Source organism: Delphinapterus leucas, chromosome 19 (assembly GCF_059928025.1).
Source record: "Delphinapterus leucas isolate spDelLeu-1000000601 "Yukka" chromosome 19, BTC_Dleu_Yukka2, whole genome shotgun sequence".
NCBI classification, from domain to species: Eukaryota; Metazoa; Chordata; class Mammalia; order Artiodactyla; family Monodontidae; genus Delphinapterus; species Delphinapterus leucas.
This window is the reverse complement of record NC_143147.1, coordinates 15,380,530-15,515,133: the sequence shown is the minus strand read 5'-3', so window position 1 is coordinate 15,515,133 and position 134,604 is coordinate 15,380,530. Positions and strand designations below refer to the sequence as shown.

The 134,604-nt window shown below is 52.5% G+C and overlaps 11 protein-coding genes across 29 annotated transcripts; 3 read left to right on the top strand and 8 right to left on the bottom strand.

The window, feature by feature from the left end:
• Positions 1–15,886: 15,886 nt before the first annotated feature.
• Positions 15,887–20,749, bottom strand: LOC149744781 (asialoglycoprotein receptor 1-like). The gene is made up of 7 exons (XM_089899944.1): positions 20,668–20,749; positions 19,261–19,377; positions 19,038–19,133; positions 18,895–18,966; positions 18,622–18,708; positions 18,179–18,512; positions 15,887–18,048 (listed from the first exon to the last, which is right to left on the bottom strand). Exons 1-7 carry the CDS (start codon positions 20,732–20,734, stop codon positions 17,886–17,888), a joined length of 936 nt encoding a protein of 311 aa, XP_089756070.1. The 5' UTR covers positions 20,735–20,749; the 3' UTR covers positions 15,887–17,885.
• Positions 20,750–30,232: 9,483 nt separating this feature from the next.
• Positions 30,233–52,642, bottom strand: LOC111185662 (disks large homolog 4). 5 transcript variants are annotated; one of them, XM_089899866.1, is made up of 20 exons: positions 52,489–52,640; positions 44,845–45,009; positions 41,588–41,641; positions 41,391–41,450; positions 41,063–41,187; positions 40,795–40,964; positions 40,557–40,693; positions 40,264–40,408; positions 36,655–36,950; positions 36,441–36,543; positions 36,195–36,309; positions 34,681–34,857; positions 34,360–34,396; positions 34,239–34,266; positions 34,059–34,106; positions 33,876–33,977; positions 33,389–33,561; positions 32,389–32,498; positions 31,541–31,632; positions 30,233–31,366 (listed from the first exon to the last, which is right to left on the bottom strand). In XM_089899866.1, exons 1-20 carry the CDS (start codon positions 52,516–52,518, stop codon positions 31,260–31,262), a joined length of 2,274 nt encoding a protein of 757 aa, XP_089755992.1. In that variant the 5' UTR covers positions 52,519–52,640; the 3' UTR covers positions 30,233–31,259. The 5 variants fall into 5 exon arrangements, 4 of the variants coding, with proteins under 4 accessions (XP_089755992.1, XP_089755993.1, XP_022451134.1 ...); XM_089899867.1 differs by having other exon boundaries at positions 41,391–41,441; XM_022595426.3 differs by having other exon boundaries at positions 30,235–31,366; positions 41,391–41,441; positions 44,944–45,009; positions 52,489–52,637.
• A 3,380-nt stretch (positions 52,643–56,022) lies between these two features.
• Positions 56,023–61,750, top strand: LOC149744780 (very long-chain specific acyl-CoA dehydrogenase, mitochondrial). 2 transcript variants are annotated; one of them, XM_089899885.1, is made up of 20 exons: positions 56,023–56,150; positions 56,240–56,315; positions 56,588–56,653; positions 56,737–56,809; positions 56,914–56,978; positions 57,084–57,218; positions 57,606–57,750; positions 58,014–58,143; positions 58,233–58,358; positions 58,688–58,886; positions 59,159–59,263; positions 59,703–59,789; positions 59,875–59,937; positions 60,035–60,136; positions 60,215–60,312; positions 60,400–60,472; positions 60,568–60,640; positions 60,727–60,799; positions 60,898–60,973; positions 61,056–61,750. In XM_089899885.1, exons 1-20 carry the CDS (start codon positions 56,104–56,106, stop codon positions 61,194–61,196), a joined length of 1,953 nt encoding a protein of 650 aa, XP_089756011.1. In that variant the 5' UTR covers positions 56,023–56,103; the 3' UTR covers positions 61,197–61,750. The 2 variants fall into 2 exon arrangements, with proteins under 2 accessions (XP_089756011.1, XP_089756010.1); XM_089899884.1 differs by having other exon boundaries at positions 56,023–56,165.
• Positions 61,437–69,549, bottom strand: LOC149744779 (segment polarity protein dishevelled homolog DVL-2-like). Of its 7 annotated transcripts, none has more exons than XM_089899869.1 (15): positions 69,099–69,545; positions 66,856–66,925; positions 66,256–66,401; positions 66,016–66,125; positions 65,756–65,891; positions 65,559–65,649; positions 65,339–65,408; positions 65,094–65,233; positions 64,931–65,007; positions 64,122–64,234; positions 63,806–63,934; positions 63,586–63,717; positions 63,281–63,460; positions 62,624–62,842; positions 61,437–62,477 (listed from the first exon to the last, which is right to left on the bottom strand). In XM_089899869.1, exons 1-15 carry the CDS (start codon positions 69,290–69,292, stop codon positions 62,029–62,031), a joined length of 2,256 nt encoding a protein of 751 aa, XP_089755995.1. In that variant the 5' UTR covers positions 69,293–69,545; the 3' UTR covers positions 61,437–62,028. The 7 variants fall into 7 exon arrangements, with proteins under 7 accessions (XP_089755995.1, XP_089755996.1, XP_089756001.1 ...); XM_089899870.1 differs by having other exon boundaries at positions 66,028–66,125; XM_089899875.1 differs by having other exon boundaries at positions 61,437–62,156; positions 69,099–69,543.
• A 507-nt stretch (positions 69,550–70,056) lies between these two features.
• LOC149744778 (PHD finger protein 23) lies at positions 70,057–74,438 on the bottom strand. Its single transcript, XM_089899909.1, has 5 exons — positions 74,219–74,438; positions 72,598–72,629; positions 72,348–72,440; positions 70,969–71,806; positions 70,057–70,864 (listed from the first exon to the last, which is right to left on the bottom strand). The coding sequence occupies exons 1-5, from the start codon at positions 74,250–74,252 to the stop codon at positions 70,650–70,652; spliced, it is 1,212 nt and encodes a 403-aa protein (XP_089756035.1). The 5' UTR covers positions 74,253–74,438; the 3' UTR covers positions 70,057–70,649.
• A 911-nt stretch (positions 74,439–75,349) lies between these two features.
• Positions 75,350–77,358, bottom strand: LOC149744777 (gamma-aminobutyric acid receptor-associated protein). Its single transcript, XM_089899937.1, has 4 exons — positions 77,169–77,358; positions 76,544–76,622; positions 76,290–76,408; positions 75,350–75,844 (listed from the first exon to the last, which is right to left on the bottom strand). Exons 1-4 carry the CDS (start codon positions 77,256–77,258, stop codon positions 75,779–75,781), a joined length of 354 nt encoding a protein of 117 aa, XP_089756063.1. The 5' UTR covers positions 77,259–77,358; the 3' UTR covers positions 75,350–75,778.
• A 1,101-nt stretch (positions 77,359–78,459) lies between these two features.
• On the bottom strand, positions 78,460–85,057 carry LOC149744776 (CTD nuclear envelope phosphatase 1). Of its 6 annotated transcripts, none has more exons than XM_089899928.1 (9): positions 84,166–85,010; positions 81,472–81,538; positions 81,259–81,377; positions 80,987–81,058; positions 80,242–80,358; positions 79,902–80,013; positions 79,400–79,484; positions 79,054–79,110; positions 78,460–78,543 (listed from the first exon to the last, which is right to left on the bottom strand). In XM_089899928.1, coding segments are annotated over exons 1-9 (732 nt in total). In that variant the 5' UTR covers positions 84,268–85,010; the 3' UTR covers positions 78,460–78,542. The 6 variants fall into 6 exon arrangements, with proteins under 6 accessions (XP_089756054.1, XP_089756057.1, XP_089756053.1 ...); XM_089899927.1 differs by lacking the exon at positions 78,460–78,543 and adding an exon at positions 78,660–78,818 and having other exon boundaries at positions 84,166–85,009; XM_089899931.1 differs by lacking the exon at positions 79,902–80,013 and having other exon boundaries at positions 84,166–85,057.
• A 386-nt stretch (positions 85,058–85,443) lies between these two features.
• LOC111185996 (elongator complex protein 5) lies at positions 85,444–90,756 on the top strand. Of its 3 annotated transcripts, XM_089899912.1 has the most exons (9): positions 85,444–85,563; positions 85,716–85,776; positions 85,863–85,943; positions 87,511–87,731; positions 88,844–89,025; positions 89,378–89,473; positions 89,619–89,719; positions 89,927–90,017; positions 90,369–90,756. In XM_089899912.1, exons 1-9 carry the CDS (start codon positions 85,518–85,520, stop codon positions 90,423–90,425), a joined length of 936 nt encoding a protein of 311 aa, XP_089756038.1. In that variant the 5' UTR covers positions 85,444–85,517; the 3' UTR covers positions 90,426–90,756. The 3 variants fall into 3 exon arrangements, with proteins under 3 accessions (XP_089756038.1, XP_089756037.1, XP_030619242.2); XM_030763382.2 differs by lacking the exon at positions 89,927–90,017 and having other exon boundaries at positions 85,456–85,563; positions 90,369–90,744; XM_089899911.1 differs by lacking the exons at positions 89,619–89,719; positions 89,927–90,017 and having other exon boundaries at positions 90,369–90,754.
• A 27-nt stretch (positions 90,757–90,783) lies between these two features.
• Positions 90,784–94,859, bottom strand: LOC149744775 (claudin-7). The gene is made up of 4 exons (XM_089899943.1): positions 92,739–94,859; positions 91,676–91,840; positions 91,469–91,553; positions 90,784–91,384 (listed from the first exon to the last, which is right to left on the bottom strand). Exons 1-4 carry the CDS (start codon positions 92,959–92,961, stop codon positions 91,222–91,224), a joined length of 636 nt encoding a protein of 211 aa, XP_089756069.1. The 5' UTR covers positions 92,962–94,859; the 3' UTR covers positions 90,784–91,221.
• A 12,940-nt stretch (positions 94,860–107,799) lies between these two features.
• Positions 107,800–112,256, top strand: LOC149744774 (solute carrier family 2, facilitated glucose transporter member 4). Its single transcript, XM_089899905.1, has 9 exons — positions 107,800–107,927; positions 108,014–108,138; positions 108,252–108,367; positions 108,468–108,630; positions 108,717–108,904; positions 109,076–109,180; positions 109,329–109,430; positions 109,922–110,125; positions 110,656–112,256. Exons 1-9 carry the CDS (start codon positions 107,839–107,841, stop codon positions 110,857–110,859), a joined length of 1,296 nt encoding a protein of 431 aa, XP_089756031.1. The 5' UTR covers positions 107,800–107,838; the 3' UTR covers positions 110,860–112,256.
• LOC111185805 (Y-box-binding protein 2) lies at positions 112,188–118,329 on the bottom strand. Its single transcript, XM_022595736.3, has 9 exons — positions 117,925–118,329; positions 117,196–117,259; positions 115,748–115,781; positions 114,799–114,888; positions 113,894–114,178; positions 113,638–113,741; positions 113,191–113,368; positions 112,690–112,774; positions 112,188–112,592 (listed from the first exon to the last, which is right to left on the bottom strand). Exons 1-8 carry the CDS (start codon positions 118,199–118,201, stop codon positions 112,724–112,726), a joined length of 1,083 nt encoding a protein of 360 aa, XP_022451444.1. The 5' UTR covers positions 118,202–118,329; the 3' UTR covers positions 112,188–112,592; positions 112,690–112,723.
• Positions 118,330–134,604: the final 16,275 nt, after the last annotated feature.

Genomic DNA, 134,604 nt, shown 5'->3' with positions numbered 1-134,604 from the left:
CCGCAGAGCGGCTGGGCCCGTGAGCCATGGCCGCTGGGCCTGCGCGTCCGGAGCCTGTGCTCCGCAACGGGAGAGGCCACAACAGTGAGAGGCCCGCGTACCGCAAATAAAAAAAAAAAAAGGTTGTAAAAAATTACGCAGTCTACTCAAGCACACCTGGAATCTATACTAAATTGGCTGAGCAACAGGATGGAGGCAAGTCTCAACAAGTCTCAAGGAAGGAATATCATATAGATCTCTCATCAAACCTCAGTGAGTAAGAAGCCATTAACAAGTAGAGAAATTTAAACATTCTTGTACAGTTGGAAATTTAAAAACCCACTTCGAATGTCTTATAAATCAAAAAAAAACCCAACAAATTTTAAATATTTAGAATTGAGCAATATTAGACATCAAAACTTGTAGGATGCAGCAAAAGCAGAACATAGGAGAAAATTTATATTCTCACGTCTTTTTATTAGAAAGCACAGACTGGACTTCCCTGGTGGTCCAGTGGCTAAGACTCCGTGCTCCCAATGCAGGGGGCCCGGGTTCGATCCCTGATCAGGGAACAGCTCCAGCCTCACTCCCTCCAGTTCCTGCTTCTTGCTCTACCCTGAGGATACACCAGAATGGTCCTCTCACCTTCCGGAACCATATTTTTACATGCCGCAACTAAAACCCGGCGCAGCCAAAATAAATAAATAAGAAAAGTATAGACTAAATAGCCTTCTTTAGAAGTTAGGAGTGGGGGCTTCCCTCGTGGCGTAGTGGTTAAGAATCCACCTGCCAATGCAGGGGGCACAGGTTCGAGCCCTGGTCCAGGAAGATCGCACATGCCGCAGAGCAACTAAGCCCATGCGCCAAAACTACTGAGCCTGCGCCAAAACTACTGAGCCTGCGCTCTAGAGCCCGTGAGCCACAACTACTGAGCCCGCGTATGGCAACTACTGAAGCCCACGCGCCTGGAGCCTGTGCTCCACAACAAGAAAAGCCACTGCAACAAAGAGTAGCCCCTGCTCGCCGCAACTAGAGAAAGCCCACGCACAGCAATGCAAGACCCAACGCAGCCAAAAATAAATAAAAATAAAATAAAATAAATAAATTTAGAAAAGTTAGGAAAAGAACAGAATAACTCAAAGAAAGCTGAGAGCCAAGATTAATTAAATAGGAAACAGAGACTCACCAGAGATTATCAGCAAAGCCAAAGGTTGTTTCTTTGAAATTGACTGAGAACACCAATCACGAAAAAAATGCAATTCAAAAGGAAATAAAACTTCAGATATAGCAGAGATTAAAAAGAAATAGAATACTATAAACAATATTGGGACATTTGAAAATAAAAATAGAATGGACAAATTACTAGAACAAGTATAACTTTCCAAAAGTTACTCAAAAAGAAATAGAAATCTGAAAATTTTGTTATAGCCAAGCCTTGAAAATAACCCAACTGAGCATCAGAAGGAAAATTAAAATGGGAGAGAGGGAGATTGTAGTAGTCAAAAAATGGAACCCTTTTGAGGTTTTATATGGACATAAAAATATTTCTACATACATTGACATGGATACATCTCACAAACAAAATGTTGGGTGAATAAAAGCAACTTGTAGAATGATTTATAAGTAGGATATTATGTATGTAAAGTCTAGAAACACACAAAATAATGCTAGCCTTTGGTAATGGGCACATACTACGTAAACAAACTAAAACACAAAAACTCATTAACTTCAGGGCGGTTTGTTTACCTAGGAAGAGAAAGGGACAGGATGGGCTTGGAAACAGATACGCTGGTGGCTTTAAATGAGTAGGTATCATTTTTAAAATATATCAGCAATACATGCAGCCAAATATTAAGACCTATGAAAGCTAGATGCTGGGTATATGGATTATTTTTCTTCTGTTTTTCTGTAGGTTTGAAATATCTCTTAATATTAATTTTTTTTAATTAAAAAGAGACTAGGAGGTGAGGAAGTGAAGACAACGAAAAAGCAACTCAAAGAGTTTCGCTCTAAAGAGAAGCAAAGAAGCTGAGAATTCGCTGAAGTGGTCCGTGTTCCAGAGAGCGGGCGTCTGAGGCGGGAGTGGGGAGAGCTTGTTTGTAACTTGTGGGAATGGCTCAGCAGGGAGAGAAAACTCATGGGTGCAGAGGGGAGGGAAGCCCTGGAATCAGTGAGGAGGTGTGGGCTCCAGGGTCTTTGATAGGAGCAGAGAGGCTCCACCGCCATTAACAAAAGGGAAGGAGAGGTGTGTGGGTGGAGATGCAGGCATGGGAGTTGGTACCTGGAGGTGGGAAAGTGAGTGTCTCCTTAGCTGCTGTAACACCCATCTCGGTGGTTTAGCATCACAAAGCGTGTTTCTCACTCACATCACAGTACACAGGAGGACAGGTTTCCTCAGTGGGGCGGCTTAGGGGTCCAGGCCCCTGCCAGCCTCGGCTCTGCTGTCCGTCAGGGCCTCCTTAGGATCCCTTCCATCTGGCAAGCTGAGAAGTAAAGAGACAGAATGAGAAGGACCAAGTAGGACGCATTATGGCCAGGCCTGGACACACACTACAGAAGCCAGTCACACTGACGCAACCTACCTCCAAGGGAGGCTGGGGTGTGAATTCCCCCACGATCGGTGAGAGGAGATGAGATCAGTGCCGATCCAGGTGGTCTCCACCACGGAGTATGGGTCGGTGGGGCGGGGTGGGGGGGCTTCTCATCAGACCAGACATTTTCTCAGTGAAGTAAGAAGCAAGGTCATTGACTGAAAGTGAGGAAGGATCAAGAGAGGGAAAATTATAAAACAACGATCTTGGAGAAATGGAGAGCAGATCAATGTATAGAACCTGCAGGAATGTCGGGCAGTGATGAAGAGTCACTTGAAGTTGGTCACAATTTTAAAGTCAGACAGGTCATCATGTGCTGGTGGGGTTTTTTTGTTTTTTGTTTTTTCGGTACGCAGGCCTCTCACTGTTGTGGCCTCTCTCGTTGCGGAGCACAGGCTCCGGACGCGCAGGCTCAGCAGCCATGGCTCACAGGCCCAGCCGCTCCGTGGCATGTGGGATCTTCCCGGACTGGGGCACAAACCCGTGTCCCCTGCATCGGCAGGCGGACTCTCAACCACTGCGCCACCAGGGAAGCCCTGTGCTGGTGTTTTTGTTGTTATTGGAGCTGCTTCATACAGCCACATCCACCTGCCTGGGTGCAGGACCAGAGCAAGAGGAAAAGAATTTAACTGGGGTTGGAGTTTTGCCTGGTGAGAAAGACAGAGGGAAAGAGGAGCAAGGGAATTCAGGGTACGAAAGGATTATAATTATAATTTTAATTATAGTTGCTTCAAGCTCGCCGAGAAGGGCAGTAAGCATGACAAGGGAAAGATAATTTGAAGGGGCCACAAGGAGCCCCTGCAGTGTCCTCAGGAGACAAGCTTGCCTACATGGCTGTGTCCAGGCAAGGAAACTCTGAGGAAGGTTTTGAACCACTGGACCTCGCATGATTTGCTTAAGAGCAGTCATGTCTGGGTAGGAGTCTGGGCTCCGTGCAGAAAAGGCTAGTGTGACCACCCCACTGATGATGGGAGGCATCCCTGGATGGCACATGGGGTTCATTTTCCAAGAGGTTGGAAAGTTGGCTGCAACATCTGTGAGAGGTAGATTCTCTCTTCTCCTTCAGTTTGCAAACCATGCTGGGTGCATCAAAGTGTACTGGCAGCTTACTTGAATAAGTAGTTTTCATGTTTTCAATACGCAGTTTTGAAAAATGAAGATTCTCCTACATCTTTCTTAGATTTACAACTAGGAAACCTTCCTCATATTAACAATCCATTTATATGTATTTTCCTTAAAGTATTCTAAGGCCTATTTTCCAAGCACAGTTCTGTCCTGATTGGCTTTTTATTCTGAGAGGTTATGCAACATTTGCTTCATGATAGAACTTTGAGGTCAGTTCCTATTAAATGAGTCCTTCTGCAGATAGCACATTCAGTAGCCTTATCCTTTCGATGGAATACTGTACCATATGCTCAACTCTGAAAACCTTGAACACACCAAAATCCATAAAGATTATAAAAGCAAACTAAGCCGTGAACCTATAGTACATGTAGGCATTTAGTTAAGGATAGCAATTCAAACTGACCGGCATCCATTCAAAGCAAGTTCCTCCTTCAACCTTATTTTCACTTGAAATCTGCTAGAAGAAACAGCAAACTGAAATTTGTTTTATGCACAAGTTAATACCACTGGCTCAGCAAATACAAGTTATTTTGCTTTGGGCAGGAGACTTTTTTTGTAATGGAAAAAATGCTCTACCAATAAGAGGACAGATTTTTGCTTAGAGCAGGAGGCCCTTTATTATTGCTGCAGAAAACAAAAGCCTGGCTGCATTGATGTTTGACGCTCACCGTTACTGAAATCTACATGACGCTTCTTGCTGGGTTTTTGTACATGTGAATATTGTCAAGCTGTGAAAGAAAATGGCTGGAGGTGTGCTTTGTGTGAAAGGTGAGCAATAAAGTATTTGTACTTTCAAAAAAAAAAAAAAAGTTTACTGGCATCGAGTAGAGAAGGATATGAAGAAAGCCCAGAAATTGCTGAAGATCCCTAAGAGCAACCAGATACCTATTGACCTCAAAAGCAAAACCAAGAAGATGGCATCATTTGTGAGGAAGAATGTTCCAGTGACAGGGGTACTTTTCGGAGGCTTTTGGCTTGGTATGGCATCCTTAGGAGGACGATTCCACTTCCATTGTCCCTGGATGGGTTTTTTCCCCTTCCATCGTTCATCAAAATGTGTCAGCTGTGTTTCCCAACCAGCAGACTCTACACTCCATCAAGAGACACTGAGTAGGAAATGGGGGAGAGGACGTATAAAAAAAGAGAGAGAGAGAGAGAGACACTGTCTCCTCCTCTTCTTCTCTCGGGTCCTCCTCCCTGCCGTTGCAAATCCGAATGGCTTTCTACAGACATCTGTTGGTACAGGCTAACTAATATGGCCCTAACATGAACTTGATGACCATGGAAGAGACCCTTCTCCAGCACATGCCTCACTTGGCTAATCTCTAGGTCAGCAGGAATGTTTCTTCTCCCCCACACCTTGGATACTTACCAGAATTGTTCCAAGATGTGTCACCTTGGAGGTTGAGTGGATCCTCAAATGCTGCTCCAAACTGTTGATCTGGAAAAGAAGTAGCAAGTGCATAGACCTGGTTATTATGTGCTGCGTGGAAATTAACTTAAAGCATTTGCCTTTAAGTATGAAATATTTTGGCATCTAGGTTTCTACTTTCCTTTTTAGTTGGTTTTAGATTACAGAAACAGAACTGTTGGTACCTGCTATTATTATCCTGACAAAAATGGCAACATAAGCACTATAATTGAAAAATCTGAATATGAGCGAATTTATGCTAAATGTATGTGCTGAAGGTATGGTGTTTGGTGGAAGGTCCTTAGGGAAATCAGTTGATTTCCAGACGGTGAATCATTTAGGGGCATTAAGACATTATCCATGGGAGGACTTCCCTGGTGGCACAGTGGTTAAGAATCCGCCTGCCAATGCAGGGGACACGGGTTCGAGCCCTGGTCCGGGAAGATCTCACTTGCCACGGAGCAACTAAGCCCGTGCGCCACAGCTACTGAGCCTGCGTGCCACAACTACTGAAGCCCGCGTGCCTAGAGCCCGTGCTCCTCAACAAAAGAAGCCACCACAATGAGAAGCCCGCGCGCCACAACGACGAGTATCTCCTGCTCACTGCAACTAGAGAAAGACTGCACGCAGCAACGAAGACCCAACACAGCCATAAATAAATAAATAAAAAGATATTATCCACAGGAAGTTTTCCACCATACAGGTGGAATGCATTCCATGGCTATTTCAAAAGAGTTTATTTTTGGCAAAACATGTGACTTCAGGGGGGAAGAAGTTCTTGGAGTTTTATTTCATAGAAAGGGTTTTAAGCTTTGAAATTTGAAGTTTTCTTCATCTCTTATTAAAACTATGGGGTAACCATAACTTTTCCGTACCAATTTTACTATTCCTGGTCCGTCAGCATAAAATGTAATATTTGAACTGGCATTTTTGAGAAGTAGCATTCCAGGCATTCAGAATTGAGAAAGATGGCACATAAGAAATGAATTATCCCATCACCCAATATTTTTTAAGTGATGAGGTCAATGAATTGGATAAGTGTCCCACCAGAATTTGCATCTTTTCATTTCCGACTTGAAATGTCTCCTTAATTATTAAAGGAAAACTCTGGTTTCCTCTATTCACAACAATTCTGACACCAAATGTGGGGGATTTTCACACACCAGTCAATTCTCAAACTCTGCATATGCCAGCAGGGTGTCCTACAATTCAATTATGACACCAGCTACCTGGAGTTAGCACAGACCCACAGGTTAAGCACTCGGTCCTACAAGACTGTCCCCACTTCAGATACCATCACAAGTCCTGATTGTCATCTGTTCTTCTGACCAACCAGCTGTAAACCAGCCCTCATGAGGTGCAACAGTCTGCTATGAGGGCTCACAAAACTCGGGGAAACACATTTGCTGATTTATGATACAGGATACGATAAAGGATATAGATGAGCAGACAGATGAAGGGTTTCATAAGGCAAAGTCCAGAGGGTCCTGAGCGCAAGAGCTTCTGTCCCTGTGGAGTTGAGAGGGCCCCACTCTCCTGATACTTGAATGTGTTTCCCAACCTACAAGCTCTCCAAACCCTGAAGTTTAGGGGGTTTATGAAGGCTTCACCACATAGGCATGATCAATTATTATTGATCAGTTATCAACTCAGTCTCCAGCCTCTCTCCTCTCCATGGAGGATGGAGGGTGGGACTGAAAGTTCCAAGTTTTTCATCATGGCTTGGTCTTTCTGGTGACCAGCCCCCATCCTGAAGCCATCCAGGAAGGACTCCACCAAGAGGAGCCTCATTAGAACAAAAGATGCTCTTATCACCAAGGAAATTCCAAGGGATTTAGGAGCTGTGTGTCAGGAACTGGGGACAGATACCAAATATATATTTCTTATCACATCACAGCTATCTACTAAATTCCTATATGCACTTGGATATAATAGATATCTATTGTTTGGCTTGCACATCCCTGCCTCCATCCCCCAATCACCACATTTCTGTAAACCCTCCCCCTCCTTTCCATGTGGTCACTACAGCAGATGCCATGACATGACCCTACCCTTGGCTCCAGTTTATTGGCACAGAGTTAGCTGACCCAAAGAGAGCCAATCAGTGTCTTCCCTGGGAGTTTGGGGAGAAAGAGATGGGGTGGCGGGGGGAGAGAGGGAGAGAGAGAATATGTAGGCTATAAAACCCAGGAGTACTGTAAGCATGTGAACTGAAGAGCAGAGAAGCCATCCTGCAATAAGAGAGAAGAATGAGGAAGATGCTCTGAAAAAAGCACAGCTGATACACAGAAAGAACTTCCTGGGTCCTCTATAGAGCTCCAGTCCCCCTTTTGAACCATGAGCCCCAGCTGCACCCCTGCCCCGAGATCCCATGAGACACCCCACAATCCTTCTGATAAACTCCTTCTTTGCTTACGCTGGTTCCCACTGGATTTCTGTCACTTACAAACAAAACAGCCCCTACTAAGTCCCCGGATCCGTTTCTGGAGTCTATTCCATGTCACTGATTCATCTGTCCATCCCCATGCCAGTGCCAAGTGTGGTTTAATTACTTACCTTCTATTTTAATATCTGATAGGACAAGTTCCCTGATTGTTGGGTTTTCTCCTGCAGGTTATTCTCACACATTTATTCATGTTGTCAAATTCCTAAAAAAAAAATGCATAGGAATTTTGATTTGAATAACCTTGCCTTTATACATTAATCTAGGGGAAATTAAAACCATTGCCCTATTGAGACTCCCTAGCCAAGGATAAGCTGGCTGCACTCAAGTATTTCTATGACCTCCATTAGAGTTTTACAGCTGTTTTCGTACACATCTTACACATTTCCTAAGTTCATTCTCAGGGGTCTTATGTATTGGTTGCTATTGAGCATCCTCTTGTTTCTTTCTGCAGTCTGGGGATAGGGGCTGCGGTAGACACCTCTGTTGCCCTACATCACATCCCCTTGACTGCTTCCTATTTCAGCCACAGCAGAGGGGGTAGTGCCACGTGAGCTCGGGCAGGTCCTCCTGCTGACAGCATCCCACCTCCAGGTGCTGCCTGGTCAGCCAAGTACAGCCCAGACCTGCCGAGGAGTGAACCCACAGGGAACAGGAGCTGTGGGGAAATGCTCCAGCCACCCCTCCTTTAGGTTGGTAGCTCAGGAGATGCTGGGGAGCCCCATAGCCCAAAGCTCCTGAAGCATGCAACAACCCCGGTGATGCATCCCTACTGGTCTCTGGTTCCTGCCCCACTCCCCCTGTCTTCCCTCCTTCTTTCTAGAACCAGTTCCCAAGAAAACTCCCTCCCTCAAGCCTTTCTCTCAGGGAGAGACCCTTCTGGAAGAGACTCAAACCAAGACAGGCCTCCTGGGGGATTCTAACTCATGTGAGACAATGGAGTTTTATAGGAGAATCACTCGAGCTGGTTGGTTTCCCTGCTGCCAAGAAACATCACAGCACCTTCAGGCAGCATTGAACAGAGCTGGGAGTAGGCTGCCCTGTGTCTCTTCAGGTGAGAGTGATCCCGAGGGATAGTCCTCTCAGAGGACACAACGAGGGACAGGAAAGGCTAACTTGGACATGGTTTCCTCTCCTCTGACTCTCCTTCCCAGCATGCACATGTGCGCACACACACACACACACACACAGACAAACATAAACAGACATGCACACATACATACATGCAGAGACACACATATACACACAAACATACATACACATGCACACAGACACATACATAAACATATACGCAAACATACATACACACAGAGAGACACACAGACACAAACATAAATACCTACACACAGATACACACACACAAACACACACGTCAATCTGTAAGCCAAATATTCCTGAGTTTTCTAGCCTTTGGTGCCTTACCAGTCTCTTTAATACATCTGACAAGCCTGTAACTCCACAACCCTGGAACCCTCCCTGGTCTGCCTCCCCCAAATCCAGGCCACAGCCCCTCTCTTTATTCCCCAAAGCAAGGTTAGCTTGAGGCAATAAAGAGGAAGGTAAGACAGTGGCTGGAGAGGGACCAGGTCAGGTGGGGAATTTTTGATGAGAAAGTCTTTGAACATGGAGAGAATCCATGGAGGGAGAGAGGATGAAAATACAGGAGAAAAGCGACAATCACTGGAGTAATTTAAGGAAATATAGAGCAATGGCAGGGCTTTTTATTGGGGAGGATACTACATAGATGGGATTATATTGTATATATTATTTTGCAGCCTGGATTCCTTTACTTAATTTCCTAAAGACCTTAAGCATGAACTCCCACTTCCGACTATCCCCACAAATTTGCATCATACATTCCAGACTCAACATTCTGCGGGACTTCCCTGGTGGCACAGTGGTTAAGACGTCGTGCTCCCAGTGCAGGGGGCCTGGGTTCGATCCCTGGTCAGGGAACTAGATCCCACATGCATGCCGCAACTGAGACTTCATATGCCACAACTAAGGAGCTCACGAGCCACAACTAAGGAGCCCACGTGATGCAACTAAGAGCCGGCGCAACCAAATAAATTAATTAATTAAATTTAAAACAAAAAAAACATCCTGGGAGAGAGGGTCCAGTGGGCAAAGTCTAAAGTACAAGCCCACCCCAGGTACACCAGGGAGGCGAGAGGGAGAATATGGTCCCCCTTGGGCTACTTATGGCCTCAAGTATGCACATAATGGGGGAGTCCCTAAAACAGATGACAAATGTTTACTACAATATCTTGCTTCTCTGTTGGGTTGCTTCTTTTTCTTGTTATTGTAGGAGTTCTTTATACTCTGGATATTAATTGCTTGTTATAAATGTTGCAAATATTTCATCCAAGTCTATTGCTTGTTTCTAATTTTAGTGAAGTCAAATCTGCCCATCTTTTCTGGAGAAGCAAAATATCTTTTCCCCCATATTGCACTTGTAAAAAATCTATTATGGCCCATATTTTCATTAAATCATATCTGCAGACCTGCATTTTCTAATTCAGCTGAGGTGAATAAAATATGTACAAAAGCTGAGAGAATAGTATGATGAACACCCATGTACCATCACTCGCTTCAACAATTATCAACATATGACCGGTTTTGTTTCTTCTACACCCATCCCAACCTGTCCCCCTGACCCTGCTGAATTATTTCAGAGTACATCCCAGACATGTAATTTCACCTGTAAATATTTCAGCATGCATCTCTAAAATACAGAATCTTCTGTTTTTAACTTAACCATAATACATACTATATACCAAAAATAATTGACAATAATGCCTTATCCAGGTAGTATTCAGAATTACCTGATATTCACATAATGTCTTTTTACAATTGGTCTGTTCAAATCAGGAGCCAATGTCCCCATGTTGCACATACAGGATATGCCTCTTAAGGCTCTTTTAATCTATAACAATCCCCCCTCCCTCTTTTTTCCCCTTGTCATTTATTTGTTGAAGAAACTGGAAATTGGCTCTGTAAAATCTTCCCCCTTTTGGATTTGACAGAATGCACACCTGTGTGCGTGCTCCCCTCCCCACTAAATTTCCTGTAAACTAGTAGTTAGCACTAGAAGCTTAATTAGATTCAAGTTCAAGGTTCTCTGAGAAAAGTCTTTCTCAGGTGATGCTGTGTAGTCCCTATTGCATCAAAATGGGAGCTACATAATGTCTGCAATGTTTTTAAATTGACCTTCTCCTTCCTAATCATTTTATTCTTATTTCTCGCTCTGGATCGACCTCCAGAAGTAGTCCAGGCGATGATTCACCTCCTTTTCTGGGTCCTATTTCTCATCTCTCCCCATTAAGAATCCCAGCAGAGTGGAGGTTGAGATGTGCATGAACGTTTTTCCTTCTGTACCAAAGATAAGGTGTGAGCTTCTCTCACTCACAGTTCTCAGCTTCGGTCTATTCAAGGTCCTCTCAGTGATGCCCCCTTTCACCCTGCTCACGTCCTAGTCTCCTCCCTTCCTTAAAGCAACCGCTTGAATGGGGTAGACGTGTCCTTGAAAATGTGTGGATCCTTGAAATGTACGTAGTGCTACTGTGTGTGTAGGCTATTGATTTTTTTTTTTTTTTTTTTTTTGCGGTACGTGGGCCTCTCACTGTTGTGGCCTCTCCCGTTGCGGAGCACAGGCTCCGGGGCCACGGCTCACGGGCCCAGTCGCTCCATGGCATGTGGGATCTTCCCAGATCGGGGCATGAACCCGTGTCCCCTGCATCGGCAGGCGGACTCTCAACCACTGCGCCACCAGGGAAGCCCTAGGCTATTGATTTTTATCAGTGTTCTTGAGTTCTAGGCAGTATTCTATTTTTTAGTTTTTTCATTCAATGCTGATTTTAGGTGTCTCTTATTATTGTATGGACATGTAGTCACTGGGGTTTTTTTCTGTGCAATATGCTTTAAACTTTTTTTTCCCAGCTTTGTTGAAGTACGATTGACAAATAAAAATTGTATGTTTTTAGATTGTACAATGTGATTTTTTTAAGGTATACAACATGGTGATTTAATCATATACATTGTAAAATGGTTCCCATGATCAAGTAAATTAACATATCCATTACCTCACATGGTTACCAATGTTTTGGTGTAAGAACAATTAAGATTTACTTTCTTCGCAAATTTCAAGTATACAATATGTTATTGCTAACTATAGTCACCACGCTGTGCATTAGATCCCCAGAACTTATTCATCTTATGACTGAAACTTTGTATCCCTTGACCAACATCTCAGCATTTCTGCCACCTCCACTCCCAGCCCCTGGCAACCACTATTCTACTCTCTGGTTCTATGGGTTTGACTTTTTTAGATTCCACATATAAGTGAGATCATACAGGTTTTGTCTTTCTGGGACTGGCTTATTTCACTTAGCATAAACAATGTCCTCATGGTTCATCCATGTTGTCACAAATGGCAGGATTAGGATTTCCTTCTTTTAGGGCTAAATAATATTCCATTGTGTGTGTGTGTGTGTGTGTGTGTGTATATATATATATATATATATATATATATATATAAAATTTTCTTCATCCATTCATCCATCAACAGACACTTGGATTGTTTCCGTATCTTGGCTATTATAAATAATGTTGCAAGGAACATGAGGGTGCAGGTATCTCTTCAAGATACTGATTTCACTTCCTTTGGTTATATACCCAAAAGTGGGATTGCTGGATCATATGGTAGTTCTAGTTCTAATTTTTTGAGGACCCTCCATGCTCTTTTCCATAGTGGCTGCGCCATAATTGCTGTCCCTAAATGCTGGACCGTAGCCCTTCAGGCACAAGCACCACATTATACTATCAGCGGGCACCTAGGTCGCCTCTAGTTCCTGCTACCCAAACAGCACTGCCATGAACATCTCCACAGTGTCCCAGAGTGGACCAGTGAGAGAATTTCTCTGGTATGTATACCCAGAAGTAGGACTGCAGGAATCGTGGTATAAACGCACTTTTAATTCCACGAAATACCTTGCGGAATGGCTATTCCAATTTATGCTCCCATCAGTGTGCATATAAGTTTCCCATTTCCCCCACATCCTTGCCAGCACTTGACTTTTCCTCTCTCATTTTTGTCAACTGAATGGGTGTAAAGGGATGGTTCACTGATGTTTGTTTTAAGTTGCATTTCTCTCCCTACTAGTGATTATAAGCATGTCTTCATATGCACATTGGACCCCTGGGGTTCCTCTTCTGTGAACTGCTGTTTATATCCTTGGCTACTTCCCTAGTAGATTTCCTATCTATTTCTTCATCTCTGGGCTCCTTTGGTGCTGAATGTCTTCTGTTTGTCCCTCTGCATCCACTGTCTACCCTTCTCCATGTCATTCTGTGGCCTCAGAGGCTGAGCTGTATGGCTGCATCAAAGTGTTCCCTTGCCATCTGGCTTCAAGCCCTGGAAGGAGATCAGAGGGAGGAAGAGGAGGGAAATGAAGATACTGACTCCCCAGCTCCCTCCCTGCTGGGTAGCTGTGGGCTAACTGCCTTCTGCAACCACAAGTCACAGACTGAAAAAGTCACGGCTTGGCTCCCGGAGGCCCTCTCCATGCAGCTTTCTCTTTCTCCGGGCTCCTGAAGGTGCCACCAGCTGCCCACTGTTGGGATACCTGGGTCCCTGCCCTATTTCTCGTGGCTTCCTTAATCCTGCTTACAGGATTTTGTAAATCATCTCTTTATTAAAACACCTTCCAATTACCCATTTCATATATGCCATCTGTTTCTTGCTGGGAGCCTAACTGATACATTGTCACTGAGCTGAAATTTTTAATTTGCACACTGTCAATTTCACTGATTTTGTGTGTGTGTGTGTGTGTGTGTGTGTTATGGTATGTGCTTTGGGGTTCTTATTTTTGAAGCCCTTCTGTACTCATAGGTAAAAGATTCTCCTTCCTTTTTTCCCATTATTTTTGTAATTTTACCTTTTATATTAAGTCTTGAATCTATCCAGCATCCACCTTTGCATGTGTTGTTGGGTATCAATTTTTTTTCTTAATATGGAGAGCCACTTTTCCCAATAATGTCTTTCCTCCACCAACTTGAGATGCCTCCCTTATTATATATTAAGTTCCCATTTATGCATAGTTCTGTCTCCAAGCCCCCTGTTCCATACCATTGGTCTATTTGTCTGTTCTGTAAAATTACCATACTGTCTTTATGAATATGGCTTTGCAATATATTCTAATGCCTGGTAAATCTGGTTTCCCTTCAATTTTTACTCTTTTTTTTTCCCAAATTGACTTTTATCATTTTTTTTTTGACTTTTATCATTTTTTAAAGATTGTTGAATTGCTTTTAAAAATCCAGCTGAAACTTGTATTTTTATCACATTGAATTCCTATATGAATTTGGCAAGGATTTTAATTTTGTTCTTGTATATTCTTTATATGTCACTGTGATGATAGGTAACAGATACACCTCCTAAATCCTCTTATTAGGTCTAATTGTTTATTGATATTGATTTTCCATGTGAACGATCATATTGTTTTATCTCTTCCCTTCATGGATATAGTTTTCTCTCTTTCTCTTCTCACCTTCCTCTTGCCCAGAATGTGTCACAGCTGGAGTGGGGCAGTCATCTTGGAACAGGCGATAGAATCCATATGCTGAGAACAGTAGAGCAACAATACAGAAGCAGCCAAGGTCCTAAAAGATTTTATCATAAATAGGTGTGGAGCTTTTGCCAAGTGCTTTTTCTGCATCATGTAATCTTTTCTTTTGTACTCCATTAATGTAGTCTTCTGTACTCTCTGTGTCTATCTTATGAATAGATTTTTCTGTTGTTAAAGCATTTTTGAGTTCTTACTCAAGGCATAGCTGTTACTTGAATATGTTATCTCTCTTAATACACCATTTAATTGGGCTAGTTAATATTTTATATAGGAATCTTACATTTTTTGGTCATTATAGCGAAAATACTCTATTTGAAATTTGTTAAAACTTGCCTTATGGGGGCTTCCCTGGTGGCGCAGTGGTTAAGAATCCGCCTGCCAATGCAGGGGACACGGGTTCGAGCCCTGGTCCAGGAAGATCCCACATGCCGCGGAGCAACTAAGCCCATGCGCCACAACTACCGAGCCTGTGCTCTAGAGCCCGCGAGCCACAACTACTGAGCCTGCGTGCCGCAACTACTGAAGCCCACAAGCCTAGAGCCCACGCTCTGCAACAAGAGAAGCCACCGCAATGAGAAGCCCACGCACCGCAACGAAGAGTAGCCCCCGCTGACCGCAACTAGAGAAAGCCCGCGTGCAGCAACGAAGACCCAACACAGCCAAAAATAAAAATAAATAAAATAAATAAATTTACTTTTTTAAAAAAAACTACCTTATGGCCCAGTATTTGCTCAATTTTTTAAAAAATGTGCCAGTGCACCTGAAAAGAATGAGTATTCTGCAGCTGATGAGCGCACTATACTAAATGTGTCCATCGGATCATCATACTTCAGCCTGGCATTCACAACATCTGTATACTTCGTGATTTTTCAGTCTGCTTGATACATCAATTACCGACAGAGGTGCATTACAATCTCCTACTATGAATATAGATTTGTCTTTTTGTACTTCCAGATTTTTTATTTCATGTATTTTGTGGCCATGTTATCCTGTGCACATATATTTAACACTGGTGTATCTTCCTGTTGAACTAAACCTTTTATCATTAGGAAGCGACCCTCTTTATCTCGAATAATAATTTTTGTTATAAAGTGTACTTTATAAGAAAATTATTTGGGGACTTCTTTGGTGGTCCGGTGGTTAAGACTCCATGCTCCCAATGTAGGGGTCCTGGGTTCGATCCCTGGTCAAGGAACTAGATCCCACATGCATGCCACAACTAAGACCTGGCACAACCAAATAAATTAATTTTTAAAAATAAGATAATTATTTGGTTAGAATTTTCCTAACATATCTTTCTCATACTTTCCCTTTCAACTTCTCTCTTTAGATGTGTCTCTTGGGCATGTGGTTGGACTTTACCTTTTATTCTGTCTGTAAGTTCATGTCTTTTAAAAACATAATTTAGGGAATTCCCTGGCAGTCCAGTGGTTAGGACTTGGTGCTTTCACTGTAGTGACCCGAGGTTCAATCCCTGGTCAGGGAACTAAGATTCCCGCAAGCCGCACAGTGCAGCCAAAATAAATAAATAAAGAGGTAGATAGATAGATGACAGATTATTTAGTCTTTTGTATTTAATGTAATCATCAACATATTTGGATTCATAACTCTTTATTTTGATTTTTCTTATCTACCTGTTCTGTTTTTCTCTCCTTTCCTGCCACTCTTTAGATTGTTTTTTCTTCATTTTTTCCCCTTTATAAATTTGGAAGTTAAAAGCTCTGTTTCTAAGGGATTAACCTAAAAATTACAACAATGGTAGGAGAAACTGTCTGTTCTCTGCTGTTTCAAATCAGAGAGTGTTACATAATTATATCCTCTATATCTGTTCTTCTGTAACCTTTTTCCTTTCTAAAATCATGTACCTGTATTTCCTTTATTCTCCTTCATGTTTGTTTGTTATTTACCTTTTCCAAGAATCAGATTTTGTTTTTACTGATGATATCTACATTTTTATTTTCTAGCGCATTAAGTTTTGCTTTTTTCAAGTGTCTTAAGTTAAAAATAAGCTTATTTCCTTTCAGCCTTTCCTATTTTTTTTAATAAATGTGCTTAAGGCTATGTACTTTTCCTCTGGGGAATTGCTTTATACCATCGCACAATCTCAGTCTGTAGTGTTCTCCTTGTTCACTTCTAAACCACTTGACTGTTTCATTTTTATTTTTTTTTAAACTCAAGTTATCTAGAAAGATGGTGAGTCATGTATATGTTGATAGATCTTTTTTAGCTATACTTTTGTGTTTATTTCTAACTTTATTTTATTGTGGTCAGAGCATTGCTCCTTTTTAGAATTAGTGGAGGTCTTATCTGTGGGTTAATTTGTCCATTTTGGTTGATAAACCCATAAGTGTCCATAAAGTCTTCATCTGTTTGTCCTGTTAACTCCCATCTGGGTTGTGGATTCTATTTGCTGTGGTTTTCTCTTCCATGGTATTGGTTTTCCTCCCATGTTGGTGATTCTGGGTTGTGGGTTCACCTTTGCATTTGTTGTATTTGTTACCTAACTGTGGATGCTGCTTCTGTTCACACTGGGGTGGTTCTATTCCTGGGGGCATTGCTGGAGGCAGGATGATCCCAGTGAAACCAAGCAGGACCCTGCGGGGACCTCCCAGGTACAAAAGCCCCTCCATGTCCCCTGTCTCTTGTTTATAAAAAAAATAATAATAAAATGCTGTACTCTCCCAAGCCTCCCCTGAGTCACAAAAAAACAAGCTTAAGAAGTTAATGATTAGGACAATAGAATCACAGAATCTTTAGTTCCTCCCTGAAGGACATAGACAATAGTGTCCGAGGCACACTCCTGAGTTGTTCTGCAGATACTAAAACCACCACCAAATGGAAAAACTTAACTGCACAATGACCAGACTGTAGTCATGACACAAACTGCTCCATCTTGTACAATTCAAGGACTGGTCTCAAGGAAATGGGAACAAACCGACCCTGGAACTGAAGATTAACTATACTTGAAACAATCAAGATGATGCTGCTCAGACCTCCGCATGACCAATTTCAAGGTGATTATCAGAGCTAACTGTGCTGTTCTGCATGTAGCCCCCTGCCCTGCCTACGTACCCATGAAACTCCCCTTTAGAAGCCCGCGCGCCCTGATCAGCAAGGGCAAGTTGGTTCTTTGACACATGAGTCCACCTCCTCCCCAGGACTGCCAGCTTCCTCAGTAAAGCTATCTTTCCTTTTACCCAGCACTTGTCTCTCAGTATTGGATCCTTGAGAGACGAGCAGCCCAAACTGAGTTCAGTAACATCAGTACCAAATGCCGCTTTACAGCTGAGACTCAGGGAGCAGAATAACTTGCCCTAACTCACATACCTGTAAATAACAAATCCAGGCCACCTGGCCCAAAGCCCAGACAGTTCTCAGGATGACCCGCTGCCTGCCCAAGGCTATCTAGTGCCAACCAGCCCAATCCCAATTCCTAATCCCCAACAACAAGACAACTCAGAATATTTCATATATTTCTCTTCTTTTTACTCTAAAAAACAAGTTGACAATAATAACCTGCAAACCACAGAAAGTGGCATGGGTTTCAATCTCTTCGCCCCTCCAAACATCAGTCTACATTCCTCAGACACTACCCTTCCCTCTAAATCTTAGATGAAAATCCAGAAGCCCCCAGATAGGAGGGTCCCCAAACCAGGAGCCCTATGGCAGGTAAAGGCATTGAGGAAATAAATTAGGGGGAGAGGAGGCTGCTAGTTTTCGCTGTCCCTGTCCCGCTGTGTCTCGCAGACCCACCGGTAGGGCCTCTGACAGACGTCATCGTTCCAGCGGCCGTCGTCCGTGAAGTGGGCACAGTCCTCACCTCCTCCGAGCCCGTGCCCATACCAGTCGTCCGGCTGCTCTGGTCTCCAGTTCCTAAAGAGACCAGATGGATGCAGGCCCGAGGGGCCCAGACCCTCAGCCAAGCCGAGCAGCCCCTGGCGCCCTGGGACCTGCCAGGCTGGGGCACAGGCGGAGGGCAGAGCTGTGGGGCGCACACACTCACTTGAAACCCGACTCATAGTCTGTCCCGTCCACCCATTTCCAGGGCCCGTTTTGGTCAGTGAGGCCCATCCAGGTGTTCACAGGGCCCATGTGGTGCTGGATAAATTTCTGGGGAGAGAGGAGGGGCTGGTGATCTCTCCTTAGACCTGCCAGCCTCCCAGCCGTGCCCCGCCTGGCCCTCACCTGCTCCTCCCAGGAGCCCACCACCACCAGGTGGGCGTCCTCCAGCTGGCAGTACTTCTCAGCCTCGGGCCAGGGCTTCCCCGAGCGAGAGAACCAGTAGCATTTGCCTTCAAAGTCCACCCAGTTCACCGGGCAGCAGGTCCTTTCAGAGCCTGGGGGGGTGGGGGGGTGGGGGGTGGGGGCGGGGGCAGGCAGAGGGAGGGTGAGGGGCTGAGGGGAAGTGGGCAGGAAAGCGGGGCTGGGCAGCACCCACCCCCTCACCGTTGCCCTGGAGGACGGCCATCTGACAGCTCAGGCTTCGCAGGTCAGACACAAACTGCTTCACGTGGAGCAGCAAGCTGGAGTGATCTGGGGAGACAGAGGGCAGAGGGGGAGGGGAATGAGTGGGGGAGGGGACTGGGAAGGCTCTGTCGTCTGCGTGCTGGGGCGTGAAGATGGATCACAGATGCTCCTGCCGTAAGGCCCCTTGGTTTGGCCTGAGAGACCCCTGTATCCTGCATGCGGAAGCGCGCGCACGCACGCTCCCTTGCTGACCTTCACTCAGGTCCTGCTGCTGTTTCTCCAGTTGGGACTCCAGGGACTTCATCTTTCTGCCCACATTTCCTCCTAGAGGAGAGACTTGCTCAGTGTCCCAATGTCCCTACGTTCCCAGCCCCCCCAGCCCCATCCCTCCTCACCCTGGACGCTCAGGGCCTTGACCTTGGCCTCCGTGCTCACTGTGAGGTTGCTGAACGTTTCTCTCAGGGCCCGCAGCTCCTCCTGCAGCTTGGAGTCTGGGCAGAAGAGGGTGTGGATAGGACAAAATTAGGAGGTTGTGTCAACCATCACAGCAGCCAGCACGTCCCCTACCCACCCACCCTCAACATTGCTCCCTTCCCAGCCCACCCCCAGGGAACCCACTCTGGGATCCGATCACACAGACAACCACCAGCAGCAGGAGGCTAAGGCCGATGGAGATCAGGATGAGGCTGGGTCCGGAGCAGAGACGCCGAAAGAGCGAGTGGGGAGGAGGCGGCCCTGCAAGAGGAGAGGGCATCAGGAGCCTGGGGCAGCTCTGGGGTCCTAGAAGGAGGACAGTCTGAGCCTCCTCTAGCCGACTAGGGAGAACGTTATACATGAAGAAGTTTGGGCGGTGGGCGGCCCGGAGAAGCCAGAGGCAACCGGAGGTGGGGAGGGGCGCGAAGCTTTGACCCTCCGGAGCCCTACCCAGGCCCTGGGCCTTTGCTGACACCTGCTGGCCTGGCTGAGTCACTGCAGCCTCAGAACTCAGCCTGGAGGATGGACGGAGTTTGCGAGCTGGAGGAGACTGGGGGCGGGGGGGGGGGGCGCCTTGCAGGTGAGGCAAGAGCAGTGGATTTCTTGGTCACCCCTCGAATCCCACTCCTCTTTGGCTGCACACAGGGAAAGAGGCGGAGTAGCCAGACTTCAGGTCCCTCAAGTTGCTCCCACCCGGGAGCCCTGTCCCAGTGAGCTGGAATATGGGGGCTTCCCCTCCATTTTTGCCGGCAGTCCCTTCCCGCATCGAAGGTCGCTGCCCACTCCCATCCACCAAGAACTTCATCCTGGCTCAGCCGAAGCAACATCCCTGCTCGCAGGAGAAAGAAAGGGGGCTTGCTTTTTTTTTTTTTTTTGCGGGACGCGGGCCTCTCACTGTTGTGGCCTCTCCCGTTGCGGAGCACAGGCTCCGGACGCGCAGGCTCAGCGGCTATGGCTCACGGGCCTAGCCGCTCCGCGCCACGTGGGATCTTCCCGGACCGGGGTACGAACCCGCGTCCCCTGCATCGGCAGGCGGACTCTCAACCACTGCGCCACCAGGGAAGCCCGGGGCTTGCTTTTTGATGTAAGAGAGCCTCATCCTCCCCCAATCAGAGATCCCTCAGAGCCGTCCCAGAAATCTTCCCCTTGACCAAACTGATCCCTGACACCCATGCACTCACACACACTCACACACACTCACACAGTTGGCCAAGGCTCACAGGGTGTTGAAAGAGGAAAGAAGAAGGAGGCCTAACTTCTTCCAGTTAGTCCCACGGCCCTGGGCGCCCTCCTCCCCAGGGTCCTGAGAAGTCGGTGACAAGGTGAGGGACAGGAGGGTCATGCAGAAGCCTGGGGGCAGCCGTCACCAAGAAAGGAAATCCAGCCCTACACCCTGCACCTCCCCTAAGAGGGGCGGCTCAGACGCTGTGTCCCTGTGAGTGGGGCAGACCCAGGGAGAGTCGGGGTTACAGAAAGAAGCAGGAGCTGAGTGGAGAGAGCGAGAGCCACCTAATGCTCGCCTTTCAGAAATGGGGGGAGGCCTCCCCTCACTTTTTCTGTGCTGATGGTCATTCTCCTCGTTGTCCAGATGCTGAAGATCTTGATACTCCTTTGTCATGGTAGGGCTGGCTGGACCTGGGACCAGGTCAGGGCTGGAGTTAGGGCTGAGGCTACGGCTGAACAGAGTTGGGGTGTGTGGTCCAGTCCCTTTCTAGGTGATCAGCAGGAGACCTTTCTTCTTGCTCCCATTCCCTCCCAGGCCTGACATCCAAACTCTGTCTTCTACAGTTTTCCCACTCCATCCCCAGCCCTCCTGACATGGGTCCCCTCCATCCCCTCCCCCACCCCACCCCCCAGTTAGTCACCCCCCCACAGCCGTTCTTCCCCTTTTACTTGCTGAAGGTCTCAAGGTTGACTCCTGGGTCCCTCGATGCTGCACAGATCCCAGGCTAAGAAACGGGCTGAAGCCTGGAGGATTAGGGTGTGCGGACAGCCCTGGGTGGTGAGAGAGGAGGGGGCAGGGTCCATATGAGGGCCCTGAGCCCTGTGCGTCTGCCTGTCTGTGCGTCTGCGTGTCTATGTGTCCAAACACACCAAACCTGGCATCTCCAGTGCCCGGGACTTTGGACGTAAACAGAGGTAGAACTGGATTTGTAACTCTGGGGGTGTGGGGCTGGGAGCAGGGGATGGGTTGCCTCTTCTTTTCTTCCCGGGGGTGGGGAGTCTCCCCGGTCTGTCCCCATTCCTTGTATGCAGTCACCTCACTCATGGCACCGTTTGGGAGGGGGCCAGGCCAGGAGGGGCCAGGGTGCAGTTTGCCTTTTCCCCTCTGCCCCTCCCCCCTTTCACTTCCTGCCTCTGAATTTCCCAGAATTGGTGGTGTCTCCAAATATCCCTGACCGGGATCAGAGGGGCCGATCTCTGCTCTTGCCCAATCCAGGCCTGTGACCCTGGCATCTGAGCCTGGGCCCGGCTTCACTGGGGCTCAGCCGCCAGACTCCCCAGCCTGCGGCTGAATGGCTTTGCTCTCCGGGGGGAGTAAAGTCCTCCCAGCTGCGTAGGGGGCGGTGCGGGGAGAGGCAGGAGGACAGGCTTTTCCCACTCAGCCGGGATTGGTGCCAACAAACGTCCAGTGATTCCTGTGTGCTTTTCCTTCATTACTTCCTCTCATTAGCCCCTCGAGCACATCCCTATTCGATTCGCAGATGAGAAAACCGAGACCCTGAATGGTAAGACCTTACCCAGGCTCACACTGCAAGGAGGGCTGGGATGTGGGCAGCCAGACTCCAGGACCTGTGTGCTGCCCCCAGAACCAGGGTCCCGTCCCGTCACCATAGCTGGGCCCCGGGGTCCCAGAAATGCTAAAAGTGGTCCCTCACAGCCCCAGGGAGAGTTCAGGGAGTGTTATGTTCAGAGGAGTGTCTGGATTGGAATTATGCTAAATTAGAAATTGGGCAATGTTAAAGACGTTAATAAGTCTCACTTTAGGACCAAGTGTGAAGTCATGGGAATCCTAGGTTACGGTTATTTCAGTGAGAAAACTAGACCTGAGTTAGGAGAGTTTACATTACATGAGATATTCAGGAACACGTCCCTTGCATAAAATAAGAAGCCCTGGCTACATCTCCTTTGTCCGTGTCTTGAAAAGCCCCACGTTGTTTGCATGCACTGGGACTGTGGTCAGTAATTTTGGTGACTGTTGGGCTGTTAATTTGGCCTTCTCTGATATTATCGCTTACGATCCGGTTTATTCAGGCAAACAAACCTACGATGTTTCGGTCAGAATAATGGTCACCCTTACAGGAGTGGTGATTGGAAGGGAGCTTCTGGGCGATGGAAATGTTCTACTTCTTGAACTGGATGCCAGTTGCAAGGCTGTGTTCAGTTTGTAAAACTGCTGAAAGCTGTACACTTGATCTGTGCATTCTTCTGTTTGCATCTTATACAGGAATAAGATGTTCCTGCAAGCTGGTTCTACCCTATAACCATATTCCCAAACCCATTGCTTAGGGAGCAGTACTTGGACCAGTGCCGAAAAATACGCCAAAGCCAACAGGTTTAGGGTGAGAGTCAGAGGTGATAAAACACTGTGAAGAAAGCCAGACAAACAACACGATACACCCGGTGGCTGACTTACAAGCCACCTGTACGATACCAGAGATAATTCTGAGAAACTAAAAAGTAGCTAAAAACAAAACAACAACACATGGCGGTAGATATATGCACCCTGAGAACTCTTTACATTTATCGCTTTAAGAATATATACCTTGGGATTTCCCTGGCGGTCCAGTGGTTAGGACTCCGCACTTCCACAGCAGGGGTCCTGGGTTCGATCCCTGGTCAGGGAACCCACAAGCTGCGCAGCAAGGCCAAAAAACAAAAAAGAATGTATACCTTGAATTATGCAAGGTCTTCAGGGACACAGCCTCACGTATTCATTTTCTATTGCAGAGTAACAATGTACCCCAAACCTAGTGGCTTGAAATGACACCCATTTATTAGCTAATAGCTCCGTAGGGCAGAAGTCCAAGCTGGCTTCTCTGCTCAGGGTCTGACAAAGCTGAGATTAAGGTGCTGGCAGGACTGTATTCATTTTTGGAGGCAAAGGAGAAGAATCTGCTCCCAAGCTCCTTCAGGTTGCTGACAGAATCCAGTTCCTTGCAGCCGTAGGATTGAGGTCCCCATCTCCTTGCTAGCTGCCGTCTGGGGGCCACCCTCTGTTCCTCGAGGCCACCTGCCTTCCTCATCGCATGGCCCCTCCATCTGCAAAGTCAGCAACAGTGCCTGGAATCTTCCTCAAGGTGCAGATCTCTCTGACTCCCCCTGTGCTTTCAAAGGGGCTCCTGGGATTAGATTAGGCCCACCTGGAGAATCTTCCTGTCCTAAGGTCAGCTGTGTACATGACATACACAACAACTTAAGAACAGGAGTCAGAAGTGATGAGACACTATGAAGAAAGCCAGACAAACACCACGATACACCGGGTGCTGATTTACAAGCCAGCCCCCTGTACAATGTGTACGGCCATAGGTAAGGGTCACTCCCTATAACATAACAATTGTGAGAGAGATATCTCAGCATGTCCTCAGGTGCTGGGGAGGACAGTATGGAATCTTGGGGGCCACTTTTAGAACTCTGCCTCTTCATGCAAAGCGACGCTGTCCCCTCTGAGTACACTTCACCTTGGGATATGGAGCACGTGCAGAGAGCAATTCAGAGAGGCCGGGCTCCAAACCTGGGAATCCCACCACCAGGCTCCCTAGGGGAGGTCTGTGACGCTGGCCTGAAAGAACAGGAAGGATTTTTATCAGCTGTAATAAGCAAGTGACCCTGGAAAGAGTGGGAGAAATGTCCAGAGTTGTAGCTTGGGCCACCCTGAGGAGGGCCTTCAGTCTCAGGGTGAGGCATCTTGAATGTCATTCAGAAGCACAGAGGTCTCCAAACTGGGGGGACATGTGCCCCAGGGGTATCACTAGATCATCCATTAAGAAGGTGGCAAGGGGCGGACTCGAGGGCTCACGCCAAGGAATGCTTCCCAGAACTTCTGCTGCCAGTGTCCTTGTCCCCACGGTGAGCCACGGCCATCCCCCCTCTGCAGGAAACCCTCCAACACTAGCAGGTCTCAAGATTCTGCCCTCCAAGAAAATCTTGCCATGATTGGATAGGACCCCCCAGATAAATATTCCAGCCTTCAACCTGTTCACTTTTACATCCCTGAAAATGAATCACCATTGGAACAAAAGTTAAGAGAATTAAGACAAGAAACACAAGAAAGGAACCAACAGTTCTGGGCAAACCAGAATTTGACTTTTCTAAAGGCTTTGAGATGGGCCACTTCTCAGGAAATCCACATCCAGACTTCTCCAGAGCACTGAGAGCTGTGTCCTAGCCAAGGAAAAACAAAAAGACGAAGAAAGGGAGTTCTGATAGCTGTCTTCTTTTAGGAAAAAGAAGAATTTATTGACTCAAGACTAAAAGCCAAAGGCCTGGAACTGAGAGCTGAATCAGGTCAGAAAGCAACATTGAATGCAGAAGAAATGTGTGACTTTTTTTTTTTTTTTTTTTTTTGTGGTACGCGGGCCTCTCACTGCTGTGGCCTCTCCCGTTGCGGAGCACAGGCTCCGGACGCGCGGGCTCAGCGGCCATGGCTCACGGGCCCAGCCGCTCCGCGGTATGTGGGATCCTCCTGGACCGGGACACGAACCCGTGTCCCCTGCACCGGCAGGCGGACTCCCAACCACTGCGCCACCAGGGAAGCCCGAAATGGCTGACTTTTACAAGGAATTTTTAAGTAAACATTTTCAGAAGCACATGTATTGTAACAGGGACTGGTACAAGCGTAATTTTGCCATCACCTTCTTCATGGGAAAAGTGGCCCTGGAGAGGATTTGGAACAAGCTTAGACTGAAATAAAAGAAGACCAGCAATGAGGAGCCCACCCTGACCCACCCACCCTGAACCACCCACCGGTGTCTGAGTTTCCACGAGAAGCTGCTGCTTATAGGAGCTCATTTTACGAGGGCTCTAAAACCTGTGAGTGCAGGGCAGGCTGGGAGGACGCGGGTCCTGGTGCGCTGTGGCCCATGTGGCTCCATCCTGACTGTGGATTCCAAGCTGGCTCTTGGTCACGGAAGTGATGTTAAATAAAACCCAAGCACTGTGTGGGGGGGGGAAAGAAAAAAAGAGGGTGTGGCAAGAAAACATTAGAACTTTATTTAGGGAATCCCCTGGAGGTCCAGTGGTTAGGACTCTGGGCTTTCACTGCTGAGGGCCCGGGTTCAATCCCTGGTGGGGAGCTAAAGTCCCTCAAGCTGTGTGGCGTGGCAGAAAAAAAAAAAAAAAAAAAAAAACAAAACCAAACACTTTATATATATTTTTATCCCTTTTCTTTAGATTTCTACTTGGGGATGTGTTTTATCTCGTGCATAATAGACTTGTACAGTGGTGAATGTGTGTTAGTGATCTATTGCTGTAAAATGATCACTCCAAAACTGAGCAATTTACAGCGAGGAATAGTTATCATCTCACTCAGTTTCTGAGGGTCAGGAATCTGGGTGCAGCTTAGCGGGTTAGTTCTGGCTCAGAGTCTCTCATGAGTGCAGTCAGGATGCATATCCATGCTACAGTCATTTGAAGACCTGACTGAGACTGGAGGATCAGCTTCCAAGGTGACTCACTCACAAGACTGGCAAGTTAGTGCTGGCTGTTGGCAGGAGGTCTCAGCTCCTCACCACACGGGCCCCTCCACAGGGCTGCTTGAGTGTCCTTGCAACATGGCAGCTGGCTTCCCCCAGAGCAAATGATCGGAGAGCACAAGGTGGAGGCTGCAATTTCTTTTATGACCTAGCCTCAGAAGTAACACTCCATCATCTCCACAGCATTCTAGTGGCTCCCCAGTGTGGAAAGGAACCACACGAGAGAGCGTGAATACCAGGGGGTGAGAATAATCAGGGGCCATCTTGAAGGCTGGCTGCCACAAGATGTATAGAATTATTAGATGAGTGAATGTGCACTGGGGACACACAACCAAAACCACTGTACTGATGTTGGCACCTGAACAGCCAAGTTAAAGACTGACTACAGGGGCCCGTGAAGAGTTGCCGGCAGGGCAGTGGTGAGGTCAGAGCTGTAAGCTGAACAATGGCCTGGCCTCGGGGTGGGTGCTGGGTCAAAGGTGGGTCCCTGAGAGGCAGGGGGCTCTGTCAGGAGGCTGCTGAGTTGGTCTCAGTAAGGAAGTGTGAGGCTTGAGGCCAGAGAGGGACGGTCACAGGGGCAGAAGGTTGCAGAAGAATGGAGCTGACCTGGTGGCTGCTGAACACAGAGCGAAGTGGGGGATGGGGGCAAGGACAGCAGTGCACCTGACCGGGGCCCACAAGGCTCCTGGAGACCACAGAGACTTCTGGTTACACTGAAGGCAGGGTCTTGGGTGCTGCCCTGTGATGAGGCCACAGTGGAAAGAAAGCAGACCAGGACGGAGTCCCCCACTGTGGGGGAAGCAGAAGAAAGAGCCCCAGGAAGTGGGGGTGACCTTCAGGGCCAGCTCTGGGGACCCCAAGTGCCAGATTAAAGATGATCAAGGAGAAAGGGGTCTGGGCCTCCTATCGGAGTGAGTCAGGAAGAGGCAAGTGCTTTTCTGGCAGGTGGAGGCGGGGCCTGGGCAGTTGGGGGACAGAGAAGGGGCTGGTGGGGAGAGGGACGCTGAGAAGGAAGGATGCCGACAGCCAGAGGTCCCCAAGAAGGATGTTAAGGGGGTGGAAAACTAGAGAAGCAGAAAGAACCTAAAGGCTGCTATCAGCCAGATCTGAGTTCACCTTATCTAGGAAGTGGGTTTAATGCCCATCTCAGAGTTACGTCAAGGTTAAATAAGATAATGAGTGGAAAGCCCTTAGAACAGTGCCTGGCATGTACCAAGTGCTCTGTGCATGCTACCTATTTTTATTCTTATCACTAGCAGCACAGCCAAGAGTTGAGTTACCTCCAGGGCCTCTGCATGAGGGGAAAGGGGGAAGGCTGGGTCAGGATAGCAGAGGAGGTCTCTCCCCAAATCCCAGAGGGTGGTGAGCAACTTCCCCGGGGCAGAACTGGGGCCCTGGGGTGTTGTCTGAGTTAAGACAGCCCCCTCCCCTTCTATGGAGGAGACCTGCGTCCTGAGCCCACACCTGCTCACACTTCTCTCTCAGAGCGCTTTTGACCTCGTGTTTGGAGTGGGCCCCAGACCCAGAGGGTTGGGATTCCACCTCGTGCCTCTCAGCACCCTGTGGGTTGCAGAGTCGTGTGCCCAGCAGACCCAGCAGAAGAGGTGACAACAAATGGGCAGAGGGGCACAGAGAAGGCTCTGTGCTGACTTTCCAAAGAGGGTGACCAGTGGTTCCCCAAATCTAGCCGAGGCTGACTTGGGCTTGGGTGGAGATGAGACAGGGGAGGTTAGGGGGCTGCACTAGGGCTGGAGGGCTCAGCTCCAGAAGCAGTGGCAGAGAAAGAGGGGGCTCTGAGCAGGAAGCGGGGGAGCCACTGCACACAAGTTTCAGATGTGAACTGATAAACCCACCCAGGGGCTTCAACATCCCCTCCCTGGTGCTGGGCGAGAACTCGCCTGTGTGGAGGGGCCGCAGCGCCCCGTCTCCCATAGGCACGCCCCATCCTGGCTCTGTCCTCCCCAACCCCACTGTCTTTTGTGCTGGGACAGCCATGATCCTGTGACCCAGGACCCTCTCTCCTCTTTCCTACTTTTAGAGGGTGAAAATTTTAGAAAATTGTAAAACTCCAAAAGTTTCCAAGTTTTATTTAACTTTCAAGTTTACCCAGTAACAGAGAACAGATCAAGAGGCCAAGAGCAATAACCATTACCAGATTCTAACATGTGCCAGGCAGTGTGCCAATGGCTTTACGTGTTTTTTCCCTTTATTCCTCACAAGAATCCAACATAGTTACGATTCCCATTTAGCAGCCAGGGAAACAGGGTCAGGGGAGTTAAGCCCTTTGGCCAGTTGCAGTGACACCACGCCTCTCATCTTGACCTACGACCACCTCCTCCCTGGCTCTCTACTGCCCCCGACCATACCTCCTTCACCAGGACCCACGGCAGCCAGCCGCTGCCCTCTTACAGCCCTCCCGCAGGACTTTTCCTGGTATTTATAAAATCCGTGTGAAGGCCTCAGACCTTGCTGACTCCTCTGACCCATATCCTACTTCTCTCCCTCCCCTGACTCTGCTCCACTCTGTGACCTCTTTCTGTCCACCAACATTACAAACTTCTTCCTACCTTGCATCCTTTCTCTACCTGACACACTCCCCCACCCCATGCTTCATCACAGTTCAGGTCTCAACTCAAATGTCGCTCCAAGAAGAAGCCGCCCTGACCACCCTGTCTAGACTAGCAAGGACACACACCCAGTGGTCACTTTCTTTCCTCAATAGCACCATCATTATCTTAAATTCCCTGCATTCCTTTACTTGCTACTCTCTGTCCCCACTGGGTAGACCCCCCCACTGTGTTCCCAGCATTTCAAACACTGTCTGGCACCAAGGAAGATCCAAATTAGTATTTGTTGAAAAAAATAGACGGGGGTGAAGAGGAGCCGGGCTTTTTAAAAATAATAATAAATTTAAAAATAAATAAAAGCGGGAAAAAAAAAAAAAAAAGAGGATCAGGCTTTGAACTCCAGTCTGTGTGGGAACCCAGCGCGCCTACCACTCAAGCACATGTGGTCTCCCTAAAGGGACAGGAAAGAGCTCTTTATAGATTTGGAAGAATACATCCCAAACTGCTAACATGCTTCCCTCTGAGGAGTATGTGGAATGAGATGGGGAAGGAACTTTTTTTTAACCACACGTATTTCTATATTTATTTGCAGTTTTGTAAGGTATGTGTATTAGTGTTGTAACCTAAAACATAACGCATGCACAACTAGGGGATTTTACCCCTTCTCAGTGAACTCTCCTTAACCCCTTAGATGCAGACGGGTTACCTGCACACACCTTCCTCAGCTCACAGCTTTCTCCCTTCAGCCAATGGCAGAGAATGTGAGCACAGCCTCAAACCATTTGCTCCTACGCAGAATCAAGCTAAAAGAAGGGTTATTGGAAAAGGCGGTGCTTCTCCATCCAGCAAGACATCAGAATCACCTGCGACGTTTCCTGAAAGGCAGACACCACCCCCAGGACTGGCCTCTGCTGGATTGAGTGCTGCTCAAAAACCAGCAGGGCGATCCAGAGAGGACCCCTGCTTTAAGGGCCACACCTCTGGGGATCTCCACCTCTAGCCTTGGATCTGGTCAGGCCAGGGCAGCACCCCCCAACACTGCCCCCCAACGCTGCCCCTGGGGGTTGGTCTTTTCCATCCAACTCTCAAATCTGGCAGGGGTGGCTACAAAATTGCCCTTTTGCACAGTTCAGGACTTAACCACCCCACCTCAGCCTTCCTCCCTGGGGTCCCTGAATGAGAGAGAGAAAGAGGTAGGTGGGATCCCCCAGCTGGTGTCAGCAATGGCTCATCTATGCTGCAGTTGAGGCTGGTGTGAGGGGAGCCTGTCAAGCATATGAACAGTGGCAGACGGGAAGCTGAGAACGAGTATCTACAGAGCAGCATCTGAGAAACTTCAGTTAGGATTTAGGGCCCAGGAAAACCTGACTCCCTAAAAGAGCCAGAAGTTTTTCTCCTTCATAACATACACAACATACATGTATATGTATGTATGTAATGGACCATTTCCCTTTTTGCCCTGTCTACCAGGAAGCTCAGAAATCATATTTACCCTCATAGCTAATACATCTGTTTCTCCCATTTTTACCTTTGGTATCACATTCTATTTTCCTACCCTTATTATTTGCAAAACTGCTTCAAATATTTCCTATAGAGATGGGGCAGACATAAAGAAATCCAATGAATATTCACACAGCATTTCTTATCAGCAAACCTCTCTGAAGGTCACTGCCAGAGCCCAGCTCTGTCCACAGCTCCAAGCATGAACGAAGTGTCCTCACTATTTTCTTTAGAGACCATTGTGCTGCCCGACAGGACTGAGACAGCCCAGGGGAGTGGTCAGGGCTGGGCTACATTTGCAAGTCCTCTTTCTGGGTCTGTCAGTGACCTTGGACCGAGCTCCAGCCCTGCCCCACCCCACCCCCAGGCCCATTCTTCATTAACGACTCTGAAGCCTTGATTTGCAGGTTCCTCCAAGGCCCGTTTCAGGCCACTCTATCCTGTGGGGTGGGGAGTGCAGAGGGGGGGGGAAGAAGGATCTGACCTTACCAGACCCATCCCTATGCTCCCACCCGGTCTCCCCCCTCACCCGGGGCCCAAATAACCAGGCCACACACCAGGTTTCAAGTATCTGTCTCTTCCTTTCACTCTCTCAAAAGAAAAAATAAATAAATTGCAGAAGGCGGCAGCATTTCCAGTCTTCCCCTGGCTCCCAGACACCCTACCCCCAACCCTGCCCCCCCCACATTCCCGCTCCCTAGACCCATCCCTCCCCATTCCCCCAAAAAAAATCCCAGAAAAAAAAAAAAAAAAAAAAAAAGCCACAGTTAGACCTTCCACTCATGCAAACCGGCAAAGAAAAAAGGTGGGGGGCATGTAGAAAGCAGGGGGCTCACAGTGGAGTCCCCCTACTTATCCCCCCAAAAACCACCTTTGAGAAGAAAAAAAATGGAAAAAAATAAATGAGAAATCACGGGACAGGGGGAGTTATGATGGGGGCAGGGATGACCCCAGACCCTGCCTCGGGAGAGCGCGGAGGCCTGTAGCCCTGCATCCCTGCAGCGGGGTGCTCCTTGAGGGGGGCCCTGACTTCCGCAATGTGTGTGGGAGAAGATGGGGGAAGGCAGGTGGCCCCTGGTGGGTCTGTGTGTGCGTTGGGGGCGGGCAGGGGCGAGGGGTCCTAAGGAGCTAGGGCTCGGGATCAGGAGCCCAGGGCTCCCCCCCAGACCCCAGGTTCCTGGGGTTCAGGAGTCCAGTTCTGGGGTGCGGGGATACATGCAGAGGAGTGTCCCCCCTCCAATGGGCTGGATCCAGTTAGAAAGGAAATAAATAAGAAGGGGTGGGAGGGAGGCTGGAGGTGCGAAGGGCGTGGGCAATTCAGTCCAGACCAAGGGCCTGGGTGATGGAGGCGGGGCGAGTCCAGGCCAAGCCAGGGCAGGAATCAGAGTCTCTCTCGGGCTGGGACCCAGATGTAGGGGCCTGAGAGGTCCTCGATGACGCGCTTCACCTTGTGGTAGATCTCCTCAAAGCTGTCTCCCTCCACGATGGCTGGGGATAGGGGGGGAGCAGGGAGTCAGGCCCAGAGGGACACCTTTTTCTAATTCTCCTATCCACGTGCCGCGGGGCTGCACCCACCCAAAGGGGACACCTCTCTCTAAACCACCCACCCAGTGGGGGCCCCCTCTTTGAATCTGAACCAAAGGTGCCTTGTGTGCACCTCACCTGAGAAGCACTCTGTGAATTCCTGCTCCAGCTTGGTGGCTCTGTCGAAGGCTTTGCGGGCTTGCTCCTCTGTGATCCGCTTATTAATCTCTCTGTGGACAGTGAGAGACACACAGACCTGAGGGTGGGTCCTGCCCCACCTTTTATCTCCTCCATCCAGAGCTGTGAGGTCGCAACCAGTATTTTCTCATCTGGAGCACGAAGCAAATAATACAATTCCTGGGCTTCCCTGGTGGCGCAGTGGTTGAGAGTCCGCCTGCCTATGCAGGCGACACGGGTTCGTGCCCCGGTCCGGGAAGATCCCAAATGACGCGGAGCAGCTAGGCCCGTGAGCCATGGCCGCTGAGCCTGCGTGTCCGCAACGGGAGAGGCCACAACACTGAGAGGCCCGCGTACCGCAAAAAACAACAACAACCAAAAAAAAAAAAAAAAAACAATTCCCAATATCCTCTGGGGCCACAGACGGGCCCCCTCCCCATGACCCACCCCAGCCGGGTGTGGCCACTCCAGGGACCTCTCCAGAGCCTCATCCTTCCAGCCGGCAGCCCCAGTGAAGGGATTAAGACCCTAACTCCCGACAGCCCCGAAGCTCTGGCTCGGCCTAGAAGGTGTATACCCCCAGGGGTTGCTGGGAGTTGTAGTCCTGCCTAGCCCGGGGCAGGAGAAAAGGAAAGAGGCCTGGGAGTCCCGGTATCCTCTGGGTTCCAGCTCTAGGTGCAGATTTCCCTCAAGGGCTGCCGGAGCTGCTGTCTAGGGTTCTGAGGGGACAGTTCAACACAGAGGCCTTCTGAGGCCCAGAGCCACAGGTGTGGGCGAGCAGAGGGGAAGCCCCCCGGGACCATACTCACAGCACATTCTCCAGGGAGCGGGGGCGGATGAAGATGGCGATAGGGTGCAGGTGGGCCGCCTGCAGCCGCCGCACGGCATTGGCCGAGACATCGAGGATGCAGTGCTTCCCCTGAGGGCGGGCAGGGGGGGTGGAGGCGGACCAGCAGGTGGCGGGAAAGGACACAGGTGCCAGGACAGGACACAGTTCATGGAAAGGTAGGGAACGGGGGATTGACCGAAAGGGAAAAGACATGGATGTCGAAAGACACGTGGACAAAGAGAGTTGAGGCAGGAAAGGTATGGATAGACAGAATGAAAGACAGAGAGAAAAAGGCGAGGGGCAGACGGAGGGCAAGGGAGGGGTCAGCACAGGAGGGAGGGAGTGGGGGGAAGGAGGGAGGTGTGAGGAACCAAAAGATGGGGCAGAGCAAGGCGGGGCGGGGGGGTCGCGAGAAGCAAAGAAAAAGGAGAAAGGAAGTAGGATAGAGGGAGGAGGGAGGGGAGGAAGTAGGATAGAGGGAGGAGGGAGGGGAGGACGGACAGAGGACAGACAGATGGAAGGAACAAGGAGAGACAGATGGGAGGGAGGAGAGGCAGATGGAGAAAGGAGCCATGGAGGGAGAGGGCAGGGTGGGGGCAGCAGGGAGAAGGTGGGGGCAGAGGAGTGGGAGGGGAGAGAGGAGAGGGCCAAAGGGGAGCCGGCAGAAGGGAGGGACCGAGTGGGGGGAGGACGAGCCACCAAGGGCAAGGCCGCAGGAAGAGAGGTGAAATGGGGCAAGGAGGAGGGCAGGGGAGGAGAGGGGACAGATGGCAGAGCAGAGTTTGGGGTCAGGGACCAAGGGAGGGAGGGAGGCAGGGAGAGCGGGGCACCAGAGAGCAGGCAGGCAGAGTTGCCCAAGAGGAGCAGGAGGTGGAGAAGCGGAGTGGAGACCCAGCAGGGAAGAGACAGAGAGAGAGCGCGTTAGAGAGCTAAAGGAAGGCCACGGGGGGCGGGCAGGAGGACGGCGCCGCGGCTCCTACCTGTTCGGCCACCTCGCGCACGGACTGGACGCTGGTTCCATACAGGTGGCTGTTGTACTGGCCGGCCTCAATGAACTTGTGCGCCTGGATGTCCTTCTCCATTTTCTCCCGGGATGACACGAAGTGGTAATCCCGGCCATCTATCTCATACTCCCGCTTGGGCCGTGTCGTATCTGCCAGGAGGTCACCCCACCACCCAAAGATCTAACCACCATCCCTCTAGCTTAAACCCTGCCTACAGTGAACCCCCGCCCCCGCCAGGGTGCCCAGCCAGTCCTTCAGGAAAGGGGGCAGCTGGGGAGACTTCCTTAGCAACCCCGGGTCCTCCAAGTCCCCGGCCTGGAAAGGGCACCATGGAACATGAGGGTGGCTGAGAAGCACCCTTCTCTGAGAACCCGTGTGTCCGGCTGCATCCCAATGCCCGGAAGCGGCTCTGCCTGTGTGACCGCTTGGGCCCCCCCACCCATTCCAAGGCCCCGGCACTCACGGGGAACACAGGATCCAAACTTGTCGGGGAACTCGGAGAGGAGATCATCATTGGCACGGTCCTTGGTGGGCCCGAGGATGATGATGGGGCGAGCGTAGTGCACTGAGGAGAGAGTGCGGGGTCAGGTGAGGAGCAGAGAAGGGAGCGGGGGTGGCTGGGCCAGGTCACACAGCCAGACCTCACCTTCCATCTGTGTCACCGTCTCGTAGCTCAGGACCGAGTCTTCTCGACCTAGTGGGAGGCAGGGCGTCGGCAAGGGGGCTCTGATGCAGGGGACCTGGGGCCCTGTGCTGCCGCCCTGAGGACTCAAGCGAGGCTCAGGGCCCCTCTCACCTCAGGTCTTCCCAAACTGACCCTACGTACCCTGTGATCCAGAGCTGGAGCCCCAATCCTAGGAAGAAAGAGCAGGCCATGCGATCGGTCAAGAGTCCAGGCCCACGAGCCCCCCACTCTTCCACCCAAGCTCACGGCCTCCTCTACCTACCTTGGCCTTTAACCTTGACCACTCCCGTCGCTCAACCCTGTGGGATACATGGAGGGATGGTGGGGGGGCGTGTAGGGAAATGCTCATGAGGAGCCCGATGGCCTCACCCCGGGCCAGCTGAGAACCCCATCTCTCAGCAGCCCCTGGGCCCCGTGCTCCTAAATGAGGCGTTTGCCAGAAGTGCTCTTGTGAGTCATGGTGCTGCTGGGAAGGCCCAGCAGACGGATTCCCAAGGAGTCAGTAGGCAGACCCATGTCCTCCCTACTGGCTGCCCAGCCTGGGGACCTTGGGAGCGCCAGTGTCTGGCGCAGGAAGGCTCACCGCCGTTTGCTGGGGATAAAGCCGATGTCATCAGTCTCGCTGTCAGAGTGGACCCGCCGCGCCTGCCACCACTCCTCGTCACTGGCGTCGATGACATGCAGCACATCCCCAAAGCGGAAGCTCAGAGCCTGGCTCAGGAAGCCACAGTCCTTGGTCTTGTCATAGTCAAACAGGGCCCTGGAGGGCAGGCGGCCTTTGGTCAGAGCCTGGTGAGGACTCCGTCCCCCAGGACCCAACCTGGAGGTTCTGCCCCAGGGTCTAGAGACGAGCACAGGTGCCATGGATTCTGAGAAACCCTAGAACTGTGTGGGGACCAAAAGCTCTCCCAAAACTCATGATCACCATAACTATGAACTGTCATTCAGTCCACACCATGTCAGGGATCAGACAGGCTATGGATTCAGTGCAATTTCTAGAGTAAGATCTAGAACGGCACCCTCCCAAGAAAGCAGTTGCAGTATGCACACACGTCACAGTCACAGGGGTAGCGCGGACCCGAACTCGTAAGGGAAAGAAAAAAAGATCACTCTCTGCAAACTCCGGTTGCCCTCAGCAGTATGAAACTCCCCTGAGGTCAGGACAAGGGGAGGAGTGACCGCAGAGATGGCAGAGATGTCGAGCAGATCACTGGGGCTAGAAAGATGGGAAGGGACCCCAGGATTGCCCGGCATCACCTGGGAGTCAGAACTGACCAGCCCTGGGAGCCAGCTGAAGCCTGCAGGGAGGAAAGGGCCAGACGAGGCTCCGGTTGGAGCCGGGTATCTGGGCGGATGGAGGTGCCATTCAGGGAGAGAGAACACTGGGTGGGACAGACAGCACGAGCGCACGGGAGAAAGAGGTGAGCTCACAGTTTGGGACATGTTGCGTGTGAATGCCTGTGGGACATCCCCATGGACGTGTCCAGAAAGCAGATGGCCAGAACTGCAGGTCTAGACCTCGAGGAAGAGGTCAGGCCAGAGCTGACAGCTCTGAGAGACATCTGCAGAGCGAGTGGCAGGTGAGGCCATGGGAGTGGACGGGCCCCCAAAGGGAGAGAAGGGAAAAAGCATCAGACACAGCGCCTAGGCCTGCGGAGAACGAGAAAGAGGAGCCAATGGGAGAAGGAGCCCCAAGAAGGTAGCAAAACGCCACCGGAGAGATGGGGACAGACTGGAGAGAGCGGTGGTCCACCTCCCCTAGACTGCATTATCCCACGGGGCTGGGCAGCCTGCAGCAATATATTCCAAAAGCCGAGAGGCCCCCTGCTCTGCCAGGCATTACCCTTTGAGTTACCAGATTGTGGGACAGCTGGGGGTACCAGGGGAGGTGCCAGGGTGACCGGGGCTAGGGGCAGTAGGGATCATAGGGACTACTTCACAATGCTAACCTGTGCGGGAATGCCAGCTGAGCGTCGCCAGCTGAGTGTCGGCCGGCAGGGGTGGGGGGAACGGGGGGCCAGCAGGGTTGAGGGGGAAAGCTGGCTGGGGGACGAGGGGCACAGGAGGACTTGGAGCCCAGCCCGGGAAGCGTCCGACCTGATGTAGAAACCCCTTTTGGGATTGCTTCGCAGGGAGGCAGTCCCTGAGCCCAGGCTGCTGTTCATGAGCTGTTCCCGAAGGTCGTGGATCTTGGCCTCGAACCGGCTGTACTCTGAGGAAAGACAAGAAGGTTCCTGAGCTCGGGCGCCATACTACCGCCACCCTCCCTCGCCCCCTGCTGAAGCCAGGAGCCGAGGAGACAGAGAGCTGAGCCCACGAGAAGGCGCGCTTCAGGCCCGATACCTTCCGGTTTATACTGAGCAATGATCGTGACTGTCTGGCCCGCGTTCTTCAGGGCAATGGCAGCCTGCTCATGGCTGGCGTTGCGGAGGTCAACACCATTGACCTAGAGAGAGCAGGAGAGGCTGAGTCACTGGAGATGCAGGCCAGGCTCCAGCCTACAGGGCTCTGCCCTCAGGGGAGGGGGTGGTCCGGGCAAGGGCTGGCCTTCCCTCACCGAGAGGATCTGGTCCCCCTTCCGCAGCTCCCCACTGAGGTCCGCAGGGCCCCCGGCCAGGATGAAGGAGATGAAGATGCCTTCACCGTCCTCGCCACCCACGATGTTGAAGCCCAGGCCCGTGGATCCCCGGTGGATCACGATCCGCCTCGGTTCTCGGGGGATGTCTTCCTCCCCGAGCAGGTCCTTGGCCACTGGGGAGTAGCGCCGAGGGGAGGTGGGGGTCATGGCTGTGGGGTAGTCAGTGCCCAGGTAGCTGCTATGACTGATCTCGTTGTCCAGGTGCTGGGAATAGGCTGGGGGAAGACGTGGGCGAAAGGATGAGATGGAAGTACATGGAAGAAGACAGCGCCCACCACCCCACCTCCTCCCTAGGGAATCAGCAGAGCCAGACTCAGGGAAAGGGGAAGTCACTGTGCCAGAGGAACAAGGCTGGGGTGGCAAAGGGGGCGTCAGGTCACAGCAATGTCAGGGGCAGGAATTCACAGGTGACGTAGCGGTTGGTGCTCCTAGGGGACAGTGGATCTTAAGGGTACGTGACCTCGGTATGGCAGGGATCACGGAGCCAAGGAGAATATTAATACCGGGCTTTGGGGTTTTTCGTTTGGTTGTAGCATCTCTCAAATCCCTTCATCTATGAAATTCCTCTCCCTTTCCCCCCCCCCGCCTTGGCCATTCATTTGTTGAAAAAACTAGGGCATTGTCTAGCAGAATTTCCCACATTCTACTAGGGAAATTCTAATAGGTAAATCACTGCTTGCATCCCTGTCCCTGGGGTGTTAACCTGCGCCTCTGCCCTGTATTTCCTGTACACTGGTCATCCGAAAAGAGACTCAAGTTCACTTTTTGGCAAGAATATTTCATAGGTGGTGCCGCGTACTTTCTGCATTATGACAGGATGCAGTAATGTCCGGTTGCCTTTTCTTAGGTAAGACAAATCTGTAGGTTCAGGTATTGTCAACCTGATCCATACATTATAAAGCTCCCCATCAGGCTTTCACCTAAGAGTTTTAGCAGCCACTGATGGTCGATGCCTGGTCCTCACAGTTCACTGGGGACAGCAAAACAGCGCTGATATTCTGTGTTTGTTTGTGGTTTCTTTTTGAGGGAGGAACATTTATTAGTGAGAATTCGTCTGTAAAAGAGAACGTTCCTGGGCTTCCCTGGTGGCGCAGTGGTTAAGAATCCGCCTGCCAATGCAGGGGACACAGGTTCGAGCCCTGGTCCGGGAACATCCCACATGCCATGGAGCAACTAAGCCTGTGCGCCACAACTACTGAACCTGCGCTCTAAAGCCCGCGAGCCACAACTACGGAGCCTGCATGCCACAACTACTGAAGCCCGTGTGCCTAGAGCCTGTGCTCTGCAACAAAGAGAAGCCACCACAACGAGAAGCCCGCGCACCGCAAAGAGTAGCCCCCGCTCGTTGCAACTAGAGAAAGCCCGCGCGCAGCAACGAAGACCCAATGCAGCCCAAAAATAAATAAATAAATAGATTAAAAAAAAAAAAAAAAAAAAAGAACGTTCCCATATCAACCATTTGGTTACTCTAAGGTGCAGTTTGTACAGGAAGGGAGAATAAATGCTTGACTCTTTCCCTTTATTTGCCAGTTTTCAGAATGCATGAGTTCCCTAGCATCCTCTAAAGGTACCCAATTGTTTTGAAGTATCATTATAATCCTGTAGATTTTAACATATCTAATGAGTTTTGGTTGAATGGCCAGTTTCAACTTCTGTGTCTTTGACACGACCCTTTCATATCTTCCTTGCTTTCTAGTATGAAAGATGTTACAAGCTCATCTTGCACATTTCTTGCTCAAGATTTGGAATTGAAAAAAAAAAAAAAGATTTGGAATTGGCCCTTTCTCCAAGGAGCCAAGGTTCCTTTTGGTAGGTTATGGTGTTTAGAAACAAGACCACGTGATTTTAATATTGTCTTACAGTATGATTTCAGATTTGGACGGAGCAGTCACATCTCGTTATTCTTTTCCAAAAATTTCTTAGCTATTCTCCCAAATGTATTTTTCCAGTTGGGGGTAGGGGGGACATTAAAATTCTGATGAGGACTACGTAAAATGTAGAGATTAACTTGGAGAAGATTGAGATATTTAGCATATTATGTTTTTTGCGTCAGGAAGCACGATGTGACTCTCCAATTCTTCAGTCTTCTTTTATGTCCTTCAGTAAAGTTTCATCATTTTCTTCATGTAAATCTTACACACTTCTTGTCAAGCCTATTTTTCTACAAATTTTATAGAGCTTTTCTCCTATGGCAAAAGGGATCTTTTTACCCATTACATTTTATGGCCACTTTCTTAACCCTACATATTATTTCTAAGTTCTTCGGTTAATTCACTTAGATTTTAATCTAGATAGACAAAAGTATAATTTACAAATAAGGATAAGTTTGTTTCTCCCCTTTCAAATGTAAGTAACATCTATTCATTCTTTTTCTCTTGCTACACTGCCTGAAGGCTCTAAAGCAGTGATTCTCAAGCAGGGGAATTTCGCCTCCCAGGGGACATTTGGCAGCATCTCAAGACATTCTTGGTTGTTCTCACTGGTGGGGAGGGGAACCATTTCATCTGACAGACAGAGGCCAGGGCTGCTGTTAAACATCCTACAGGGCACAGAACAACCCCCTACAACAAAGAATGTCAACAGTCCCAACACTGAGAAACTCCGCTCTAAAGCAATGTGGAATAAGAGTAGCAGGAAGAGGCATCCTTGCCTAGTTCCTAACTTAATGTACACACTGCTAGGATTTTATCATTAGAATGCGTTCATTGTTAGTTTTTGATAGCTATTCTTCAATCACGTTAAGGAAAATTCTTCTGTTCCTAGTATACTAAGTTTCCCTCCAAAAATAGGATGATGGATTTCATCAAATGCCTTTTCCATATCTATTTGAAATGAACTTACCCTTTTTCTCCCTTAACTTTTTAATACAATAAATCATACTGAGAGGTTTCATAATATGAACCACCTTTAATTCCCTGAAACAAACCCTACTTTGTGACAATGTTATTCCCTTAATATACTGCTGTGTTTGTTGTGCAACTGTGTTTTTAGATACTTTTACATCTCTGTTCAGAAGCAAAATTGGCCTATACTTTCCTTCTTCTTCCTCCTTTTTTTTTTTTTTGCCACACCGCACGGCTTGCAGGATCTTAGTTCTGCCACCAGGGATTGAAGCCAGGCCACGGCAGTGAAAGCCCAAAATCCTAACCATTAGGTCACCAGGGAACTCCCTACTTTCCTTCTTTTATATAATCTTTGTGACCATTTTCAAATGCCCTCATAAAATGAAATGTGAGACATTTTATCTTTTCTTATATTCAAAAAGAGCATAAGAATTATCTACTCCATGAGGATTTGATAAAATTAGCCATAAAACCATCTGGGCATTGTGCCCTCTGCGGGAGGAACTATTGACAATCTTTTCTAGTTCTTTGATGGTGACCGATTTTCCATCTATTCTCCAACCACAGGAAGTGACAGAGGTTGTGGCCAGTTCAGGGGAAATATCTGAAGAGGAATGGTCACCAGGGATGTCATGGGGTGACTGAGATGGGGCATGGGCAGCTCTGGGGTTTGGAGGGCTCTCACAGGTTGTGATGTCTGGGGGAGCATAGCTGTCACTCAGGTAGGCATTGCTGGGCTTGGCCACCTTTAGGTAGACAACATCATACGTGTTCTTCAGGGCTGCCACGGCATCCTCATGCATGACGTCCTCCAGCCCCACACTGTTGACCTAGGGTCAAGGGAAGCAGAGCTCAGACAGAACCAAAAACATCCTCAAGACGGATGCACTGAGGGTGAGCCGATAAGGAAGCCTGGGCCTGCTCAGGACCAGTAGGCAAGACCTAAGTGTGGGCTAGAAAAGTGACGGGGGTCCTCACCGCCAGGATCTTGTCTCCAATCTGCAACCTCCCATCCTTGTGGGCAGCACCCCCTTCGATAATCTTGGTTACATAGATGCTATTATCTCCAGGGATGTGCTGGTTCCCTACACCTCCAGCAATGCTGAAGCCAAGACCTAGATAGAAGGGAAGGCAGAGGTGGGTGCCCAGGTACCGGGGGAGCAGGCCTTGGGGCAGCGGACAGTGGGATGGGGGTGGAGACATAACAGGTTACTACCTTTAGGCCCCTTGATGAGCTTGATCTCCATGAGCTTCTCAGCCGGGGGCTTCCGGCGCATGACGTAGAGGCGGACGATGGAGCCTGCCTCTTTGAGGGCCTCCACCGCGGCTGAGTGGGTCACCTCCCGCACGTCCACTTCATTTACAAACAAGATGCTATCGTTGACCCTGAGGGCAGCAAAGTGGGCCTGAGCCAGGAGCTTCCTGCTGCCCTGGCCCTCCCTTTCAAGGGAATCAGCATCCTAACCCCTGTCTCTTCTCCCCACCTGAGACGGCCATCCTGGGCAGCAGCCCCACCAGGAATGATCTTGGTGATGAAAATGGATGGGTCGTCACCGATGTGTGGGTTATCAGTGCCACCTGCGATGCTGAAGCCCAGACCTGAGTTACCCTGGGCAGAAGGAGGGGAAGAGGGTCAGCTCCCCTCACCACCCACTCTAGACAGGGCAAGGGGGTAGGGGAGTGGGTCGGGGAGTTGTGACCAGAGCAGGAAGGGACAGGGTTAAGAGGCTGGCCACAGAGAAAAAACGGGCACAGAGAGAAGTACAGACAGGGAGCGAGGGGGGAGGACCTTGGAGGGAGGAGCCTGCTCACCCTTTCCAGTGTGATCTCCTCGTATTCCATTTCCCCCTCTGTCCCGTTCACCTGCAACTCCAGCACGGGCCAGAAACACAAGAGCAGTGAGACAGACTTCCTACCTGAGAACCTGGCCTTACCCTGGCTGCTGGGACCCAGGCCCTCCCTGTCTCCCTCCTCTCTTCTGTAATGGCCACAAAATCTAAACAACTCACATATCCCGGGGCTTCTAGGGTATCTGTGTTGACAATCACAGGGGGAGAATTGGCCTGTGAGGGGAAAAAGGAGACGAAAAGCTGCCTGAACCTTGGCTCACGAGGGAGCCGGTAACCAAGAGTCCCACCGGCCTGGCTACCTTCTCAGTCTCTGAACACAGCCCGCTCTGCTACCCTTGACTCCCTGAAGGACCCAGCCTCAGTCCGTGTTACATACACACACACATACACATGCTGGACCCAATTCTGCCCAGCCCAGGCCCCCTGCATGTGGAAGGAGGTGTCTGAGAAGGAGGAAGGGAGAGACAGCCAGATAGGGGAGCAGCAGATGGTAAAGGGTTGGGTGGAGGGGCGCCTTGGGGGGGGAAAGCGTCTCACCGGATGTAACACCACAGAGTGTTACATGCCTTATGTGCTACACACAGACACCACAGGACTTATGTCCACTGGGTCCTGCTCCTCCTTCCTGCCCCCATCCCTGTCCCTATCCGCCCACATACACCCAGATACCTTCATAACCCTCCCTCAGATTTGCCTCTCATTTTCACACACATTTGCCCTAAACCCTGGGCCCCGGGAATCCGGGGTTCCCCCAGATGCAGGCCCCACCCTCCCTCTCGCCCACCCACCATTAAATCTACTCCTTCCTCTAGGGACCCTGTTGCCTAGCAACGGTATCTAAGCCCAGCCAAGGCCTGGGGAGACCCACCTCCTGGAGGCCCCGTCGCCAGGACAACAGGAGGGGGCGATGGGGCGTGGCCTAAGGGCAACCAGATTCCCAAAGGCAGAAGGGATCCTCTAGCCCCGCCTTTCCTGACCTGGGCCCCGCCCCCTCCCCCCCACCGCCGCGTTAGCCCGGCAGAAATAAGTCCAGGCTGAGGATTGAGGGCGCAGCGCACCCTGAATAACTTCCTTTCCTCCCTCCCGTACGCCCCTCACCCTATGCAGTGCAAAGAACATCAGGAAAGGGGAGTGGTGAAAGACATCCGGGTCCTATCCTCTCATCTATTCTCCGCCCGCCCACCACTTCATCCGGGAAAGGGTTAAAGTGGGGTGTGCCCAGGTCCCTGACGTCAGTCGCCTCGACGCAGCAGGGTCTCTAGATTCCAGGGCGGAGCCCGCTTTAGGCCGGTCCTAGGGGCTTCCCCAATTGCCTGGGCAACCGAAGCCACGTTTCCATGGCAATGGGGGAAGGCGGCCAAAAGCCTCCTTCCGGGGTCCCCAACCTATCTCCTCCTTAAACAAGTATTTATTTGGAGCCTACCAAGCGCGAGGCACCCATCACGGATTCCCCAGACTCCTCGCTCTCTCCTTCCAAAGGGGTCCCTCCTCTCTCCTACTGCTATTTGTCCATACTACACATTTTCAAGCTCTATAGTTGATTTCATATCCATAAATCTATTAACACCATCCTCCGACCCTTCAAATCTCAGCAGATGCTAACTGTCCAACCAATAGCCACCGACTGCCCAACTCTCATCCGCGCGTCCGTCCTCCATCCCACAGCCTGTCCTCAATCGCCGTCCCCATCCTTCTAGAATTTCCTTTCCCAGGCCCCATCTTGCATCCACAACTACCTTCATCTGTGTCCCCTCCCTCTCTCTACCCCACCCGATAACCTCCATCTACATCTCTGCCCCACCCTTCAATTCGCGTCTTCCATTCTCCATCCGCTTCCCTGTCCACTTCCCTGTCCGCATCCTCCCATCCGGACCCATCCCTTATCAGTCTCCTGCTCTTATCCGCCACCTTAATTTCTGATTCCCCAGAGAGATCAGCACCACCCTCCCTTAGTTCATCCTCAAACCCTCAAGATTCTATGACCAAATCACAATTCTTCATTCTCAACCCATTCCCCCTCTCCTCTGAAAATTGAGGCTTCTCCTGTCCCCCAGCTCAGGCCTTGTCGTGGGACCTCCCTCCCACACTCATGGCCTCCAGCACTCTCTCCTTCCACTTCCCTCTGCTTCCTGGGCTCAGATTCCAAATCTCCCTAGTTCTGTACTAACTACCACCTTCTCTCCTCTTCTCCTTCCCCAGGGACTTAATGGCCCCATCTTGGGGGAAAAAAAGCATCTCTAGTCTTCTTCACTCCTTGCAGCCCCCAGAGTTTCACAGGAATCCTCTGCACCATCTCCTCATCTCCAGAGCCTTCCTTTCCTTCCTCTCAATCAGCTCGACCTGCTGCCCTGATTTCACAGTCTCATCCTTGTCTGTCTCCTGGCCCAGGACCTCTTACCCTTCTGTTGCCTCTCCACTTTGCTACCTGCCTGAGAACAGTCTTTTTCTCCCTCTCCAATTCCTCTCCTACCACATCCTTCTCACCCCAGAACCTACTGCTGCCCCCTCTCTGCCTCCTCATCTCTAGGCTCAGAAACCTCCTCACCATCTTCTTGGTGAAATGTCAACAACCCCCCCTTCCAGGGCATCCCACAAGATCCTAGAATCTCACCCGTGACCCCACAGTGTTCCCCTGAATCTCCCTGCTAGCCTGGTACACTCCATCCTCCCCAGCCTGTGCCCCCAGAAGAGGAGATTGAGGGGGAAGAAGTTGGGATCCGGCTGCCGAGGCAGAAGTCTGATCAGGCCGCAGAGGGCCTGAGCTGGGGATCAGGGAGAGGGAGAAAGAGAGTGCGTGGGAGGAAGAGAGAGACAGCATCTAGAACCAGCCTGCCAGCCAACAGGGAGGGAAAGGCAGCGAGGGGGGTGGCGCACAGGAGGGGTGCAAAGGCCGGGGCAGGGGATGGAGGCAGAAAGGCCCGGGCGACTAGTCTCAGGCCAGACAGATGGAAAGGGCTGGAGAGCCAGGCCCAGAGGCCGGAAGTGGGGGGGAGGAGGCAGCGAAGGGACAAGAGCAAATGAGGGCAGCGCTCTGGCCGCAGAAAATGGAAATGGAGATGGAGGGTGTGAAGGAATGAAGAGGGCTGGGGCGCGAGAGCATCCTGGGGGATGCACACATCTCAACACACGTGCGCACAGACACGCAGACACACACACACACACGCACACACACACACTCCTGTCTGTAAGCCCTACACCCACTCCCAATTGCCTGGCCTCTCTTTCTCCTCTTTGGTAATCAGGTGTTTCCAACGCCCCAAATGCCCCCTCCCTCCCCCGGCCCCAGGAGCCCAAGCCCAGCTCCCCAGCCCCAGCCTCCCCCCACCTACGGCTCACGCCCTACCGGGCCTTGGGGGATGTTGTAGCTCCGAGGCTCCGAGGGCCGCACTGGGGAGGGGGCCGCCTGAGTCTCCTACCTTGAGGGGGGAGAAGTGGGCGTGGCCCACGACCCCTTGGACGGCCTCGAGGTGGGACAAGTTCCTCTCCGCCACGTGCACCAGCTCGGGGGCGTTTACCTGGTTGGGGAGGTGGGCCGGGCTGTGCTCCAGAGGGGGCGTGTCTTCATCTTGGTAGCGGTATTTCTGGGGACGGGGACGGAGGCGTCACAGGGGCCGGCCCAGCGCCTCGGGCTCCAGGCTGCCCGCCCCGGCGCGCCTCCTCTTCCCCCCCCCCCCGCCCCCCCCCGCCCCCCCCCCGCCAGTGCAGTGCGGAAGGCCCTGGGGCCTGGCCAGCTCCTCCCCCTCCCTGTCCTCCAGCCCATTGGCTCCCCTCTCTCCACCTCCCCACATCCCCCTCTCCCGCCAGGGCCTCGGCACCTCTCCTCTCTTCCCAAAGCCCTGCCCCATCCCCCAACTCCTTCAACTCCCAGCCTAGGACCCCCGCCTTCTACCCAGCACACTCCCTCCTCTGGCTTCTGTTTCCTCACCCCTCTCCCAGAGCACCAGCCCCTCTGACACGTGCACCCCCGTTCTCTACATCCATCCCCAGCGTCCTTGCTTTCCTCATCAGCTTCCCCCCATTTCCTCTTTACCTCAATCCCACTGCCTCCTTCCAGTTGCTTCTCCCACTCTGTACCTCACCCCACCCTCCTTGCCTCAGTCTCCCCACTGCAGCCTCTACCCCTGGAGTGAGTGGCTCTCCAGCACCTTGCAGGCCCCAGGCAGGGACCACAGTCAAGCCCTTCGACTAGCCGGTACTTGGCGTCAGCCCCCCTGGCAGGACACAGCTAAACCCGGCCAGCTGGCCTCGCTGGTTCCCAGGTCATCGGCAAAGGGGCCCCAGGAGTCTACCCCGCCTCTACAAACGCCTACAGCCCAGGCAGCTAATCGGATATACTAGAAGGAGAAGGGGGAGAAAGGGGGAGGAACAGAGACAGTAGGGCTCAGAAGGGGGGCAGGAATGGGTGTGAGCTTCCAGGTTTGCTGACTGCGGGAGGAGGTAGAGCCTCAGAATGAATTCCTGGTCTCCCTCCGGCTTCTTGGAGTGAGAGACCCAACCTGACCCCTGACTCCCTTCCTAACTAACCACGTGCCATCTCAAGGGCCTCCCATACTACCTTAATAGGGACATCAGTAAATGAGATTAACTGGGGACCAGAGAGAGGAAAAGGGCAGCTGGAGATAGTGAAGGGCAGTGCCCCTGCCTGGGTCCTCCCACATCTGCCTCTGCTCTCATAGAAGCAAATCCTCCCCAAAACCAGGCTCCATGGCGGAGGGGGAGGCTGCCATATGCAGGGCTCCCTCAGAGACTGGAGAAGACAGAATACACTCCCCAGTACACGTGGGTGAAAAGAGAAGGCAAGATTTCCCTCTCAAAAAAAGTATCTGAGAAACTGAGAGGACCCCAACATTTGGAGGCCAACAGTTACAAGGTCAAACTGGAGGAAACTTATCAAGGTCAATGCCTGATGCTACAGTATGACTGAAAATTCTGAGGATGAGGAACCAAGGCTGAGGATGTAATCCAACTTTGGCCGTGGTTAAGGATGAAGAGAATAGGAAGAAGAAGATGGTACATGGAGATTCTCAAACCCAGGACACACCTTGATACATTTGAAGAGCCTTAAAGAAGGAAAACATGGGGCTTATCAAGGTACACTCTGTTTTCTGGCCTTGGAGAGAGACTTGACTTGGAGACAGTCTCGGAGAGAGAATCCCAAGCTCCCTCCAGGTTTCCGTATCATGAACACCAAAAGTGGAGAAGGGAAGCTAGGGGAAGTATAAGCTAAATAATCCTCCTCAAAGCTGGGCCCTCCTGGATAACAGAATTCGATGAAATGAAAGAGGTTGTCATTCCACACCCTGAAAAGGTGGTCTTCAGCCTGGACAGTGCGAGATCTGAGGGACAGAGCCCCAGAACTGGAGGGGCCAGGGAGAAAGGGAAGAGGCAGCTGTGCCCCCACTTCACAAGGTCCCCAATTCCCTGCATGACACATGAGGCAGGGCCAAGGGTTGCAGCTTCAAGTTTTGGAGTCAGGGGAAGGGTTTGAGCCCAATGCCCCTCCATCTTTATTTACCCCACCTCACACAGAAAATTCCTGAATCTCGATGAAGAACTATCAGGGTGCACATAACGAAAATGGAAGTTTGCAAAGGGACATTTCATTGTTTATTCTAGATAGGAGATGAAAGTAAATTTGTAGCACAGTGAGACTGCAGACACCTCTCCCTGCCTCATCCCCATGGGGGGCGGGGGTGTCTAGGACTGAGGAAAAGGCTCCTCCTGATTGGGAGACAAGGTGAGAGAGATAGGGAACAAGGAAAGGGTACCAAAGTTCCCAGAATGTGGCTGGAGGAGGTTAGGGCCTGTGCTCAGTCCCTGGACATTTTCTAAGTAAATGTAGTAAGGAAAAACCTCTGGAGAGGTGGGGCTGGGAGAGAGTCATTCAGAAACTGCAAACTGGTAGGTGGGGGTCAGGGTCAGCACCTCTCATCCCAGATGACAGGACAACTAAAGCAGGACAGGCAAGAAAGGAGGATCCCCTCTTTTACCATACAGGGACTCAGGGCCGCCGCGGGGCGACAGCTCCAGTGCTATTGGGATCAAGTCTGAACCCCCAATATATTAAGGCATAGGATAAATCAAAAGGCTGGGGGGTGCTGTTATTCTTTCCCCCTTGGCTCCCTCCTCACCGGAGCCCCAGTTACAAGAATGACCTGGAACCCAGCCTTGTACCCCCAGAATAGAGGGGTGTGAGTGAAAGTGGATGATCATAGGAGGGGCGACCCACTGTGCCTGTCCGCGAGACACTACAACCCAGAGACCCCGCCAAGCAGAAGGAAGAGCGACAGCACTTGAAGCTTGCACCCTGAGATTTGGGGGGTCCGGGAAGAGGGGAGCGGGGCCGGAGCCCGTACCGCGGCACGTACCACGCAGAGACACATGGAGGCGAATCTGTTCCGAGCCGACATGGAGAAGGGGAGGGGGACTGAGGGGAAGGGGTGGGTGGGAGAGCAAGGGTCCCAGGGTTGGGGGAGGGGGAGGGGCAGAGGGGCGGGGGCTGCGGCGGCCGCGGCAACTGGAGGCTGCAGCCTGGGGGGGGGGTGAAACGGCGCCTGCGCAGTGCGGGAGAGCGTCACGATGGGAGAGAAGGGGTGAGGGGAGACCCTCTTAGCCATCAACTTCCCTGGTTCCAGCTGTTTCTCTGTGCACTTCACCTTCCACAGTATATTCCTATTCCTTTACAAATAGACTCACTCCTAAAATTTACCAATTTATCGCTCTGGTTCTCTGGGACCCCTTATTCTATCTAATCTCCCACCCCTAAAATCACCAGGCCCTAACTATTACAAAACCTCACTGGACTCTCAGGGTGCAGGGAAGGAAGCAGCTCTTCTCCCTCACTTCAGAAGGACCCCCAAGGGATCTAAACTGCCTCCCACAATCCCCTCCCCCCAACCTCCCCAAAGATTGTTAATGTAGACAACATCCCCACAGATGCCAAGACACCTCCTGTTCTAACCAGCGGGAAAGCCCCACATGATAGCCAGACAACGCTTTCCAAGAGTTGAAGGACCACAGATCCTGTTGTGCCCTCAAATTAATCTACCCTTTAAATCATCCCTATTAAAATTATATCTATTCCCCCAATCCACTGACAGAGACCTTGAAATTAGTGCAATTATTACCCTTGCTCTAATGTAAACACCCAAATAAGCAGTCCTCAAATTTGTTTGGGGTCCCCTGTCCAAATCCTTGAACCTAATGAGATACTCATGAGTTTCTAATATACCGTTCCCCAATACCACCAAATCCCATTTCAGGGAATACGTAATGTAATTTAAAGCTGACCTTCTAAATTCAATTGAAACCTCTTCAGTTTATTACCAAACCTTTAAATTAAGAGATGTTTCCCTATTCCTTTTCTTTCGCCCTTAAATGCATACATTACTCCCTTTTCTGGCTGCCCTCCCCTACATCTCAACATTCCCCCCACCATGATTCTGAATTTTAACTTTGTTGGAAGATTACTCCCAAATATATCTATCTCCCCCACACCCAAGTCTCAAAAAATTTTTACCAAAATAAGATCTGGCCTGCAACTTGCAGTGACCCACAAATCTCCCATAACACCCCAAAATGACTGCCTCAGATGTCTTGCATTTTGTCCCAAACTGAACCTGAAAGCATCTCTTCCAAATATTCTCCCATTGAACGCCCACCTTTCCAACTCTTAAAGCCCAGTGAGCAGTCCCCTAAAATCTGCTTCTCTTGGCTTTTCTAAAATGCCTACATACGGTAGAGAGGACGGACTTCCCTAGAACCTGACCCATGCCCCCTCTCTCCCCGTTGGTTGGAATCTGTTAGATGCGCCCCCGAGATGACCCCCAAGGTCCTAGTTTCATATCTGGATAGAATGCTTGGATCCGGGAGCCAGTGCGGAAAGGGCTGAACTCGAAATTCCTTCTAGAAAAGAAAATGCACAGGCCCTAGCTCTCCACCAGTGGGCGCTGTGGCCCATTAAGACCCTCCCCCATCCCCCATTTCCTTTTTCCCTCCATTTTCCGTTTCCCCGTTGCCTGGCAACGCAGCAATCCAGGACTTTGCTGTCGCCTAGCAACCGTCTCCCTGGAACATAGAGCTGAGGTAGGAGGTTTTGCTCTGATGGAATCCGAACAGGTCTCCATCTTAGGAAAACTGAGACGTCAGATCGCCCAACCCCCGGATTCTCCTTTCCAAAGACCCCCGCGCCCCGCAGTTTCTTAGACAACAAGCCCCTCAAACCCTGTCTCCTTTCGGCACATGGGACCACGTCACGCCCCTGCCAGGTCAGCCCCGCCCTCATTTCGGGCCGGTTACCCAGCCTAAGGCCCCGCCCCTTTCGTTGCCCGCCACCCTTGGTAGAGTAAGCCAGACCCCGCCCACCTGCCTCCAGGAGACCGCGCCTCCGTCCACTTCCCGCCCATTCGCTCCCCCGGCCTCGCCCACACTGCCCCTCCGCCACGCCCCAGTCGGCCAATGAATGAGGCCGTTGGCCACACTGCCCCGCCCCCGGCATCTTAGCTTTGCCCAATAAGGACCACCCGGAGGGTTTAACCGCTTCGCCTCCGGGACTCTGGCCAAATACCCCTGGTCTTTCCCCACTTTCCCCCCTCCCCCACTTGTTCTGCTCCGCCCCCCGCCCCCCTCGCCCGGCCCTCAAGTCCGCCACGCAACTTCAGTCGTCGCCGGTTACCATGGCAACGGCGGCAGCAGCGCGGGGAAAAGGGGGAGGGACGGGGGCGGAGTGGGAGAAAGAGATGCTCAGAGACAAGAGATACAGGCAGAGAGCTAGGCACAGAGTAAGACTAAGTGACAGCTATAAAGGCAGAGTTAGCACAAAGCACAGGACCTGGCACATTGTAGGTATTCAATAAATGATCCTTAAATTACTGCGGCAGAAGTCTAAATATAGGCAATGAAAGATGGAGGACTCAGACGGAGCTGGGAAGCTCAACGACCGCAAAGCATGAGCACCGTCTACCCCACCCAGCATTTTGGGGGGGGACAAGTGCCATGTGCCCCCTGCTGGCTCCTCCGAAGCTAACCCTCCGCTGCCCTGGATAGAGATGAACCACAACTCCCAACAGCCCCACGGGCAGCAACTCGCCAACACCGACGGATCTTGCGCCTCAAGGCCTTATGGGACTTCGAGTCCCCGCCATCCCGAGACTGACAAGTTTTCCGGCCAAGGAACGTGGCAAGCCTGGGTCTCCACACCTCTGTAAAACCACAAAATGCATGATCCTCTCTGCGCAAGACTCCTTCCTTCGGGGATGCTCAACCCTGGGCTCCATCGAAGAAGCAGGATTCTTGAAGGGAAATGAATAAACCCATCCTCCCAGAATAGCTGCCACTGCAGGCAAACCCCTCACCCTTGCTCGTGTATGTGTGTTCACATGTTGGAAGCAGAGCCCACACATTCCAACTGGCTTTCTGTGTACACCTGCACATAAGGGACCATAGCCAGGGAGCCTAAGGCTAAGAGGCAGGCTAAGGGCAGGAGACAGGAGGAACTGAGAATCAGACAGACATTAAAGGAGAGCAGGCCAGAGAAACTGAGGCACAAAAATCCACTGAAACTACAGGGATGGGAGGAAGAAGCAGTATGGGAGAAAGCCCAAAGCCCACAAAATGGGGGATAAGCAAGTAGCCCTGGAGAGGCGGTGGGGGCTTGGACTTAAAGGTCCCCAGCCCCCAGTCTCCTCCATCCATGCTCACACATGCATGACGCATGTGTAGATGCATGTGTATATACATATATGAGTTTGTGGCAAAGAACATGTGTGTCCTCAGCTCCCTCCCCTGAGAATCTGCAGTTCCCACTAAATATAACCCCCTCCCCAGCCTGTGACTCACCCAGACCCCGCCTCCCGGCCCCCACTTCCTGTCCCACCCCCCAACCCCCAGCTGCCTGCCACCCGCCCAAGCCTCCCTCCACACACCAGGCATCCAGCTTTCCAGTCCCAGAGTCTTACAGCCAAGACCTAGGTATTCTGCATCCCACCAGAAGCTTGCTAGTGCTCCCCATCCAAGACCTCCTGCACTTGCCAGGCTCCAACCACAGGGACATCCTTGTACAGATCTTCACTGCTGCCAGCCTGGCCTTTCCCCTACACCTTCTCACCCCAGTAACCTTAGATCCAGGTGTCTTCCCCCACCTTGATCCCAAGTGTCAGGGGTAACAGGAATATTCCCCTCCATCTGCTCTTCTCCCTCCTTCTCAACCAGGGGTAGATTCAGTGTGGGAGGAAACGGGGATGTTGGGCACCTTCCTGGGCCACCCCCAAATTGTGCACCATGCACCTGGTGCCCCTCCTCAAATCCCCTCTCCCCAAACCTCTCATCCTCCTCCTCAGAAGCTGGCAACCTCAGCTGCTGCAACCTTCTACCTCCCAAGGGAATACCCCAAATCCTAACCTCACCTGGTCCATTCCCTCAGGTGATCCTATGTCAGGCCCCAGCTCTCTGACAACTCCCAAGTATCCCCATTCCACATGATCGAACCCTAAATTGACAGTTCCCTCAAATTGAGAGCGCCCCCAAATGTATCAGCCATGAGACGCTTCTTTTATAGCCTGAAGGCCCACCCCTTCCCTGCCAGCTGACACCCCCAGACCAGTCAGGTACTCACAACCAGTAACCTTCTACCCTCAAGCCAGGAGCCCTGTGAAATTGGGCAAGGCACCTGGAAGCCAGCTTGTCCTCCAAGAGGGAAGAGGTCCCCCCCGCCATGCAGTCCACCTTCTAACATACAGCAAGCAGGACTCCCATGTGAGCCAGGCTTCTCCTTAAATAAGTCTCCCTCAAACATCATTGGTGAACCTCAAAATCCACCAGATCCCCCAAGTCACAGAATACCCCCAATTTTCCATTTCCCTCAAAGGGCTCACTCCAGGGGGCACCTGTGGCCAAACCCAGCATTTTCTCAGATGTGAACCCCCCAAACTAAATTATGACCCCCGCAGATACATCTTCTGATGCTCTCACCCCAGGGCCCCCAGCCGCGGATTAGGCCTGACTAACCCCTCCCCACGAACTCATACCCTCCCCCCAGTTTATAGGTCCCCCCTCATGCTTACCTTGGTTGTCACTATACAGAGACAGTCCATGTTGGGGGGCCTGGCCGCGGCGGCGGGTAAGGGGCTCTGACTTCATCGGAGTTTCGTTCCTCCCCTCCGTGGGTTCTCACCCCTCCCCCCTCCGCACCCCACTTTTGCAGGGGGGGCCAGGATGGGGGGAGGGGTGAGAGGGGAAAGAGGGGGTTGGAGAAGGGAAGGGTAGGGGAGCGTGGGAGGGAGGGGAAGGGGGCCCTAAAAAGGGGTCCCCAATGGAGGGGAGGGGGCTTAGGGAGCACACCCCGATTCTCAGGAGGGGCGGGGGCACCGGGGGCTGGCAGCCCCGGAGTTCGGGGGCTGGGGCATGAGCTGAGGTGGGGGAGGGGAACTGGATTTCGGGGAGCCCCGGGGTAAGGGGGGGTCTTGCCTAACGGCCAGGGGCTAGGGGCCGTGGCGGGGGAGTGGGGTGGGGGGGGTCGGAGGCGGCAGCGGCCGAGGGAGCCGTGGAGCCGAGGAGGGAAGGGGAGAGAGGAGGAGAGAGGAAGCAGGGGGAGGGAGGGAGGGAGGGAGCGAGGAGCGAGAAGGGGGGGGGGGGTGCCTTGGCAGAGTTAACTGCTTCCGCGCTGGCAGGAACCCGGATAATGGGAAAGGAGAAGGAAGCAGGAGCCCAGAGGCCCTGAGGCAAACATGGAGTCTCGGCCAGCCACCAGGCGGGAGTTCATTTCTCAGACGAGGAGGCACACACAGATGGGCTGGGAGCACCCGGGGTTGTTGAGATACTGGAGAAAGGCCATGGTAGGGGGTAGGGAGTGAAGGAGGGGCTGGCAGGAGGGAATCCCTGGGGGCCTAGTGCTCCCTCAGGATTCACAGGAGGAAGCCTGAAAAGTGACTGCGTCCTAGACTCTTTAGTGCCTGAAACTGGGGCAGGTAAAGAAGAGTGGGAAGCAAGAGGGCGAAGGGGCTACAGGACGGGAAAGAGTGCATTCTCCTTGCCCCTGACTCAGGATGTTGTCCCCAGGGCCCCCAAGTCTCAGGTTCATATTCGCAGTACTTTGGTCCCCCTCCAGCCCTGCCTGCTCCCTCGGGAAGTCAGGCCCCCACCCTCACCCCTTTACCTGACTCTCTGAGATGGAAGCCTCGTAATAGTCCAGGATGTCTGTCACAGGAACAGAGCTGAGTTAGCTCTCCCCCCACCCCCCCACCCCATCCCCCCACCTCCCTGGCTGCCCCTGCCATCACCTCTCCTCCACCTGCCTGGTAAGGACAGAGGAACTCCTCTAGCCAAGGCTGGTGGACTGGATGCTGACGGATGACCCCTGCCCGGGGCTCCTGCTTGTACCAAATGATCTCCAGGCTCCGAACCAGCCCCCAAGTTCAGTAATTGCCCTCACAGGCACAGGCCAGCCCTTTCCACCACCGCCCCCCAGAAAACTGGGGCGACTCACCCAGCAAGGCCTGGAAGAGGTCACTGTGCAGCACCGTGAGGAGAGGGGGTGCCCATCGCAATAGTGGGGGGGCCAGGAGCCAGAGGACTGACCTGGGAGCTGGTGAAATGCAAGTGAGGGGGGATTGGGACAAGGACGAGATTGAGGGACCAACACACTCACCTCCTCTTCCCCAGCCTTTGCCCTCTCACCCGACTCTCTGGAAAGGTCCAGGGAGAAGGATCCCTGGGTCTCAGCCCCCCACCAGCCCCCAGGCCTCTCCTTCACAAGGACTCCTGTTTTTCACCTCTTGGTCCTGGTCCCTCAGACATCTCTCTCTTCTCTCACTTTAATCTCTCTAATCCACCGGATCAGAGCTGAGCTGTCTTCTCCCCACCCAGCCTGAGCTGTCAGGTAAAGTTGGCAGGCTTGAGCCGCCCACCATTCCATTCTTCCCAGGTCCCCAGGCACCACCACCACCACCACCTTCCCCCTCACACGCTGGCCCCTCTCCCCAAAGCCAGGCATGACCGCAACATTTTCCTGAGGACCGGGGAAGAGGGCCACCCCCAAGGGGCTCTGCTCTTACAGCTCAAAAGGAGGGGAAGCTGTCACTCTCTCCTCCTGGGGCCTGTCCCCAGTGAGAATGGCAAAAAGAGGGGCATAAATTACCTGGGACTTCTTGACCCAGAGTAGACGTGTGTGTGTTTGTGTGTGTGTGTGTGTGTGTGTGTGAAGGGGACGGGACATGAGAATTCCTACAGTTCCTCTCAGGACTGGGAAGAATCCATCTGCCCAGAGGTCCAGAGGGCTGCCCTGAGCACATGGTCTCAGGAAAGAACAAGAGAGGGTGCAGAGAGATGTTCAGGAAGGTTTCAGAGGCCCTAAGGGGGAGGCAGCAAACCTCGGGGTCCTTCCTACTGTGAAAATTTTGGTGTTTCCAGAGTTAGTGACAACTCTGTCGTCTCAGGATAATATGCCTGAGCCATTCACACCCACCTTGAGTCACCCACCCCACTATTTTTTTAAATTAAATTAATTTATTTTTTTTATACAACAGGTTCTTACTAGTTATCTATTTTATAAACATCAGTGTATACATGTCAATCCCAATCTCCCAATTCATCCCGCCACCAACACCCCCGCCCCCCACCCCTTTCCCCCCTTGGTGTCCATACGTTTGTTCTCTACATCTGTGTCTCTATTTCTGCGTTGCAAACGGTTCATCTGTACCATTTTTCTAGATTCCACATATATGTGTTAATTTACGATATTTGTTTTTCTCTTTCTGACTTACTTCACTCTGTAAAACAGTCTCTAGATCCACATGTCTCTACAAGTGACCCAATTTTGTTCCTTTTTATGGCTGAGTAATATTCCATTGTATATATGGACCATATCTTCTTTATCCATTTGTCTGTTGATGGGCATTTAGGTTGTTCCCATGACCTGGCTATTGTAAATAGTGCTGCAATGAACATGGGGGTGCATGTGTCTTTTCCAATTATAGTTTTCTCAGGGTATATGCCCAGTAATGGGATTGCTGGGTCATAGGGTAGTTCTATTTTTAGTTTTTTAAGGAAACTTCATACTGTTCTCCATAGTGGCTGTATCAATTTACATTCCCACCAATAGTGCAAGAGGGTTCCCTTTCCTCCACACCCTCTCCAGCATTTGTTGTTTGTAGATTTTCTGATGATGCCCATTCTAACCGCACCCCACTATTTCCCTCTGTTTTGTGTTGGTGGAGACGGATTTCACGAGGAACCCCAAAGAGTCCTCTTTCCATGCCCCTGCCTCTGGCATCTATCTTACGTTTATGTCTTCCCACCTCTCCCTTCTAATTCCACCCGGGAAGTCCTCCCTTCAGTCTACCCTCCATCCCTCTGGCTGCAATCGCCTAAGTTCCTCAGTCTTCCGTCTCAGCCTATCTCATCACCCCTTCTGAGGGCTACACTCCAGTTCGGACAGGCGAGATGAAGGAGTTTGGGGGAGACAAGGGACGTTTGGAAATGACCCTAGGTCAACCAGAATGCAGGGGTTCGGTGGCGCTCCGGAACTACAGCCCCCAGCATGCCCCAGCGGCCGGAAACCCCGCCCACCGCCTCCCGGTGCATTGTGGAGGATGAGGCAAGGCTGGAGGACCAGACTTTGGCTAACCCGGCGAGAGCGCTAAGTCAACGCTCAGGGTAGCAGCGGTCGGAGCGGTTCGGTGATGCAGGCGGCGAGGATGGCGCCGAGCATGGGGCGGCAGCTGCTGAGGTTGGGGAGCGGGAGGTGTGTGTATGACAGGGGGTAAGGGGGCGGTGGGCCCGGACACCGGGCCAGGACTGAACCCCTACTCCCCACAGCTCGCGGTCCAGTGCGCTCCTTGGGCAGCCCCGGCCCGGCCTCGCCTGGCGACCCTATGCCAGTGGGGCCGCCCAGGTAAGTGACGGCCACCTTCGAGGGTATGAGAGCGGGAAGCCGCCTCGGCTCCCACCTCCCCGCCGCCGGCAGGGGTCTCCCTCTTGGTCCCAGTCACCTGCCGATCGCCCTGGCGCCGAAAGTAGGGGAAAGGGCAGCCCAGGGTGCCCTGAAGATGAAACTAGGGGAAAGGTGGCGGATGCGCCCTCCCCTGGCACCCAGCTCTTCCCCTTTGCTTTCCTTGGTACTTTGGAATCCCCTTCCCCGGCCTCACTAACCATCCCTTTCCCCAGGCGGCTGTGGAGAAGTCCGATTCTCTCTCTTCTGAGGCTTCGACCAGGGAAAAACGGGCCAAGCCGGTATGTGGCTCGAGCCCGGGAGGAGCTAAGACAGGGACAGACCCACCCCACACTGCTCCCTGAAACTCGTTCTCCCTGTGCAGGAATCTAAGTCCTTTGCTGTGGGGATGTTCAAAGGCCAGCTCACCACTGATCAGGTGTTCCCGTACCCCTCTGGTAAGGAAACGTATAGGCAGAGCTGGATAGGGATGGGGCGTCTTCCCCTGACCGCCTCGCCTGGCCTGACCTGCCCGTCCCTCTTGCCACTCCAACCCCTGCAGTGCTCAACGAGGACCAGACACAGTTTCTTAAAGAGCTGGTGGGGCCTGTGTCCCGATTCTTTGAGGTGAGCAATGCCAGCCTGAGGAATAGAGCTTGGTCCCTGATGGGGTGGGAAAGAGGATAAGGAGCTTAACAGGAGCCTGGATATGAGATCCTGTGCCTTCCCCAGGAGGTGAACGATCCTGCCAAGAATGACATGCTGGAGCAAGTGGAGGAGACCACTATGCAGGGTCTCAAGGAGCTGGGGGCCTTTGGTCTGCAAGTGCCCAGCGAACTGGGTGGTGTGGGTCTCTGCAACACCCAGGTGAGGGAGCTCCCTCGGTCACCTCCAGTGTCCCAGTCTACACCTCACCCCTGGAGCTAAGGTCTCTGCCAAGAGCTGCCCTGGGGGCCTGTGGGATGTTGACTCTTACCACCAAACTACTTGCAGTTCCCAAGGGCCATGGACCTCACCCAGGGTCCCAAGTCCTAATGAATCGCTAAGGTGGGGACTGCCTGAGGATCGCGTGGGGAACCAACCTCCCACCGAGACCTGGAATAGACCTGCCAGTGTCCTTCTGGCCCCACTTGCTCTGCCCACTCTCTCTGCAGGGATGCCCAGGTCGGGCTCTGCCCTGCTGCCCACGCTTTCCTGCTAAGGGCAGGTCCCCACGTAGCCAGTTACAGCCCCAGATGCCTGTTTCCCCTCCAGTATGCCCGCTTGGTGGAGATCGTGGGCATGCATGACCTCGGCCTGGCCATCGTCCTGGGGGCCCATCAGAGCATCGGTTTCAAAGGCATCCTGCTCTTCGGCACAAAGGCCCAGAAAGAAAAATACCTCCCCAAACTGGCATCTGGTGAGGCAGCCCTAGGAGACCCAGAGATCGGGAGTGTCCTGGGCCTGGCACAAATTAGGCCGCGTGGTACTTGGATCACCACACAGCTGGGCGTGTTGGCTGGGCGAGATGCTGGGTAGACATCGCAGTGTGCTGGTGGGGAGATATGAAGACGCTGAATATCGCCAGAAGCGTTAAAGGGGAATGCCTGTGTGTGTGGGTGGGCACTAAAGGGCCTTTCCTGCCCATCAGAACCCAGTGTAAAGGAGCTCTCTCTCCAACAGGGGAGACTATTGCCGCTTTCTGTCTAACTGAGCCCTCAAGTGGATCAGATGCAGCCTCTATCCGAACCTCAGCTGTGCCTAGCCCCTGTGGAAGATACTATACCCTCAGTGGAAGCAAGATTTGGATCAGGCACTCTTCTCCCACTTTTCCCTCCTCTCCACCTCTGCCCACATCCAGGCCCCACTGCTCCATCCTGACTGCCTCTCACTTTTCCACAGTAATGGAGGCCTAGCGGATATCTTCACGGTCTTTGCCAAGACACCAGTTAAAGACACAGCCACGGGGGCCATGAAGGAGAAGATAACAGCTTTTGTGGTGGAGAGGAGCTTTGGAGGTGTCACCAAGTGAGTGGGCTGGGGAGAAAGAGGTAGAGCCAGGGAGGGGGCAGTACTGAGTTCCAGGGCAGATGGCTGTCACAGGTCACTCTGGGGATGGGTGCAAAAGCCAGAGCATTTGGACGGCATGTTCCTTTTAGGCCTAGTATGCATGCAACTGACCTAAAGTTTGGCTTCAGCAACCACTGAGCCCATCACACGACAGCAGGATAGAGCCGGGCCTCCTCAGCCCTCTGGGCATGCCAGGGACTGCTGCCTGCGCCTCTTACAGGCTGGCTCATAATGAATGAATGGCTCACCCACACACACCCAGTGGCAACTTCTCCACCCTGTCACAGCGGGCCCCCTGAGAAGAAGATGGGCATCAAGGCCTCAAACACGGCAGAGGTGCACTTTGACGGAGTACAGGTGCCGTCAGAGAACGTACTGGGTGAGGTGGGGGGCGGCTTCAAGGTCGCCATGCACATTCTCAACAACGGAAGGTTTGGCATGGCCGCAGCCATGGCAGGCACCATGAAGGGCATCATTGCTAAGGCGGTGAGTACCCTGCCTGAGTCCCTAGCTAGCCTGAATCTAAGCCTAAGTCATACTGTCTCCCTTTCCATGTGTCCCTGGTCTCTTGCAAGCCCTCCCTCCACCAGAGGCCCCTCCCCTGCCAACAGCTCCAGACTTGATAGCTTAGGTCTCCACCCAGCCTGGACTGAACTCTTGGCTGTGGCCAAAGCCCACCCATCCCAGCGCAGCCCAGCCTCTCTCCCGGAAAGAGGAGACTAGAGAACCACAAGTGGGACACACGTGCCCTCTTCCAGGTGGATCACGCTGCTAATCGTACCCAGTTTGGGGAAAAAATTCACAATTTTGGGATGATCCAGGAGAAGCTGGCCCGGATGGCTATGCTGCAATATGTGACTGAGGTGAGGGCCACCCCCTTCCCCAGAGCCCTGAGGCCTTCTTCCCGGTTGGGTCAGACTACAACCCCCAGCAGCACCTGGGGCAGTGGGTCTCCAGCTTTACACCAATGCCCTAGGGGATGCGGGGAGGCATAGTCAGCTCAGCTTCCGCAGGGTGGAGAGAGCCATGCTGTTCTGCCGAGGTGCTTCCAGAGGTCCCTGAAATTTGGTCTACCCCACCCCACCCTTACTCCTTCTTCACCCCTTTCAAGAAGTCAAATGCCTGCAAGCCCCTGATGAACTGACCAGGGAACCAAATACTTGGACATGCCTGACACATGGCATTGGAAGGTGAAGGCAAGGGCCACAGGGCGCCAGGGCAGACCCAGTCTTGTAGATGTGGGTGATCAGGTCGAGTCTGATGCAGCCCTTTTCCATTTCCCTTCCCGTGTCCCAACCTCAGTCCATGGCGTACATGGTGAGTGCCAACATGGACCAGGGATCCACAGACTTCCAGATAGAGGCTGCCATCAGCAAGATCTTTGGCTCGGTGAGGTCCCAGGCCTGTGGGGAGGGAGAGCCCGGTTTGGGAGCTTGGCTCCAAACCCAATTTTGGGTGTTTTCTTTGTCCCTAGGAGGCAGCCTGGAAGGTGACAGATGACTGCATCCAAATCATGGGGGGCATGGGCTTCATGAAGGTACAGAACACTTCTCTGCCCAGGCTGGCTGCAGCGGGCCAGAAGGAGGAGGCGGCACGTCCAGGAGGGGTGTATGATCTGTCTTCCCCTGTGGCAGGAGCCTGGGGTAGAGCGTGTGCTCCGAGATCTTCGCATCTTCCGGATCTTTGAAGGGACGAATGACATTCTCCGGCTGTTCGTGGCTCTGCAGGGCTGTATGGTAAGAGGGAGGAGAAATGGGGGGAGGAGCTGGGCAGGACAGCGGAGTCCTGACTATTGGACCCTCCTCCCCCCACAGGACAAAGGAAAGGAACTCTCGGGGCTTGGCAATGCTCTAAAGAATCCTTTTGGGAATGCTGGCCTCCTGCTGGGAGAGGCAAGCAAACAGCTGAGGCGGTAAGCTTAGGGGCCAGGGCAGGGCAGGGCGGGGCGGGGTAGGGCAGGGTATGGCAACTAACCAGTCACCCTTCCCCTTTCTCTAAGGCGGGCAGGGCTGGGCAGTGGCCTGAGTCTCAGCGGCACCATCCACCAGGAACTGAGTCGGAGCGGTGAGCTGGTGAGTAAGTGGTCAAGGTGGGGGGACAGTCTGCGTCGAAGACTGACAGGGCTGGGCCCCACTCTGAGCCCCGGGCACCTTCCCCATCTCTTTAGGCAGTGCAGGCTCTGGAGCAGTTTGCTGCAGTGGTGGAGACCAAGCTGATAAAACACAAGAAGGAGATTGTCAGTGAGTGAGCTCTACCCCATTCCCGCCCCCCACTTTCCTTTCCCTCCGGCTAACCACCCCCCAACCGCATCCCATCTACCTGACAGACGAACAGTTTCTGCTGCAGCGTCTGGCGGACAGTGCCATTGACCTCTATGCCATGGTGGTGGTTCTGTCCAGGTGAGGAGGCAGTGGGGGAGGCCTGAGCTGCAATGGGGGCACTGGGGGTCCTGGGCCAGGCTCACAGCCCAGATTGGTTTCCTCCTACTTCCCCCCAGGGCCTCAAGGGCCCTGAGTGAGGGCCACCCCACAGCCCAGCACGAGAAAATGCTCTGTGACAGCTGGTGTACTGAGGTGAGATCCAGGGCTACCAAGTGCGGGGGGGCGGCGGGGGGCCCTCGAGGCACAGGCCTGACCCCTCCTTCCCCCTCCCCAGGCTGCCGCCCGGATCCGGGAGAACATGGCTGCTCTGCAGTCTGACCCCCAGCAGCAGGAACTCTTCCGTAACTTCAAAAGCATCTCCAAGGCCTTGGTGGAGCGGGGGGGTGTGGTCACCAGCAACCCCCTTGGCTTCTGAATACTCCCAGCTAGGGCCTGGCCCAGAATATGCCTTCTCCCAAGCCCAAGCCCAGGCCCCTTCTGTGCTGATCCTGGTTCTGCCTTGAAGGGGGTGTCGGCCCAGGACGGTGCCTACTCTCAGAGGGAGTGCTTACCGCCTCACAAATGAAGTCTCTAACAAGTCATGCCCTGCTGCCGCACCTCTGTCATTTCCCTTGCTGCCTGCCTCCCTCCCAAAGAAAGGAGCCAGAGGCACGGGGAGTTTGCCCCTATTGCTTTATTTGGTGTTTTATACAAGTGACTAAAATAAATAGAGTAACAAAAGCAGCTACACAGCCCCCAAATACCAAATACCCCAGCTTTCTTTGACTGCTGTCTAGGGGAACCAACCCCCTTCCACTTCCCAGGGTACCACCGACTGACCACCCTCCCACCCTGCGCAGGACAGAGCTGACTGGGCAAATGGAGTAGGAGATCACATTTTGGGGTTAGAAGAAGGGGCCCAGGAGACAGGGATTCTTCATACAAAAGAGAAAACGTCTAGTAAAAAAATAGTCCCAAAAATGTAAAAAAGTCTATTTTAACCCCCCAAAAGGCTTATAAAAAACAATAAAGCTAAAAATAACCAAAGGTCCCTTGTTGACCCCTGAGGGAAGGGGGAGGAACCAGGCACTGCTGGAAAGAGTCACAGTGGCAACAACCTCACAGCAGGCAGCAGCCCACAGGACAGGCTGAGTCCAGGCACCAGAGGAGTAATGAGCACGTGACTGACAAGACACCCAATCACAGGACAGGAGCACCAAGCACTGACAGGCCAAGGTTGGAGATCCAACATGGCCCCACCACGCGCTCTACATAACATCCACAAAGAACTCACTGGGGTTGCCCATGGCCATGTGGAAGCTTTGGCGGCTGGCCGTCAGCTCTGGGGGCACGGAGCCCAGGTCTCTGACTGGAGGGGCCCCTGGAGGCTGCACTGCTGGAGGGACAGGGGGTGGGGGAGGGGGCATCATGACCACCATCATGGGGTTATATGGGAGGGCCATGCCAGGAGGTGGGCCATAGGGATGGAGCCCTGGGTGGGCTCGGAGATTGGGAGCACCTCCTGATGAGCCCCTGGATGGGGAAGGGCCCCCATCACCAGTCCCACCAGGTTCCCCGCCCCGCCGAAGGCTGCCGCCCCGGCTGGAAGGCTCAGACTCACTGCCGCTGCCAGACTTGGACTCAGGGGCCCGCTCCTCAGGCCTCCCTGTGCGCCCCACCCCCCCATCGCTTCGTGTCGACCCACTGCTCCGGCTCCCTGTGGGGGGAGAGGGGATGGGAGCAACTGAGCCCCAGCCCAGGGTCCCTTGGCCTCCCCAGTCCCCGCTCCAGCCTCTGCTCCCTGGCTTCACCTTGGTGCCCACGTCCAGGCCCCAGCTGTATGGGGATCTGGCGGTGACTTACCCTCACTGTGCTGGCTGCTGGCACTGCCTCCGCCGTAGGTGTAGGACGAGAGCTCGTGGTAGGGTGGGGGCTGGGGACTGTATGGATGCGGGGCTGGGTACTGGTAGGAGAAGGTGGGCAGCAGGGGCCAGGGCGTGGCCCCGGGCAAAGGAGCCAAGGTGTCCTGGTCCGAAGCGCCACTGGAGCCATCGTTGTCATTCAGAGACAGGTTGACTAGGTCTGGAAGGCAAGAGAAAGACCCAGGATCACTGCTTTAAGAAGCCAGCACCCCAAGACATCGAATGAAGAGGAACTGGGAACCGTTTCCCCACAACCATCCATGATGGGGGTTAAAACGAAGGCCTCGGACAGGAAATGTCCCACCGGCCACAGCCATCAGGGCAGGAACTCGGCCAGGGCCACCACTAGTCCCACGTGCTTCTATGTGACTCAGGAAAAGCCGCCCTCCCCACCAGCAGACACAACCCTGCACATGGCGCACAGCTCATCCGGCAGAACACCGGGGGACGTCAGCCCCCACACGTGTCACCAGCCAGCGCAGGGCCCAGCGCAGGACGCACGCTGCTCAGCGTCCACGGTGGCCCTTAGGCCTGGGGTTGGAGAGGCAGGATGAGGCGGCCAGATCCGCTCTCCCTGGGCTGGGACAGGGGCACTCACAACTCTCACAGCCGCCACTGAGGTCTCCAAAGACATAATAGCACTGCTCAGAGAAGGTGATCTTGTTCACAGTGTGCCGGATAAGGCCTGCCTTAAGCAGCCCGCTGGCATACTTTCGGGCCTCCCGCCGCTCAGGAAAGCCCTCCACGTGATGGTAGAGCCAGTCAACCACGTCCGAGCCTGGATCGCCCAAGGCAAAGAAAGGCCTCAGGTTCTCCTCCCCAGCTCCTGCCTCACCCCTGCCTGGACCACTCCCAGCTGTGGCCTCCTCCTCCCCACACCACCTGCCCAGAGCCCAGCCGTACCCAGAAAGGCGTTAGGGATGGTGATCTTGAGCCACATGCGGTCCCGAACTTCCAGTCCAGACTCTGGAGCTGCCATGGCCTTGGTCACAGATGCCATGTCTGTATGGATGGAGAGGCCCCGGCCCTCACAGCCTGACAAAGGAGAAACAGAGGAGCGGTGGATTCACACCACACTGGGTGGTCTTCCAGGGAGGCTGGATGAGGTGGGCCTGGGGCTCACCATCCGGAAGAGAGGACCCAGAGGTGATGGTGCTCATGGACGAAGAGCCTGGATAGGCTGGGAAGGTGCCAGTCAGCGCGGCAGAGTGTGAGACCCAGGCAGCAGGGTCAATCGGCTGGATGGGCTCATCTGGGAGAGCGAAGGCCACCAAGATGGTCACTTCCCAGTCCCAGAGAGCCAGCCCTGTCCCTCCCCGAATCAGACTCCTGTCCCAGCCCCACCTTGACCCTCACCCACCCACTCCCTGTAGCCTGGAGGCCAAGGGTATCCACACCCGCCCTGTCCTCCCAGCTACAGGTCCCTGAGCATCACTCACTTCGGGGGAGAGTGAAATAGGCCTGGGGAGAGGGATCCCAGCACTTGGCTACAGTCAGCACGATGGGGCTGTGAGGAAGAGGAGGCCAGTCAGGCTGGGGTGAGGGGAGAGGCCTGAGGAGTGGGGAAGCCTGGAATGAGAATAGGTGAGGGACAAAAAAAGGAAAAGAAAAAAGGAGCACAGACATGGCTGGGCCAGAGAAGGTAATGGTGGAAGGCTCCACAATGTGGGTGACTCACCAACACGGGTAACTCTTAAAAACACACTGCTGAGTAATTCAAGTGAGTATACGCTGCATGGTCCCATTCAGAGCAAGTCCGAAAACAGGTAAAACTAAACTGTGTTGTTCAAAAACACGTGTATGGCCGGTGAAACAACGACCAAGCAAACCATCGTGGTGATGACCAAAGCATCAGCAGAGTGGTTACCTCTGGGGGAGTGAGGAGGGAGGGAGTGGGAAGGGACACCGTGAGGGGCTCTCCCAGGGTCAGAAACCTTCTAGGTCATGATCTAGGTGGTGGCGACGCAAACACCCACTCACTCCAGACTCACTTGTTACGCGTTCTTGCTCTATGTATTTTTTGGGGGCAGCGCCGTGCGGTATGCGGGATCTTAGTTCCCTGACCAAGGACCGAACCCTCGCCCCCTGCAGTGGAAGCGCGGAGTCCCAACCACTGGAACGCCAGGGAAGTCCCATATTACGTACTTTCTGATGAGCATTATGTTTTACCACTTTTTAAAGTAATAAAACGAAAGGTGAAAAGGCAAAGAAAGAGAACCAAGGACCTGAGACCAGCTCGAAGGCTCACCCCGGCTTGTGCACGATGTCCCTCAGCACCCGCACCGCATCATCGTTGCTCATGTTCTCAAAGTTCATGTCGTTCACCTGGCAGGAGGGGCGGTGGGTCAAAGGTGGGGGAGAGGGGCTGAGGGCCCCGGCCTGGGTCAGCGGGTGGTCCCGCCCCAGCTCACCTGCAAAAGCATGTCCCCGGGCTCAATGCGCCCATCAGCCGCCACAGCCCCACCCTTCATGATGGAGCCGATGTAGATGCCTCCATCTCCCCGCTCGTTGCTCTGACCCACGATGGAGATGCCCAGGAAGTTGTACTTCTCTGTGGAGGGAGGCCAGGTGACGAGAGGAAGGCCCAGCCTCATGCCTCCCAGGGACCCTGGAGACCAGGTCCTCCCAGCCCCCAGGGCCCGGGCGCCCTCCATACCCATGTTGAGCGTGACTGTGATGATGTTGAGAGACATGGTGGAATCAGTGACGCTGCTGAAGGATGAGGCCTGTGGTGGGTAAAGGGGAAGGAGCCAGACTGCCTCCAACAAGCCGGGACAAGCCCCAGGATTCTCCCTGTCTGGGCCTTGTACCCCCGAAACCAAGGCCCGCGCCCCCAGCTCCCCCGAGGTCCAGCTGCCCCACAAGAAGCCCCTCACCCTCTCCAGGCGGGGTGGCCGCTGTTTCCTCCGCCGCCGGTGGCGCTTGAGGAGGCGGGAGGCGCTGCTCTGCTCCGTGGAGCTGCTGAACCTGCCGGGAGGTCGGGCAGGGAGCTGGCCGGGCGGTGGTCGCGGGGCCAAAGGAGAGGACGGGGTGGCGGTGGGGGGGCACCCCGGGGAGGCCTGTGGAGCCCCACCTGCTCATGGTGTCCTCCTCGTCCGAGTCCCCCAGGCTGGTGCTCTCCAGCTCACTGGTCATGAGGGTGGAGGAGCTCTCGTACCCTGCCAGGTGGCGCTCCAGCCTCGAGGGGCCGCTGGGCCGGTGGCCCCCCGCTGAGGGAGAACAGGAACCTCAGGAACCAGGACTCGGGCTCCTCACCCTTGTCAGGGCTTTGGGTCGGAGCCGACCCCTCCCCAACTCCCAGTCTAGCCGGCCTCCAGGCCTGGCCCCCCTCACCGCCGCGCTCACTGCTGTCTCGCCTGCGAGGTCGCTCCCGCCTCAGAGACACCACTGACTCTGTTTCTGTCTCGGGCTCCAGATTTTCCCGGCTGCTAGACACGTTAGGGCTAGATGGGCAGAGAGGGTTTCCCACCTGCGTCAGTGGGACAAGGCTCCTAATCGTCAGCTTCCCCTCCCAAGGGGCTTGGATTCCCTCCTCACCTCCCTCCCCTGGACTCAAGAATCCCAAGGACTCACTGGAAGGATGGAGGCCTGGAGTCTCCAATGCCACTGGTCCTCTCCGGTGGCAGAGGGGGTACGGGTGGCGGTGGAGGCACCGGGTCTGTCCGAGGCTCGTGGGCTGGGGGGGCCAGCTCAGGTTGGGGGTTTTCTGATGACACTAACTAGAAGGATGCAAGTGATTTGAAAAGAACAACAACAAAAGAAAACGGCTCAATGAGGAATATGAGAGGCACATGAGATGAGAGTAAGAGGAAAGAGTAGAAAAGGGGACGGCGCCTGAGAGAGCCCAGAGAAAAGTACAAAAAAAGCAGCAGCAAGCATTAGAGGCTCCAGAAGGAGAAGGCTGAGGAGCTCCAGCTGGCTGGCTCTCCAAACAGGTAAGGAGGATGGGAGTTCCCTGGCAGTACAGCGGTTAGGACTCGGTGCTATCACCGGCAGGCCCAGGTTCAATCCCTGTCGGGAAGGCCGCACAGGGCACGGCCAAAAACAAACAAAGAAACAAACAGGTAAGGAGGCAAAGAGCCAGAGCTTCCGGCAACTGAGAGGGGGCGGGCACAGGCTGAGGCTTGGAGGAGCTTGGCAATGCCAGAGGGACTCTCCGGCAGGGCCCCTTACCCAGGATACCACCCTTCCGTTGAAGCAGGGAAGGCGAGCATTGTCATCTGAAATCTCTTCCTTCACCACCCTGCCGAGAGACAAGATAAAGGTCAGTGAGACTGGGCTGGCTTCCCCCATTCCCACCCGCGTTCGAAGTTTCTCCCAATCTTCATCCAGCTCAAGGATGTTGCTTTTCTCCAACCTTATCCAAGTCCCCTTCTCTGACGCTGTAACACTTACACCTAAGAAATCACCAAACTCAATTCCCTTTCCTTATTTCTCCTTCTCTCCCCAGCTCATCCTCAGGGGCTCAGCGCTGTTCCAGAGATTTCCTAGAGTCTGATTCAAACCTCTCAGTCCAATTTCAAAGGCTTTCCGTAAGGTTGCCCCAGCTGCCCCAAATATCTAAACTTAGGAGCCTTGCAGGCAGCCTCCCTCCAACTTTCACCGTATTCCTCACACAACTTCCCCCAAAGGCTTTGGTCCTCATCTACATCTCTACTTTTATGCTTTCCTTAGTTTTCTCTAACTCATTTTCAGAGAGATGTCCAAATGTGCTGTCTTCCCCTAGATGAAAATACCCCATTAGACCAAAGAATAGTACTTCCTCACTAGACTGAGCTCCCAAGCAGAGGTGAAGCCCAGATCCCCATTCTCCTGTGCCTCACCTGGCACAAACTCTGCACTAAGCAATCTGCTCCTCCTGACAGACCCTAAAGCCCAGTCCTGGGGGTCACCTCTCCCATGGGTTCCTTCAACGGACCTTCTTTTCAATCACCAAGTGAAATCATCAATGCCTGTTTTGTTCAACACCATGTCCCCGGCCACAGACCAAAGTACCTGACACTTCGTAAGCATTAACAAATACCTGCTGGCTAAACTAATAAACGTATAAACTATGACACACTCTGCCCTGAACAGACTCTCACACACACTCACCCCCAAATTGGGATATCTGGTCGGATTAACCCTTTAGCCTAATATGGTTCTAAGAATGTGGATATATGTCAGTCAACTCAGTCCCACCTATTATCAATGTGACAACACAACCCAGTCACTGCCAATCTGTCTCAGCATAACGTTGTATTCTTCACAACATAATCCAGTCTCAGCATAGTCCAGCCTTCCAAGTGATTCTATCCTGTATTATCATAACCTAGTTTAAGAATTAGACTCAATGCTAATAAGGGCAATGACCACACACCAAGAACGTACCATGCACCTGTACTAAGCAGTTTACTCTGGTTAACTCCATTTCACAGATGAAATCAAGGCACAAAAGTTGAATAAACTACCCCAGATTATAGTGCTGACAAATAGAACATTGAAATCCAAGGTAACCCCCAAGACAGTACCACCTTCCCAACGTCCAACAGTGTTTCTAGGTAGAGCCCAGTCTGTTCAGCTTTCCTATAACCCAGGCTATCCCAGCCTGATCCAGCCTCCCTTCAAGAGCTGAGACTGAGGACCAAGAGAGCACAGTCCCAAAGGCTATAAACACAAAAGGGCCTACTCCGCATTATTTAAAGTCCCGGTCTTGCCCAGACTGTCCCAAATTACCCCAGGGTAGCCCAATCTATTCTACCACGAGCAGCTGTCTACATCAATATAGACTAGAATATCCCAATACAGCTGACTGTACCAGCTGTATTGGTACAGACCCCGTCAGCCCCGTCTGCCCTTGTATTGAGTGTCCCAATAAAAACTAGGCCCGCAGAGAAACTAAGATCAATCAGTAGAACCCGCTGGAGACCAGAATGGCATCCCAACACAACACTCTGCGTTAGTACGGACTAGACTGTCCTCAAACTATCCTGTCTGCCTTAGTATAGGACAGAACATCCCAAGCCCGCCCAGTATAGTCCAATCTACATCAGCAGAATCCACAATATCCCTACATAGCCTGTGTGCTACAGGACTACTCACAATGTAGTTACCAGCGGAGAGATCAATCTACCTCAGCACAGACCAGAACACCCAAAAATAAACCAGTGTGCCCCACTCTATTCCAGTATAGCCTAATCTTCTATAATCTGGTTTAGTATATCCCAGTCTGTCCTCCTACAGTTCCGCACGCCTCAGTCTGTCTAAGCGTAACCTTGTCCGTCCTGGGATAGCCAATCTACACGAGCATAGTAAAGATGTGCTCCACTATAGCCCAGAAAATCCCAGCATGTCCCAAAGTAGACCAGTGACCCTCAAAATTACCCAACCCACAAAAGCACAGCCCCCGTCGTTCCTAGTCTAGGCCTCGCGCTCACCCGAAATCCTGATCCATAGACTTGAAAAAGTACTTAGCGCCCGCGGGCCGCTGCAAGACGCTCTTGAAATCGCCGAGGGTGATGCGCTCGGCGGGGACGGGGATCTTCACCAGGTAGGGAGTCTCTTCTTCATCCAGGTGGTAAATCACCTTCGTCTCCCCGACACCACCGCCCCCAGCGCCGCTGCCCGCCATGGTCTCGCCCGCGCGCTCCCGGGCTCCGCCGCCCACCCAGCGGAGCTGATCGCCCCCGCCGCGCCTGCGCACTCCCACGAACCGACGCGCGAGCAACGCGACCGACCCAGCGTAAGAAAGGTGCAAAAGGGAAAAAGACAAGGCTCAGCGGGGTGACGGCGTGGGGGGGGGGGGCGGTGGGGACGGGCCGTGGGGCGCGACCCAAAGCCGCGGGCTCCGGCGCCGCAGCCACCGCAGACGTCGCGAGGGCTCTCCAGCGCCCCGCCCACCTCTCCCCATGTCACGTGACTAGAACTAGCCCACCCCCGCTCTGCCCGTAACGCCCCACCACGTGACCCTCGCTGGTCACGTGAGTCTCAGCTCCGCCTAGCGCCCTCGTCACATTATTGCCACTTTCAGCAACGGTCTCCCAACCCTCTACGGCTCCGCCCCCAAGTGTGTCCCCACCCGCCTCCTCCAACTACCCCGGCTCGGCTGGCCTCTGCCCTCAGGGGGCACCCCGCTTTACCCCCTGAGGGAGAGAGCTTCAAGCAACTATGATCCGCTGGAGCGTGCAAGTGAGAGGTGAGGGTGGGAATTGGGGGGGGGGTCCTTGACTGGGGGGTGAGGTGGGGCAAAGCCAATCGAGGTCCTAGGGTTGGTGGAAAAGGCGCAGCGCCAGGCCATTTTCAGCTTGGACTTTTAAGAGAGGTGAGTTTCAGCCCCACCTCCAGCCAGCTTTTCCAAAGCCTCCCTCCCAAGCAGGACAGTCAGTGAGGGCTATAAACACAAAAGAGCCCACTCTGCTTTATTTACAACACGAAGGCTGTCTGTACAAACAGCTGGCCAATATTATTAAAAACAAAAGAGGTGAGTGAGAATATCGTCACCTTTCTGTTTTCCTTCCTCACTCGGCCAAGCTCTGGTTGGTACTCCACCTCTGAGCTGCCATACTCAAAAGGTGAAGTCCAAAATTAAAAATACAACCGGTGTAGAATAAATGGGGAGTGAGATAAAAGAAAAAATGAGGGAGGGGAGTGCTATATTTACACTAGAGTTTTATAGACAACCGTCCCACTCCATCCCAATTCCAACCCTGGCCCAGGAAGTGAGCGGTGGCAGGTCCAAGGGACAGAGCTTAAGTGTCTAGGGACCCAGACAGCTTCCCACCCCCAACTGCAATAGGTCCGAGTTCAAGTCCACAAGATGGGAAGGAAGGGTAGGATAGGAACATCACTCATTTCCAAACCAGCCTCCCTTGGGAATTTCTGCCTTGAAGTGGGACAACATCCCAGCTCCGGGGGACAGGCTGATGACCCTGAGGCTCAGTTCCCAAGTCATGTTGCCATTCGAAGTTCCAGCCTAGAGATGGCATATGTCAGGGCTCTCCAGATTTCGGAGGCCCCGCTAACCGCCGGGCCTCTGGCCGCAGTTCCTTGCATTTCTGGCAGTAAAAGAAATCAGGGACATTGGTCTTCTTAATCTTAGCACAGGAGAGGTGGATCCACGTTCCACACAGGCTGCACTCAATCATGGGCCGGCCTGCAAAGGGCTTTCGGCAGTAACACGTGATCAGATCCCATGAGTCATCACCTGGGGAAAAGAAGGTTTGTTTGGTGTTCTGCTGGAGCTCTTAGATCCACAATACCCCCAAACTCATCAACCCAGCTACCCCTGGGCAGCCCCAAACTTCTCACCTGATTCTACCATGATGTCCTCATCCATGACCCGCATCTCGCCTTCACTGGAGCTGGCATCGCCATCTTGGCTTGTTTCAGTGCTGCCCACGTCCTTGCTTTCACTGTCAGTGGGAGGGACTCCTTCAGGGTGCACTGTGGCAGGGGGCCTAGGAGCCTCAGGAGGTGTTGGCAGCACAGGGGCTGGGGCTTCCCCTCCTACCACTGCTGCCATCTCTTCCTCCTCCTCTTCTTCCTCTTCTTCCTCCTCCTCTTCAGAGTCTGTATCGCTGGGGGGTGCCCGGGGAGGCCCAGGAGGTGGGAGTCTATCCCCCCGCTCTGCCTTTTTCAACTTCCGCTTCTTGCTCTTCTTGATTCGAGACCTCTTTTCCCCATCCCCAGGGGCTGGCCGAGGCCTCCGAAGCACCCCAAAGCCTGTCCCCCCTCCTGGCCCCAACTTGCGGTTCTTTCGGTCCTTCTTTCGAGGAGGCTGGGAGAGATCCCCCTGGGAAAGGGGCACTGGGGTGAGAGCAGCAGGGGGCCGGGAGGCATGTGTCAGGGATGTGGGGGACAGTGGAGATGCCATTTTGGGCCCATCTAGATCAAAGAGAGAGTCCTTGAGTTTCATCTTCTCAAGCAGGGTGGCACTATCAGGGGCCTGCAGACGAGGGAAAGTGGACCTTGGGGGTCCTGGCTGGGTGGGACCTGCTTGAGCTGCCCTTCTCTTGGATGACTTTGCTTTCTTAACAAAGGTCTGGATGGTTCTGAGATCTGAGGGGGCTGAGTCCCAGCCATCGCTGTCTGCCGCACTCTCACCTCGCAATGGAGAGCTGGAGCCGGAGGCTGGCCAGTCATTTTCCTTAAAGGGGAGAAGAGACCATGATCAGCAAGGGGCCCAGGGTCATCTCAGCCCCTATACACACCCAACTTAAAAGACCAAAATATCTGGCCAAAACCACTAAATCTTACTGTATTCAGAAAACTTATCCCCACCCCAATTTCCATCAGCATCTCCTCTTGAACACTTCCATGTTACCCCTGACCTCAAATTCTAACCATCTCCCCAATGCCCACTGCCTTCACAACACAGCATCCCCCAGACCAGAGCCATTTTTCTCTAGCTCTTTCTGAACAGCCTCATTTGTTACCATTTTCAGCTCCTAAAATTTTTATCCAAAAGCACCTTCCATTTAGAGCACCCCAAAACCATTACTGCACTCAAACCACCTATTAGTCCCACCCCCACTCCAGATACTAGTTTTCCCACCAAAATTTCCATTTCCCTAGTCTCACATATAATTTCTAGGCTTTGCCTACAAGGTAACACAGTCTCATAAGCTCAGGAGCCCCTCTACAGCCCTAGGACACCACCCTCCAGTCAGTTGTCCTCCTGTCCCTACCTCCTTGCTAGGGGGGATGTAACCAGCATAGGCCAAAACAAAACTGCAGAATTTGTTGAAATCCTCAATTGTTCTCCGTCGTTTCTCTGGTGGCTGAAAGGAAAAAAATATGTAGCACACAGAGTTTACGAGGGACATTCCCAAAAGCATAGTCCCTGGAGTGAGAAATCTGGAAAAAGTGGGAGAGGGAGAGAGAAGGAGCAGGAGATCCTGCAGTAATACTGGGCTGCAAAAGAATGGGAAACCTCACCTGAGTCTCTGGCTTAAGGGTCGGAGGTGGATCTGTGAAAGCAATAAAAGCTGAGTCAAGGCACTAGGAAAGAGTCGGTGTAAGACCCCACCTCTCAACCTCCGAGGTCCCAAGTGAACCCCCTCCTCTCCCAGGTCCCTCAGCCAGGCGAGCAGGCCCCCAGCGGTGCTGGACCCGCCGCTGCTCCCCCTTCCGCCCCGCGAGGGGCGGAGCCTGGGCGCGGCGCCCTCTCAGGCCTCGCTATAGCGCTCCCCTTCCCCCCACCGGAGGCTTGGCGCTCCGCCCCCCCCCACCCCCAACTCACGGTTTCTCTAGACTCCGGGTTCCTCGGCTCTCTCGGCGCCCCACCCGCCATACCGCTCCCCGGACCGAGCCCGGGCTGCCGCCTGCCCCTGTCCTTCACACGCGCCCAGTGCCCGGAGTTCCCACCCCGCCGCGCTCTACCGCCCCGGGCCCTCCGCGACCGCACACGCCGCCCGCCGGCCCCCAGGGTCTAGGATGACCACGCCGAACCGCTCCCCGCCCTCCGGCCCCTTCTACTCGAGCACGAGGCCCGGCGCGCCCCTCACCCCCACCAAACACACACGGGCTCACACATCCAACGCCACTTCGCGGCCGGGACAGACCTGAGAGCTCTCACCCGGACGCGGCCCCACCTGCCCCCCCTTACCGCGCTCCCCACAATTTCGCCGTCCCCCCGCCCCCATCCGGGGCTTTGGCCCCTCCCCGTCTCGAGCTCCTCGGGCTCCCCGCCGGGCCCCGGGCCCAGTTCCGAGCTCTCTCCGGCCGCCGCCCCCCCCCCTGCCCCCGGACTCGCCAGCAAGTCACTAGGTTACGGACCCCTAAACTCGAGCCCCCCCCAACCAGCTACTCTCTTCCTCCCCAGCAACCCCCGCTGCTGCCGCCGCTGCCCCCCTCACCCTCCGCAACTCCCAGGCTCTAACCCTCGCCGACCGACCAACCCCCCCTCCCCCCGGCGCAACTCGCCGGCCTTAAACCCCCACCCCGCCCCACCGCCCCCAAAACTAGCCAGCTCTCGTCGCTTCCCGGCTCCCTCTCCCCACAACCACCCCCCGCATAGGTCTCTCTATCGCAGACAATACCCAGACCCTCTCTTCTCCCCACAACTATCTGCCCACCCCTCCAACAATCACCGGGCTAGCTCCGGCGGCAACTACCGGGAGCTCCGGCACCACCGCCACAAACTCCCCCACCTCGGCGAACTACCGAGCTCCTCACTCAATCCTTTTCTACATCCTTCCTCCCCAACAACTCTCCGGCCCCCAAATTCCCCCGACCTCCCAGTTCTAGGGCCCCAACCTGCCGGAGGCCCTTTCGGCCCCTAACCCCCGAAGCTGTGGGTTTCCAGCTCCCGCTCCCCCATCCCACCCCACCCGCCCTACACACACACAGCGCCTGATCTCCAACTACCCCCAGCCCAGTCTCCCACTCCTCTTTCTCCAAGGTCTCTCAACTCGTCACTCTCCCACCTCCAGGGGCAGGCCCCCGACCCCTTCCCCGCCCTCCCCCGCTGGGCTCCGGGGTTCGACCTCCAAGTTTGCCAATAGATTCCTCGCCCGCCCCCCGCCGGCTAAGCGCTCTGTACCGGTCGAGAGCTCACCTTCGGGACTGGGCTCCGCCATGGCTTCCAGCATCGCCCCCTCCCCTCCTCCCGGTCCGGCGCCCCCCTCCCCTGAGCCGGGGATCCCGGTGCCGCCTCCGGTGCTCGGTGCTCCTACTGCCTCGCTCCACGGAGGTGTCTGCTTCGACTCGGTTGTGACTCGAGTCCGCTAGCCGCTGCCGCCACCTCCCTCTACCACTGCCTCCCGCACTCCCGGACCGGGCCCCCTCCCCCCGCGCCGCCGGCCGCCTGCTCCCTCCTCCTTCTCTCCTCCCTCCCTCCTCCTCTCTCCCCCCTCCCTTCGCGGGCGCTAACGCGCAATGCATCAAGGGGATTATAGTCCGTCCGGGGGCAGCAAAAAGGACACTGTATAACCCTCTGGAACTTCAGTTCCCAGCAAGCCACGGATTGGCGCAGGCGCACTAAACCGCTCTCCTCCCCCGGGGAGTGGCGGGGAGATTGGGAGCAGAGGGGAGAGGGGAAGAGTGCGCTCTGGCTCCTGGGAAATGTAGGCTGGGCGGGGCTAAGAAAGAAGGGGACGAAGGGAAAGAAGGGATTAGAACTTTCGGCCACCATACTGCCTCATTCTGCGGCTTCTTTCTACCCATGGGGGACCGCCCCACTTCCGGCCAGACAGAGAAAAGGCTGCTGGGAGATGAAGTTCTCCCGGTGATAATGGCTCCCTCCTCCCCGTGTTCTCCCTCTCCTGGATTACACTCCACTGGATCCCTCACGCCGGCACAAAGTCTGTCTAAGCGACATGCATCTGAGGACAGAGTCCTTTTACTAGCTCCCACACTCGAAAATCTCCTTCACCCAAAAGATTATGACAAACTTGGATGGTTTATCTAAAGCAGGTGCTTTCAAACTTCCACAGAAACCCACAGTAAAAAAAAAATTTTTTTTTTATAACCTCAGGACCCAATCCATACACACGTATATAAAACTGAACTTTCATGAAATGATACTCAGTATTCCATCCATCACAACAAAAGTACACTTTTTATGCACAAGGAAAAGCCCAACATAAAAACAAACCAAAATATACTACTATCCCTCCAACCTCCTCTTTCCCCACCACTGACGAGGGAGAACAAAAGGGGGAGGGGAGCAACACAAAGAAAAATCCAGTTCAGTTTGGTGGTTTTCTCTTTATTGATGTGCCTCCTACCTTCCCCCCACAATTTCAGTCCCTTCCATCTACCCCCAAAAAAGAAGGTAGTGAAAAGAAGGGATTGTTAGGGTTCTGAGCCCCTTGGGCAGTTAGAAAGGGAAAAGAAACCAAAACAATCACCAGATGTGACACATATTGACAGTCAAGAAGTCTAAAGCAGAATGGGAAAGGTGGTAAAGGGGAAGAATGGAGAAAGAGTGGGTACTAGAGGCCATCTCCCACATTAACTCTTGTGTTTAAAGGGGCTGGAAGAGAGTCTCAAACATTAGGAAGTGCAGGTCCTGAAAAAGGGAGGTGGTGTTTGACCCTCAAGGAGGAGCAGGTCAAGGAAGGGGGGCCACCTCTCTCTTTGTAGAATGGGACCCCCCACCTTAGGGACAGCAGCTTCACAGACCATAGACACTTTCGTCACTGTAGGCAATGTATAGAAAGAAGTCTTCTTCATGGTGTTCCTGGGGTGAAAGCAGAAAGTAACAGTGTTCAGGCAACTGGGCCTTAGTTACTTGAACCACCCACCACCGGAACAGATTCTTCCAAAACCATTCTTTATGACTCTCCCTCTCACTTGCTCCAGGCCCTAGACGCTGAACAGTATTATTCTAGCCAACAGTCTTGGGCAAAAAGACCTCAAACTGTTCTCTGCTGCCTTGGAACAGGGAGGGGCCTGGGGAGAGTCTGGATCACAACAGTTGCTCCAGCTCACTATTCTCTCTTCTTTCTACTCCCACGGCCCTGTCCAAATCCCCAACCCAGGACTATGTGGAAATTTTAAGAGCAAATATAAAATTGAGAGCTAAGTAAGCCAGTTTGGTCCAAGAATTGCTGACTTAAAACTTTTTGCCTCTCAAGCGCTTCCAACTCCTCTCCAAAGCCTCCACTACTTCCCAGGCACCATACCTGGTATAGCTGACCCATCGTGGCACTGGTGGGTGGAATGACATTGTTGACAAAGAAAAACAAGGCATCCTCAGCTCGGAGATGAATTCGCTTCCGGATCAAGAAGTAGAACTGACCAACTGCCAAAGATACAAGGCCTGATAAAGTCAGAGATCACAAATGCCCTCAAAAGAACACCTTCTATGTGGAGCCTCCTCCCACAGAGACTGCGCCCCCCTCAGGAAGCAAACCCGGGTATTGGGTCAGATTCCCACCTGTAAGATCAGAAGGCACCAGATATTTCTTTTTGTCCAGGTCTCCTATCCGAGCTTTGGGAGCCTTTTCTACTATCACCTGTTAAAGAGAAGGTTAAAATTAGGAGACATTAGGTATATAGCCCGACAGCTCCACCTGTCAAGAACTCAAACAACAACATTCCTAGCACCCACACCTACCCCAGACTCATTTCTCTTTGTCTCTGAACACGCGGCGCAGCCCTGAGTAGGGATTCTGACCCCACTGACTCAAATTCACCTAAACATCCAGGATCCCTAAACAGGACGTCATAACAAACCGTTATTTTAATCATAAGGGGATGACCTGTCTGGGCCGACTACAGCTTCAATTTCAAAAACCCCATGTGAAGCTCAGGCTGTCAAACGCCCCACAGCTTCCCACATGAATCTCAAGGTCTGTCTCTCGCGTCTACATCCTCTCACCCCCAGCTCTACCGCTACCCCACTCCTTTCACCTCCGGTCCCAGGGACAGCAGTTTCGTGCTCGTTCCCAACCCCGCCACAGCCGGCAGCCTGAGGCCCGCGCTGCGGGTCCCGGACTCAAGCCCGGGCTGTGGCGTCAGCGCCAGCGCCCCGCGCCCTCGGCCCTGGCTACTGTCCTCACCGGGACCCGGTCCGGGTATTTCTTTCGGATCTTCTCGCCCTCAGAGCGGCGCTTCTCGAACGGATGCTCCTCTTTATACACGAACTTCATCCTCCCGGGAACCGGGCTGGACCGGGCTGGGCTGAGGGAACCCGGGGGGGGCCGGGACGGGGGGCGGTGGCGACGGCGGCGACGCGCGGGCGGATTCGGCGGAGCGATCCCGGGACTTGGGCCACTTCCCTATTCACCAACCCCGCCCCCGACCAGCAGGAGCCTCCCCGCCTGCTATGTTACGCCGCTAGCGCAACGGCCCTAACGCCACTAGCGTAGCACCACCTACTGACCGCCACCCCCACGCCGTCAGTGCAATAGCTTTGGAATCAACTTGGAGGCTACGCAGGCGGCGTAGGAAAGACTGTTGGCTTTTGCTATCGTCGAAAATAACTGAAAACCCATTTTCCGAGTTTCCCCCAGGAAAGTAACGATGAAAATGGCTGGAAGATGGTAACCGTAATTTGAGACTTGGCTCTCCAAAAGTTCTTTTCGGAAATAACGTACAGGAAAAAGAGCAGATAATTACAAGGAGAGCTATTCACGAAACGTGTTGGTACGTTGAAGGCGGCCGTTGACACCAAAACAAAGTAGTACCCAAGCGGAGGAAGTGGTCTCCGGAAATAGAGGGCAAAAACGAAACGTATGTTTGGAGAGACGCACGGAACGCTTAGGTTCCAGGGGTGAGTGGACCAATAGGGACTAGAGAGGAGGTCCGAAAAGTAAGGACTACGTCAGCGCGGAAGAATACTGCACTGTGTGTACCCGAGAATCATGTGATCTCGGAGAAGGGCGGGGCGTCACGTGGCGGGTGCGAGGAAGTAGAGCCGGCTTAGGCTTCGGGGAGGAAAGCGCTGGGGAGGTGGAGCCCCGGTGCTCGGCCGGCCCGCCGGTGGCGTGGAGCAACCCCCCCCTCCTCCCGCCCCACGCCGCTCAGGGGCAGCGTCTGCTTAGCTTGTTCACGTCAACCCCCTAGACGAAATGCTGGCTTTGCCGGCGCCCAGGTCTCTCCTTTCATATTTCTCCGTCCTACCGCACTGAAGCTCACGTTCCCTCAGGACACACAGTTGTCCTTACACTCCCCGACAGGGCGCCCATCCTGTCACTAAGTCCCTTCCCACCAGGGAAAGCTACCACCACCATTCCCCCTACCCTTCGGGTCTACAGCAACCTCTTTTCCTTCTGCCTAGGGGTCAGGCTGGGTGTGAACAAAGACCCCTCCCTTCATTTCCCAAAACCCCAGAGAAGGACCTAGGGCAGCCTTGGTTTTAAAGTTATAATGCATGGTTTAAAAGAGAGAAAAGAAAAAAAAAAGAGAGAAAGCTGGTTACAGGTCTGAGGGAATCTAGGAAGAAGGGAAAATAGAAAGTAAGGGAGGGGACAAGTTTGGGGAAAATCCAGTGGCCCAAAATCCCAGTTTCCCACCCACATCCCAGCCCTTGGAGTGAAGAATTAGATCAGTTTTGTACAAGAGTTTTTAAAAAAACAAATCACAACAAAGCTGGCTTGGCTTCTCTTTGAGCCTCCCGGATTACCGAATGTCTGTCTCCCACTCTGGCCAGTCCTGTCTCTCCACCAGACACTGTTGCGGCTCTCCTAGGCCTCCGCTTATGTCCCAGTCTGGGGTTTCCAGGGAGTGCGAACACGAAGTTAGAGTGAGGCTGCTTGAGAATCTGGCCCTTGTGTCCATCCAGACTCCATATGGAGTGCAGGGCTCCCAGGGCAGAGAGGGGTGGGAGGGGCAGACCCTGCCCAGGCAGTCCTCACCAGTGGACAGGGCACCAGACGGCATCCCGAGGGCTCACCCTCCCTTTCCCCCCCACCCCAACTCAGGTGGAGGGGGAGCAGCTGTCACCAGAGCCTATGTTGGTGAAGGTTTCGGCTCAGCACAGAACGAACATCAGCGGTGAACCTGGGACAACAATAACTTGCATTGGTAGAGTCCTTATGTTGATATCCTCACACTAGTGTAAGGCAGCCTCACGGAAGACGTGGGGTGGAAAGGATCACCGTTTTCACATGAGACAGGTTCAGTTTGCCCAAAACCCAAAGGCTAAAAGTGATGAGTTTTAAAAAGACCTTGTTCAAAAGTAATATTCTTAAGGGAAAAGAGATAAGTAAAACAGGACAAACTTTTATTCCTTCTTGGGATCCCCCACCCGCTTCTCTCCTCAGAAATCTAAGTGTCTAGCTTCCCTTACCTGAGGGCATCCAGCATCGGAAGCAGGTTGAGAAGGGCGGTATCGCTGGGGTCACTGAACCAGGATTTGATGGGGATGGCATTGTCTAGAGTGGGTGAAAAGGCACATGAGAAGAAACAAAGGATTCAAGAGAGACAGGGTGTTTTTCCTTTTATTTGGGGGTGGGTTTCATTACTTTAAAATACATACGCCCCCAAACTGAATGACCTAAGTAAAACCTCCTTGATTTATTCTTCAAAATAAAATAAAATTTTAATCACCGTATTTCATACTAGGGCGAGGCTTCTAGTCAAACTTACTGCCTTGTGTGTTACCTGAAGCAATTTGATATGAGAAATCTGATTTATGAAATGGATATGGCGGGGTGGGGAACATCTCATTTAAAAGAGAAACAACTTGCATCCTGACCGACTGTAAACCAGGGAATCCCAGCTCCATGCATTCAAAATACCTACTCAGAACCACTTCCTAGTCCTGCCAGACTCACCACCGTCCCCTGTACCTGGATGGCTCCTGTAAGCCCCTGGGGAGTTATCCAGGATCACAATGCTGGAGAGGTCACTGTGGACCACAGAAAGGTCCTTGATGTAGCTGCCCAATTCCAAAGTGCAGTGCTGGAAGGCAGGGTGAGCTGCTCATCAAAAGGAGACTCGCCCTCTGTGATTGCTCCCCCAATCCCAACAATGCCCACAGGCAGCCAGTTCTCACAAAAGGGATTATACAGTATGCCTCCCCCACACCCTCAGAAGGTTCCATTTCAGGGCAGTTGCCTCAAACTCAGGTCCCTCCCTGATGGCCTGCCTCTCAAGCCTCACTCTTAGACCTGCACGCTAGCCCCTTACCTGTCTGTAGTATCTCCTCTTGAGAATGCTTCTGCTATTATCCAGTTTATCTGCCACAGCAGAGCCGTAGATTTCCATGCTTGCTGTGAACACCACCAGCTCGTACCACTGGCTCACCTGAAAGAGATTGGAGAAGAGGAAGGTGTCAGAAGAGATGATTGTTCAGACACGTAGATCCCTTTTACTAAGACTCTAGCAGAGTTCTTCAGGACTTCCAATAACACTGAATGTCTCTGAGGACACAAAATTCTGCAACTGTCCTCAAACTCAAGAGTCTTAGGCACCATACACCCTTAAGATTCACAGATGCAAGAACAAAAGAGTGGGAAGGGGCTTCCCTGGTGGCGCAGTGGTTGAGAGTCCGCCTGCTGATGCAGGGGACGCGGGTTCGTGCCCCGGTCCGGGAGGATCCCACATGCCGCGGAGCGGCTAGGCCCGTGGGCCATGGCCGCTGGGCCTGCGCTCCGCAACAAGAGAGGCCGCAGCAGTGAGAGGCCCGCGTACCGAAAAAAAAAAAAAAAAAAAAAAAAAGAGCAGGAAGGCTGTGGAAGAATAGAATTGCATCAGCAAAACAAATGAACCCAAACTATCGAAAGTCATTCTCTGAGCATCCTACAACCTCCGCTCTCCAAAACTGCCCTTACCCATTTCTCCTGATCCCTTACTTCCTCCAAATTCTCTAAATTCCCAGAGCCCTAAAACCACTGCTTCATCACAGAGCTGCCTTCGGCTTCTGCAAACTCACCACTTCCAAGAAGAAATCCACATGGGGCCTCTTATGTACAAAAAACCGGACGGGATGTTTGTCTATTACCACCTGTAGAGGAACACAGCAGGGCTGGGAGAAGTCCTGAGCACCACAACACAGGCCTAAAGGACACCCCCCACCCTCCCACTGCCTGCTTCCCTCCTTCAGGCTGCCAGAGGACACAGCCAGGGATGAGATGCTCTGGGACTGGCAAAGAATTGAGCAGAATAACAGACGTAACCATTCCATCACTTCCCAGCCCCACACACCTTGAGAATGAAGTCAGGAGGCGTTCCAGGCCGGACTGTAGGCCTCAGGACCCCATCGTGATGGGAGTGAATAAGTGTCTCATCCAGATCCAGCACCAGGATCTTCCTCTTCACCTGGCCTGAACCACAACGGGAAGGGGTAACACCAACCAACCTCCAGCCAAGACCTTGAACCCTACCTCAGCTAGGGTTCCTCCCAGTCAGCATACTCACTTAGCCGATTCCGGGACACAGGAGATAAGGGAAGGATGTCATATCGAACAGTTTGGTACTGAATTACCTAGGAATAGCAAGAGAGAGGTTTAGAACCCTTGACAAGGAAATCTTCCCCACTAGTAATAGGAAGCACGTGTTGAACATTTACCATACACTGGGCATAGTGTAATTTAGGGTTGTTTCTTTAATCCTCAGAACAACCCTAATAATAACAATATCATCTACGTCTTAAGGACGAAGAAACCAAGGCTTGGAGAAGTTAAATACTTTGCCTAAGACCCCACAGCTAAGAATTGTCTTATTTAGCAGTTTGCCCCTCCAGTTAGAATGAAAGCAAGGATTTTGTCTCAATCGTGGCTGTATTCCTAGAACACTATAGCAGGGGTGGTCACTTACATTAGAATCAATGAAATGGTGGAGGCAGGATTGTACCTGTGCAGTCTGATCCAAGAACGTGCCCTCTTAACCATGATGTTATCCTGCTACATGGAACAAAGAAATGCGTGGCCCTCCCCACCTCCACCTCAAGAATTCTCTGTGACACCTCTCATCACCTCCTGTTGGGAGCTGAGGGCCTCAGATTCCTTAGTGGACAGGGCGTAGGAGTCAGGAGGGGAGGTCTTTGGGTCACTAAGGGGAACAGAGAATGAGGGAATCCAGGGGTTGTCAGGTCAGCTAAGTTCCTCTGGCTGGGGCCACCAGGCCTATTTTAACCAGCCACCTGTCCATTTCTGTCTCTACTAGCCAAGTCACAAGTTGTAGAGAACCTCAGCCCTCTGAACAGCCTCCTTATCCTGGTACCCAGGGCAAGGCAGAGAACACTGGAAAGCCCCACTCACCAGGCAGACCGATAGAGTATCAAGAAGGCCAGAGTGAAGTAAGGGCTGTGAGTGGGAGGTGAGGAAGGGACAAGGACGTCACCATCTCGGCCTTCCAGCTTCTCCAAGCCTTCTCTAGAGGCTCCTGTTTCCAGCACTCAAATCTCTCCCATGCAAAGCTTGGCAATTCCCTCCTCTGCTCTTTTCTTCTAAGCACAGTCCGTCCCTAGGCCCCAAGCCTCACGAACCAGGCTCTCCACGTGCAAACCAAAGGGCTCTCTCCCCCTAATCCCAAGGCATGTGCCCTTCTTTTCTCTCGGGGCTGCGATGAGGGCTGCAACAGCTCGGGTGTCCTGCCCTGCTCTCTCGGGTTGCACATGCTGGGCATGTAGGGAATGCTCTACGCATCTGCCAGAAAGGGGGTGGGGGGAGAAACCGATTGGAAAGGAAGGAAGGGAAGACAAAAGGCTGTGGGGTCAGTGCTGCCCAGAGGAGAGCAATTTTGCAAGGAACCAGTCTCTGCATGGGCTGGAGCCCATCCCTGCACCCAGAACAGAAAACTGCTATGTTAGGGGAAGAAGGGGAGATGCTCGGAGCAAGGCCAGGAAGAGAGGACAGCAGCTAACACGTAAGGAAAATCCCAGGAGCTAGTCCCCCACACATCTCCGTATCTCTGACCCGATTCTTCTTGGCTCCTAACCCTTATCTCAGGGAAACAGCCCTGCCTACAACCATGACCACCCTGAAACAATCCTCACCCTAAACCCTAAATCAGGAAGTGGAAGGAGTGGAGTAGTAAAGGAGACACTGAATCCAAGGCCATTCCCCAAATCAGTAAGTCAACCACCACTACCACTCAGGGCTTTCTGGAAGTTCCTTGACCTAGGCAGCCCCTACCTGGTTTTATTCCTTCATGTTTTATTGAGGTATGCCAGAGTACAGACTGGAGACCCTCTGCACCCCAGCTCACTGAATCCTCCCCAGACTTCTTCAGAGGATTCTCCCCCGTGATGGTGAGAACACAGAGCACATTAAATGATGTTAGCCTAAGGAGGTTTGACCTTGGAGAAAACCTATGGGGGAGGAAGCCCAGCGATACACTGCCCACAGTATCCCTCACAATGCTGGGGTCTCCTGGAGAAACAATCTGAGAAGCGTGCCCTCAGATTCAAACCTTAAACTGACAAGCACCGTCTTCTGATAGGGACACCCAAACTTTAATGTGCTCCCTTCCACAACTAAAGATGCCAATGATAAATGCATCTTTTTTAGTCTCAAAGTCTTAATAAACCCAAATATTCACACTCACACTATGAAATGAGTTTTCAGGACCTTTTTGGAAGAGTTCCCTTAATTTGAACTGCAGGGGTTTCTCCTTCACACCCAGGGCTTTTCCCACGTTCCCATCCTTGTTGGTGACATACGCCCCCCCACCCACCCCCACCCTTGGCACATGAGCCTGTCTCTCCCTTGTTATGAGACCAAACACACACGGAGGTTCCAAATAATAGGAGGGTCTTTCACAAGCCCACATCAACAGACCTGCTGCCATCAAACAGGTGTTCCCCGCCCCTCGGCTTCTTTAGCAACAACTCTAGCTTTCTTAAAGAGCACCCCACCCATCACCCTGGCCCCCAAGAGTTGCCAAATCCTTTTCCCATCTAGCCCCCCTCCACCATCTCGGTTCTACTACAAGGGTCTTCCTCTTCCCCGTCCCACCCCATGCCCAGCGACGGGTGCTCTAATTCTCTAGCGATAAAAGCTGCCGCCGGGGCTCAGTCTCTAGGCCCAAACAGCGGCCCGAGACTTTCCAAAAACCCTCGAGCACCGCTGACAGAGGTCCCCACCACCACCAGCGCCCACCCAGGCTCACCGTGCGGATCTGCCTCCGCAAAAGGTAAATGAAGAAGCTCCAGAGCTTGGCGGCGAAGGCCACGAACGTGCGCAGCCCCAGCAGACACTGCGTCCGCATCATCCCGATGACCCCGGCACCGCCGGCCCCGGGGCCCCCGCGGCCCAGCTCCGCCAGCCCCCCGGGGGCAGCCCCCCGCCACCGGGAGGGGGAACGGGGGCCCCGAGTGGCAGGAGAGGCTGCAGAGAGGGGCACGGAGCGGGCGGCTCAGAAAGCCACCCACGACGAGGGGAAAGCCCAGCGGAACGGGGAGCTGGGGGACAGGCGTGGGCAGCCCGCGGGGGCCCACATGGGCGGGGAGTGGCACCGACGAATTCGCGGAGGTTGCGGGCCGAGACAGGTCGGGCTACGATGGGGTCCTCCGAGACCAGGAGGGAAGGGGATGGAGAATTGGGGGAGGGGGCTGTGGGGGAGGGGGCTAGGGAGAAGGGAGGGAGGGAGAAGGAAGGGGGAGGGGAAGGGGGAAGCGGAGGGTGGCCCGCTGCGCAGGCGCGCTAGGGGGCTGCCCGCGGGAAAGGGGCGGGCGGGGGCAGCGGCGGGCGCAGGGCCGCGGTGGCGGCGAACGGACCGGCTGGGCCAAGGAGTCGGGAAGGAGGGGAGGGGGAGCCGAAGGGCGCGGATGGCTGGACTGGAGCGGCCTCCCCCTCCCCGAGGTCGGGGGTGCCTCAGCCGCTAGGAAGCGGGGTTGCAGCCTCTGCAGCTGGATTTCCCACTCTGACAGGCGCCATTTTACCGCCCAAAGGCCTCCCTCCTTCTTTCTTCCCCCCTCCTCTTCCCCTCTGACACTACTTCCGGTGGTGACGTGTATTCGCTTCACCGGGGCTGAAGTTCCCCCTACTCTGTCTTCGGGGGTGGGGATAAGGAAAGTGGAGCGTGCTCCGAACAAGGCCCCAGTATCGCGCATGCGCAGAGGGTGGTGCTGGGGCGGGGCCTAGGGCAAAGCAGGCCCGCCTCGAATTGCATGGGCGGGGCGGAGTGACGTCACTTGCGCCAGAGGCTCCGACAGTCGGGCGGGCTTGCGCGGCCACTTGCCCCTCCCACAGACAACTGCCCCAACGGCTCTTCCCGCCCTAGTCACGATAAAAATGTAGAGAGGGGCGTCGTCCCTGCGTCTGTGCACCAGGGCTCAGGAGGGGTCGATCCGCGTGAGCCTTCCTGGGATAGTGAACCTAAGCACCACTCACGCCAGGTTACGCCAGGTCTTAGTGGTGGGAGAGATCGTGGATGCCCCGCCCCTTCCATGTGGAGGGGCGGGGCAATGGGTAGTGACGCCATCAGAGGGCGTCCGAAGAGGGACGCGACGCATTTTGGAGATGCTGGAGTCGCTCTTGGCTCTTGGTGGCCTGGTGCTGCTGCGGGGTGAGGGTCACAGACACAGGAGCAGGGCCCAAGGGGCGGAAGTGGAGAGGAAGGGCCGTGGGTAAGAGGCCAGGGGTGGAGGTCGTTACCGGTTCGCAAATACGAAAACCTCAGTGTTCTCAGGCTGTTTTTCCGTCCCTCGCTCTCCCCAGACTCCGTGGAGTGGGAGGGGCGCAGCCTCTTGAAGGCGCTTATCAAGAAATCTGCACTGTGGTGAGTATCTCGCAGTGTCTCGCTGTCCTACCCGAGAAGGGAGCCTGGGCCCCACTCTTTGACACTCCCCCTCATCTCTGCCTCAGTGGGGAGCAAGTCCACATCCTGGGCTGTGAAGTGAGCGAAGAAGAGTTTCGTGAAGGTTTTGACTCCAATATCAACAGCCGGTAAGTACAAATTGGAAGAGATTTAATTGAATTTGGGACCTCTGTTGCTGAGGAACTCCGCTTCCAGCAACAGGGGCAAACCTGATATGTAGTAGCAGCTACTTATTCATCGAATGGATATGGGTTTTTCAAGAGGTAGGAATTAGTAAGAGGAATGATGAAGAGTGGTATCTGGAGAATCCAAAGAAGGGACCATAGAAGATGAGAGGAACAGAGTAATAAAAGGCCGACAGTACAGGTTAGCACTAGAGGCTGGACTGGAGGACAAGAATAAACGTGTTCTGCCTTTTGAGTTATTCAGAATCTGGTGATCAACATGCATCAGCACTAACTGCAGGGTACATAGGGACTTGTCCTACAGGCAGAAGGAACAGTTTATGCAAAATTAGAGCGGTATGGAAGGCATACCTGTTCATGGGAGATGGAAGAGCTTCCTGAGGTCAGACAGAGAGAGGTACCTGGTAGTAAAAGGTTTTACAGAGCACGAAAAGGAAAATTTGGGAGGAGAGTGATAACATCATACTTGTTAGAAAGACTCGTCCAGTGACCACAGTGTGGAGAATGGGTTAGGAGGGGGCAGCCAGGAGATAGGGATACCAGGTGGGAAGGCTGTTGCAGTAATGCAGGTTCACTTAGATGTATAAGTACCGGTTAAGAACTAGTTGTGAACCAGGAGCTGAGCTAGGCTAGAGCAGTGAATGAAGCCGACATGATTCCTGTTCCAGTGAATCTTAGAGAATAGCGGTAGGAGGCGACAGAGGCCTGGCTAAAGACAGTGGCAGTAGGGATGGAGAGTTTAGGACAAATGTAAAAGGGCTTTAGCAGGTAGAATTTCCAGGGCTTAACAGACTGATGTGGGGTAGAGGAAAGCAGCCAGATCAGGAGGTACCTGAATCCACCTATGTTGGGTGGTTAAGAAAGATTACTTCCTGGTCTGGTTAGCTAAGTGGATAATAACAGTTTACACCTGTCTGTTGAGCCCTAATTTTGTATCAGCTGTTATAGTAGAGGTGATGCTGTAAAGATGGCATTCACAAGAGAAGCAGAAGATAGAAAGGAGGTGTCTGGGAACAAGTTCTACCACTGTGAAGCTTTCCCAGGATTTCTAGTCCATGCCAGTCTTTTCCTGAATCGCTATGTAATCTGTAGTTAGTACCTCAGGACTTGATTCTTGACCTTCTCTAAGCTGTCCTACAGGCAGGAACCATGTCTCAGGTCCTCTCTTTTCTCTTTATCCATTCGAGAATGATACACTTTAGGCATCACTTAGTGCTGTGCTGTCAGGAGGTTGGTATTCCTATTTTATAAATGAAGAAACCGAGTCTTACAGAGGTGAAGTAACGTATCAGTTAGGTGACCTTGGACAGGTAGAACCAAGCTTGCAGCTCAGGGCTGTCTGATGCCAAAGTCTGTGCTCTCAATTACCGTATTCTACTTCTCAGTAAAAACTTTTCACTAATGTTTAGGATATTAGTGAAAATTGAGAAACAGCCACAAAGATCAGAAGCTGAATTTGGAGATTAGGGGGAGGGGCAGTAGGATCATGCCTTTCCGTTTCCCTTTGCAGGCTGGTTTACCATGACCTCTTTAGAGACCCTCTCAACTGGTCAGAGACTGGGGAAACCCTTCCTGGGGGTCCCCTGGAAGCCTTGAGGGCCCTGTGCAGGAGGACACATCCTGGCCCTGTCACCATTGCTCTCGATTCCCTCAGCTGGCTGCTGCTTCACCTTCCCTGCACCACACTCTGCCAGACTCTGCACACTCTGAGACATCAGGACTCCTGCCGTGGTGAGACTCCTCCTTCATTTCTTCCCACCATAAATTCCCCCTGCCAAGGGATGTGCCCCTTTCCACCCTAACAGGAAACATATCAGGGATCTGCAATTGGACTTTCTTCCATCTCTTTAGCCTTTATTCTAGTTCTTGGTTTCTTCATAATGCTATCTAATTACTCTTTTTTTTCTTTTCCAAGTTTTTTTTTCCCTCATTCATTCATTCAACAAACATATGCATACATACACTGTATCAGGCACAGTTCTAGATAATGGAAAAATAAAGGCTAACTGTAGTCAGGTCCTTGGCTTCCAGGAGCTCAAAATTCCGTAAAGGTATAGACAAGTAAACCAGCAATTACTAGACAGTCTGATAAGGACCATGATGATAAAGGAACGTGCACAGAGTACCTTAAGGAAGGAATGTCTTGAAGAGCAAGGGCCATTTTGTCCAGCTGGGGGCACTGGGACTAGCCCTAAAGTACAGTGCGTACTAGAATGGGCTTGAGTCAGATACCCAGCTCGGTATGCAGGTGCTTGGTCTCACAGTGCTTCTGTTTCCTTAGTAAAAGCCGAGGAAGGAGGGAGTTTATAGTATGAAGATGAACCACTTGGAATTGCTTTTTTTGTAGTCAGATATGATCAAATGTCAGCAATTTCATACAGTCCAACCTAAAAATGCAAGTATTTAGTGCGGTGCCTGACGCTTTGTAAATGCTGCTAAAAAGGGAGGGAAGGAAAAAGGGGATCTAAGGCACTGACTGGGATCTTGGCAAGTTCCTGACACTGCAGATGGTTCAGCATGTAAGAGATGAGGCTGGAAAACAAGCGGAGAACAGATGCTGAAAGTGTGGATTCCATCCTGAAGGCCTTGAGGCGCTCCTGTGGATTGAGGTCAGAGCAGTGCCTTGATTCGATGTGCATTGGAATAAGAAAGTGTTTTAAAGGTGAGGGCTGAAAGAGGTCAGAGCAGGGCAGTGACACTGGCCGAGGTCAGTCAGGATCCTGGCAGAGCTCTGAGGGAACGTGGCCCTCTCCTTCCTTTTTTCCTCTTCACTATTTGATCCCAGGCCTCCCCTGAATGCTTCCTACTGCCCTTCGTGCACCACCTTCCTTGTCCCTCTCCAGGTGACAGCTCCCCAGGAGAGCAGGTGCATGTGCTGGGCCTGCTGCATGAAGAGCTTCACGGCCCAGGCCCCTTGGGAGTGCTGAGCAGCCTTGCTCAGACCGAGGTGACCCTGAGCGGTGCGATGGGCCAGGCCTCAGCCCACGTCCTCTATCGGAGGCCCCAACAGCGCCCGACCCACCAGGTCAGAAGCACAGGAGAACTGGAGGTTGGGGTCAGAGAGGAAGAGCAATAAAACGGCTGATGCGATGGAGCACTTCTAGGCTCTCGTGGTTTGAGCATTGCCCTCGTTGTATCTCCACAGCTGCCCTGTGAGGTAGATTGTTTTATTATCCCCATTCTGTAGCCTGGAAAGCTTGGATCCTGTGAGCTTAACCAATGAAAGCCACTGCCTTCCAGGAGATGAAAAAGGAGAACACGAGCTAGAAGCAGCCAGTTACATAAGTGGCTGGGAGCTGGGGCGGCAGGTCCTGGTTCTCTGGTTTGCTCAGTAAGACGAAAAAAACCTTCTTAATACTCTTCTTTCTTCTCCCCAGACTCAGTGGTTCTCCATCCTTCCTGACTTCAGCCTGGAGCTCCAAGGGGGGCCGCCCCTAGAGCCCCAGCCTTACCCAGATCCTCGTGTTCCCTCGGTATCTAAGAGAGCCAGGGCCAGAACAAGGGCATGCAGTTTGGAGTCTGGAAAAAGGAGAGAGGGGGATAAAGAGTGCAGAGGTTGGGGGTGGGGTCGGGGATTTCAGTGATGGGGCAGAGTGGCAGCATCCTTTGTCTCTACAGATGGACCCCACGACTCATTTGACTTTTAACCTTCGCCTGTCCAAGAAAGAGAGAGAAGCCAAAGATAGCCTGACCCTGCCCTTCCAGTTCAGCTCAGAAAAGTAAGGTTGGGGCCTCAGTGCCCGGGTCCCTGAGCTGAGCCCAGCATCTGGGCCTAAGAGGTGGGGCCAACAGCAGGTTGTTGATTAACCTCTTAGACTTTATAGGGGCTGAAGTCCACTTCCAGAGGCACGTCTGGGGAGGAGTTCTCTACCCACCCAAACCCCAGCAATGGCAAAGGTCCTTTATGTCTTTTTTCTCTCCGTTAGAGCCTTGGGTCCCAGCTCCACAGATATCCCTAGAGTAATCTGGGCCTGGGTTGAGCCAGACCAGACCCTGGGGAAGCGGCCCTGTCTCCAGGCAGTGGTGCTAAGAGGATAGGAAGCTAGATGGGTATGGTAGACGCAGGTTAATAAAGGCTTAGTAGATGCCTGTTGTCCTGTGCCCAGTGTGTGGGCAGGTGAAGCAAGACTTCGGCAGGATCCTTGCCCTCAAGCTGCTAAGAACTTAGGCTATTATGAGAGCAGTATAGGAGCATCTACCCTGTACCAGGTGGTGCTTCCGTGCTAACTAAATGAGGTCACACAAAGGGACTTAGACCAAGAAAACATGGAGGCCAAAGAGGGAGTCACTGTCACAAGGAAAGAGGGTATCCAGACATGACCCATTACCCACCCTCACCAGCACCAATCTCCCTTTATGTCTTCTCAGACAACAGGCGCTACTGTGCCCTGGGCTGGGCCAGGCTACCAGCCACATTTTCTATGAGCCAGATGCTTACGATGACCTGGACCAAGAAGACCCAGATGATGACCTAGATGTTTAACTGGCCAGGAGATGTGACTAGACTGTAATTGGAGGAAGAGGGAGACCTTGGGCCCATAACCATCCTTCCATTGTTTGCATTGGCCTTAGCCTGTCTCTGCCCCATCTTTGTTCCCTGTATCTGTGGAGGCCGTGCCCTGTGACCCATGAGCCAGGGAGCAGCTTCCAGTGAGGAGAGAAAGTGGAATGGGGGCATAAGGGAAGGTGACACCCCCCCCAAGCCTAATAAAATCTTAATTTTTTAATTAAAAACAAAAGCTCTTTGGTTGCTATTTAAGCAAGAGTTGCGAGTGGATAGGATTGGAGGCTGGGAGGGGATGAGGGAAGCCAAGAACATGAGTTGTTTAGAGTCAATAGTCAAAAGTGTTGGGGACTGCATGACTGAAATGGTGGAGCTGGGACACCCTTGCACACCATTGGTGCTCAATAAATGTTTTTTTAACTGAAGTAAGTACACTTTAGGTTCTGCAAGGATCTGGGTTGGAAGAAAGCAGATGCCCCAAGGGAAAAAAGTCTACTTTCCAAAACATATTTTTATTACTGTACAAAAAGCACACCCTCCCCCTTTTTGTCTCCCTGCCACCCAACACCCCAGGGAACTGTACATGGTGTGCTGGGCTAGAGTGACCGCAGGGTTCTGCTCGGCACCCTGCCCACGGGTTGAGCTCTCTGCCCCAGGTCCTTTCAGATGTCTGGGGGCACCTCTAGGCTGCCAGGCTGGGGTAAGGGCATTCCCAGCTTACACGTACTCCTTGGCAGAGCTGGGCTTAGGGTAGGAGCGGGGTGCACGGTACCCAACTTTGTTCTCACTCCCAGGACAGGAGCAAGAGAGCAGTGCACCTCCCAGGAGGACCAGAGCGGACCCTGCCCAACCAATGAAGATGGCAGGACCAAACTCATACCTGTGGAGAGAGAATTGGGGTCAGAAACCCTGGCCTGCCTCTTCCGACCCCAGACCCCTTAGGAGGCAGGGCTCCCTTACTTACTTAACATTCATGGGGACCAACGGGTTGTAAAAGTCTGTGACAATCTGGTGGCCATACCAGGAGCAAGCTATCAAGGCAGCAAGACCTGGAGAAAGAATGAGGATTGAGATATTGTGAGCTCCCTGCAAACCAGCACCGTGCCCACCCTTACCCCTCCAGGATGGGCAAGAAGAGAGTACTTGGGCCCACCTTGGACTTGTTGCTCACCTGCCAAGATGAAAATGATGCCTCCGGCCATGGCTGTACGGGCCTTCTTCACTTTGTCGTCCCCCCCACAGTTTGTACACTTCATGCCCATCGTGGCCACGAACGTGGCCAGGAAGCCCAGCACCAGGGAGACCACCATTAGGGCTCGGGTGGCCTGCAAGGCCGCTGCAGGAAAGGGGGAAGGATGCTGTCCTTGATGGAAATGCCAGCAGCCCTCGGAAGGCTCCAGCCTCTGAGTCGCCGGCTGCACCCACTCGCCGCAGGCCTGGGGCCCCCTCGACGCCCAAGTCCCGGGCCAGAGCGGGTGGATCCCGCCCCCTCCCGACTCCGCGGGCCTTCCCGCTCCGCCCCGCCCTCTCGGCTCTAGGATCCGCCCGGGGCGCCAGGGTTTCGACGAAACTGCCCCGGGGAGGGGAAAGGGTGAAAGGGTACATCGAAGAGGAACCGAGGTGGTAGCCTGAGCCCCGGAAGCGGTGGTCGGAGCCCCGACGCCGCCCGCAGATCCCGGCCCTCGTCCCAGCTCTGACCCCACTATTGAGGCCACGGTTTGTGGCTTCGGCTAATCTGCCGATAAGATTAGAAGCCGCAGGCGGCGCCCCAGGACTGACAGGGTGCACGACTCCTCGGCCCTCGGTCCTCGGTCCGACCCCGCGGGCCCCAACCCAACTCCGAGGCCTCCAGCCCGCGCCGCCTTTTGTCAGAGAAAAGGGCGGGAGATGGCGGAGGCCGTGGCCTCCTCGGGGTGGGGGGAGGGGAAGGCCCCGCCCCGGCCCCAGGACTCGGCTTCCCGGGAGGTGCTTGGGCCGCCGGCCGCCGGCCGCCAAGCCCGAAGACTAGGCCGGTCCGCAGGCGAAGAGGGTCGCAGCCGGCCCCGGAGGCGCGCACGTGCAGCCCCAGAATCTCGGCCCGCGGCGTCCCCAGCCCGACCGCTTCCGCTTCCTCCTCTCCGCCCGCCCTCGCCGGCAACCCAGGGCGTCGGGCCGTGTGGCCTGGGGCCGGGGCCCGCGCCCACCCCGCGACCTCGGCCCTGGACGCGTCCGCCCCGTCGGTCCCGCGGCCTTACCAGGCAGGGCGAGCACCGAGTCGTACATTTTGCAGCTCATCATGCCCGTGCTCTGCGTGACGCAGTCCATCCACAGCCCCTTGTACATGGCCTGGGCGGTGATGATGTTGTCGCCGGCGTACGAGCTCACCTGCCACTGCGGGATGGCGGTGCACGCCACCAGGCCCACCCAGCCCAGTAGAGCCATGGAAAAGCCCAGCAGCTGCAGGCCCGAATTGGCCATTTCCTCCCTCAGAAAAGACGGGAGGCGCCGGGCTGGCGAGTTTTGTCACCCAAAGAGGCAAAAAAGTTTTTGGCCGAGTGCTTGCAAATCTTGTCACCGAAGTAAACACAAATCTACCCCTCCGGCGGGGCGAGGATCTCACAGCAGAGGGAACAGGACTGGTGGTCGACAAAAGCAATCCGCGAAGACCCGGCAGTTCCCTTCGGCGCTCGGCGACCCTTCCCAAACAAAAGGTGGAGGGGCCGTGTGGGTGCGGTCCCGGGTGCTGGAAGTCCCCAGAGTATCCTGGGCTGTCGGCCCAAGGCTGCTGTGCGATGAGAGGTCGCTCAGCGGTGAGCGGGCAGGTGCGGGCGGACAGGTGCGGCGCACCTGAGTATATGTAGGTCGTCGGGGGCGCGCCCCCGCGGGCACCGGGAGCGCGAGGCGGGGAGGGACCGGAGGGGCGGCCGAGGATGACCTGACGTCACCGAAGGGACACACACCTGAGCCGGAAGTTCTGGCCCCCACCCCTCCTGGCCCAGGTGAGGAGGAAGAAACCTGAGCACCAGGGTCACGCCCCTTCACTTGCCGGGCTTGGACCGCCGGAGGGGAGGAGGCGGAGTCTTCTCGGGAGTCCCAAGCTCCGAGTAAGCCCCTCTGGACCGGAGGTCCCTCGGGCACCAGGATGTCCCTTCCCCTCTCCCCGACAGGTGCTCTAAGAGCGCGGCGGAGCCGGAGCGGGGGGGATGCCCCAGGCCTGCCTTGGCTCCACCTTTCCCCCACGCAGGGACTCTCGGGTTCTACTCTGGGCGCTCTTTGTCCCGCCCTACTTTCGCCCCAACCCTCTGCTCTTTTTCTCTTTTCCTAGCCGATCCCACCTTCAAGGGCTCTGGCTCCAATCCCGCAGAACTCCCCACTTCAGCAGCCTTATTGGAGTCTCCACCGCCAAAGCCACCTACCTCCTAGCACCCACCCACCCCTCGCCGCTGTCGCCCTCCAGACACCCGGCTTCCAGGCATGGCGCCCCAACACCCCCCATCTCCTTGGCCCCCTATTCCGATCCCTGCTTGACATGACTTAATGGCGGGGCCGTTGGCACCCCACCTCCCAGCGTTCACTATCCCATCCCGCCTCAAGGGTCCTTGTAGCAGAAGGAAGAAACCGCTGAGGCCAGAAGCCAGCAGAGGGTGGGAGCAAGGTAAAGCCAGGGTCAGAGTCTTGGCCACACCCATCATTCCCCTCCCTTGGAGTCTTTCCAACTTGTCCTCCACCTTTCCTTCTTCCTCCTCCCCGAGCCCTGCACACATTTCTCTACCTCATTCTGAGCCTGGACCTGACCCTTTATGTGCCCTCTCCCACCCTCTCACCATTCTGTCCTCCAGAACACCTGGCTCTAATGTAGCCTTTGATTCAGCCCTCAGATTGCCACCTCACCCTCAGGTTTCTTCTCTCACCCTCCCCGAGCTATGTATGGCCCCATCCTTTCTCCACACATCTCCTCCAAGCACCCCCCATTTATTCATTCTTCCCTCATCTGTTATCATCTCCCCTTCCTGTCTTTTCCGCTTCCTATTTTACTTCCTACTCTTTTGGTCTACCTTTGTGCCCTATCTCCAGCCCCCTTGGAGCCTAGCATCACCAAGTAGCCTTTCTTTGCATCTTCCTGAGTGCACATCGCTGCCACCCCCTTGTCCAGTTTCCTCCCAATCTTCCTCTCCTCCAACCTCCTGACACTGCTCAGGCTCACACACCTTTCTTACTCTGTCTCTCTCATTTAATTTTTCTCTCTCCTTTTTTCACCTCAACTCTCTCACATTTCCTGTCTTTGCTCCTCCCTCTCAAACATTTCTCTGTAAGTCTTTCCTTCTTTTATTCAATAAAAATATTAAAGCGTCCTTCATGCTCAGCTAATTAACCTGCTTTTCTATAAAATGCAGACTTTAATGAAATCTTTTTTTTTTTTTTTTTTGCGGTACGCGGGCCTCTCACTGCCGTGGCCTCTCCCGTTGCGGAGCACAGGCTCCGGACACGCAGGCTCAGCGGCCATGGCTCACGGGCCCAGCCACTCCGCGGCATGTGGGATCGTCCCGGACCGAGGCACGAACCCGTGTCCCCTGCATCGGCAGGCAGACTCTCAACCACTGCTCCACCAGGGAAGCCCTAATGAACTCTTTATTATTCATTTTAATATTTCTACCTTTTGATTAATGGTGAGGTTCTTTGTTTTTTTTTTTCAGGTGCTTTCCAGCTCAGAAATTCCATGTTTCTCATTACGGAAGTATATCCAGCTCCCCTCCAAGTTAAGAGCATCTCAGGCCAAGCCACCATCACCTCTTGCCTGGACACTGCAACTGCCTCCAAACCAATCTCCCTGCTTCCCTCCTGGTCCTTCTAAAATCTGTTCTCCAGAAGTGACTTTTTTTTTCCCAAATAAACTTAAATCTTGTCACTTCCTGTTTAAAATCCTTAAAACTTCCAATGGCACACTTTTGCTCCTATTGCTGCACTGGATTTGGCAAATAAATGCCACACTGTGGCTTACCAGACTGTGCGTCAGCCACACTTCCTGAACTGTGCTATGTGCCTTCCCACAACAGTGCCTTTGCACTCTGTTCTCTATGCCTGGGTGCTCGTCTCCATCTACCCCACCCAACCTCCCTCTACCTTGCTAACCGACTCATCCTTCAGCTCTCAGCTCAAATATTACTTCTCCTGGGAAGCCTGGCCTGACTACCCCATCCCAGGCTGAGTCAGATCACCTGCTGAATGCTCTCACCGCTACACGTACTTTACTTTCAAAGCTCTTATCATGGTTAGAAACTATTTACCTTGTGTGATTATTTACTCAATGTCAGTCTCCCCACTGTTAGGTTCCAAGAGGGCAGAGATGTGTCTGAATTTTATCACCAATAAATAGTTGATGAATGAATGATTAAATTGCAAATTAACAAGATTTTCATCCACTTGTTTGACAAGTAGAAATTTTCTGAGTCCCTATGTAATGTACCAGGCACCATGCTTGACACGGGGGCTACAGCTATAAACAAGAGGACACTGCAGACTTCCCTGGTGGTCCAGTGGTTAAGACTCCGCGCTTCCACTACAGGGGGCACGAGTTCAGTCCCTCGTCAGGGAAGTTCTGAATGCCAGGCAGTGCAGCCAAAGAGAAGACAAAACAAAAAACAAGAGGACACTGCACTCAGGTAACTTAGATTCTAGAGGGAGGAAGCTGGCAATAAAGACATAAAAATGGTGCATGTTTTGAAGGCAATAAAATAGGGTAATGTGTTGGATGAGGTTGGGTCCACTCCAGAGTGAGGTCAGGGAGACCTTTCTAGGAAGGGACTGTTAAATAATGAGCCAGCCAGGGGAGAACCATATTATAGGTAGAGGGAACAGCAAGTGCTAAGACCCTGTGTCGATTGTCCCTTTGAGACTTGTATTAACTTAAAGCAGGACCTCTCAACCTCGGCACTGTTAATACTTGGGGCCAGATAATTCTTTATTATGGGTGACTGTCCTGTGCATCATAGTATATTTAACAGCACCCTTTACTTCCACTGATTTGATGCCAGTAGAACCCTCCCCAACACCCCAGTGTGACAATCAAAAATGTCTCCAGAATAAACAACAAGGTCCTGCTGTATAGCACAGGGAACCATATTCAATATCCTGTAATAAACCATAATGGAAAAGAATGTGTGTGTGTGTGTATTTGAATCACTTTGCTGTACAGCAGAAATGAACACAACATTGTAAATCAACTACACTTCAATAAAATAAAATTTTTAAAAATGTCTCCAGACATTGCCAGATGTCCCAGTGAGGGGATGAGCAAAATTGGTCCCAGTTAAGAACCACTGATTTAAAGTGTGACCAGTCAGCATCACTGTGGATTTTTTGCTCTAGTAGCCTTCAAGTAAAGAGTTGGGTCCAAGGAGCAAGTGGATGGATGGCTGGAATTAATCAGGATTTGGATTTTGCTAAAAAGAGAGAGAAGGGGGAGTTCCCTGGTGGACTAGTGGTTAGGATTCTGGGCTTTCACTGGTGTAGCCTGGGTTCAATCCCTCGTCAGGGAACTGAGAAACCAAAATAAAAGAAAAAAAAAAAACACAGAGAGAGAGAGAGAGAGAAGGGATTTTAAAGTATTTGCATGAGAGTGATTATGTGCTAGATCATGGATATAAATTGGGTATAAAAGAGAGTAAACATAAAAAGGAGTCAGTGTCGGTGGATAGTGAAAAACTGATTGGGTCAATGATGTCAAGGTCTCCATGAAGTGAAAGGAGTAGGGATACGTGAGTAGATGACCCGGAAGGCTAGGAGGTGATCATAAGAGGTGCAAGGCTTGAATTCCAGAAACTGGAAGAGGGTGTTTTAGGAGATGACAGAGCCATGAGTAGGGGCCTGAGGGTGGGCTGAGGAGAAAGGTCACTGGAGAGGAGACTGAAGGCTGAGAGACTGTAAGTCAGTGGAGTACCCTGGTGGGCTCTGAAGTCAACAGCAATGATGATGAGAGCATAGGTGTAAAGAGGAAGACGATGAGCCAGGTGCTAAAGTTGTCAGTGAATGTGGGTGAAGGATCAGGCTGGAAGACCCCAGCAACAGTTAGAGGTAGTGGGCAATTTACTTCCAGAGATGAACGTCATAGGAGCAGAGGATTTTGAAGGATGAAGGAAGAATAATGGTCTAAAGTAGCATTGAGGATCAATACTCCCAGCTCCAGACCCTGAGGTATATGAAGTAGGACCAAAAATAGGCCTTCATTAAAAGGGCTGCTGGGACTTCTCTGGCGGTCCAGTGGTTAAGACTCCATGCTTCCACTGCAAGGGATGCAGGTTTGATCCCTGGTTGGAGAGCTAAGATCCCATGTGCCATGCAGCGTGGCAAAAAATAATTTAATTTAATTTAAAACAAGGGCTGCCAGGGAAGTGCGTCCTCCAAGACAGCCAGGTTTCAGAAAGGAGCATTCAGAGAAGAGGCTGGCATATAAGGATGATGACAGATGTTGGGTCCAGAAGTTACAGTGGAAGAATTTGAAAGATCAAATTTGGTTGGAATATTGGATCAGGTTAGGGGACCTACACCATATGAGGTAGGCAACCTGATGTGGAAACTCTACCAACTTGTTTATTTCTATGGGAAAATATGTTTTGAGTTCTGAAAAAAACTGATAAATAAGTTAACTCTGGAAACTTGCAATGTTATTTTAATATTATGTATTATAACTCAAAAACTCATTATTATACAGGTCACTGGTGATTATTTTACTGGTCAGACCAAGAAGTTATACACCCAAGGCAGTTAAGATATTCCAGGTTCCAATTCCACCCCATTCAGGAATTTATTCTTGGGCCTCAATTGCCTCATCTATAAAATAGGAATGATAATATTTTGCCTGCTTGGGAAACAGGATGCTGGTCCAGATAATCTCCTATGGTTCAGCCTGGAGTGCATTTTGAGATACAGATCTGGAGAAGGAGTGAAAAAGTGACCAACTCATTTTCTGAGGCTACGTTACTCTTGCCTCTGAAATCAGTTAAGGGTAATATAAGTATTATAGGCCCATTTCATTTATAAATACAGATGCAAACATCATTAGTAAAATATTACTTAACCAAATGTAAAAAATGTTTTTAAAGAGTAATACATTACGGGCTTCCCTGGTAGCGCAGTGGTTGAGAGTCCGCCTGCCGATGCAGGGGACACGGGTTCGTGCCACAGTCCGGGAAGATACCACATGCCGCGTAGTGGCTGGGTCCGTGGGCCATGGCCGCTGAGCCTGCGCGTCTGGAGCCTGTGCTCTGCAACGGGAGAGGCCACGACAGTGAGAGGCCCGTGTATCACAAAAAAACAAACAAACAAACAAAAAAAACACTCAATTTGCATCACTGACAAAAATTATGAAGCATCTAGGAAACCAAGTATTCATAAGACCTCAGTGGAAGAAAAAATTTAATTCTACTAAAAAACATAGAAGATGACTTGAATAAACAGAGAGATAGTCCATGCTCTTAAATGGGATGACTTAACATTATAAAGATATCACTTGTCCCCAGAATAACTTACAATTTGATATATTACCCATAAAAATTCATCTGGTGGTTGTTTTTTGTTTTGGGGGAGGGTTTTTGAAAGATCTTGATAAGTTTACCCTCAAATTTGTTTGGAGCAATAAGAAAAAAAACAAAAAAACACAAATGGTTAAGTTGACACTGAGAGGGAGGATTTCTCCGGTGGTCCAGTGGGTAGGACTCCACGCTCCCAAGTTCGATCCCTGCTCGGGGAACTAGATCCCACATGCACGCTGCAACTAAGAGTTCACGTGCCACAACTAAGAAGTGCACATGCCACAACTAAGGATCCCTCACTAAACATGCCACAATGAAGATCCCACGTGCTGCAACTAAGACCCAACACAGCCTAAATAAATAAATTAATTAATTAAAAAAGAAAGTTGACGCTGAGTGGTAAGAGTAACAAGAGGGATCTTGCCCTTCCAGAAATTTAAACTTGCTACAAAGCATCCAGCAACAATAACAGTATAGTATTAGTGCAAGGACAGATACACCAATGGAACAGAATACCAGAGACAGACACTTGTATATATCAGAATCGGACATGTGGTAAATGTGGCTCAATATGAGGAAAATAAATTGGATCCCTAACACCCAAAACAAGGATGAACTCTAGATGGATTAAAAAGAGCTAAATATCAAGAGTAAAACTATAAAGTTATTGGAAGAAAAGGTGAATTTGTGATGCAGAGATGGAAAAGAACATATGCAAAATTTCAAAATCACAAACCCTAAAGGGAAAATTGGTCATTCTGATCACACCAAATTTAAGGATTTCTATCAAATGAAGTTCACCGAAGAAAAATTAATAGGCAGCCGATACAACAAGAGAAAATATTTGCAATGTCCAAATCTGACAAAGAACTGATATCATTTGTTTAAATGTCTTGCCCATCAACAAGAAAAATATTCCAAGAGAAAATGGGCAGAGAATACAAGGAGGGAATCTGCAGAAAAAAGACGGCCAAAGTGCTAACAAGTGTTGAAAGGGATGCTCCAAGCCGTTAAGTAATCACAGAAAACTGCAGTAAGATATCACCTTTCACCTACTGAACTGACAAATATTAGAAATCGAAGCAAATTGTCATTTGATTAAAATCTCATATAGCCCATTCTGAATTTTAAAAGCTTGACCATCTTAAGTGTTGGTGAGGGTGTGGAAGAACTGGAACTGTCAGACATTGCTGGTGGGAATGTAAAATGGGACAACCACTTTGCAAAACAGTTTGGCCGATTCATAAAAAATTACACACTACTGTCTGCTGCTAAGGTTTCCACTACAGGTGCAAGAAAAAAGTGTCCTGGCACTTTCTGTCTGTCTGATTGTGGCAGCCCAGACTGAGTGGGGGAAATATAGGGAAAAATTGTTTGCAACTCAGAAATGACCTTGTGAGGAGTAAAAGCCTGGTTTACTCACAAAAAAAAAAAAAAAAAAAAGTTACACATACACCTATCATATAATCCAGCCGTTCTACTCCTAGGTATTTTCCAAGAGAAATAAAAGCATACATGTCCTTACAAAGACTTGTATGTGAATGTTCCTGGCAGCTTTATTTGTAATGGCCCCAAACTGGAAATAACCCAGATATCCATCAACAGGTGAATGGATAATCAAACTAATTACTATTGATAATCAAATCAATGATATTTCCCAACAAAAATGAATGAACTCGTAATACACGCAACAACATACATGAATCTCAAAATAATTACAGTAAGTAAAAGAAACCCAGACAAAAAGAGTACGCTCCGTACGATTTCATTTGCATAAAATTCTAAAAAATGCAAACTGGCCCATAATGACCGAAATCAGATCAGTGGTTGCCTAGAGGCTGAAGAGACGAATTACAAAGAGGTACAAGGAAACACTGCGGGTGATGGATGTATTCATTATTTTGATTCTGGGGAGAGTTTCATGGGTGTATACATATGTCAAAACTTATCAAATTATGGATGTTAACCTGACTTACTGTGGTAATCATTTCGCAATATATACAAATATAGAATCATTGTTATACACCAGAAATTAATGTTACATGTCAGTTATACATCAATTAAAAAAATCTTTTGACTTACCAAATTGTACATTTTATTTCATAAAAAAAATTTTTTTTCTTTTTTCTTTTTCTTTTTTTTGCTGTGTTGCGTCTTCATTGCTGCGTGTGGGCTTTCTCTAGTTGTGGTGAGCAGGGGCTACTCTTTGTGGAGGTTCGTGGGCTTCTCATTGCAGTGTGCAGGCTTCTCATTGCAGTTCGCAGGCTTCTCATTGCGGTGGCTTCTCTTGTTGTGGAACATGGGCTCCAGGCGTGCAGGCTTCAGTAGTTGTGGCTCGCAGCCTCAGTAGTTGTGGCCTAGTTGCTCCACGGCATGTGGGATCTTCCCAGACCAGGGCTCGAACCCGTGTCCCCTGCAGTGGCAGGCGGTTTCTTAACCACTGTGCCACAAAGGAAGTCCCCAAATTGTACATTTTAAATATGTGCAGTTTATTGTTTGTTGATTATATCTCAAAAGAGCTGTTTTAAAAAACAAAAATAATTAACCGTATTCAATTCTATTTTAAGCACTATGTGACTATTACATTATTCATCTTCATTAAAACCCTAAGATGTAGATACTATTATTATCTCACTTCTCATTTTACAGATGAGGTAAACAAGGCACAAAGAGCTTAGGTAACTTTCCCAACGGCACGAAGTTAGTAAATATCAAAGCTGGGACTCAAACTCAGGCAGTTTGGGCTCTTAACTATGCATACTCTTAACTATCCTGCTCTGGGTGGATGCTGCCTGAGAGGGTGTGGTGGTAGTGGAACCCTCCCAAACTGGTGATGGAACTGGAGACTGTGATTGTCATTCTTATGAGCAAGCTGGTAGCTCTTAGTCAAATTAGGTGTAAGTATACCCTATGACTCAGCAATTCTGCTCCGTGGAGATAGATAGAAATAAAGACAAAGACCTAGGCAGAGGCAGAGACATATCCCCCATAAAGAGCCTTGTATGAAAATGTTCACTGCCACGTTATTTGTTGTGGTTGGGAAGTGGAGGTGACATGGGTGCTTATCAATGGGATGACTGACATTGAGGAGTATAATGCAACAATAAATTATGCAATAAATAAATAATGCAATAGATTAATTATACAACAATAACTTTGATAATCATAGAACATGAATGGGGTTTTTATTTTTTTGGCTGCGCCCTGCGGCTTGTGGGATCTTAGTTCCCTGACCAGGGATCGAACGCATGCCCCCTGCAATGGAAGCTCAGAGTCCTGACCACCAGACCGCCAGGGAATTCCCTGAATGGGTTTTTAAAACATAGTGCTTACTGAAAATAAGTAAGATCAGATTGAAATATGTAACCAGTTGCTATTTACATAAATTAAAAATGTGTGCACACAAAAAGGTCATGTTTTGCAGGTGAGCATTAAATACATTGGAATGGTTGTCTTTTGAGGGAGGACAAATGAGAAATGGGTGTGGAAATAAAAGAGAATAACTTTTTAAATAAAAACAAGATAAGATAGAGATCAGTGAGGATAATGTACCAAGAACTGTGTCATTAATCCAATCCTCTGTACCTGAGACCCTCATATATTGACAAAAACAGTGACGGGACAAAGGGAGGAGATGGCATTGCTGGAGCTCAGGGGTCCAAGGTTTCCCTCCAGAAGCTGGAAGCAAAGTGGGCCTGTAGAGTAGGAGCTGGACGCAGAGAGAGGGAAGAAATATCCTGGCTTTCTCCTGCCCTCCAATCTCTTACCTACTGTGGGCTGCACCAGGCCAGAAGGCAGTGAACACAGGAGCTTGAAAACAAAAGCCCACAGGGATCAACTCCCCATGACATAGGGCAGAGCTTAGGAAGGGCTACAACTGGTTCTGAGATCAAATGGGCCAAAGATTAATTTCTAGGCAAATCAACACACACAGGCTCCAGTGTGAAGTACCCACTTGTGTCCTGTGTCTCTCTCCTTCCTTTTCCATCCTCTCTCAATCGACCTCTTTCTCCCACCATCCCAGCCATTTTTCTTCCTCCCTCCCAACTGTCTCTCCTTATTCCTGTTGTCTCTTCTACTCCTCCATCACTCTCTCCATACACTTTACTCTAGCTCCTGTATCTAGCTCCGATTTGCTTTCCTTGATTCCACTTCCTCTGGGGTTTAAACTCCGGGAAGCGTCAGAACACAGCATCTGAATGAGATCAGGAATGTGCCGTGCCCTGAGTGCCAGGACAGACCCCAGCCCTGCACTCCACCTGCTACACTGACTTATCATCTACCCCCAGTCTGTGCCTCCCCCCAACTCCCTTTTTTCCTCTTGGCACTCTTCTTGGCTTTTCCTCTCTCCCTGCCCTCCTCCCTTTGTGGTATTCCAGCATCCCTGGCTTTCCTTTTACCTTCCTGATTGGTCCCTCTCCGCTTCCATCAATCGCTTGTGCTCCTTTCTGCTCATAAATGATTGGTTCTCCTCAACCAGCAGACCTTAGTTCTTCATCTACATCCCCTTGGTCAGATATGTGGAGCCATTCACCAAAGGTTTCCCCGCTTTGTGATTGCTCCCTAATCCGCATTCTTGGCCATCAGGAGCAGACCCTCATTCCATTCGTTCAACAAACATTTACTGAGTGCCCACCCCTAGGCTGGGTGCTGGGGATACAGAGGTAAACAAGACGATCATCTGTCCTCAAGGTTAAGGTGCAGAGAAGAAATTATGACAATACACTATATTGGGGACACATGGACTTTTTTTTTTTAAAATAAATTTACTTATTTATTTTTGGCTGTGATGGGTCTTCGTTGCTGCACGCAGGCTTTCTCTAGTTGTGGCGAGCGGGAGCTTCTCTTGTTGCGGAGCATGGGCTCTAGGCACGCGGGCTTCAGTAGTTGTGGCACGCGGGTCGGCAGTTGTGGTGCACAGGCTTAGTTGCTCCGTGGCATGTGGGATCTTCCGGACCAGGGCTCGAACCCTTGTCCCCTGCAGCGGCAGGCAGATTCTTAACCACTGTGCCACCAGGGAAGTCCTGGGGACACATGGATTTCTGGAGGAAAGACAAGGAAGGTGTCACAGAGAGGGTGAGCTTTTTTTGGAGGATGAATAGGAGTCCTCTGGTATTGCAGACTGAAGGATTAGCATGGTAAAGGCACCAAGGAGTGAAACAGCACAGTGTGTTCTAGGTACAAGAAATAGTTAAGGGGGCTTCCCTGGTGGCGCAGTGGTTGAGAGTTCGCCTGCCAATGCGGGGGAGACGGGTTCGTGCCTCGGTCGGGGAAGATCCCACATGCCGCGGAGTAGCTGGGCCCGTGAGCCATGGCCGCTGAGCCTGCGCATCCGGAGCCTGTGCTCCGCAACGGGAGGGGCCACAAAAGTGAGAGTCCCGCGTACCGCAAAAAAAAAAAAAAGTAGTTAGGAATTGACTAAAACTCAAGGGAGAGGACAGAAAGTGAGGCAAAGATAGAAGAGGAAAGGCAGGAGGTTTTGTTCACTCTGAAAAGGGGTTTGAACTTGACAGTAGGCAACATAGACTTCTGGGGAGAGCGTGAGTGAGAGGTTGGACTGTTTTGTGTGGTACTCTGCCCTCCCTGTTGGGGAAGAGGAGGAGCAGGGAGACCAGTCAGGGTGATGGTGGTCTGGACCAGAGTGGCAACAGTACAGGTAGAGAAAATCAGATGAATATGAGAGTTTAGGAGGTCAAAACTCCAATGTTGATAACTAACTGGATAAAGGGGTGGGGGCGGGTGCAGGAGAGGAGAAATCAAGCATGACTTCCTCATTCTGATAGGAGTGACAGGATGGCTAATAGGACCATTCACTGGGATGAGGAAGTTAGCAGGAGGAGCAGGTCTGGACACGCTTATCATGTGAGCTGCCCACCCACGCGGCAGCTGAACAGTCGGATCTGGAGCTCCAGAAAGAGTCCTGGGCTGGAAGTAATGGAAGCCTTAGAGAGGTAGAATGACGGGGACAGTGGGCCGGAGACCACCCTGGCCCGATCCGCTGCGGATCCGCGCTCTCCCTCCAGGTGGCACTAAAGCCCCGCGCTTCTGACTCCCCTTTTCCCAGACGCGCGCTCTCTGTACTCCGAGTGTTCCGCTGCTCTGGGGACTCGCCACCCCTAGGTCGCGCCCTCCTCGCTGGGCAGGATTTAGCTGGGGATTCAAACCCGGAGCGACCTCTAGAAAGCGTGTCCTAGTCGTCCACGCGGCTAGCACATTTTTGGCGGCTCAGGGGCCTCAGGTTGGTGTGACCACCTGTCCCTCGGGCCGCCTCCAGGAACCAACGTGGGGAACCGGTGTAGGGGCAGGGCCAGATAGACAGTGCCCAGAGCAGGGACGCATGGAAAGAGGACCACCAAGGCCAGACACCCGACCCGCTAGGAACGGAATTTCCTGTGCCCAAGGCTATCTCCGCGTGGGAAGCGTGTCGCGGATCCTTTAAGGCTCCGTCTCCCTGCCCTCCCCCGCCCGGGACCGGCCGGGACACCCGGGACCTGACATTTGGCGTCTCCCAATGTGGGAGCTAAAAATAACCACTGTGGGTTACTCCAGGCCATTGCTCCGCACCCACCCCGCGCGCCGGCTCGCGCAGTTTTGGGCCGCCCGAGTTCTCTCCCGGGCAAGTGTACCTGGCCCGTCCCTTCCTCTCGGACCCCGCCGTCCCGAGCCGCCGCTAAGGGCTTTGAAGTCGCTTCTTCAGCCCCGAACCTTGGCCGGTGGGCGGAGTCATCACACTGAGGGGAACTTGGCCTCCAGGGGTCCCAGGACCCCCTTTTCAAAACTTCCGGGACGTAGGCCGGTGGGAACCCGCGGGGCGTGTCTCGCCCGGCACGCTGACGGGCGTGGCCTCGCTGGCCTACCCTACAGCAGGTGCCAAACTCTCAGCCTCAGGCTCAGGGAGGGGCGTGGCCTTCTGGGGTGTGCGGGCTCCCGGCCAATGGGTGCTGTGAAAGGCGTGGCCCTGGGGGACCGCCGGGGCTGCTCTTCGGGTCTTTCCCCCGCCGGCCAGGCTCAGCCAGATCCCCGGGAGCTGCTCTCTGGCTCCTCGGCTTGTGGCTGTGGGTCCCGCCAGACTCGCCCTCCGCACAAAGCTCCGCGACCCCCATCGCCCCCGCTCCCTCTGCCCGCCAAGGCTAGGGCCGCAGACCCCCAGTCGCCTCCCTCTCATCTACGGCAGCTCGTGCATCTCCAGTTCCTAAGACAAGATGCCGTCGGGCTTCCAACAGATCGGCTCCGAAGTAGGGTTTGGCATGCGGGGGCGGGACGCGGACACGGGTCCCGCTTTTCTCGGGCTGGGGTCGCGGTTGGGGTCAGCTAGGGGGCGGTCCTTGCGCAGACGCAGGGGGTGGGGGTGGGGGACTGGCTATTTATACCCGGGCTGGACAACCCGTGACGGTCGGATTCCAGTCCCTCCAAGAGGCAGAGTGGGTCTGGGGGATTATTCGGGGGCTAGGACAGCGGCTGGATTCTGCGAGTCCAGGGTTCGCCCCCTTCTCTAGTTGGCGGCGAGTTGCGCCGGGATCGTGGACACTTCTGCCCTCAAGAAAGCAGATCCAGGCGGGTCTTGCCCTTCAGCGGCTGTCCGTCTGTCTCGGCTCGCCCGCAACTTTTCGAGGACCGGAGGTTCTCCGTAGGCCCACCCCCACCCCCACTCTTGTCAGTCCTCCAGGACGCTGAACTTTCCCTCGCCCCACGGTTGGTGGAGGGGTAGAGGGGAGTGTCAGCCCTTCCTCCCCCAGCTCAGGTTTCCGTTTGGAGACAGTCTGTGCCGCCAGCGATCAGCCATCACCGCTACCGCACCTCATACCACCTTCCCGCCCCCATCCCCTGGGCAAGGCTCTCCCAGGCAAAAGCCAGCATGGCCCCCTGCCCTTCGTCGCAGCTTAGAGGGGGAAGGGAGGCCGGGGCGGAGACAGAGAAGGCCAAAGGCCAGGAGGAATGACCGCGATGTCCTTTTGGGAAATGGCTTTCTTGAGCCTGTTGGGGGCTTCCAGGAGCCCGCGGAGAGAACCCCCAGATGGGAGGGGAGAGGACAGAGGCTGATGACGATAATGCACTTGTCACTTTATAAAACCAGCACTGTTGGGGACACTGTTAACGTTTGATTTTGATTTTCACACTTTTACTGACAGGTAGGCAAATTAGGCAACATCACCCCTATCTCCCCAGTTCAGAGTGGGGCAATGACTTACCCAAGGTCACACAAATCTGAACTCAGGTCTTTTAAGCCCAAGCCTGTCCCAAGGTCACAGAGGAATTGTGAGACCCAGGTCCTCAAACATTTCTCTGCCTACTGGACTCAAACATCAGTTTCTCCTCCATGCCCTGGTACTCTCGGGTTCTTCCTGCTCTTGTTTACGTTGAGATCTTCAAACGACTCCTAATATGGCCCACTTTCCCTCGCCCAACATGTTGGATGGAACCCAGCATCTCAAGGCTCCTGCTGGGCCTGGGCCCCTTGAGGAAGGAAAGATGCCATGATTCCATGTGATATGCCTCCTCTCTGCTTCCGCCTGCCCAGGATGGGGAGCACCCCCAGCAACGAGTCACTGGGACCCTGGTCCTCGCCGTATTCTCCGCTGTGCTCGGCTCCCTGCAGTTTGGCTACAACATCGGGGTCATCAATGCCCCCCAGAAGGTGAGGAGCTACAGCCGGCAGACTGGGGTGCCCAGACAAGGCAGGGGGTGTCAGGAGTGAGCAGAGAGGGAGGAGTCTGCAGGGAATAACTCCTGTGCTGTCCCCCAGGTGATTGAACAGAGCTACAATGATACGTGGCTGGGGAGGCAGGGGCCTGAGGGACCCGGCTCCATCCCACCAGGCACCCTCACCATGCTCTGGGCTCTCTCCGTGGCCATCTTCTCTGTGGGCGGCATGATCTCCTCCTTCCTGATTGGCATCATCTCTCAGTGGTTGGGAAGGTATGAGGCTGGAGGGCAAGGGAAAACAGGAAGGGAGCCAGAGTACCAATGCCCTAACTCTCACAGCCCCACTCTTTGCCTGCCAGGAAGAGGGCAATGCTGTTCAACAATGCCCTGGCAGTGCTAGGGGGCGCCCTCATGGGCCTGGCCAAGGCGGCTGCCTCCTACGAGTTGCTCATTCTTGGACGGTTCCTCATTGGCGCCTACTCAGGTACCCGCGGGCACTGTGGTCCCGCCCAGTGCCTTGCTCTCCTTCACTCTCCCTGGGCTTGGGGGTCAGAGTGGGCAGCTGCCCTCAGAAGCTCTCTTCTTCCCTCTGCCCAGGGCTGACGTCGGGGCTGGTGCCCATGTACGTGGGGGAGATCGCCCCCACTCACCTGCGGGGCGCCTTGGGGACACTCAACCAACTGGCCATCGTCACTGGCATCCTGATTGCCCAGGTGACTGGACATGGCCTCACGGGAGGCTGGGAAGGGGGTTGGGGTGGGGCTCTGGGGACAGGCTGAACGGCCTGCCCTCCCTCCCACCCTTCTGCCACAGGTGCTGGGCTTGGAGTCCATACTGGGCACTGCTACCCTATGGCCACTACTCCTGGGCATCACTATGCTGCCTGCCCTCCTGCAGCTGGTCCTGCTGCCCTTCTGCCCAGAAAGCCCCCGCTACCTGTACATCATCCGGAACCTGGAGGGGCCCGCCAGAAAGAGTGAGCTCCCGCGCCGTCTTGCTGGTGCCTGTCCTCCTCCCAGGCCCCCTTCCTGCCCTCTCAGACCTGACCCTACTCACCTCCAGGTTTGAAGCGCCTGACAGGCTGGGCCGACGTGTCTGAAGAGCTGGCTGAGCTGAAGGAGGAGAAGCGGAAGCTGGAGCATGAGCGGCCACTGTCCCTGCTCCAGCTCCTGGGCAGCCACATCCACCGGCAACCCCTCGTCATTGCAATTGTGCTGCAGCTGAGCCAGCAGCTGTCGGGCATCAACGCAGTACGTATGCAGCAGCCTCCAGGAAGGGCAAGGGTCAGGGAAGAACCTGAGAGGAGGGAAGAAGGGAGCAAGCCCTCTCCGTTAAAATTCAGGGTCAGTCCAGCTTCGAGTGGCTGCAAGGGAGGGAGGGACATATCCCTGCCATCCCCTTTTCTTCTCGCCCACCTCTAGGTTTTCTATTATTCAACCAGCATCTTCGAGACGGCGGGGGTAGGGCAACCAGCCTACGCCACCATCGGAGCCGGTGTGGTCAACACGGTCTTCACCTTGGTCTCGGTAACTACTTACCTCTGGAAGGGCCCCCACCATTGGTTTCACAACCCTGGGCTTCCTGGAGATCCAGCTCTTGGTTGGCCCCACCCACCTAACCCCTCCCACTTCCCAAGCCTTAAAGGCCCCTTGCAAGCCCTGACTCTCCCCTCAGGTGTTCTTGGTGGAACGGGCTGGGCGCCGGACCCTCCAACTCCTAGGCCTGGCAGGCATGTGTGGCTGTGCCATCTTGATGACCGTGGCTCTGCTTCTGCTGGTGAGGCCTAGGGAGAGGGAAGGGGACCCGTGGCCCAACCCAGGGGAACTGCCCCAAGGGGCTCTGTGGGCAGCCAGGGCCATGCCTCAACATACATGCCTTTGATCCTGAGGCCAGGCCGTATGCCAGGACCGTGCTACCGAGGGACCCAGGCTGCACTTCCTCCTCTGGGTGGAAGCTGTAGCACAATCCTGGCAGCCAGGGAGAAGAGCCCCTGTCAAGCCTCAGGACCAATAATTCCTAAGGACCCAGCTCTAGAACCAAGTGGGAATCCACAGTTATAAGAGCTGGGAGACCACATGTTCCCTCTGCCCTGAATTGGCAAAGGGTGGCCAGCTGAATGTCAAATGCTCGAGGACCTATTCTAACCAAGGGTGGCCAGCCCCCCGTGAGCAGCTGGTAGGGGTAGATGCCAGTTTGCTGGGTTGAGGGCAAAGGAAGATCCAGAAAGACCTGACCTGAATTCTCCACCCTCCCTGCCTGGCCCCCAGGAGCGGGTTCCAGCCATGAGCTATGTCTCCATCGTGGCCATCTTTGGCTTTGTGGCCTTCTTTGAGATTGGCCCTGGCCCCATCCCCTGGTTCATCGTGGCCGAGCTCTTCAGCCAGGGACCCCGCCCAGCAGCCATGGCTGTGGCTGGTTTCTCCAACTGGACGTGCAACTTCATCATTGGCATGGGTTTCCAGTATGTTGCGGTAGGTCCCCTGCCCGGTCCCCATCTCCCACATGGTCAGCCAGAGGACGGCAACTCACACTCACAACTAGCCCAGTTGCTTTCCAGTCAGCATTTCTCCCTTTCCCCTGCCCATAGAGTGCTGGTCTGGGGGGTCACTTTGGTGGACCACGTGGGTCCTGAAGACCACCTGTTCCACCAGAATCAAAGAAGGGAACTGACCTAGATTGGATAACAACAGAGGTTTCTTCAAAACAAACTAGTGGCATAACTTACTTAGACTAGGAGTAATATTACAAACTTCATATTAATACTGCAAATGGCCGGGAATCCACTCTGACTTCAGTGACTCAGGATGGTAAGAGAGGGAAAAACCAGGAGAGTTGGGGTTCAGAGAATTCTTTTCTCACTAAGTTCTCCTGGTAATTTCCATTGCCCCGCAAAGGAGCCACCTGCTTTGTGCAGTATCCCTGTGAAGGCCTTAGTCCCTGGCTTGCCGGAGGCCACCCGTTCCCTCTCCTCTGTCAACACCTCTTTCTCCACTTGTCCCAGGATGCTATGGGTCCCTACGTCTTCCTTCTATTCGCGGTCCTCCTGCTTGGCTTCTTCATCTTCACCTTCTTAAAAGTGCCTGAAACCCGCGGCCGGACGTTTGACCAGATCTCAGCCGCCTTCCGCCGGACACCCTCTCTTTTAGAGCAGGAGGTGAAACCCAGCACAGAGCTTGAGTACTTAGGGCCAGATGAGAATGACTGAGGGGCCAAGCAAGGGCGGGAGAGCCAGTTCTTCAACCCACCCAGAGACCCCCTCCTTTCCTCTGCAGCACTTTAACCCTCTCTTCCCCATTACTTCCAGGGTGGAGAAACCCCCTGCAGCCTGGTGGAATTGGGAAGCTGGAGGGAAGGGTGGTCTGAGCACCCCCCTCATTCCCCTCGTGTGACTCTTGGATTATTTGTGTTGTGGTTAGGCTGTGGCCGTGGGGTGGGCCATTCTCCCTTCTCATCCCCTCCTTCCTCTGTAGCCTACCCGCACCCTGCCCCAGCTCCAGGATACTTCCGCCCCGGCCAGAGTAGGGGGATTATAGGGAGGAGAGGCTCTAAGACTGACTTTCCGGTGGGCGTGAACTGAAGCCAACAGCAGGACTGGAGAAGAGATATCCAGTTCCTGCCACCTTGGACTCCTCCCACTCTGGCACTTTCTCTGAATTCTTGCCACAGACTCTAGGTGAAAGGGGGGGGTCTGTCTTGTCCCCTCCAGGGCAAAGGACGCACCCCTCCCAAGGTCTAACCTCACCTCTCTCACTGCAGGCTCAGTCCTCTTGCTCGGACTTCTGGGGTGAGAGGGAACACACGTCCACATGTGGGGAGAGGAAGGGACAGCAGGCGCCTCTCTAGACTCAGGGTTCCGGGCCCCACCCCAGCTGCTCCCCAAGGCTGCCAGATGGGGGCCCCAGCTCTTTCCTCCTCTCCCATCCCGGGAGGGTGTTGTACCCAAAGGCTTTTGACCAACTAAGGGAAAGAGGGATTTGAAAGGCTGCCTGTGAACACTGGGCTGGGAGGAGCCTTCAGATATTTTTGTATATGTTTGGAAAAGAAGGGGCAGGGAGAAGAAACTGAAGGTCTGTTGTACTAAATGTATATATATAGAGATCCGTATATAAAGTTACTGTATGAGATGAGCGTCCTGTCATGCGAAGACACTCCGGGATGGGCTTGAGGCAGGGACCATAGCCACCCCAACCCCCGTCTCCTCTCCATCCTGCCTCAGCTTGAGGCCGCAGAACCCTCTGGATGCTGTCACTCACTCACCCCCCCGCCACCTAAAGAGTTGCAGTCACTGCTTTCCTTAACGGTAGTAAATGCTCGGTAAGGTGACGCTGCAGGTGCCAGACGCAGCTCTCGGCACTTCAGGAAACACTCATTCTGCCAGGGAGGCATTAGCCCCGTTTCACAGATGGGAAAAGTCAACTTCACAGGGATGAAGGCACTTCTGCAGAGCCGTACAGCTAGAAACGTGGGCATAGGATCTGAGCGCAGGCCCTGCCGCCGCCCCCTCTACAGTAAGTTACCAGCGAGGCTCTGAACAGAAAAGAGGCAGAGACCAAGACAACAGGAAAGCCTGTTTTTGTTTTTACTGGAGGCTCAGGTGGCACATGACGGTTCATAAAATGGCTTCAGAGGTAGGGGGTAGTGGGGAAACAAAAAATAAACTGGGAGGGGAAAGAAAAACAACCAGGAGGAGGTAAGAGCTGGCTGGTTCCTTCTCAGCCTGATTTAGGGGAGGGAGTTGGTGATTCTGAACTATAAGGATGGATCCCTTCCTTTAACCCTTGGTCAGGGAGAGAAAAAAAAGCCAAAGGCTGTTGCTTTGGCCCTCCTGAGTCTCCAGGAAAAAGGGGAAAAGCTGGTGTTTCGATGTCATGAATTGTGGGAAAGCGGGGAGGGAGGTGCTGGGTAGGATCCAGGTCAGTTGGAAAAACTGGCAGATACCTGAGAGAAAGAGAGACCGAAAAATCACAACCAGCAGCTTATCACCACCCAGCCCCATCCCCACCCTCTCGGTACCTGTCCTGGGCCTGCCACTCACCAGATGGTGGTTCTGGGTGTCCTTCGAGTTGGAATCACTCCGGTATGGCAGTTGGGGGGTCCCCACTGTTGATGGGGGCCGAGGTCTAGAGAGAACAAGGGTGATCGACTGAGACCCTCTTGTCCTTTGGAGCCCCCAACTTCAACCTCCTCCCACCTTTTCTCTTCCCATTCCTCCCCCAGTTCACATCCACAGGCTGGTGCTGGGGCTCCCAGCAGAGCTGAGAGGGAGTCTGCAGGGGGTGACGTGGGCTCGACCGCCTCTGCTGGGGTTTCCTGGTGGGTTGGGGTGCCCGCCAGGCGTGGACCCAGCAGCACTGTCTCTTGGGTGTCAGGCTGCGTGAAACAGGGTGGGTGGGAGCAAGGCCAGGAGAAGGGGGACAAAGAGAGAGAAGGGAAAGGAAAAGAAGACAGAAGTGGGGGAAGAAGGGAGACAGGCAAGTTGGCCACAGCCTTTTCCTTCATTCTCCCCCGCCACACACAGACAGTCCAAGGTCCTCACCTCTGGGGCTGTGGGCCGCCCGGGTCCAGGGGGCTGCTGCCGTCTCCGCTGGAAGTAGGGGCGGTTTCGTGAGCGCTGGGGCTCAGGCCGGGAACCGTCAGCGGGGCCTTGGCTGGGCTTGGTCTCGCCATCCCCACCTTCTGTGGTGGGCTGCTGGGGTGGCCTGGGGTGGAAAGGCCTGGGGAGAAAAGTAGGGACCCTGAAGGGACAGGAGCCCTGTGCGGACCACGTCCCTCCCTCCCAGGGCCACCCAGCAGAGGTGGACCAGGCTGCCTCTCCGTCCCCACTCCACCCCAGCAGTGCCTGCTAACCCCTGGGCACCTCAGCAGTAATCGCTCAGCTACCCAGCCCTCATGACCACTGGCTTCAGGGCCATCCCCCTCCCATCCTCCTGTCCCCATACTGGCTGGCGAAGGGGAAGACAGAGCCCGGGACAGGGAGTCTTACCTTCGGTACCTGGGCCGGAATCTGGGTGGGGGTACCCGCTCATCTCCCTGCTGTTGGTCCCCCTCCAACGGGGCTCTCTCTTTGGGTTCTGCCCCATCAGTGCCCTGGGAACACACAAAGGCCCGGGTGAGCCGGGTGGCACCAGCTGTCCAGGCGTCTGCAGCTCTTCCCAGGCCACCATTCTGCTTCGTCTGGGGACTCTGGTCTCCAGCCTCACCAACTCGCAGCTGGTTCCCACGTTCCCAGTTCCCCTCACCTCTATGGGCTGCTGCTGGTTGGGGGGCCGAGGGCCTCGCACAAAGCGCCGTCGGTAGAAGAAGGGTGGTGGGCGCCGTCGTCTGGGCCGCTGCCCGGAGTCTTCAGCACGCTCCCCTTCACTGCCTGGTTCTGTCCGGCCCGATGGAGCCTCTGCCACCATGGGTGGCGGGGCAGCTGGGCGGGGTCGGGGGATGAATCGGCGGAACCTACGTCGGTTGGGGGCATAGCGGCTGCCCTTCACTGGCACCCCGCCGGGCCCAGTTACATTAGCAGCTTCTGCGCCCTGCGGGGGGAGGTGGGGAGGAACGGGTGAGAACCTGCTCCAGAAACCGGTGTGCAACCTTCCTAGTCTTGCCTGAATCATTGTCTTCCCATCCTTCCAGCTAAACACCCCTTTCCAGCTTTCCTCCAGGTCCTATAACTTCTACTTCTTTCCACCCTCCCCAGAGAAGGAGTGGCAGGTGTCTGGACCCTTCTAGGATGGACCACATCTGCAACTGGTCCTTTTGAAATAGCTGCCACTGGACCCTCTTGAGGTTTAGCCTGGAGGTGGGGTGGGGAGGGAGAAAGAGGGCTGGCAGTAGGTGTCTGTCTCCGGGAGGGCTGATTCTGAGAGGAGAATGTGGGCACGGGCCCCGCGTGGAGAACAGGCATGGGAGTATTTGGTGAACTACAAAGAAACCCAGATACTGCTGACTGGTGACAGCGACACGTTCTTTAGGACATCCCTTGGAGTGGCCAGAACGTTAAGGATGACAAGGTCTGCGTGAGGACACAGTCCTGGTCCTACAGCCTGGGCTGTTCGGCCAGAGGAGCTAGCCTGAGGAGGCCAGAGCCTCAGGGGACTTCCAGGCCACCCTCCCACGGCTTGGTGGGCTCTCCATCCCACCGCAGCCCTCGAACCTTCTCTCCTTCCACGACATCGAACTCCACAGTCTCCCCATCTCCAACGCTGCGCAGAAACTTCCTCGGGTTGTTTCTTTTAATAGCTGTCTGGTTAGGGAAAGGCCAGGAGAAAGGTGAGGCCAGCCAGCCGGAGTCTCTCGCGCCCCTGCTGGGTCCACCACCCAATTTCATTCTTTTCATAATTTTATCGAATACTTGTGGGCTGGGGCTGGAGGGTGGAGCAAGGAGAAGGCAGTCAAAGTTTAGCAGGGGAAAAGCCACAAACTAGCGGCTTTCAAACAACTGTGCAGTTCACCATGGTCCCCAGAACACACTCCCTCCTCCCCCACCCCTCAAGGATTTCAAGAAGGGAAGCAAGAAACATGAACTCAAAAGCAAAACAAAAAGCCGAGAGAGTCTTAAGTTGCAAAGTGGGTAAAACGTACTGTGCTTCTTACCTCAATCCCACTGAGAGCGCTCTCCACCAAAGCAGTGGTTCTCAAACTGTGCGTGCATCACAAACACCTGGAGAGCTTGTAAAAACAGGCTGCTGGTCCCTCCCCCAAGCCTGATTGATTCGCTAGAACTGAGGTGGGCCTGAGAATTTGGATGTCAGGTGATGCTGCCGTTGCAGGGACCACACTTTGAGAACCACTGCACCCAAGTAGCGCAAGCCTGTGTCCTTTCCCTTGGACACCGCCTGTAATTCATTCCAAGGGTGTTCACAGGTCCCAGTAGGTAGTGAGCGTGCCATGCCCAGAGGGCAACAGGTATGTTTCTTACAGAGACAACCCAACACAAATGGGGCCAATGCAGTTAATACAGGCACCTGAGGCGGGTGGATGGGGGAACTATTTCCGGGTAGGAGGTGAAAGCTGGAGAAACATGATCTGTGCTGCTAAGGATAAGGGCAAAGGCCATCAAAGAGGGCGGGTTCCTCCCCTCAGAAAGTCAACCTAGCTCTTACCTGGTGAACAAAGACATCCTCCTTGGTGTCATTCCTGCAGGACAGGATGGGTTGTTAGGGGGTGACTTTGGTAAGGCGCTCACCTCCACTGAAGCCTCCCTAGCTGCCATTCCTAAGACTTGTGGCCCCATCCTCTCCACCTTCCACGGCAGCTTGGGGTGAAACAGGGCCCAGGGAGTGAGACAAGAGCCAGCGGGGGCCCCCTGAAGCTGGTATGAAGCAAATATCCCTAAAACCTCCATGAAAAACCTGGGCTTCACGACGAAAGGGCTGTGGGGGGAGGCAAAGGCACCTTGAAGGAGCTGGGCCAGATTTCACCTGCTGAGCACTCCACCCTCTACCCCAGGGCACCTTAGAACCTGGTGGTGCTGGGTATAACTGTCCCCAGCCAACAACCCCTCTTCCCCAACCCACATCACGGGTGGAAAATTCCACTTGGTTTCTTCCTTCTATAGTCAAGGAGGGAGAAAGTGGGGACGGGAGGTGAGGTGCAGAACACGTTTGAGGAGGGGAAAATGGGTCAAGAACTTGCTCCAAACAGCCACAAAACTGTGTTCTCAGCCTGGAGGTGAACCCCAGGCCCCCTCTCAACACACCAAGAGATCAAGGATGAGAGAGAACATTCGATCTGTCACGACCTTGCCTATCACCCCAGTTTATCCTAGCACCCCAATGGAGGAGGGGTGAAGTCTTCCCTCAGAACCTCCCAGGGGTCCTCATTTCCAGAATCAGAGAGGGACCCTTCCCTAGAACAAATGTTCTAGCTTTAAAGCACTTAGATCTGCACAAAGGTCAGCCTGCTAAGAGGGAACTGGGACCTCCCAGGAGGTCTGGGCTCGGCAGGGTGCCTGGGCTGGGGAAGGCCCTCTGGGAGAGACCTGGCTCCGCTCAGAATCCGCCACTACGCCCCGCCCAGTGCGGGGGCGGGGGTGGGTGGGTGGGAGGGGCTGCGGAACTGAAGGAAAGCAGCAGCCTCGGGCTGTGCTGGCGCCTCCCTTGCCCAACCCCCACCGGACGCAGTCCCATCAGGTGCGGGATTGATTCAACGAGCTAACAGCTCCGTAAGGGAGATGAGTTATGAGAGTGCTAAGTGTGCTGCCCCAAACAGGAAATGAGTGAGGATTCCAGCCCGGAGGCACAGAGAGCAGGTACATTCTGCCACAAAGGCGGCGGCAAACTAAACCAGAAGGTGACCCAGACAGGCTTGGGAGGGTCAGAACCAGGTTTGCCAACTTCTTAGATCATTAACCCTCTGCTGCCCTTGAAGACGTGGAGGCGGCTTCGTCGTGCCCACATCTGTGCTGTGGTTAAAGACTTTCAATCAGCGTCAGCTGGACATTGCAACCATGTGCCTTGGTAGGGGTAGGGATGAGGCTAGAAAGGTGTCCAGTCCCACAGGCCAGTTTGGAAGCCACCCATTCCACCCCCTCCCTGGGTTCCTCAGATACCTGTTGATGAATCCGTAACCATTCCGCACGTTGAACCATTTGACAGTGCCCAGGACTTGGATTGCTGCCAGGCAGGGATGCAGTGGGGACAGTAAGATGGGGAAAGAGATGGAGTTCGACTCAGTTTTGAGACACTCCAAAATCTAGTCTACCTCCCTATTACCTGTTAAGCTTAACTTCACGCCAACCAGGTTTCACCCAGTAGCTTCAAGGCATTCTTACCCCAGTTCCACTACGTAAATGGAAGCGCCCATACTGGGGGGCTCAGGCTTTCAAAACTCTTCCGATTCTAAGGCACGTTCCTCACATCCTACAAATCAAGGCCCTTCACCTAGAACCGGGTACTCACCTGGTCCACGAACTTCCGCCCTCAGGTCATAACTGAGGGTCTCTCTAGCCCTCCCAGTGTAAGGGTCACTAGTGCACTTGCTTCCTGGTCCCAGATATTTTACCTAACACTAACTCGAGTCATCAAGGCCAAAAGTCTCCCGCCCCGGGGGCGTGGCCAGACCCTACCAGACTAACCACGCCCGCCCGCCCAAGAACTGCAGGATTTCCCACCAGGGGAACCCACTTTGGTCCGCTGGCCTCAGCCTAGCTAGTCCTTTGAGTCTCGAGCCAAACCGGCCTTCGGCTTTCCGGACCCCACCGGGGTCCACGATGCCCCTCCCCCAGCCCGCCGACCCCCCCCCCCCTTAGAGCAGCCCTGGCGCGCGCCCCGCCCCTCACCCAGCACCGGCTTGTCCGCCTGACTCCGGGCCGGGGGCGCGGGGGTCCCCGAGGCCGCCGTCGCTGGGTTGCCAGGGGTGCGGGGGCCCGGCGCCGAGGGGGTCCCAGCAGCGGGGCCCGAGGAGGCTGCGGCTCCGACTCCGCCCGCCCCGCTGCCTGCTTTCTGCGACTCCCCTGCGGGCACCGGAACCACCACCGCTACCACCCCTGCCGCCGTCGCGGGCACCGTGGCCGCGGGGGCCGCTGTCGCCACCACTGCCGCCTCCGCCTCGCTCATCCCGCCGGGCCCAGTACCGGCCCCCGCCGCCACCTCCTCCTCCTCCGCCGCCGCCGCCACCGGCCCGGCCCCTCCCCCTGGCTCGCGAACCCACTGCCAGTCTTGGTCCTCGCGCCCCGAGCCTCGCCTGCACGCCGGCAGCGGGCCCTGAGCCGAGGCCAATCGGAGCCCGCAGCCGCGGCGCGCGCAGGCCCCGCCTCCCGGCCACAGGCCAATCCTAGCGAAGCTACCCCCCCAGGCCAGCACGCCGGCCCCGCCTCCTGGACTTGGCGAGGAGGCCGAGGCCCCCGCCCGCAGCCTTGTAAGTACACCTGGGCCCCGCCCCGTTGCCGTCACGTGACCCACCACAGCCCAACCCATTGGCCGACGGCCTCTTTCCCTTCCCCCCGCCCCTTTCCACCGGCCGCGGGAAATCAAACGGGCTGGTCGCGCCCCAACCGCCACCTGGCCTCGGCACGAAGGGCGGGGCGGGGGGCGCAGCTCCAAGGTTGCCTCTGACGACCCGGGCGGGGGGCCTGAGTCCGCAGCCTCGGTCCCGGCTGTGAGCGGCACCGCTCGCCTCCACTCTCGAGGCCACGCTTGCCCGCACAGCGCCAGGTGTGGTTGCTTTCTCCCAGCCCGCCCGACCCTCTCCCTAGAGGATGACCCACACACCCTGGCCTGCGGGATCAGCCCGCGCGGCCAGCCAGACTTTCCCAGCTCACGGTTGCTCTCACAAGCCGAGGACTCTCACACTTTAGTTTGTTTTTGAGGTATAATTTACATACAGCAAAATGCACAACTCTTCGCTGAGTTTTGATAAACGTGTTCATCCGTGTAATCAACACCTTAATCAAGGTGTTTTTCCCTCGCTCTGGGAGGTTCCCTCGAGCCCCTTCCGGGCAGGTCCAACCTCCGCACAAACCACCGCTGTTCTGATGTTTTCCACCCGAGATCAGTTTCAGGGTCCACAGTGCTGGGCGCTTTGGTCTCCGTCTCCAGCTCCTCGCCCTCTCCCTGGCCGCTCCCTCCGCCTTCTTCCTTTTATCCAACCGGCCAGGCTCTTCGGACTCAAGGCAGTTTCCTCTGCCTCCATGTCTCTCAGGGTGACTTGGCTTCAAGTACCAGCTTACATTTCACTCCTCACTATCACTTCTTTACTTTTCTCATGGCATTTTTTGAAATATGAAATTGCTTATTTATACTATTTCTGCCCACTCAGAAACTCTTAAGCCGTGAACTCCACAGCAAAAACCTTGTAGTTATGCCTGACGCCTGGAACAGTGCCTGGCATAACACTGGCACGCAATATTGCTTGAGCAAATGAATGGTCCCCATTCCACAGATGAAAAAACTGAGGCCCTGTGCGAGGCTTGCCCCGGGTTTCTCGGGAGTCCAGGTGTCCGGCCCGGGAGACGCTATCTCCCTCCCAGAAAGATGCGGCTCCAGAAGCCGCTCCCACCGAGGGCCAGACGTCTCCCCGACCCGGGCAGGACGCGTATTTTTAGCAGGGACAGCACGCCCCCGGGCAGCACACGTGCCCCCAGGCTCTGCCCGGCCCCACGTGCGCTTCCGCAGCCCCGGAGTCCCCTGCCAGGCCAGCGTCCGCTTTCCAGACGGCGGCCGCTGCCAATCCCGGTGCCGGCGCGCCCTCTGCCGGCCGCTTCGGGAGGCCGCCCGCCCCGGCTTCCTCTCTGTCCTTCCACCGCTACCCCGCTAGCCCCACCGCTCCCACCCTTTCGCAGTTGAAGATTCTGTTTCCCGGGGCATCGGGCACCAGAAAAAGAGAAAAGATGCGAAACTAAATCAAGGCGAGGCCGTGAAGGATAAAGCAATGACCACCCTCTTTTAGACTATTAAGGACCAACTTACCTGTATCCAGCCCTGAGCTCAAGGAATTCGAGAAGCATGAGACCAAGGCTGGGGGGAGGCAAGCAAGGTAACTCACAGTGTGACCCCGGCAACCAAAGAATCGCGTGGAAGGTACAGAGGGAGCTCAGGTGTGGACTGGTTAACTGTAAGGCTAGAAGGTGAGAGAGAGGAAGCTAACAGAAAGGGTGAGCCCTATTTGTAGTAAAATTAAAAATATGTCAGGAGATCAAGGGTGCTGCAGGAAAAGTACATTTGGCCGACAGCACCGAGACATGAAACAATACTTAGACATACAACAGTTACATACTCTCTATCCCCATGGATAAGAAGTAGAAGATGCTACAGAGATTTGCAATTAATATCCCTGTTCAGTTGAAGGGTTTGTGCATGTAATTTTCTGGTTATTTAATTTCACATACTCACACACACACACACACACTCACACACACCCCACAAGGCATACGGGATCTTAGTTCTCCTACCAGGGATCGAACCCGTGCCCCCTGCAGTGGAAGCCCAAATTCTTAACCACTGGACTGCCAGGGAAGTCCCTATTTAAATATTTTTAAGTACTATAGATAACAAGGGCTCCAGGCATTCTTGTGAAAAGCCTTCCTCCTCTTACTGTCCCTCTCTTTCTGTCATTTCCTGCCCACCTGCAATCTGGCCTATCTTGTTCACTGTTAAAAATAAATAAATAAATAAAACAAAACCCCTACCTCCTAACTCTTGCTCTACACCTCTCCATCAACTTAACACAAAACTTCCTGAAGAAAGTCTCTACTGTCTCTACTTCCTCATCTTTCTTTCACACCCCACCAACCCAAACCTGGTTTCTGTCCCCACCACTCCACTGAGATGGCTTCACCAATGGTCCACACCCTCTTCTTAACTGAGACATTTGGGGCCTGGTTTTGGGTTCTCTTTCAACTCCATCTGCAGAAGTGGTCCTGCCAAAGCTTCCACAGCTTCACCTTCCCCCATGCCCTGATACCTCTCCTTCTGTGGCTTGTTCTCCACCAGCCTCAATCTTTCCTGGACTGTCTTCTCCTGTCACCCCCCTTCTATAGGTAATTTTATCCATTCCCCTGGTTTTGGTGACCATCTGCTACTGATGGCTCTTAAACCCGTGTGTCTCCAGCCCTGAGTCTTTCCCACCTTCTAGCAGACTCTGAGCCAGACATCCTCTAGCCAATTGCTTCTCAGGCTTCTGAAACATAAGTCCTCATCCAGGCTCCTCTTTTTCCCCCTCCCATGCTGAGGTATGTCACCACTTACCCACAATCATTCCTTAGTGCCCATTCCTCCTTTGTAGAACAGTTTCCCCTGGATGCCCAGGCTCAGCACAGCAAAGGTGAAGATTTATGGTATCAAACTGAGATATGTGAAAGATTTACAAGATGCTGTTGCCTCGCTTTAGCCCTTAGTACCAAACACTACCAGCGACTTTTGCCTCTAACTTTCTCCTTGCTGCCCAAATCAAGGTCTATTGCTTCTTCTGTCTGCTAATACCTGCTCTCTTATTTCTCAGCTGCTACCAAGAGAGTGTTCCATACTTACAGCCCCTCCCTCTCTTGCCCCATTTGCTCTTTAGCTACTGTTAGCTCTGCCCTCTCCTTTTCCAGGCTCTGCTAGCACTCCGCCAAATCCTTGACCTTTTCTCTGCCCTCTACGTCCTGTCCTACCTACTATATCTGATATTACTTACTGCCTCCTTCTTGAAACCTCCTCCTTGTATTTTTTTAACCTAATTGCAGTAAGAGTCAATATTTATTGAGCACTAAGTATGTGCCACATGCTGTGTTAAACACTTTAAATGTCTTCAGTCATTTACTCCTTCCAGCAGCCCTGAGAAGTGGATACTAGTATAATTATCCCCATTTTCCAGATAACAAAACAGAGGAATAGTGAAGTTAAGCAACCATCCTAAAATCACACAGCTCTTGAACAAGCCAAGCTGAGAATCCAGTGCAGACCAGCTCAACTCCAGAGGCCATCTTCTTTCTTTTTTAATATTTACTTATGTATTTATTTTGGCTGCGCCGGGTCTTCGTTGTGGCACGCGGGATCTTCGTTGCGGCATGTGAACTCTTAGCTGCGGCATGTGGGATCTAGTTCCCTGACCAGGGATCGAACCCGGGCCCCCTGCGTTGGGAGCTCAGAGACTTAGCCACTGGACCACCAGGGATGTCCCCCAGAGCCCATCTTCTAAGTCTCCAACCTCCTTCCACTGTGCTGGGACTATACTTTCCCATCTTCCACAACAATCCTTTGACCCCCACATTCCCTCTAGTACTTTCCATATGTCAGGCTTTTCCTTCGAAACTAATTTTTTTAAATTTATTTTTTATTGAAGTATAGTTGAATTACGATGTTGTGTTAATTACTGCTGTACAGAAAAGTGACTTGTACACATTCTTTTTCCTGTTCTTTTCCCTTATGGTTTATCACAGGGTAGTGAATATAGTTCCCTGTGCTCTACAGTAGGACCTTGTTGTTTATCCAGCCTATATATACCAGCCTTTGAAACTACATTTCTTAAAAGACTGTTTCCACCACCCAGGCTCTGCTTCTTCCCTTGGAAGGGGGGAGGGGCATGAGGAAAGACACTGACATCTGCCCTGTCACTTAGTTCAATGGACCCTTTTTTTGCCCTTGTTCCTCCACCTCTGTCTATGTGACAGATGTAACTGGAGACCATCTCCTTCTCAGACTTCTTCGTGGGCTCCTCAAGCTTTTATTTGCCAGAGTCCCCAGTTCTTCTGTTCTGACTCTGTCACCTTTGGGGAACTTGTCCACTTCTACTGCTTCAGCTATGACCTGTTACAGGTAGAATTGTGTCCCCCAAAATATACGTTGAAACCCCAACCCCTGGTACCTGTGAATGTGACCTTATTTGGAAATAAGGTCCTTGCAGATGAAATGAAATCAAGATGAAGTCATTGGGCTAGGCCCTAATCCATATGACTGGTGTCCTTATAAGAGGAAACTACTACGTAAAGACAGACACATAGGGACAATGCCATGCGATGACAGAGCAGAAACGCAAGTGCTATAGCTGCAATCCAAGGAGTGCCTGGGCTACCAGAAGCTGAAAGAGGCAAGGAAGGATCCTCTTTTCAAGACTTGGAAGAGAGGGCAGTCCTGCCAACATCTTGATTTCAGACTTCTATCCTATAGAACTGTAAAAATAAGTTTCTGTAGTTTTCAGCACCAAGCTTGTGACACTTTGTTACAGCAGCCCTAGGAAACCAATAAACAACCCAAACACGGATGACTCCCCAGTCTATGCCGCTAGCCCAGACCACCCTCCCGATCTCCAGATCTGTGATGCCCAGCTGTCAACTGGAAGTCTCCAGGGTCCCGTCTCGGGAAAGGGCTCCAGTATATCTGGCTGTGGTGATATGCACTCTGCTGTACTTACCTGTCTCATGCTCTCAGCATTTCTCACCTGCATCCTCCAAAATTGCCCCCCTCCCATCCACTTTTCACAAAGCACCCCACAAGCAAAATAGCCTCCCAGTCATTCTGTCCTAACCCTGCCCTTATTTTCACTGTAGTATTTATCAGTGCCTGATATTTTCTTGTTGTTAATGTATGTAAGCTTGGGTTCTTGGCTGGCTTCTTCACTGCTGTGTTCTAGGCATCTAACGCTGTGCCTGGCATCTGGTAAGCGGCCAGTAAAGAGCTGACTGAATGAAAGAAGAAAGCCAGAAAGATCTTTCTAAAATGCTTTTTTTTCTCAGTACAGATCTGTCGTCACAGAAAGTTCTAGCAGACAGCACTGTTACACAACCCTCTCTTTCAACCTCAACTTCCATGATACTAAATCCGTTCTCAAAGTTCCAAGGATTCCCTGTTTGAATTAACTTCACTGACATTTATTGGGTACCTTCCTCCGACCATGTGGTGGGGAAGGCAGGGTGGATGGAATGATCACCACAGTGCTCCTTAGCAACTCTGTGTGTCTTCTAAAAATAGCTCAGGTGGGGAATTCCCTGGCGCTCCAGTGCTTAGGACTCTGGACTTCCACTGCAGAGAGACTGGGTTCGATCCCTGGTCAGGGAACTAAGATCTCATAAGCCGGGCGGCGCAGCCAATAAATAAATAAATACATAAACAAATAAAAATAGTTCAGGTGGTTTACAATAAAATATGCCTGTTCATTTATTTCCTCAACAAGCATTTAGTGAGCACTTTCTGTGCGCCAAGGTGCTATAAAAGGTGCTGGGAAGACACTTATTCAGTGGTGAATAAGGCACTCCCTGCCCTCACACCACTTACAGTCTAGTAAAGGAGGTGATGAAATAAGTCAACAGATATACATGATAATAACAGATGTAATCACAGCCATGAAGGAAATGCACAGATTGGTGTGGTGTGTGGAATAGGAGGCTGTAAGGGGATAATCTAGAATTAGGCCACCAGGAAGACACTGCTGGGAGGTGTGTCACAGTTTATGCTGTGACCTGAAGGATGAGAAGAAGACAGCCAAGTGTTGGGATTAGGGAAGAGAGTTCCAGGCACATGAAAAAAAAAATTAATGCAAAGGCCCTGACGCAGAAAAGACATGAGCCTATCAGAGGAAAATGTTTAGTGAACAAGGTGGAGGATGAGATAGGCAGGGCCAGATTAGCTAACGCTTTGGAACCTGGATTTTATCCTAAGAGTGATGGGAAGTCTTTGAAGGGTTTTATTTTTATTTAAAATTTAAAATAAATTAATTTATTTGGCTGCGTTGGGTCTTCGTTGCAGTGTGCGGGCTTCTCATTGCAGTGGCTTCTCTTGTATCAGAGCACAGGCTCTAGGCATGCGGACTTCAGTAGTGGCAGCACACAGGCTCAGTAGTTGTGGCTCACAGGCTCTAGAGCGCAGGCTTGGTAGTTGTGGTGCACAGACTTAGTTGCTCCGTGGCATGTGGGATCTTCCCAGACCAGGGCTCGAACCCCTGTCCCCTAGCACTGGCAGGCGGGTTCTTAACCACTGCGCCACCAGGGAAGTCCCCTTTCAAGGGTTTTAAAAGGGGGAATGAGTGATATGGTCTAATTTATTATTTTTTAATAAACTTTATTTTTTTTAATTAAAAAAATTTTTTTTGGCCACACTTCATGGCTTGCGGGATCTTAGTTCCCTGACCAGAGGTCCAACCTGCGCCCTCGGCAGTGAAAGCACCGAGTCCTAACCCCTGGACCACCAGGGAATTCCCAAAACTTTATTTTTTAAAGCAGTTTTAGATTCACAGCAAAATTAAGTGGATGATACAGAGATTTCTCGTATACCCTCTGCACCCATGCATGCACAGCCTCCCCTACTTGACTTACATTTTAATAATATTACTTGGCTGCTCTGGGGAAAATAAACTGGAGGGAGGCAGAGGTGATGGGGCCGCGGATTAGTGAGGATGGAGAGAAATGGATGAGTTTGAAGTACGTTTTGGAAGTAGTGTCTGCAGGGCTTGATGGTGGACTGGATGTGGCGGTGAGAGAAAAGGAACCACGGAATCTAGGTTTTTAGCTTGAACATGGGTAGATGCTAATGCTATTTATTTCCACGAGAAACCCTGGGAAGAGGAACATAGTCAGGGGCTTGGTTTGGGGCTTGTTTGAAACATCCAAGAAGAGCGCTCAGGCAGGCAGTTTGAGGGATGAGTCTGCGGCTCAGGAGAAAGTTGAGGCTGGAGCCCCGCGCAGATGGGATTTACAGCCCTAGGTCAGGCTGAGCTCCCTATGAAGTAAGTGTTGAACTCTATTGTCACAGATGAGGAGATAGTCCCAGAGAGGCTAAGTGACTGGGCCAAAGTGATGTCGAGAACTTGGCCTCTGTACACGGGTACCGAATTGAATCTCGGAGACAGAGTTTTGGGTGAAGTAGAAAAGAATAGCCTTATTGCTTTGCCAGGCAAAGGGGGACACAGTGGGCTCATGCCTCTCAGAATTGTGTGTCCCAGCCCATGAGGAATTGGTGAGGAGTTTTTATAGCAATGGTTCAAGTGTAGGGTTGCTGATAAGATTAGAGTGTGCGCAGGGCCTGCACTCCTTTCATCTTGTCTCAGGTGGTCTCCTAATTTTTTTTTTTTTTGGCCTGGCATGCGGGATCTTAGTTCCCCGACCACGGATTGAACCTGCGCCCTCTGCAGGAGTCTTAAGCACTGGACCAGGGAAGTCCCTGCTTTCCTAATCCTGATCGACTTCTCTGGTTCCTTTAATGTTGCCTCAGGTGGTTTCTTGGCTGCCTCTCCCTTGTCTCTGTCTGCATCCTCTCCCTTCCCGGGGAGCAACTGTTTGAATCTGCCCTTTGGAACCCAGGGAAGGTCATGGAGGCTGGAGTCTGTTCCCTACAAACAAGAAACAGGGGACAGAAAGGCTTCCGTGCCCAGGAGCCCCACAGGGTCCTGCTCGGTTTCAAAAGCTACACAGTGTGAGTGGCCCAGGAGGGGGAAGGGCATGACTGTGTTGGGAGGTGCAGGAGGCCTGCAGAGGCTCTGGCGAGGAACAGCTGGGATGGGGAGGTTGGAACCTAAATCCCGCAGGCCTCGAATCCAGGCAAAAATCCAGTCCTGAATCCAGAGGCGCCTGAATGATGTCTAAAGCACTTTACTGGGTTCTTCTCGGTGGAATTGACTCTTCCCAGAGGACTAACCCCTTTGGTGAGGATTTAGTCCTCCCTGGCAGGCTGCAGGAGACAGTGGGGGTAGTTTGGTCAGATCAAACTCTGACATTACAGCTCAGTCTGGGGAGCCCAAGCAGCCCCTAAGATGGGCTACGCAGATGAACTGCAGGGCAGACTTGAGGAACTTCCTCTTCAGGGTTGGCAGGAGGGGAGGCTCCCTCCTCTCTAAACAGGCAGGTGATGGACCTCAAGCAGGGGGAATCCTCTTTCTTTCTTTCTTTCTTTTTTAAATTAAATTTAATTAATTAATTAATTAAGGCTGCATCGGGTCTTGGTTGCGGCACGCGGGATATTCATTGAGGCATGCCGGATCTTTCATTGTGGCAAGCGGGCTTCTCTCTAGTTGTGGCGTGCGGGTTTTCTCTTCTCTAGCTGTGGCACGCGGGTTCCAGAGCGCGTGGGCTCTGTAGTTTGCAGCACGTGGGCTCCAGTTGAGGCGTGCGAGCTCAGTAGTTGTGGCGCGAGGGCTTAGTTGCACCTCTGGAATGTGAGATCTTACTTCCCAGACCAAGGATCCAACCCACGTCCCCTGCATCGCAAGGCGGGGAATCCTCTTTCTTGTCCAACTTCCATCTCTAAAGCTGGTTTCCCCTTTGTGAAACTAGGAGTTCGTGAGTCCCACTCATCTCTGAGTTGCCCAGTCCCCTTTTCCTTCAAAGAACAAATTGGGGGCACCAGTGCCAATAAGAGTCAGTTATTTTAAGCTGAACCGAGCATCGTAAAGACGAGGAGAGGTGAACACAGGAGAGAGAATGGCATGCAGGTCTTGGACCTGTTTCCTGGCAGGTCAGGACAAGGTGGCTCTGATGTGTGCCCTGAGTAGACTCTTTAATCTCTGACTTCAACTCACATCTCACTGTTTTTTATTTTGTTTTGTTTTTGAGATATAATTGACATATAATATTATATTTGTTTCAGATGTGCAACATAGTGATTTGATATATGTATCGATTGCAAAATGATTATCACACTCTATCTAGTTAACATCCATCACCACACATAGTTACAATTTCTTCTTCTTCCTGTGATGAGAACTTTGAAGCTCTACTCTTAGCAACTTTCAAGTATACAATACAGTGTAATTAGGTACAGTCACCATGCTGTACATTACATCCTCAGGACTTTTTACTTTATAATTGGAAGTTTGTACCTTTGACCCCCTTCACCCATTTCACCCACCTGCCACATCTCACTGGTCTTTTTTTTCCATGCCACATAGCATGCAGGATCTTAGTTCCCCAACCAGGGATTGAATGCATGCCCCCTGCAGTGGAAGTCTTTTTTTTTTTTTTTCCACATTCTCAACTTTATTTCCCATCCTAGTGATGGCTCCTCTGTACAGTGTAGGAAAGGGACCCCCACCAGGGGTGCGGAGAGACAGTGTAGGCCGGACTTGACCGTCAGTGAAGGTGACGAGGATGACCAGAGACTGGCAACCACACAACAGGAAGCCAGGGGTGGCCCTTCCAAGTCTCATCAAGAACCCAGAGTGGGTTTCAGAGCCCCAAGGGCCTAACAGTACGATTCCCAGAAGCCAAGGTCCGCAAGCCATCAAGGAGTGCCCAAGGCCCCAGTGAGGCCTAGAGGGCCAGGGTGTCTTTGATGAGCCTGCGCATGGTGTTGGTGACGGAGGAGCCCAGGGTGTCGGTGATTTGGAAGGAGATCTTGTAGAGGTAGGGCTGCACGTCCCGCAAGCCTGTGTCACACACGTTGTCCACCTCCGACTGCGAGGGCATCTTGGGCGTGTCCTCGTGCCGGTTCATCACCTCTACAATGTTGGTGATCTTCTTGCAGAACTTCTCACCCACCTTCTCCCGGCAGATCTGCCACCCCCTGCAGTGGAAGTCTTAACTACTGAACCACCAGGGAAGTCCCCTCACTGGTGTTTTGTTTTGTTTTTTAATAAATTTATTTATTTATTTATTTATGGCTGTGTTGGGTCTTCATTGCTGTGCACGGGCTTTCTTTAGTTGTGGTTAGCGGGGGCTACTCTTTGTTGCAGTGAGCGGGCTTCTCATTGTGGCTTCTCTTGTTGCGGAGCACGGGCTCTAGGCGCACAGGCTTCAGTAGTTGTGGCACGTGGGCATAGTAGTTATGGCTCGTGGGCTCTAGAGCTCAGGCTCAGTAGTTGTGGTGCACGGGCTTAGTTACTCCGCGGCATGTGGGATCTTCCCAGGCCAGGGCTCGAACACGTGTCCCTGCATTGGCAGGCGGATTCTTAACCACTGCGCCACCAGGGAAGCCCCCCTCACTGGTCTTAAAACCCTCTTTCTTCTTGATTCCCGCTGAGCATCTGGCAGTTTCTCTCGGGCTCAGATTGCTGCCCCTCCTCATTCATTCACTCATTTATTTATTCATTCTATAAACATTCAGAGCTAGCCACGTGTCAGGCTCTGTGGTGGGTGTGGGGACTACCCCGCTCACACAGAGCTCAGCGTCTGGAGTGGGAGACAGACATATTGTCTGTAGGACAGGTGATGGGTAGGAGTGAGCACAGGGGCCATGAGCAGAGAAGATGCCATTCAAGTTAGCCTGGGAGTGTCAGGATGGCATGGGCTGGAGGTGAAGCCAGACCTCAGTGCTGAAAGGCACACGAGAAATGGCCAGGTGGAGAGAGGGGAGGCAGGAATGGGATTTGGAGTGACCAAGTGACTGTGGGCCGGTGCACGGGCCCTGGACCCAGGATGCAGCAAGGGTAGCTCTGTTTGAGGATTGAGGCCCTAACCTGCCTCTTGGATCTTCCTTCTCTCAACACAGAGGCCATCTGCCCTTCAGTTCCTCTCTTAAACCTTGAGATATTCTTTTCGGTTTTTTTGGCCTCGTGGCTTGCGTTCCCGACCAGGGATTGAACCCAAGGCTCCTGCAGTGGGAGCGCAGATTCCTAACCACTGCACCGCCAGGAAATTCCCCTTTGAGGTGTTCTTTTCATGGGTCTAGACCAGCCAAGAAGGGTTGATACCCAGCTAATTTTGCTTTATCCCTTGCCCACCAAGTTCCCAGATCTTCCCTCACCCTGTTGAGGGCCGATCTTTCTCCAGGTTCCTCAGCTCGGGTGTCTCCCTGCCAAAAGAACTGCCAGGCTTCCAGTCTGGGTTTGGCCCCTCTGGGTGCTCACTCAGCCCCCACGTGCCCTGCTGTCGGCCGCATGGCTCTGCTCTGCAGTTGCCCGGCTACCTTTTTTAAAATATATATATATTTATTTATTTGGTTGCACCAGGTCTTAGTTGCAGAAGGCGGGCTCCTTAGTTGTGGCATGCAAACTCTTAATTGCAGCATGCATGTGGGATCTAGTTCCCTGACCAGGGATTGAACCTGGGCCCCCTGCATTGGGGGCACAGAGTCTTAGCCACTGTGCCACCAGGGAAGTCCCCTGGCTACCTCTTCAGTCTGACCACAGGGTTTGGCCCAGAGCGAGCCTCAGTTTCTACCTGGAGAGTGAATGACTGAGCAAACGAATGATCTAATGCTCTAGAGTCATTTGCGATGGGCTCATTGAGTTTCCTTCTTCTGTGAGCTGGGTCCCTGTTCCGTCCTCAGACCTATTCCCTACTTGCTTGGTCCAGTTTCTAAGAAACTTTCTGGCTTCTCTCCCTAGCACCTGGGTTCTGCAAGGCCTCTGGGAATGGGGGTGTGGGGAGAACGCCTGGGCCTTTCCTCCAGGCCCAGAACCACTCCAGTCTCATTCTTCTCCATCTCCACCCTCTTTTTCTTAACTTCCACAGAAGCAAGGTCAAAATCACAGAAGATCCCTCAGGCATTTTCTCGGGGCTTCTCCTCCTACTCTCATACCAACCGCCATTCATAAACCCATCAGTCACTGGTGGTAGACAGGTACTGGCCTGAGCACACGGGCTAATGTTATACATTTGTTTATTATCTGATAATCTCTTCCTCCCAACTGTGGGGCAGGGACCATAGTGCTAATCTCACCACCCTTGTATCCCAAGTATCTGGCACTTAATAGACTCAGTAAATATGAACTGAATGAATGGATGACTGAGTGAATGCACTCAAGGTTTCTCCGCTGATCCCAGCAGCCGAGTGCTGTAAGAGCGGGTCCAAGAACGTCCCGCCCCCTCACCCACACCTAAGCGTTACCCATTTGCTCATCCTCAAACTTCACTTCGTCTGTTCGACTTTTTTTTAACTTTGTTTTGTTTTGGCCACGCCACAGGGCATGTGGGAGCTTAGTTCCTCCCTCCACCAGGAATCGAACCCACGCCCTCGACAGTGAAAGCGCAGAGTCCTAACTCCTGGACCGCCAGGGAATTCCCAACAACACATTTTTTTTTTTCATCAATTTGGTAAGAGTTTATTTAGGTTTTCTATTTCTTTGATTTAATTTTGATAAATTGTATATATGTATACACATACATTATATATTTCAGGAAATTGTCCACTTAGACTGTTTACAAATGTATTAACAAAGAACAGTCTGAAGCACTTTGATTATGGAAAATGTCAAACATGCATAAGGAGAAAAAAGAGTATCATAAACCCATTTCCCATCCCCTAACTTTAGCTTTATCTATACCTCTCCCCACTTCTGCCTCTCATGTATTATTCTGAGACAAACTCCAGAGATATCATTTCACATGTAAATAGTTCCATATGTACTGTTAAAGACGACTTTTAAAAATAACATCATATTAGCACACCAAACAAATGAATAATTTCCTAATATAAAATACCAGTGTTCAGACTTCTAATTGTCTCTTAAGGTTCCCACCCTTTTGTAGTTTGTTTGAGTCCAAACTCACTCATTTGACTTACATTTTTTAATCTGTAGTTTCCCCTGCTGGTTTTCTTTTTCCCTTTGTAATTTATTTATTGAGGAAATTCTCATTTTTTTTTCTTTTGTTCAGCAAGTTTTCTTCATAGTTTGTCTTATAATGGTTTCTAATCTCAGCTATAGTTGATTTATGACCTTTTCCACTTCTAACATAGTTTATGTCTTTTTTTTCTAGGTTGATCTTGCCATAGGTATGTCTATTGTTATTTTTTTTTTAAACAAAGGACCAGCTTTAGCTTTTCCAACAACACATTTTTAAAGTAACAGCTTTATCAAGATATAATTCATATACTAACAATTTAATTATTTAAAGTGTACAATTCGATGGTTTGTTTTTTGCGGTACGCAGGCCTGTTGTGGCCTCTCCCGTTGCGGAGCACAGGCTCTGGACGCGCAGGCTCAGTGGCCATGGCTCACGGGCCCAGCCGCTCCGTGGCATGTGGGATCTTCCCGGACCGGGGCACGAACCCGTGTCCCCTGCATCGGCAGGCGGATTCTCAACCACTGCGCCACCAGGGAAGCCCCAATTCAATGTTTTTTAATATCTGAAGAGGGCAACCATCACTCCAATCAATTTTAGAACATTTTCATCATCCTAAAAGACACCCTTTGCCCCTTTCCCCACAGTCGTTAGCAGTCCCTCCCCATGTCTTCATTTCTCCCTAACGCCTAAGCACTAGGCAACTACTCTCTACTTTCTGTCTCTATGGATTTGCCTATTCTGGACATTTCATGTAAATGGAATTACACACTACTGTATGTGGTCTTTTGTGACTGACTTTTATTTAGCATATGTTTCATGGTTCATCCATGTTGTAGCATGTACCCAGTACTTCAATCCTTTTTATTGTTGAATAATATTTCATTGTATGGATATACTATATTTTATTTATCCTTTCATCAGTTGATGGACATTTGAGTAGTTTCTACTTTTCGGCTGTTATGAATAATGCTGCTTTGAATATTCGTGTACAAGAGTTTTCATTTTCTTTTTAGTTAAAAATTTTTAATTAATTAATTAATTAATTCACCTATTTATTTGGCTGCGTTGGGTCTTTGTTGCTGCACACGGGCTTTCTCTAGTTGCGGCGAGCGGGGGCTACTCGTTGCAGTGCGCGGGGCTTCTCATTGCAGTGGCTTCTATTGTTTCGGAGCACGGGCTCTAGGTGTGCAGACTTCAGTAGTTGTGACACTCATGCTCAGTAGTTGTGGCTCGCGAGCTCTAGAACGCAAGCTCAGTAGTTGTGGCACACGGGCTTAGTTGCTCTGAGGCATGTGGGATCTTACCCCACCAGGGCTCGAACCCGTGTCCCCTGCGTTGGCAGGCAGATTCTTAACCACTGCGCCAGCGGGGAAGTCCAAGGGTTTTTAAATTGAGGGTGAAATTCACATAACATAAAACTAAACATTTTAAATAAACAATTCAGTGGTATTTAGTACATTCATATGTTGTGCAACCACCACCTCTAATTCCAAAACATTTCATCACTCTAAAATAAAACCCCATGACCATTAAGCGGTTACTTCCCATTCCCCTCCATTTTAGCACCTGGTGACCACCAGCCTGCTTTTTTTTTTTTTTTGCGGTACGCGGGCCTCTCACTGTTGTGGCCTCTCCCGTTGCGGAGCAGAGGCTCCGGACGCGCAAGCTCAGTGGCCATGGCTCATGGGCCCAGCCGCTCCGTGGCATGTGGGATCTTCCCGGACCGGGACACGAATCCGCGTCCCCTGCATCGGCAGGCGGACTCTCAACCACTGCGCCACCAGGGAAGCCCCAGCCTGCCTTTTTTTCTATGGATTTACCTGTTCTGTATATCTCATATCAATGGAATCATAGAGTATGTGACCTATTTTTGTTTGGCTTCTTTCACCTATCATAATGTTTTCAAAGTTCATCTAGTTGTGGTATGCATTTATACTTCATTCCTTTGTGTGATTAATACTCCATTACATGGGTATACCACAATTGGTTATTCATTCATCTGATGGATATTTGGGTTGTTTCCACCTTTTGACTGGTATGAGTAGCGCTCTCTAAACATTTGCGTGCAAGGATTTGAGTACCTGTTTTTAATTTTGGGGGGTGGGTATATACTTAGGATTGGAATTGTTGGGTCATTTGGACAATACATCTTTGAGAAGAGCATGAATTGAACTTTCAAACAATGCACCCAGGAAGTTTGTTTTCCCCAAAGGAAATGGCAGAAACTTCAGAAAATTGAGTGGGAGGAGCTGGGGGTGATAGTATAATGTGCTACGTAAATGTATTAATTCAAGCTAGTGTTTGCAGTTCACATCCATCATGTCACATCTTAAACAAGAGCCAGATTTAGGATTTTGGATTCCAAGTCCAGCTATTTAGCTGCTTGTCTTGTTCCATAATACTGTTGTCAACCGCTTACTGAAGCAAACAAGGTAGCTATGAAGGTAGTGCTGAAAACCTAGGAACTAGAGGAAGAAGACTACAAACTTTCAGGAAAAGCAGCGCCTTTCTTCCCTAGAACGAGGGCCAGGGAAATTCATTCCGAGAGATAGTTTGTTTCTGGTTTCGTTGGTCACTTCCCATGATTTAGAGAATGGCAGTGTAATTTGATACAGCACTCTTCTTTATAGAGAATTTTTTCTAAGGGTGCTCGTAGACAACTGTTTTGGAGACCGCAGAGAACAGTTGGGGGAAAAGAAACGCCATGTAAATCTCTTTATTTTAGGATTCAGAAGTAGAATGGCCTCTATGGAAGCCATAGAGACCAACATGGACCGAGGGTTTAAACAAGATGGTGGCTGGGACAGGACCGCTCTATCTTTCTGGATGAAACTCTATGGCAGAGCAGAGTCGCACAGTTCAGAGAAGTGAAGCTGAGATGGGTGGTAACCCGACCACACTAGCGCACTGGAAAGAGTGGAGCGTAAAGAGCTCTCTCGCGCATGTGTGGAACCAGGGGAAGTGGGAAGCGGGGAAATGGGTTTTGAGACCAAGGAGCCACCCCACAGTACAAGTTTTCTGAAACGTGTGAGTCTTAAGCCCAGCTAAAGTCGAGGTGGGGCGTTTCCTAAGGCGCATGCGTTCTAGACGACACCAGCAGTACAGTGG

What these genes read in the sequence shown, in the direction of transcription:
- LOC149744781 (XM_089899944.1), bottom strand. Translation starts at nt 20,734, where the DNA reads ATGACAAAGGAGTATCAAGATCTTCAGCATCTGGACAACGAGGAGAAT. An exon ending in TGACCATCAGCACAGAAAAA is followed by an intron (nt 19,378 to 20,667) that starts GTGAGGGGAGGC and finishes CTCCTCTTGCAG; the next exon opens with GGCCGCCTCCTCCCCACTCG. An exon ending in CTGTGTGATCGGATCCCAGA is followed by an intron (nt 19,134 to 19,260) that starts GTGGGTTCCCTG and finishes TCTTCTGCCCAG; the next exon opens with ACTCCAAGCTGCAGGAGGAG.
- LOC111185662 (XM_089899866.1), bottom strand. Translation starts at nt 52,518, where the DNA reads ATGGACTGTCTCTGTATAGTGACAACCAAG. An exon ending in TCTGTATAGTGACAACCAAG is followed by an intron (nt 45,010 to 52,488) that starts GTAAGCATGAGG and finishes CCCCGTCCCCAG; the next exon opens with AAATACCGCTACCAAGATGA. An exon ending in AGGGGGACCAGATCCTCTCG is followed by an intron (nt 36,544 to 36,654) that starts GTGAGGGAAGGC and finishes TGCTCTCTCTAG; the next exon opens with GTCAATGGTGTTGACCTCCG.
- LOC149744780 (XM_089899884.1), top strand. Translation starts at nt 56,104, where the DNA reads ATGCAGGCGGCGAGGATGGCGCCGAGCATGGGGCGGCAGCTGCTGAGG. An exon ending in CTGAGGTTGGGGAGCGGGAG is followed by an intron (nt 56,166 to 56,239) that starts GTGTGTGTATGA and finishes TACTCCCCACAG; the next exon opens with CTCGCGGTCCAGTGCGCTCC. An exon ending in ACACAAGAAGGAGATTGTCA is followed by an intron (nt 60,641 to 60,726) that starts GTGAGTGAGCTC and finishes TCTACCTGACAG; the next exon opens with ACGAACAGTTTCTGCTGCAG.
- LOC149744779 (XM_089899869.1), bottom strand. Translation starts at nt 69,292, where the DNA reads ATGGCGGGCAGCGGCGCTGGGGGCGGTGGTGTCGGGGAGACGAAGGTG. An exon ending in GAGGAGGACACCATGAGCAG is followed by an intron (nt 65,650 to 65,755) that starts GTGGGGCTCCAC and finishes ACCTCCCGGCAG; the next exon opens with GTTCAGCAGCTCCACGGAGC. An exon ending in CAGTGGCGGCTGTGAGAGTT is followed by an intron (nt 62,843 to 63,280) that starts GTGAGTGCCCCT and finishes CTTGCCTTCCAG; the next exon opens with ACCTAGTCAACCTGTCTCTG.
- LOC149744778 (XM_089899909.1), bottom strand. Translation starts at nt 74,252, where the DNA reads ATGCTGGAAGCCATGGCGGAGCCCAGTCCCGAAG. An exon ending in CCCTTAAGCCAGAGACTCAG is followed by an intron (nt 72,441 to 72,597) that starts GTGAGGTTTCCC and finishes TTTTCCTTTCAG; the next exon opens with CCACCAGAGAAACGACGGAG. An exon ending in GGACATCATGGTAGAATCAG is followed by an intron (nt 70,865 to 70,968) that starts GTGAGAAGTTTG and finishes TCTTTTCCCCAG; the next exon opens with GTGATGACTCATGGGATCTG.
- LOC149744777 (XM_089899937.1), bottom strand. Translation starts at nt 77,258, where the DNA reads ATGAAGTTCGTGTATAAAGAGGAGCATCCGTTCGAGAAGCGCCGCTCT. An exon ending in AATACCCGGACCGGGTCCCG is followed by an intron (nt 76,623 to 77,168) that starts GTGAGGACAGTA and finishes TCTCTTTAACAG; the next exon opens with GTGATAGTAGAAAAGGCTCC. An exon ending in CGATGGGTCAGCTATACCAG is followed by an intron (nt 75,845 to 76,289) that starts GTATGGTGCCTG and finishes CTTTCACCCCAG; the next exon opens with GAACACCATGAAGAAGACTT.
- LOC149744776 (XM_089899926.1), bottom strand. Translation starts at nt 84,267, where the DNA reads ATGATGCGGACGCAGTGTCTGCTGGGGCTGCGCACGTTCGTGGCCTTC. An exon ending in CTCCTGACTTCATTCTCAAG is followed by an intron (nt 81,059 to 81,258) that starts GTGTGTGGGGCT and finishes GTTCCTCTACAG; the next exon opens with GTGGTAATAGACAAACATCC. An exon ending in TGGATTTCTTCTTGGAAGTG is followed by an intron (nt 80,359 to 80,986) that starts GTGAGTTTGCAG and finishes AATCTCTTTCAG; the next exon opens with GTGAGCCAGTGGTACGAGCT.
- LOC111185996 (XM_089899912.1), top strand. Translation starts at nt 85,518, where the DNA reads ATGCTGGAGTCGCTCTTGGCTCTTGGTGGCCTGGTGCTGCTGCGGG. An exon ending in ATCAAGAAATCTGCACTGTG is followed by an intron (nt 85,777 to 85,862) that starts GTGAGTATCTCG and finishes TCTCTGCCTCAG; the next exon opens with TGGGGAGCAAGTCCACATCC. An exon ending in ACATCAGGACTCCTGCCGTG is followed by an intron (nt 87,732 to 88,843) that starts GTGAGACTCCTC and finishes GTCCCTCTCCAG; the next exon opens with GTGACAGCTCCCCAGGAGAG.
- LOC149744775 (XM_089899943.1), bottom strand. Translation starts at nt 92,961, where the DNA reads ATGGCCAATTCGGGCCTGCAGCTGCTGGGCTTTTCCATGGCTCTACTG. An exon ending in CATCATTTTCATCTTGGCAG is followed by an intron (nt 91,554 to 91,675) that starts GTGAGCAACAAG and finishes TTCTTTCTCCAG; the next exon opens with GTCTTGCTGCCTTGATAGCT. An exon ending in TTGGTCCCCATGAATGTTAA is followed by an intron (nt 91,385 to 91,468) that starts GTAAGTAAGGGA and finishes CTCTCTCCACAG; the next exon opens with GTATGAGTTTGGTCCTGCCA.
- LOC149744774 (XM_089899905.1), top strand. Translation starts at nt 107,839, where the DNA reads ATGCTCTGGGCTCTCTCCGTGGCCATCTTCTCTGTGGGCGGCATGATC. An exon ending in ATCTCTCAGTGGTTGGGAAG is followed by an intron (nt 107,928 to 108,013) that starts GTATGAGGCTGG and finishes TTTGCCTGCCAG; the next exon opens with GAAGAGGGCAATGCTGTTCA. An exon ending in CCGTGGCTCTGCTTCTGCTG is followed by an intron (nt 109,431 to 109,921) that starts GTGAGGCCTAGG and finishes CCTGGCCCCCAG; the next exon opens with GAGCGGGTTCCAGCCATGAG.
- LOC111185805 (XM_022595736.3), bottom strand. Translation starts at nt 118,201, where the DNA reads ATGAGCGAGGCGGAGGCGGCAGTGGTGGCGACAGCGGCCCCCGCGGCC. An exon ending in GGTTACGGATTCATCAACAG is followed by an intron (nt 115,782 to 117,195) that starts GTATCTGAGGAA and finishes CCTGTCCTGCAG; the next exon opens with GAATGACACCAAGGAGGATG. An exon ending in ACCAGCAGCAGCCCATAGAG is followed by an intron (nt 113,742 to 113,893) that starts GTGAGGGGAACT and finishes GTGTGTTCCCAG; the next exon opens with GGCACTGATGGGGCAGAACC.